We start from the raw sequence: 142,960 nt of genomic DNA on the forward strand, positions 1-142,960 counted from the left end.
AAAGGAAAAATGAACACATGGGACTACATCAAACTAAAAAGCTTCTCCACAGCAAAAGAAACACACATCAAAATGGAAAGGGAACCCACTGTATGGGAGAGCATAATCGCCAATGATACATCAGATAAGGGGTTAATTTCCAAAATATATAGAGTACTCATACAACTCAACAGAAGGAAGACAAATAATCTAATTAAAAAATGGATAGAGAACTTAAATGGACACATCTCCAAACAAGACATACAAATGGCCAAGAGACATATGAAAAATCAATGCAAATTAAAACAACTATGAGGTATCACCTCACACCTGCCAGAATGGCTGCCGTCAACAAATCATCAAACAATAAGTGCTGGCGAGGGTGTGGAGAAAAGGGGACTCTAGTACACTGCTGGTGGGAATGCAGACTGGTGCAGCCACTGTGAAAAACAAAATGGTGTTTCCTCAAAAAATTAAAAATTGAACTGCCATGTGACCCAGTGATCCCACTTCTAGGAATATACACTAAGAAGCCTGAAACACCAATCAGAAAGAATATTTGCACCCCTATGTTCATAGCAGCACTATTTACAATAGCTAAGATCTGGAAACAACCCAAGTGTCCATCAATAGATGAGTGGATAAAAAAGCTGCGGTACATATACACAATGGAATACTATGCAGCTATAAGAAAGAAGGATCTCTTATCCTTTAAGATGACACAGAGGGACCTGGAGAGTATTATTAAGTGAAATAAGCCAATCAAAGAAAGACAAATACCACATAATCTCACTTACGTATTTGTGGAATATAATGAACAAAATAAGCTGATGAACAAAATAGACCCAGAGATATAGAAGGAGGGTACCAACTGACAAACCTCAGAAGGAGGCAGGAGAGATAAACCAAAGAACTTATATCATGTATGCTAACTGATGGACATAGACAACAATCCTTGGTGGGGGGAGGGGGCAGGATTTGGAAGAGGGTGTCAATGGGGGGAAAAGGAGAAACATCTGTAACGACAACAACAATAATGTCAAAAGCAGGTCATGTTTGCAGTAAAAAGGCAAATGCTAAAAGCATATCAAATAAAACATAAAAGCCCTGTATGTATGAATACAATCATGTAGTAGTAGTATATTCAGAGTTGTGAAACCATTACCATAATCAGTATTAGAACATTTCCATCACCATAATCAGTATTAGAACATTTCCATCACCCCAACAAGAAACTCCATACCCATTAGCAGTCACTCCTGTTCACCCCCAGCCCCTCCAGTGCTAAGCAACCACTAGTCTACTACTTTCTGTCTCTATGTAGATTTTCTTATTTTGGACATTTCATATAACTGGAATCACACAATATGTGGTTCTTTGTGACTGCCTCCTTTCACTTAGGATGCTTTCGAGGTTCATCCATAGTGTATCATTTGTCAGTACTTCATTCCTTTTTATGGCTGAATAACAGTCTGCTGTATAGATAAACCATGGTTTTGTTTATCCACTCATCATTGACTTTGGTTTTTTTCTACCTGTTGGCAATTAAGAATAATGCTGCGTCCAGCCAGTGTGGCTCAGTGGTTGAGCATCAACCCATGCATCAAGAGGTTGCCTGTTCAATTCCCGGTCAGGACACATGCCCAGGTTGTGGGCCCAATCCCCAGTGAGGGGCATGCAGAAGGAGGCCAGCTATTGTTCTCTCTCATCGATGTTTCTCTCTCTCTCTCCTTTTCACTCCTCTCTCTGTAAAATCAATAAAGGAAAAAAAATTTTTTAAATAATGATGCTGCCATGAATATTTATTTACAATTGTTTGTGTGGACATACATTTTCATTTCTTTTGGATATATATCCTGTGAAAATACCCAAAATAGAATTGCTGGGTCATATGGCAACTCTACATTTACTATTTTGAGGAGTTACCAAACTTTTCCACCAGTAATATATGGATCCTTATGTTCTTTTTAATGGCTACTTAGTAGTCCATGGCATGAATGTTCCATAACCTATTTAACCAGCTCCATGTTGATTTTTCATTAGATTTTCCCCAACTTTTCATTATTTTAAATAGTGCCAAAATTAATGTCCTCGCTTCAATCTTTGTTTACTTGTCTAAGTCTAATTCTAGGGGAAATCTCCAGAATAATCAAATTAATGAAAACTGGTATCTTGTTCTATTTTTAATTTTTTTTAATTATTGAGAATGAATGCATGAAAGAATTCTATGGATCATTCATTCATTATTTTGCATTCCTTTAACCATTCATTTATTAAACTAATTCCAGAGGCTGCCAGACATGGGGCACTCACAGGAAGTGAGACAGTGCACAGTGAGCTGTGAAGGACGTGGCTGTAACCATTAACTTTCACTCTACACATGCTGTGTGTGCTGATACATGAGGCTCAGGCAGACTCCCAGCCCAGACTGGGAGCTTCAAGGAAGGCTTTCAAATCGATGTGACTCAGACTGAATTTTGAAAAACAAGAGTTAGCCAGCTAAAGAGGAGAGGACATTGTCACAGAAAGAGCAGCAAGCATGGGCAAGGAAAGTGTGGGGGTGTGAGAACTATTTGTGGTTCAGTGTGGCAGTCACAGTTGTGAATCGGGGAGCAGAAGGGGGCAGGACCAGGCCTGGGGAAGGCATAGGCTATGCCCAGGAGGATAGCTTTAGAGCTAAGGTTGCAGAGAACCCCTGCCCACCTCTCCCCTAAGAGCCCGAGACCTGTCAGCACATTCACTTCCCAAGGCCCAGTCAGGGCCTACCTTATTCTCCGCATGTTAGGACCTGCCCAGCCCCTGTCCGACCTCTTCACTACTCCCCACTCCCTCAGAAAGATATTTCTCTTTTCTGGCCTGTGGCCAAGAGAGCACTGAGGACAGGAACACAGAAAAATAAGTAGCTTGAGCAAGGTTGCTCAGTCAGGGACGACAAGATCAGGGACATTGGAGGGGCCTTGGTTAGTAAGGAAGAAAGGCCCCTTGGAGAGTGTGAAGGATGTTATGTCTCTGATTATCAGACACCGGGGCCTGCTGAGATTTTCCCACTGGCTACTCAGGCGTCAAGACCAGGACAAGAGCTGAGACTAACTCAATATTGAAGGATGGTCAGAATGGCCTTCTAGGTCCTCAGCAGATGCAGGAGCCTAATCATTGCCCATGGTGATGAGGTGATGGGAGTGGAGAGTCAGCATGGTCATGGAAATTTAGCTATAGGTCAGAAGAAAATATGATACAAGCTCTATTTTATTAGCTCCAGGTGGCATCTTCTGCATTCCTCCTTATCCCATGTAGTATTAAACCCAAAGTGGTGTAACATGACCCATTACCACTACCATCAATTTTATTACAATCTTTCTTACCCACCTCTGACTCTGTTACTCACCATTACAGCACCATCATCACTCAAATATCAGATACTCTTCTCCCAAATGAGGCTCCATCACCACCATCACTGCCACCAACCACCATCACCATCACCACCACCACCATCACCACCACCATCACCATCACCACCACCACCACCACCAACCACCATCACCACCACCACCACCACCACCACCACCATCATCACCACCACCACCTTCATGACTACAACCAACACCACCATCAGTGTCATCAATATAATCTTTGTCACCACCACTGCCCTCATAAACACATTTCTATTACCACTATCCTTAGCCCCATAGGCCTCAATCTTTACTTCAATCACCCCCATCACCACCATTTCTACCATCAGTATTCCCACCTCCATCACTACTACACCATGCCATCATCATACTTACCACTACAATAATTCTGTTATTACCACCATGACCGATGTAGGAAATGATTACATGGGTTATTACAATGGTCAATAGTGAAACACCAACTAAGATAGGGAGGTTAGCTGAGGTCACTCAATGCAGAGAGAGGTAAAAGAGTATGAAGTTTGCCCAGCCAGTGTGGCTCAGTGGATTGAGCATTGTCCCATGGACCAAGGGGTCCTGGTTTGATTCCCCATCAGGGCACTTGCCTGGGTTGCAGGCTTGATCCCCACTAGGGGTGTACAGGAGGCAGCTGATAGATGTTTCTCTCTCACATCGATATTTCTCTCTCCCTCTCTCTCCAAAAAGTCAATAAAAAATTTTTTTAAAAGAGTAAGAAATCCAAAACTGTAAGAAGTTCCTATTAAAGCAATTCCAAATAGAAAATTATTTATCTTAGGAACTTATTCTTCCCCAAATCCTCCAACATTTCTGGCAATATAATTTCAACTAAGGAGTTGCTGTTTTTTCAGCGCACAAGGCTTCTTCCCATTTAGTCTGGTATAAATGAAGGCCTCTCCCATCTTGGCCTCTGAGCTCAGGTTTGGATTTCCAGGTTGAAGGAGGATGAAGATAGTTGAAAATTTAATCAAAACCAGTTTTTACCTGGTGATTCAGATCTGCCTTCTGGTTAGACTCAAGGCATTTCATACCTTGCCTGTCCAGCTCCATCATCTGCCTTCACACATCATGGTCATTGTCACCACCATTCCTTGATGACATTAGAGGAGAGATGCCATATGGCTGAAGGCAGGGAATAAAATGAAGCCAGGAGTACAGTTAATGTCAAATTACTCTATAGATAGGGGGCTGCAGATTTAGATCTGGGTTTCCTAGGCACCAGTGCAAAGAGGGAGAGGTGACCACTATATGACTAGCAGATATTTTTCAGGTTAAGGCAGGAGAGAAATCCCCGTTGTGAAAACAAAGGCATTACAGCCAATGCCCAGGGTTGGTTGGCATCACTAGCTGTTGTCTCAGGCTGTGGAAAAACCACAGAGTATTCCCTTGTGGAACCACTAGATGAACCATGGAGATGAGATGGCTGTAAAACTTACCTCTCAGGAGCTGCAAAGTGTTATGGTGTTTTACATTTTTATATAAATAATATGATTATATAGTATTAAACAAGGGAAGAACCAACAAGTGGGGATAAAATGTAAGTGACAGCAAATGGGACAGGAATTGTCTCACCCTGGCACTGGTCTCCAGGGTGCCGTGGGCTTCCACCAGTTGGATAAGAGGGAGACCAGGACTGCTCAAGGGACTGCACTGAGGTGTGGGGTTCCAACAGGTTGGTGTGTTTGGGGAACTGGAGGGAAGGGGGTCTGGTTGGGAGGGGCCAGAGACAGGGTGGAGAGGAGCCAGTCTTGGGGGTCGTATGGGTCAAGCTAGGGAGTTGGACTTTCACCCTCCAGCAGTGAGAAGAGTTTTAAACCGAGACAGTCCCCTGTCACATTTGTTCTAAAATGTTCATTGTGGCAGGTGTGTGGAGAGTAGGTTGACAGGGGTGGGACTGGAGGCAGGAAGGTTTCTGTAATTGTTTTAACCCTCCTGCTAGACTGTATGCTCACTGAGGGCCAGGGTTGTATCTGAGGCATCTTTGCACCCCACAGAAAGTTTAGGTTGCACTAGAGACTCAACAAATATCTCTTACTGTTAGTTATCTCCCCGTCACCACCTCCAAATCACTGCCTTCACTCCCATGCCTATCAGCACTGCCAGGAATACACACCATGTCACTGATCAGCTCTTTTCCCAGAACTCTTTGAAGGCATCCAGCCTAGTGCAGACTGGAACATCTCCAGCTCAACCGCTGGGGTCAAAGGCCTGGGCCAGAGTCAGAGGTCCTGGTCCCCTCTGTGTGACCCCAGCAAGCCACACACCCCATTTCCTTATCTGTTCAAAGTGGGGGCTAGATTAAATTAGTAATTTCAAACTTTTTATTTTTTTTAATTTTAATTTTTTAATTTTTTTATCTTCACCCAAGGATATTTTTGCATTTATCTTCAGATAGAGCATGAGGGAGAGAGGGAGGGAGGGAAGGAGAGAGAGAGGAAGAGGGAGAGAGAGAGAGAGAGAGAGAGAGAGAGAGAAACATCAGTGTGAGAGAGACATATCTACTGGTTGCCACCCACACAACCCGAACTGAGGCCGGAGACAAACTGCAACTGAGGTACATGCCCTTAGCAGGAACCAAACCCAGGCCTCTCTGGTCTGCGGGCCGACGCTCTAACTGCTGAGCCAAACCGGCCAGGGCCATTTCAAATTTTTTAAAAAGCTTGGGCCCTTAGAAGCCTATTTGCTTAGAAATCTGGAGCCCTTGGAACACAATTTGACAACTTCTCAGCTCTGCCAACATGGCATTTGGAGAATCAGATCAGAAAAACTTGATATTGTTGGTTTCTGCTTTGCTTTTGTGGCAGGGGCTGGGAGAGAATTGAGCGGGGAAGACAGACACATCCTGTCTTAGGCGTTGCAGGTACCTATGGCAGGACCTTGGCAAACCCTTTCCTTCCCTACCCACCCCCTCAGACGTAATCTATGAAGCTCCTGAAAAGAGGGGTGGGGGCAGGCAGGAGCGACTGTGTGTATGGAAAGAGCTCCTGAGTGGAGAAGTGGGAGGGTGATGGGTCTGGATCCCCAGATTGGCCAGACTTCTCGGTGTGGTTCCAGGTGTGTCTCAGGCCAGGGCATAAGCTCCAGGTGGGGACATAAATCTGACAGGGTACAGAGAGCCCTCATGGCTCAGCATCACGAACCCTTCCCCTGGTTTTGAATCCTGGGCTGCCGGCCAAGCTGTGGTTTCAAATTGGCGAGGTTCCTAGGGTTCATAGGACAAAGGACATCCAAGGAGAACTAGCACCATGCCTGGGAGACTCCTCCTCTTAGGGAGGAGCTCTGCTGTTTCAAGGGGATATGGGTTCATTTCCTACACACCCAACTACTCATCATGGCAGCCTGATCACCATACCCCACCCATCATCATACCCAACTTGGTCCCTGATCACCACTATGTAAGTTTCAGAGCCATGGAATCAGTGACCTCTGAATGGATAGCAGCCCCTCCCTCACAGGCACTGGCTACACAGGCAGGGATCCCTGGAGACCTGGGTGGCCAGGGAAGGCCAGTCCTGAGCCAGCCCCTGAGGGCTGGATTGTGGCAGCAGACTCTCCGCCCATCAGTCTCTCTGCTCCTGCCTCCAGAGTCCAAGGGTCCATGTGGTGGGTGGACTGAGCTGTGCTGAGTAGGAGAGAGGGAGTCCACACTGGGGACAATTATTGACGGGTGGCATGGGATTCGAAGAGCTGCTAGATCAGGTGGGTGGCTTTGGGCCCTTCCAGCTGCGGAATGTGGCCCTGCTGGCCCTGCCCCGAATACTGCTGCCCATGAACTTCCTCCTGCCCATCTTCCTGACTGCTGTGCCTGCCCACCGCTGTGCCTTGCCTGGTATCCCTGCCAACTTCAGCCACCAGGACACATGGCTGGAGGCCTACCTTCCTCGGGAGCCCGATGGCATGCTCAGCTCCTGCCGCCGTTTCACCTACCCCCAGGCCCTCCCCAACACTACATTAGTTGGAGAAGGGCACAGTCCTGGGGAGCTGCAGGGTGAGCAATCCACAGAGCCCTGCCCTCAAGGCTGGGAGTACGACCACTCAGAGTTCTCCTCCACCACTGCAACTGAGGTACCTGAACCAGGAGGCTGGGGGACATGTGAGTGGGATGGGTCTGCTGTTGCCTTGAGTGATTACTCTGTGGGCATTAATTAGATGCATTACTTCTCAGAGTCTCAATTTACTCACGGCAGATAAGCTTGTAGTAAGGAGCCCATCCGTGGGAGCTGCTATTATTAATCGGGAGGTGATTGAGGCAGGGAAGGGCTCAGGTGGCTCCAGGGAGTTGGGGCTGAGTTGAGAAGGATGTTTCTGCAGTAAGAGGTGGAGAAACAATAGAGGCCTCCTTCTCTTTTTTCTTCATTTGGGCCCCAGGTCTGGGATTTACATAGTCCCTCTGGAGGTGAATGCAGGCGGGGGCAAAATCTCTCTTGGGAGGTACAGGGCTCCTGTTGTCATGGTCAAGTCCCACCCTGGGAAGAAGCTGAAGCTGCAGGACTGGGGAAGGACAGTCTCCCACCCCCAAGCTGAGGTGAATGGTTGGAGGTATATTATCTGACATGGAGGTACTAGGATGGCCCAGCTGACTTCAGAAGGCCCCAGGACAGGAGAGGAGGGATTGGTGCCAGTTGGAGAGGGGCCTGTGCCCATGGGAGGCCCTTCCTTGCCTGTTCCTGCAGTGGGACCTGGTGTGTGAGCAGAAAGGCCTGAACAAAGCCATTTCCACCTTCTTCTTCGTCGGTGTGCTGGTGGGGGCTGTGGCCTTCGGATACCTGTCTGACAGGTGGGGTAAGGTGGGGGTAATAAGGGAGTGGGGTGGGGGACCTTCTCCCACTAGCTGGGGTCTGGGCCTAGTCTACCTCTGTCTTGGGCCCTCCCCTCTACAAGGAGCCAACCCTGCATGACCCCTGTGCAGGTTTGGGCGGCGCCGTCTGCTGCTGGTGGCTTATGTCAGCGCCCTGGTGATGGGCTTAGCATCTGCAGCCTCAGTCAACTACATCATGTTTGTCATCACTCGCACCCTCACTGGTACAGCCCTGGCTGGCTTCACCATCATCGTGATGCCGCTGGGTAAGGCAGGCAAAGAATGGGCAGGGCCTAGAGGGCTGGAGGGAGGTAGTTGTTAAGGGTGAGACTGAGCTCACATGTCCCTTGCTAACTATCTTCCTGCCTCTGACTGTGGACCCAGAGTTGGAGTGGCTGGACGTGGGACACCGCACCGTGGCAGGTGTCCTGAGCAGCACCTTCTGGACAGGGGGCGTGATGCTGCTGGCGCTGGTCGGGTACCTGATACGGGACTGGCGATGGCTTCTGCTGGTTGTCACCCTGCCTTGTGTCCCAGGCATCCTCAGCCTCTGGTGAGGCCTGTGGGCGTCTGGGGAGTGAGAGGTACAAGAAGCCAAAGACAGAATTAATCAGACACCGAGATCGAGATTCCAACACAGAGACTGAGACAAAGAGAATGAGAAACAATCAGTGACCAAAAGAGAGACAGAGACCATACATGAGATGCAGAGAAACACAAAACAAAATAGAGATAGAGATGGAGGGACAGATAGAGACCAGTGAGAGATAGTGAGTGACAGAGACCAGGACTGACAGACAGGCTCAGAGGGACAGATGGAGATGGACACAAGAGAGACATGAGAGACAGAGCCAAGCACAAACCGAGGCTAGTGCCCTGGAGGGGTGGGGCTAAGAACAGGGACAGCACAGAGGTAGGAAGTCCAAGTAGGAGGGAAAGCCAGGCAGGGTGGGCACTTCATTGCCTCCCCCAAATGAATAAGCTTTGGATGACATCTCTGGGTTTGTCTGTATGTCTGTCTCTCCTTCATCCTATGCCCTCTTGTCACCTGTGGGAGACGTGGGTGGCTAGTCCTGGAGGCTGAGGTCTTGGGGGTGAGGCCAATTCAGCTGAGCAGAGAAGTAACTCCTGGGCTATGGAGAACCTAGGCCTGGGCAAAGAAGTGTGGGGAAAGCTGGCTTCTAAATTGGGCCTTAAAGAATGAATACAAGTTCATCAGGTGAGGAGGGTTGGGAAGATGTTCTAGGCTGAGGGTCTAGCCTAGGTGACAGCTTGTGGGGTGCTCAGGATGAAGACATGGCTTAGGGTGCTGACTGACTGAAGGGCCTCCTGCTGTCCCCCACAGGTGGGTGCCTGAGTCTGCACGCTGGCTTCTAACTCAGGGCCGTGTGGAGGAGGCCCACAGGTACCTGCTCTGCTGTGCCAGGCTCAATGGGCGGCCTGTGGGTGCGGATGGCCTGAGCCTGGAGGTGAGCGTGAATGTGTGTGAGTGCCTGCAAGTACATGTGTGTGCGCGGCCTGTGTCAAGTACTCCCTTCCTGGGGCCCACTGTGTGTAGGAAAAGCTCCTGGCTGGAATTGGTGGGCCACACCCTTGACTTCACTTACCCTACTCAGCTCCCATGTGTATCCCTCCCCTCTAGTGCAGAAGGGAGGAGGAGAGACTCAGAGAGAGCCATGTGCCTTGCTAAGGCCAAGGCCACACAGTCAACTCCAAGTCACAAACTCTCCTCCTCGACTAGGCCCTGAGCAAAGTGGCAGCTGCAGAGCAGGTGGTTCGGAGACCGTCCTACCTAGACCTGTTTCGAACACCGCGGCTCCGACACATCTCACTGTGCTGCATGGTGATGTGGTGAGGAGGGGGCTGGCCTAGTGGGGTGTGGGTGGGTGCAGAGGGAGGGGCCAACTCCAGAATGCTGCCAAGCATACAGGAAACTGGACAAGTAAATTGTAACTGTGGAGGGCTGGGTGGAGGTGGAGAGTGGGGGTGGAGGGTGGAGGGGTGGGGGATGGGGCTTGGGAAGGTCAGAAGATGGAGCAGGCATCAGAGCCACCTGGGCTTTTCCACTTCCTCACAGTGAGACCCTGGACAGGCGTTCCTTCTGTAAAATGGGATTCTGTTAGTTCCTACCTACCTCACAGGGTTGCTGTGAAGATTAGGCAAAGGTGCCTTGGGCACAAGCGGAGGTGGTCTCTCTAAAAGGCCAAGGCTTGTCCTCCCCGAGAAGACAGGTGGGTGGGAAGGAGGCCCCTGAGTAGTATTGTGACCCCTCTCAGGTTTGGAGTGAACTTCTCCTATTACGGCCTGAGCCTGGACGTGTCAGGACTGGGGCTGAACGTGTACCAGACGCAACTGCTGTTTGGGGCTGTGGAGATGCCCTCCAAGCTGCTGGTCTATCTGTCGGTGCGCCACGCTGGTCGCCGCCTCACACAGGCAGGAACGCTGCTGGGCAGTGGCCTCTGCTTCGGCCTCAGGCTGCTGGTGTCCACCGGTGAGCATTGCCCTGGGCCCCCCCGACTCCTGCCTCCTGGCCAAGACCCCTGCCCCCACACTGTCCTTTCCCCAGAAACCTCAACTCAAGGCCAATTAGGTCCCACCCTCTCTGGAGACCACTTCGTATCCTGGGAGCCTCAGGGCCGGAACCCCTTTTTCTCCAGAGATGGTGTCCTGGAGCACCGCCCTGGCAGTGATGGGGAAAGGTTTTTCTGAAGCTGCCTTCACCACTGCCTACCTGTTCACCTCGGAGTTGTACCCTACCGTGCTCAGGTGAGGGGAGCCTGAATCCCAGGCAACCCTGGGGATAGGGTCTGTTAGTCTCATCTCTTACCAACACCCACACATACACCCAACACACTGTAAGTCCCTCTCATCCATTCCTTGCACCACACTCGGAATACAGAGTTAATCAGAGTCTCCGTTGGCCTCAATCTGGCAGAAGGCCCGGCATTTTCTCTTCTTCACTAAGTGACCCTAAAGAGAAGTCAGACAACTTTTCTGGGCCTCCTTTAAAAGAAAATAGTGGCAAAAAGCACCGTCTGCCCATCCCGCCCATCTCCCCACAGCCCAGACAGCGCTGCCCTTGGGAATTGTCTGTGGACATAAGGCCTGAGGCCTTTTCAACTAGCTACTGACAGGTGAGGAGGACACCTGCAGGCATCTGAGTGTGATTAGAAAGCCTTGCACCTCTTCTAACAACATGACAAAGTCTGTATGAGCTGCTGACCCTCTTCCTTCCACACTACTCTTTCCTCATTCCCTTTCTGGTGACATTTCTTTTCCTTCAGTGACATCTGATTGGTACTCTGTCAGAACAGGGGCCCCATCCTCTGGTGGGTGTTGGCTTGGGGGATCCTGGCCAGGGGGTGGGAGGGAAGACCACTTGAAAGAAGCCTCAGCTTTCTTAGCTGTCTGAGGAAGAAAGGGGGTATTATGAGGCATGACCCCAAGTAGCTATGAGCACCAACCCCTTCCCCCATCCTTTCTCTGAACAGACAGACAGGGATGGGGCTGACTGCACTGGTGGGCCGGCTGGGCGGCTCTTTGGCCCCATTGGCAGCCTTGCTGGATGGAGTATGGTTGTCACTGCCCAAGCTCACTTATGGGGGGACTGCCCTACTGGCTGCCTGCACTGCTCTCCTGCTGCCAGAGACAAGGCGGGCACAACTGCCAGAGACCATCGAAGACGTGGAGAGGAAGAGGTGTGTGCACTTGTATGTGGGCATGGATGCTCAGGTACCTGACACCTTAGGTAGGATTCAGAGGAAGACATGTCTGTATCTGGTGCATATATGCAAGTATGCACAGGTGCTTGACCTGAAGTATGTAAACTGCATGTATAAAAGTGTACATGAGTGTATATTCACATGCGTGCGTGTACAAAAATACCCAAGATTGTCCAGGAAGAGGTGGATGTGTGCACACTCAGGCATGCCTGCACATCAGGGATGTGTACAAGTATGTGTGTAAGTCCCTTGTGGGAGTACATGTTTTATATGCCAGGAGTTGGGGAAGCCCTAGGCCAGCACTATTGGAGCAGACTGGGGTGGTAGGCTCGGGGGCTAAACCCCACCATTACTCATGACTCCTTCCCTCCTCAGTGCTCCATCCAGCCTTCAGGAGGAACGGATGCCCATGAAGCAGGTCCACGACTGAGTGGTTTCAAGAGCAGCCCTCCACAGATATTCTGCATCAAGGGCTGGGAGAGCAGAAAGGCAGGTCCTATGACCAGGGCTGGGGACACTGAGCCCCCAACTCCAGCCTGGATTTGCCACCAATGTCCCTCTCTGTGCTCATCCAACTTCTAGCAGCAGAGTAACTTCCCAGAATGCTGGAGAACTCAGGCACCTCTCTCTTGGCTGGGGGGATTCTGTAAATAAAGCTTCCCCTTAAATTGAGATGGAGATATGGGAAGAGCCCTGAATGGGAAGCCACTGAGTCTGGTGCTGGCTTCTAGTCTCAGCTTTGCCAATGATTTGCTATTTGACCTTGGGCACGTGGCTTTCCCTTTTTGAACCTCAGTCTGTTCATTTCTCAAATGGATCTATCCTCACCACAGGATCTATCTGTTGTCATGCTCAATGAGATGTTGAATAAGGTGCTTCTTCTAGAGATGGTGCTAAAGAAGGCACTGCCCTATGATGACTTCTGTGGGCATGCTGTTCACTGTGTGGTGCTGGGGCCTTCCCAATGCCAGGGCCAGGGGACCAGGAGAACAGAGGTCTTTGTTCCATGGCTGACTTTGCTACCTCCCTGGTACTTTGCTGGGTAATGCATCTCCCACCCCCATATTCCCCACCATCCACCCCATTGTATAGGTCTCATGCCCAAAGAAGAGTTGAAGGCATGGGAGCCAACATTTTATTGGAGAAGCCAGAATAAACACACCATTTTATGAGTACCTTTAAGTTACAGAATTTGCTGGGGAAAGGAACCAGGAAGGACAAGAGGCCACCATTCAAAATGGGGTGGACCAGTTCTCCTGGGCAGATAAGAATGCGAAAGGGAGAAGTTAGCAGAGAAAATCTAGAATTTCTGGTTTACTATGGAGCTGATGTCTAGGCTGCCAGAATCCCACCTTCCCCTACCTCGATGGGACTGAAAAATTCTATAGCTTCCATTGGACCATGGAGGGGATGATGAGAGGTCCAAGTTAGGATGATTTCTTCTGTAAGCATCTTATTTGGATTTTATCTCCACAGGGTCATAGATGTAGCAGCCCACATCACCAATATTCACACCTGAGGGAGAGAGCCCCATCATCCAGGGTCTTGGGGCTGGGGGGTATTGGGCCAAGGGCTGGAGGGAACTGGGAAGGACCTGGGATTTATCTGAGTAGAGGGAAGTTGTCCACACATCCCCACAGACCCACGTGCCATACTTTAGGCCCAGTGTCTAGGGTGGGGCTGCCCACCTTTGGGGCCAAACAGGTAGCCGTAGCAGGGGATGTGGCAGTAGGGGACGCCGTCATGCTGGGACACAGAGAGAAAGAGAGCACTCTCAGCTTGGCTTTTTACCTATCTCCAGCCTCTCTCCTCCCAGCATAACCATCCATCTCTTCCCTGCTCACCTCAGCATGACTCCCAGCAGTCAGGGTCTTCCGGCAGCGCTGGCACCTCAAACAGGGTCGGTGCCAATTTCTGCCCAAAGACATCACCTTCTCAGCTGGCGGTGGAGAGAGGTAGTAGCCCTAGGGGCAGGGCAGGGAGACCCACCTGCCTTGCACCACCTCCCTGCCCTTTGATGCCCACCTTGCACTCCCCTCCTGCGCTTTCCCTTGTCACTTACCAAAATAGACAGGTTCCTCACAGCCGGGGCACAGCGAGGTCTCCCCGGTGAACGTCTTCACATGGGAAGGGCCTTTAAGGGGAAGAGGCCCTGGCTAGGGCTGAGGTGGGGGCCAGGCCTAAGTAGGGCCCTCTAACACCAGCCTGCATTTGGTACTGTCCTCTTCCAAAAGTCATGCTTATCCCAGACTCCCACTCAGGTGGACATACATATGCCTTCCTCAGACAGAGCTGAGTCCCCTCTGACCCCACCTCCTGTCCCATCTCTATCTGCAGGAGGGACCACCTGCTTCCTTCTCGTCCTCCTAGGGGTTCAGGTGCCCATGCCCACCAGCCCAACCCTGTCAGCAACTCAATCCTCAGGAAACCTGAGCTGATATAGGAGCTGGCCAGGGCAGGGGTGTCAGGTGTTTGGGGAGCACAGTGTCATTGCCCACTGCAGGGGACAGGAGAACAAAACAGGGAGAGGAAAGAAGAGGAAGAATGTGAGGAGCTGGCCCCATCTCAATGACTACTCATTTCATAAGTCATTCCTTCTATGGCTTTGGCCTGGAAGAGGCCTGAGTTCCAGGCCAGCTTTGCCTCTGACTAGCTGTGACTTCACAAGGTCACTTGCCCTCTCTGACCTCAGTTTCCTGTAAAATGAGGGTGGTAATGCCATATGCCCACTTTACCTCTGAACTCAGCAGCTGACATGAGAGAACAAAAAAAGGGTCTCGGATAACAGAAGATTTTTGCCATGAACAAAGTTGTAGAAATGTAAGGCAGAGGACTCCGTGAGAGACTGCCACCTGGTCCCACCCCCTGTGCCAGCCTGGGAAGGGTCAGGAGGAGGGGTAGCTGGGGCTCAGCCTCACTTACTTTTCTTGCCTCGGGGGAGGCCAGTCCTGGGCCTTGGGGGGCTGAAGCTGCTGGGGTTGAGGGGAGTGGTGTTGGCAGGGGTAGGAATGGGAGAGTTGTAGAGGTAGGAGCCCACACCACCAATGTTCACCCCTGCAGAGAGAAGAGGGGAGGTCCGGCTTGAGTTTCCAGCTCCCTGCCACAGGGAGGGTTTTTGCTGCCTTCTCCCCTTCCAGGCTGTTACTTACCCCTGGGTCCGAAGAGAACCCCATAGCATGGCTTGTGGCAATATGGCCTCCCATTGTGCTAGGCACAAGCAGAAGAAAGGGGGTTGCTCAGGGATAAGGGGGCTTCTCCTGTGCCCCACAAGCCTTCCCCCCAAACAGGCTGTCAGGTGTGTCTGTCCACTGGCCTGGCCTGGTGGGGTTGGGAGGAGTCAGGGTGGGCTGGCATGCCAGAATTGCCACTGTGGTCAGGGAAAATGGGCAAGAGCAGGTCAGGAAGCAGTGCTGCTGCATTCTCCTCCCCCTCAAGTGTCACAGGGCTCACCAGCACAACTCAGGGTCCCCAAATCCTGGTTGGTGTGGGGCCCACCCTGTAAGTGGTCTTAGAAGTTGGCTACTAAGGTTGCCTTTGGTGAACCTCCAGGGTCGCAGTGGGGCTGGTACCTAGGGGACAGTGACAGACACTGGGCTGTGTGCCCTGGCCAGGTCTCACCTCTGCATGCCCTCCTGGGGACAGGACACTATTGCAGTGCTCACATTTCAGGCAGAAGCGGTGCCAGTTCTTGCCCAGGGAGCTCACCTTCTCTGCTGTAGGGAAGAAGGTGGGACCAGGCTGGCTTCTGGGCACCCCCCTTACCATCCTCAGGCCTGTCCTACTTCCCTCAGAGGGTGGGGTGTCTCCAGGAGGCCAGCTCCATCCCGCCAGAGTGCCAAGCCCCACAGGTAGAAGCGGGGGGGTCTAGGATTACACCCGCGCCAGCACTCGCCCAGTCTTCTCCCGCTTGTCAGCCCAGGCCTCACCGAAGAAAACGGGTTGCTGGCAACGTGGGCAGGTCCAACTCATGGCTCCGCTCAGGGCTCGAGGCAGCTGGTGCGGCACACAGTAGGCACCCCTGCAGGGACTATGTTCCTGCCTCAGGGACTCCGTTCCCGCCCCCTCTACTGGCTGACTCCACCCATGGCTCAGCTTTGAGCCTCATTGGGCTAAATCCACTATTCGAGGAAGCCCATTAGCTGCCAGAAATTTAGCACTACTCCACCTGGGGGACGCAGGCGACTTCGCAATTAGTTCCAAACACTAAAGCCTCTGACAGTCGCAGAGGTGAGAGGTCCTGAAGCCAGACTGGGAGGACGGGGAGCAATGAAGACACCCAGAAGGGTGGCCCTAGTTTCTGGTTTGGTACCGAGAGGGAAAATGCCTAGAGTGTAGACACCATGAAAGCACTATTATTTCAAACCCAAAGCAAGGGGTTAGGCAAGGAAATCTGGAGCCCATCTCTGTTACTACTCTTTGGCTTCAGGCAAATTACTTAAGCTTCCTCTGCCTCCATTCTATACAATGCTATAATGATAAGTCCCTACCTCATAGGAGACACGAGATGTGAGAATCAGATAAGTTAATACATGCAGAGTGGTCAAACAGCACCTGGCATATAAATGCTATAAAAGCAACAGATACCATAATGAACTCAAGACTCTTAGTTTGGAATCCTCAAAGCATAGTCTGCAAACAATGGTTTGTTTGTAAAATTATAATGCTTACTAAATTTAAACATATAATTCAGACACCAATTACATATTCCTAATTCAGTTTGTTTTAAAATTTATTAAAAGTAGCTCAGCAGTGCTTCAAAGGGCACTTCAAAAACTCAAACTCACAGAACGTGAGAAAAACATTTGCAAACATGTATTTGGTAAGGGTCTAGTAACCCGAATATATAAAGGACTGTTACAACTCAATAATAAAAAGACAACCCAATTAAAAGATGAGCAAATAATTTGAATAGACATTTTTCCTAAAGAATATATTCAAATGACCAACAAGCACATGACAAGATGCTCAACATCATTAGTCATTAGGGAAATAAAAATCAGAACCACAATGAGATACCATTTTATACCTATTAGAATGACTATAATAAAAAAAAAAGTGAGTAATAAATGTTAGTGAGGATGTGGAAAAACAGGATCCTTCATACATTGTTGTTGAGGGGAATGTAAAACAGTACAGCCCTTTGAAAAGTCTGGCAATTCCTCAAAGAGTTAAACATACAGTTACTATACGACCCATTAACTGCACTCCTAGGTATATACTCAAGAGAAATGACAGCATTTTCCCACATAAAAACTTGTACATGAATGTTCACAGTACTTCTATTCACAATAGCTAAAAGGTGGAAACAACCCAACTAATAAACAAAATGTGGTATAACCATAACAGATTATCAATCAGCCATAAAAAGGAATGAAGATGCACTGATGCATGCTAAAACATGAACCATACATTGTTAAGTCAAAGAATCCAGACACATACCAGCACATATTTTATGATTCCATTGATATGAAATGTCTAGAATAGGAAAATCCATAAAGACAGAGATTAGTGGTTGCTCATGGTTTGGGGGAGGGGCAATTGTGATTATCTGCTAATGAGTATGTCTTTTTTTTTTAATCCTCACCTGAGGACATTTTTCCATTTTTGCTCAGACAGAGTGGGAGGGAGAGAGAGGAAGAGGGAGAGAGAGAAACATTGACGTGAAAGGAACACATCGAGTGGCTGCCTCCTGCACAACCCCAACCAGGGCTGGGGACAAACTGCAATCGAGGTATGTGCCCTTAGCAGGAACCGAACCCGGGTCTCTGGACCACGGGCCGACACTCTAACCACTGAGCCAAACTGGCCAGGGCAGTATGAGGTCTCTTTACAGTGAGATGAAAATGATCTGGAATTAGTGGTGATGGTTGCACAAACTTGCGAACATACTAAAAAAAAATCAATAAATTGTACACCCCAAAGGGTGAATTTTATGGTATGTGAATGTCTCAGTATAATATAATGTCTCAATAATAATGATGATAACAAGAATAATGCCTGAAGTGAAAAACTTTTTATTTTTATTTATTTATTTTTGGTACATGCCCCTAGTGGGAACCAAACCCAGTACTCTGTGGTCCGCAGGTCGACATTCCAACCACTGAGCCAAACCGGCCAGGGATGAACTGCTTTTTTAAAAAATAGCCTAGCAAATGAGGGACAGGAGAGGGAGCTGATTACCTTGTGCCCCAGCAGAGCAGACAACCCCTTGATGAAATATCATGGTAAAATGAAGATTTTTCTGAAGTTTCTGTTTTATTTTTTATTATTATTTTTTATCCTCACCCAAGGACATTTTTCCATTTTTTCTTCAGATAGAGCGGGAGGGAAAGAGAGGAAGAGAGAGAGAGTGAAACATCGATGTGAAAGGGACACATCGAGTGGCTGCCACCCGCACGACCAACCAGGGCTGGGGACAGACTGCAACTGTGGTACGTGCCCTTAGCGGGAACCAAACCCGGGTCTCTCTGGACCGCAGGCCGACGTTCTAACTGCCGAGCCAAACCGGCCAGGGCTATTTTCTACTTTTTAAGATACGTTTTTATTGATTTTATAGGAAGAGTTGGAAACATTGATGTGAGACAGAAACATTGATCAACTTTCTCCTGCACACCCCTTACTGGGGAACGAGCCCAAAATCTAGGCATGTGCTCTGGGAATCGAACTGGGACCTCTCAGTCCATGGGATGACGCTCAGTCCTCTAAGCCACACCAGCTGGGAAGTTCCTCTGTTTTTTTTGTTGTTGTTGTTTTTTTTAAAAATGTGATTTTATTGATTTTAGAGGGAGAGAGAAATGGGGGGGGGGTGGAGAAAGAGGGAAATATCAATGTACCAGCTGCCTCCCATATGCACCCCAACCAGGGATCAAAACCACAACCTGGGTAATGTGTCCTGTCCAGGAATTGAACCAGAAACTCTTTGGTGTATAGGACAATGTTCAAACAACTGAATCATACCAGCTAGGGCTAAGTTCCTCTGTTTTGTGAAGTCAGTTCAGAAATGCTGAAGGGGTAGGGGGTGTGTGTGTGTGTGTGTGTGAGTACATGCACTAAACTCATCATTGGGCTACAGAGCTGTGCCCTGCTGGGTGACAGGAGTCCTATTTGTGTCTGGAATCCAACACCCTCTCTGAAATTCAGTCTCTTCAATTGGGCAATGGGGATAGGACTGGTGTCTATGAACTTCCACTTAACACTCCTGTCTCCCTCACTTGTCTTCATCAGTACTTTTTGCTCATAACAACACTTGTTTTATCCTCTGTTGATTTCTAAACATAGAAGGCTTACACACTGTTAAAGAAACTTGTCTACACATTCTCATTATTTGTTTCTTGTTTTGGGGACTATTTCAAGATCCTTAGATTTATAACTGTTCCTTGAAGAGCTTCTTCTTTAACAAACTTGAAAAATATTACAGTTTTAGTCTCCACTGATATTTTACTCTCATGTTTGTTTCTTCTTGAAGAAGGCCACTCGAGGTACATTGCCTTTGCTCTTTATGGAACTAATGGAGAAGGTCCCCCTTCAGGAGGTTGGGAGAACTTGTATTTATTCTTCGATATGCTGTCTCCTTTAGGAAGGGCTAGCTTCATCTGCCCAAGGATTCATTCTCAGCATTTCCAGGGCACATCAGATAATCCTTTTCTAAGACTCTCTAGCTCTTTCTGATTTGGATCACACTGTATGCATGCCTCAGCCTCCTAGACAGGTCATCTTTACCCTAGCATCCAGAACAGGGCCCCACTAGAAGAAACAGGTATCAAAGTTGAGTATCATGCTGCTTTTACACAACTTACAATTTTAGTGGGGCAAATTCTTTACTGCTCCCCATCTTCTGTGGCATTCCTGTATTGTATGTCATCACAAACATAGTATGCCTCGCCCTGGCTGGTCTGGCTCAGCAGGTAGAGCATCAGCCTGTGGACTAAAGAGTCCGGGGTTTGATTCCAGCCAAGGGCACGTACCTCAGTTGCAGTTCATCCCCGGCCAGGGTCACGCTGATGGCAACCAATCGATGTGTCTCTCTCACATTAATGTTTCTCTCTCTCTTTCTCTCTCTCTCCCTCCCACTCTGTCTGAAGATATATGTAAAAATATCCTCGGGTGAGGATTAAAAAAAACAAAACAAAACATAGTATGCCTCCTCTCTTCTATTTCACTGCTTAGGAAAGGGTAGTTGAGGCTCCCCCTTTCCAAATATTTGCCATCTATTTGTAGGTACAGCAAATCACAGTATTCCACTCTTCTTCCTTGTCTGGTTTCCATTATTCTGACTCTAAAAGAAGCTTTGTAAAGAATGCTTATATGGGCATTCTCCCTCTTGGTGCCCATGCCCTTCTTCCATCTCAGGCGTGCATCTCCTAAACTCTAAGGGTCCGCACAACTTGCAGTGGAGCAATGGGCAGCAGCAGCTCATCCTGGGATAACCTCCTGAACTTGTCCTCCAAGGCCCCTTTTCTCTGACTTTCCAGTGAGCCAAAGCAGCCCTGTTTAGGCTCTCTCCTGTTGCTTCTTCTATCCTAAGCCCTTCCTTGTTTCACTATCCCCAGCTTTAATAAACATACTTTAAAAAAAAAAAAAAAAGAATGCTAATAAGAAAAATTAACATTTCTTGTTGGAATGTATTTGCAGTTACTGGCAGTGGCTATTTTGAATATCTAAAATGATATTATAACAAAAACCACAAGTAGGTAAGTCCAGTTGAGTGTACGTACAGTAGTCCCCCTTATCCGCAGGGGATATGTTCCAAAACCCCCAGTGCATGCCTGAAACCATAGATAGTACTGAACCTTGTATATACTGTGTCTTTTCCTATACATAATTACCTATGATAAGGTTTAATTTATAAATTAGACACAGTAAGATACTAACAATAATTAATAGAACAATTATAACAATAGAAGCAAAATAAAGATTACTTGAACACATGCACTATGATACAACAGTTAATCTGATAACCAAGATAGTTACTAAGTGACTAATAGACAGGTAGCGTATACAGCATGGGTATGCTGGAGAAACGGATGGTTCATATCCTAGTGGGATGAAGTGGGACTACGTGAGATTTCACCGCTACTTAGAACAGTTCACAATTTAAAACTTAAGAATTGTTTATTTCTGGAATTTTCCATTTACTAGTTCAGACTGCCACAGTTGACTGCAGGTAACTGAAACCGCTGACTACTGTATTACCTGCTCAACTGTCAGGGTGCAGGTTATGTCATCCCCTATGAGGCAGGCCCCTCTTTCATAAATTTGAATTTTCCCTTGGTGTCCATCACTCTCTGCTCTTTCCTGCACAGAGCTGTCACAGCATCTGTAAATGTTATGTTACACTTATTTACTTCTCTTCCTTTAATTGCCAGGGCTGACAGACTAATCTGTGTATCTGTAGAACTAGTATAGTGTGGATACTCAGTAAATGATCATTGTTGTTATTCTTATTGAAATCTACCACTAACACTTTTTTTTTTTAATCCTCACCTGAGGACATTTTTCCATTTTTTGTTTAGACAGAGTGGGAGGGAGAGAGAGGAAGAGAGAGAGAGAGAGAAACATCGACATATCGAGTGGCTGCCACCCGCACAACCAACTAGGGCCAGGGACAAACTGCAACCAAGGTATGTGCCCTTAGGGGGAACCAAACCCGGGCCTCTCTAGACCGCAGGCCAACGCTCTAACAGCTGAGCCAAACTAGCCAGGGCCCACTAACACTTTTTACTTCATGTTTTTAAGCTCTATTATTAGGTAGATGTGTATTTTAAGGATTGTGTTTTCCTGAGGAGTCGATCCCTTGTTGTTGTTAGGCAAGAAAAAAGCTTTTCAACTCTAGGTGAGTGGTGGTGGGTATGAGTACTTCAAACACCTGGAGGGTTATCACATGCAAGAGGCATTAGGGGCACTACCAAAACCCCTAGCTAGAGGGGTCAGTAGAAAAATACAGAAGAGCAGATATGGATTCAGTAAAAAAAAAAAAAAAGGAACTTTTTGACTTCCAGTCAAGATGGCAGTGTAGGTAAATGCGGTATCGCCTCCTCCTACAACCAAAATTACAACTAAATTACAAATTTAGTTGTAATCAAAATTACAACTAAACTACAGAACAAACATCCTTCAGAATCACCTGAAATCAAGCTGAATGGAAGACCTACAACTATGAAATTAAGCAGCAGCCACATCGAGATTGGTAGAAGGGGCGAAGGTGCAGACAGGCTGGTCCCACACCCATGTGTGGTGGATAAAAATCTGGAGAGATAACTTGGCTGTGAAGATTCTTCCTGAGGAGTGAGGGGTCCCCGTCCCACACTAGGCTCCCATCTCAGTGTTCCAGTGCCAGGAAGAGAAGTCCCCATATCTGGCTGTAAAAACCAGCGCAAACTGAGGCTGAGGGAGGCTGCTGGAGCCCCAGGGAGCTCCTCTTAAAGGGTCCACACAAGGACTCACTTGGACTCACACCCTCCAGGCTCCAGCATGGGGGAGGCAGCTTGAAAGGCACCAGAGACATATGGGGAAGAATTGAGTTGTTTGGCATCTGGGCGAGGACTGGAGAGGCAGCTTTCTCCTGGACAGACATGCTGGTGGAGGCTGTTGTTCCTTTGGTGAGCCCTTCCCCTACAAGGCTGGCAGACCGCAGCCATATCTAGAACTCCAGCAACCTGGCTCATATTCTATGCCCCTCCCTAGTGACCTGTTGATTCCCTGAGGCCCTGCCCCACCTAACTTTCAGGCTGTTTCCAGTGGCTTTACCATAGGATTGGCCTGTTTGGGCTCCTGCTTCAGATTTTCCTAAATTCTCTCAAACAAGCAGCATCTGGCCACAGCGAGCCCCATACCTCTCGCTAAGAGGCCCCAGGCCTGGCACTAAAAGCAGCCAGCCTTGGTTCACAATTTGCCTTCGCCTGGGCACCTCCAAACCCAGCACAAGCAGCAGTTATCCACAGATCGCTTTGTAGCTTATGTCTGGTGGTCCCAGGTATAACACAGGCAGTGGCTGACCTTGTCCCAGAGCCACACACCCAGTGGACAGCTTCAGACCACGTTGAAGCACCACCACCAACCACCTCCACAAGTGACACACTCAAGGAGTGAACTCGGTGGGTACCAGAACACTGCTGAAGTAAGTCTTGCTCTGTGTGGTGGGCACCTGAACAGCTGATCATCCAAGGTAGTCAGAGGTCAGTGATTAGTAGGTATAGCCAGTCCTTGCAGCTAATCTGCCTGAGTAAATCCCTCCCATTGACGTGCCATCAGCAATCAAGACTCAATTATAGCAAAAGACTGTAAAGTCCACATGAGGGGTGCACCTTGAGGGCACAGCTGGGGTGATCAGGGAGGCTGTGCCACTGGACCCTACAAGACACCTACTACAACAGGCCACCCTAGGAAGCCTAGGAGACATAGAAACTCTACCTAATACATAGACACAAACACAAGGAGGCAGCCAAAATGAGAAGACAAAGAAACATGTCCCAAATGAAAGAACAGAACAAAACTCCAAGAAAAAAACTAAATGAAATGGAGATAAGCAATTTAACAGATGCAGAGTTCAAAACACTGGTTATAAGGATGCTCAAGGAACTTAGTGAGGACCTCAAGAGCATAATAAAGGACCAGTCAGAAATGAAGGATGCACTAACTGAAATAAAGAATAATTTACAGGGAATCAATAGTAGAGTAGGTAAAGCCAAGAAGCAAACCATCGATTTGGAATATACAGAAGCAAAAAATACCCAATCAGAACAGCAAAAAGAAAAAATAATCCAAAAAATGAGGATGGTATAAGGAGCCTGTGAGACAACTTCAAGCATACCAACATTTGCATCATGGGAGTGCCAGAAAGAGAAGAGAGAGGGCAAGAAATTGAAAACCTATTTGAAACAATAATGACAGAAAACTTCCCTAACTTGGTTAAGGAAATAGACATACAAATCCAGGAAGCACAGAGAGTCCCAAACAAGATGAACCTAAAGAGGTCCACACCAGGACACATCATCATCAAAATGCAAAAGGTTAAAGACAAAGAGAGAATCTTAAAAGCAGCAAGAGAAAAGCAGTTAGTTACCTACAGTGGAGCTCCCATAGGCTGAAAGCCGATTTCTCAAAAGAAACTTTGCAGGCCAGGAGGGAGTGGCAAGAAATATTTAAAGTGATGAAAAGCAGGGACCTACAACTCTATCCTGCAAAGCTATCATTTAGAATTGATGGCCATATAGAGTTTCCCAGACAAAAAAAGCTAAAGGAGTTCATCACCACCAAACCAGTATTATATAAAATGTTGATGGATCTTCTTGAAGAAGAAGATAAAAAAATATGAACAATAAAATGGCAATAAATACATATCTATCAACAATTGAGTCTACAAGCAAAATGAGCAAGCAGAAACAGAAACAGACTCATAGATACAGAGAACTTTTTGTTGGTTGTCAGATGGGAGGGGAGTTGAGTGAAAAAGATGAAAGGATTAGGAAGTACAGATTGGTTGTTAGACTGATGAACCTCAAAGGGAAGGGGGGATGTGGGGTGGAAAGAGAGAAACCAAAGAATTGATATGCACATATGCATAACCAATGGACACAGACAATAGTGTGGGGAAAGCAGGAGGGGGCTGAGATTGGGAAGGAGGGAGTCAAGGGTGTAAAAAGAGGGACATATGTAATACATTTAACAATAAAGATGTTAAAAAAAAAAAAAAAAAGGAACTTTTTAATAGAGCCCAAACATGGAGTGACTGCTTCAGACAGCAGTGAGCTTCCTGTCTCTGGATGTTATAAGTAACACTGGACAATAAACCAACTGATCATCAGTGTTGCAGAAGGGATGCAAGATAGACAGACCTTTAAGGTTTTGTCACAATTTGACAATATATAATTTTGTAATTCCATTCCCAAAGAGGAGTTTGAAATTTGTATTAGCAAGAAAGCATTGCTAAAACAGTGACAGCTACCATCTATGGAGTGCCAGTTATAGGCACTGTTCTTGTTATTTCTGACCCTGTAACAACCAGATGAGGGAGTTAAATGTTACATTACCAACTGTACAGTAAACAAAAGTAGCTTGGAAAAGTTTAAAAATTTGTTCAATATCATATAGACCCAAGCATTCTGATTCTAGAGCTCATACTCTTTCCACTCTATGCTCCTAAGCATGGTCTCTGCTATAACCTGCCCATGTGTTTCAGTCTGAAAGGATACTATACTGGTCTGCTCAGAGCAGCTATACCTGAAGAGGGATTATCCTGGTAAATAATATAATTAAAACTTTTCCATGGCTCCTTAGTGCCCTCAAGATAAAGTTTTTAACTTGGTTCCAGCGTTCTACACCTTTTCAGTCTTCTAGTCATTTCTCCTGGTGCATCAACCCCTCCAAGCAGACTAAATGAGCTGCTAAAGCTTTTCCTGCCTCAGGGCCTTTGTAAATGCTTCCCCAGTATCGTCACCTCACTAATTCTGCCTAACTTCAGCTCCTCCTCATCTACTCAGTAACAGGCTTTTGGCCCCAGGCACTCTTTCATTTAGCATCCTATGCTGGAGCATAGAGGGAGTACAACCTAGTGACAGTTGCGATTTCCCTGAGTGCTGAACCAAATGTGGAAAATAAAGCAAATGGAGACCCACGATAAAAGGCTAGGTTTGTAGCTTAATAGGAAAATAAAACAGGTCTGCCAACTTCCTGTCTGCCACCTCCCTCCATCCCCAGTCTAGGTTTTGTCTACTCCATTAATCTATGTGTTCCACGAGGGCAGGAACCAGGACAGCTTTGCCAACCACTGTGTATGCTTCCTATGCCTTGTTCAATCTCTGAAGCCCAGTGTTCAATAAATACTTGTTGGTGAATGAATGTTAAATGTTATACACAAGTTTCACTCAAGTGTGAGTAGATGAGGGCTAATGGGATAAATGTGGGATTAGGAGGGGATGAGTAGGGGTTGAGAGGTTTGTTATAACAAAAGCCCTGGAGTAAGAGAAACTCAGCTGCTTAGGAGTAAGGACACAAGAGTTTATTTCTTAATATACATAAGGATCTACAAGTATATTTTTTAAACTGATTCTGTTTATAAATATTAGGTAACTAATAAAGTATAAATAAACTGAAAATTTGCTTTGCCAGGAAACCAGCCCCATTAACTACAGTAACTAACAAGAACTTACTAATTAAGCTTAATTAGCAGGTAGAACAATCATGTCTATCACTAAAATACATAGCAAATGAGAATGTGGGGAAGTGTCATGTAAACTGTAAAGCACCTTACAAATATGGCTGCTAATTATGTCAGGTTAGCATTGCAGTGAGTTTTGATAACAACTATAAATTCTGCTAATTTTATATATATCTAGACTTGTTGAAGTACATGGCCATATGCTTGTGACTTGTAATAAATTATCAAAAACTTCGTTTCTCTTTATAGTGTCTCTTAACTTTTATTACCCATAACCCTTATACTCTCTCTCCATCTTCTGAATATACCAACTAGAAAGCTTTACTTTCTGTAGTTTATATTACTTTAAAAATAAAAATAAAAATAGCCCTGGCCGGTTTGGCTCAGTGGTTAGAGCGTCGGCCTGTGGTCCAGAGAGGCCCGGGTTCAGTTCCAGCTAAGGGCACGTACCTCGGTTGCAGTGTGTCCCCGGCCCTGGTTGGGTCATGTGGGTAGCAACCACTCGATATGTCCCTTTCACGTCGATGTTTCTCTCTCTCTCTCTTCCTCTCTCTCCCTCCCACTCTATCTAAACAAAAAATGGAAAAATGTCCTCGGGTGAGGATAAAAAAAAAAAAAAGAAAAATGTCCTTGGGTGAGGATAAAAATAAATAAAATAAAATAAAAATAAAAACAGAAACATACACACAAAATAAAAAGACTGAAATACTTTCTTAAAAGTACACTAATCCTTGCACCTGCAGAGAACTGCTGCTGTATAATCACATATTATTTATGGTTCTTGCAAGAGTCTGATTTTGTTTTCTTTTTTCCAGCATCAACTTGCCATCACATGAACCTGTTGAGAGTACTCTGTATATAGCTACTTGTGGTTAGCGGTTTGGAGCTATTGAGTGGGCTACATTTTATGATTCAGTGGCATCAGCTGGACTAATTCAGAATCAAGACTGCAAGAAAGGATCCCCTGATGCTTCAACATAGCTGCCCTCTACCTATGCTCATGAAGAAATAACAACTTTAAAATATTGTTTTCCATGCAAAGATGTTTTTGGTCTCTCAATTATCACTTGGAAATGCCTATTTCACCTGAAAGTATAAAAATAACTACCTCTAGCCCTGGCCGGTTTGGCTCAGCGGTTAGAGCGTCGGCCTGCGGTCCGGAGAGACCCGGGTTCGGTTCCCGCTAGGGGCACGTACCTCGGTTGCAGTTTGTCCCCGGCCCTGGTTGGTCGTGCGGGTGGCAGCCACTCGATGTGTCCCTTTCACATCGATGTTTCCCTCTCTCTCTCTCTTCCTCTCTCTCCCTCCCACTCTATCTGTACAAAAAATGGAAAAATGTCCTCGGGTGAGGATAAAAAAATAAAAAATAAAAAATAACTACCTCTAAATAATTTGCAGCATGAAAAATGTATCCATGTGCTGGAAAAAAAAAAAAGAGAAGTGAGATTTGGTGGTCAGCTTGCTTATAAATGTTGACAATGCTCCTTGGTGTAAACTACCAGCTATTTTCATATCTTCTAACTAAGGTCTCAAGGGTAATTTTTAAAAATATGTACAAGAATAGTCCTCACGCCCAGCCAGTGTGGCTCAGTAGATTAAGCGTCAGCCCATGCACCAAGAGGTCACTGATTTGATTCCTGGTCGTGGTACATGCCCAATTTGCAGTTGACCCCCTGTAGGGGAGGTGCAGGGGCAGCCAAACAATGTTTCTATCTCCCTCTCCCTCCTCTCTCTCTAAAATAAATAAAAACAAAAATAACAGTCCTTACCACCACCACCACTACCCTCCCCCCACCAAAATAGTCCTTCCAGGTCATAAAACTATGTTAATGGAACTAAAATAGTTTATCTGAAGAGTTAAGAAAAGTGCAAATGCTTACCTTTATAGAGAGTTTTTCAGTTTCTTCATTAAACTCAAGGTCACAGAATCAGGAGTCAATTTCCAGCCACTTGCCAACTAAAAAATGATTGGATTTTTTCTCTTCTGAGTTTTTGGAACAGGCAGAGCTATAAGATCTTTACTTCTAATATCTTACAGGCCCCTCACCGCAATCACCACCAAAAAAAAAAAAAAAAAAAGGATAGCAATTACCAGTATCTTAGTAGGGATACAAACTTGAGCACCATCTTTCTCTCTCTCTCTCTCTCTTTTTTTTTAAATCCTCACCCGAGGACATTTTTCCATTTTTTTGTTCAGATAGAGCGGGAGGGAGGGAGAGGAAGAGAGAGAGAGAGAAACATCGATGTGAAGGGACACATCGAGTGGCTGCCACCCGCACAACCAACCAGGGCCGGGGACAAACTGCAACCGAGGTACGTGCCCTTAGCGGGAACAGAACCCAGGTCTCTCTGTACCGCAGGCCGATGCGCCAACCGCTGAGCCAAACCGGCCAGGGCTCTCTCTTTTTTTTTTTAAATCCTCACCCAGAGATATTTTTTCCATTGATTTTTATTTACTTATTTTTAATTAATTAATTTATTTTTGTTACAGATGTTTCTCCTTTTTCCCCCACTGATTCCCCCCTCCCCCCTCCCCACCCTGTCCCCAGCTTGTTGTCCATATACATTGTTCATGCACATATGCATATAAGTTCTGTGTTTATCTCTCCCTTTTCAATTGATTTTTAGATAGAGTGGGAGAGAGAGAGAGAGAGAGAGAAACATCTATGTGAGAAAGAAACAACAATTGGTTGCCGCCCACATTGGGGGCCAGGGATTGAACCTGCAACCCAGGTACATGCCTCTGACTGGGCTCAAACCTGTGACCCATCGGTCCACAGGTCGACACTCTAACAGCTGAACCAAACTGGCCAGGTGAGCACCCATCTCTTAATAAGCAGCCACAAAGAGAATGGCAACAAAGAAGGCACTGAATTTTTGCAACTCTATAGAGACATTTTATTTTCTACTTAGAAGCATTTCCTTTGGAGAACCTCATCTCCCCCATTTTATATTAATTCAACTTAGTCTAGATTGTTCAGTAGGGTAGACTCTGCCTTCCTAAATTGAGCTTATGACCAGGGCCTGGTTTTAGTATTTCATCTACCTAGCCACAATAATTATTTAGGGATAGAAGTGTGGTCCAAGTCACACTAATCAATAAATATCCTCCCTGAGACTTTTTGGTGTTATAAGGAAAGATATACTCTCATTTTCTAGAGAGAAGCATGTAAGGACCATGGTAGTTTGAGACTTCAGGGCTATCTTGCCCCTGAGTGGAGAGAAAATGAGGCCAAGCACAGCTGACAGAATGAAGAAGAGAGAGTCCTGATGATATCTCTAACCTCCTGGATCTAATTCTACCTGTTTCACAGTTACCAAGGCATAAATTAGCCCCTATCCATTTTTTCTTAAACTTGTTTGAGTTAGATTTCTGTTATAACCAAAAGACTCTAATTAATACAACATGCACTTTTATACAGGTAGAAATGCTCCTTCTTGTATTTGAGAATTGCATTATGTTGTGTGAAGTTCTAACACTGTAGATAATGAGCACTAAGAAAGAGAAACTGAAAAAACAATCCCATTTACCACTACAAAAAAAAAAAAAAATTAAGATACCTAGGAATAAACTCAACCAAGGAGGTAAAAGACCTATTCTCAGAAAACTACAGGACATTGAAAAAAGAAATAGAGGAAGACATTAAAAAAGGAAGGATATACCATGTTCATGAATTGAAAGAATCAACATCATTAAAATGACCATACTACCTAAAGCAATATATAGATTTAGTGCAATCCCTATTAAAATACCGACAACATATTTTATGGAACTAGAACAAATACTCCAAAAGTTTATATGGAACCAAAAAAGACCCCAAATAGCCACAACAATCTTGAAAAATAACAAAGTTGGAGGAATCACAATACCAGATATCAAGTTACACTACAAAAACACTGTAATAAAAACAGCCTGGTAATGGCACAATAACAGGCATATAGATCAATGGAACAGAACAGAGAACCCAGAAATCAACCCAAGACAGTATGCTCAATTACTATTTGACAAAGGAGGCATGAGCATACAATGGAGTAAAGACAGTCTCTTCAATAAATGGTATTGGGAAAATTGAACAGGTACATGCAAAAAAATGAAACTAGACCACCCATTTAAACCATACATAAGAATAAACTAAAAATGGATAAAAGACTTAAATATAAATCGTGAAACCATAAAAATCCTAGAAGAAAATGTAGGCAGTAAAATCGCAGACATCACACAAAGCAGAATTTTCACCAATACATTGCCTAAGGCAAGAGAAACAAATGAAAAAATTAATAAATGCGATTACATCAAACTAAAAAGCACAGCAAAAGAAACCAGCATCAAAATGAAAAGGGAACCCAATGCATGGGAAAACATATTTGCCAATGATACATTGGATAAAGGGTTAATTTCCAAAAAATATAAAGTACTCATACAACTCAACAAAAGGAAGACAAACAACCCAATTTAAAAAGTGGGCAGAGGGCCCTGGCCAGTTTGGCTCAGCGGTAGAGCTTTAGCCCACAGACCAATGAGTCGCAGGTTCGATTCCGGCTAAGGGCATGCACCTCAATTGGATTTCATCGCTGGCTCTGGTCGGGGTCGTGCAGGAGGCAACTAGTCGATGTGTCCCTCTCATGCCGATGTTTCTCTCTCTCTCCTTTTCTCTCCCTCCTACTCTGTCTGAAGATAAACAGAAAAATGTCCTCAGGTGAGGATTAAAAAGAAAAATGGGCAGAGGACCTGAATAGACACTTCTCCAAGAAAACATACAAATGGCCAAGAGACATGAAAAAATGCTCAATGTCACTAATCATCAGAGAGATACAAATTAAAACAACTATGAGTTATCACCTCCCACCTTCAAGAACAGCTACTATCAACAAATCATCAAACGACAAGTGATGGCAAGAGTGTGGAGAAAAGGGTACTCTAGTAGAATGCAGACTGGTGCAGCCACTATGGAAAACAATATGGTGTTACCTCAAAAAATTAAATATGGAACTGCCATTTGACCCAGTGATCCCACTTCTAGGAATATATCCTAAGAAGTCTGAAACACCAATCAGAAAGAATTTATGCACCCCTCTGTTCATAGCAGCGCTACTTACAATAGCTAAGATCTGGAAACAGCCCAAGTGTCCATCAGTAGATGAATAGATAAAAAAGCTGTGATACATTTACACAATGGAATATTATGCAGCTATAAGAAAAAAAGATCTCTTACCCTTTGAAATGACATGGAAGGACCTGGAAAATAGTATGCTAAGTGAAATAAGCCAGTCAGAGGAAGATAAGTATCAAATAATCACACTTATTTGTGAATATAATGAGCAAAACAAACTGACGAACAAAATAGAGCCAGAGACATGGAAGTAGGAAACAGACTGACAAACCTCAGAGGGGAAGAAGCGGGGGGGGGGGGGGGGAGATAAACCAAAGAACTGATATGCATATATGCATAACCAATAGACATGGACAACAGCACTGTGAAGGTAGGGGGAGGGAGGTGGGGAAAAGGGTGTCAATAAGGGGAGAAAAGGAGGGACATCTGTAATATTTTCAATGATAAAGATACATTTAAAAAAAAAATAGTCCTGGGTGGTTTGGCTCAGGAGTTAGAGCGTCAGCCCGTGGACCAATGAGTCGTGGGTTCAATTCCGGTCAAGGGCATGTACCTTGGTTGCAGTTCATCCCCAGGCCTGGTTGAGGTCGTTCAGGAGGCAGCCAATGTGTCTCTCTCACATTGATGTTTCTCTCTCTTACCCTCTCTCCCTCTCTCTCCCTCCCTCCACTCTACCTGAAGATAAATAGAAAAGTATCCTTGGGTGAGGATTAAAAAAAAACTGTTTAGCGTTGTCTCTGGTGATTAACTTCTGTCTTTTGTGGTAGAGACAGGAGGGGGACGCCTTTAGAAAAAACAAAAGATAAAAGACTATAAAATAATATATAAGAAATGGATCTTAGACAGGTAATCCAATTAAACTGGGCAAAGGATTTGGATAGTTCTTCAAAGAAGATATACAAATGGCCAATAAGCACATGAAATGATGCTCAACATCATTAGTCAAAAGAAATGCAAATCAAAATCATAAGGAGATACTACTTCATACCCACTAGGATGGCTACAAGAAAAAAGAAAAACAAGTAGTGGAAAAGATGTGAAGAAAATGAAAATCACACATTTCCGGTAGGAATGTAAAGTGGTACAACTGCTGTGGAAAACAATTTGACAGTTCCTCAAAGAGTTAAACATAGTGTGATGTCACAGAAATGGCAGAGCAGAGAGCTCCAAGAATTAGTTCTTCCACTGAAGCTCTCATTAGGCTGGCAAAAACTGATAGAATCAACATTTTTAGAACTTTGAAATCTAATAAAAAAAACTTACGGTGGAGTCCAACCAGTGGTGTGCTTAATGAAAAAAGCAGCAGCTAAACTTCAGTAACAAAGCACTGTGACACTGGTGCTTAATTGTCTACCATCCCCTACCCCCCAAGCTTGGTGGCAGCCTTGGGGACAACAGCCACGTTTCTGGAGGCAATATGCACTTTGTTCTCAAAAGACTGTGATTGAGAATTTTGCCATCTGGTGGTCCCCTGAGGTACCTGATCTTTGTTTTACCCCCTCAGGCTGGAGCAACTTTCCAAGTAGCAACTGTTGAAAGCATTTAAAGACATATGCTATGTGGCTGCATAAAGCAAGGGAATGGGCGGGGGGGGGGGGGGGGGGGGGGGCAGGAGGAGAATGAGGAGGAAGACACATAAGGAAATAAGGACTTTGAAGGCTACCATGTGTATGGGGAAATCTGGCATGCAAAATGCATGCCCAAGGACCAATGCATGTTCAGAAGACTTGAGAGGACTCTAGGCTTATACCTTTGGCTGATGTTTAGGATCCATGCAACCAGGAGGTAAAGGCTAAGGCACCATTTTAGGCAAATTGGCTTAGCACTAAAGTAGTGCTCCAGCTCAGAATCAATCTGCAAAAACCAGGAGAGGTGTTTTTATTTGTTTGTTTGTTTTGTTTTTCACTCTGAACATTTAAGGAAATCTCTGTCAGGTCACTGACTGACTGCTTAGATAATGGAACAGAGACTTCAGTGACTACACGAAACCAGAAATACAGTCTTGGAAAAATTAGTTTGGAAAAGTCAATAAACAGATGAACAGTTATACCCTTCAATAATCGACAACAGCAACCCATGGGAAAGGGATCTGATTCCCAGATTGACATATTATAATATCCAAAAGGTTCAATTTTAAACAAAAAAAAATCACAAGTTATAAAAAGAATAAAGAAAATATGATTCATTCACAGGTATAAAAGAAGTTTATAGAAACCATCACCAAGGGAGCCCAAACACTGGATTCACCAGACAAATATTTTAAATCAAGTATCTTAAATATTCTCAGAGTAAGAAAAAAATTGACATAAAACTAAAGGGAACCAGGAGAATGAACAAATAAAGAACACCAATAAAGACATATAAATAGCCCTGTCCAGTTTGGCTCAGTGGTTAGAGCGTCAGCCCACGGACCAGAGAGTCCTGGGTTCGGTTCCCATTAAGGGCATGTACCTCGGTTGCAGTTTGTCCCCAGCCCCGGTTGGGGTCATGTGGGTGGTGGCCACTTGATGTGTCTCTCTCATGTAGATGTTTCCCTCTCTCTTTTCCTCCCTTTCTCCCTCCTGCTCTATCTCAAGATAAATGCAAAAATGTCCTCGAGTGAGGATAAAAAAAGAGAGAGAGAGATAAATAGTAAAAATAATCAAATAAAAATTCTAGAGCTAAAAGTATAGTAGATAAAAAAAAATCACCACAGAGGTTCAACAATAGATTCAAACTGGTAGAAAAAAAAATATGAGTGAACTTGAAGACATAACTATTGAAATTATTGTCTGACAAACAGAAAGAAAAACAAACAAAGAAAACTGAACAGAGCTAAAGGAACCATAGTACACCACCAAGAAGACCAAGATATGCATTATGGGAATCCCAGAAGGAGGACAGAAAGAGGCAGAAAGTATATTTCAAAACAATGGCAGAAAACGCCCCAAATTTAATGAAAGAGATGAATCTACACATTCAAGAAGTACAACAAACTCCAAGCAGGCCAAGTTCAAAGAAATATAATATTCAAGAAATATTATAATCAAACTGTCAAAAGATAAAGACAAAAAGGGAATCTTAAAAGCAGCACAAGAGGAGTGACTTATCACTAAAGGGAATTTCAATAAGATTAACAGCTGATTTCGTATCAGAAGCCATGGAGGCCAAAAGGCAGTCAGGTAGCACATTTAAAGTGTTAGAAGAAAAGAATTTTCAACCACAAATTCTATATTCAACAAAACTATCTTTCAAAACAAAGGAGAAATTAAACCTTCCCAGAGAAAGAAAAGCGGAGGGAGTTCACTGTTAATAAACCAGCCCTACAAAAAATGATAAAAGGAGCCCTTTAGGCTGAAACAAAAGGACACTAGACAATAACTCAAAGCCATACAAAGAAATTAAAAAATTTGGTAAAGGTAAACACATAGGTAAATTAAAAAGCCAGTATTATTATGTATTTGATTTGTAACTCTTTTTGTTTCCTATGATTTAAAAGATGAATGCTGAAAACAATAACTATAATTCTATGTTAACTGGCACGCAATGTATAAAGATGTAATCTGTAAGAAAACAACATAAGGAGGGAGATGGAGCTATATAGGAGCAGATTTTTTTGTACACTATCAAAGCAAAGTTGGTATCAATTCAAACTAGACTGTTATAAATTTAAGATGTTAATTGTAATCCCCATGGTAAACATTGAGGACTTCAAAAATATAAAAAAATATACCTGCTGGTGTGGCTCAGTGGATTGAGCATCGTCCCCTGGACTCCAGAGGTCTTGGTTTGATTCCTGGTCAGGGCACATGCCCGGGGTTGTGGGCTCAATCCCCAGTAGAGGGTGTGCAGGAGGCAGCCGATCGATGTTTCTCTCTCACATCAATGTTTCTATCTCTCTCCCTTCCTCTCTCTCTAAAAAAGCAATAGAAACATATTTTAAAATATATATAAAATATATATATATAAACTCCTTCAATATGATAAAGGACATTTATGAAAAACCTACAGCTAACATCATAAGGGTAAAGATAAAAGTTTTTCCCCAAAGATCACGAACAAGACCAAAGATGCCACTTTCACCACTACTTTTCAATATTGTACTGGATATTATAGAACAATTAGGTATCTAAAATTGGAAAAGAAGTAAAACTACCTATACCCAGATCCTATGAATATAAAAATTCCCAAAGAATTAAAACAACACTAGAACAAATGAACACTTTCAGCAAAGTTGTAGGGTTATAAGATCAACACTTAAAGGTCAGTTATATTTCTATATATCTGCAATGAATAATCTGACAAGAAATTAAGAAACAATTCCACTTATAATAGCATACAAAATTAAAAAATATATATGAATAAATTTAACCTAAAATACATAGGAATAAAAATAAACATACAGAAGAACTACAAAATACAGTTTATTTCATTTTTTAAAAAATCCATGTATAAGTGTACCAGTATAGTTCAAATCCACATTCAAAGGTCAACTATATTTTCAATCAGAGGTTAGAAATTTGCATATGAGGATGGCTGACTTAAGTTACATGCAGATTTTTTACTTCATGGGTGGTTGGCACCCCTAACTCCTGCACTGCTCAAAGGTCAACTGTGTTGCTGAATGATATTAAAGAAGACCTAAATAAATGGAAAGACATTCCATGTTCATGAACCAGAAGACTTAATGTTGTTAGAATGGCTCTACTATCCAAAGTGATCTACAGATTCAATGCAATCCCTATCCAAATTCCAATGGCCCTTTTTTGCAGAAATGGAAAAGCCAATCTCCAAATTCACATGAAATTTCACGGGAGTTCAACTAGCAAAGTAAACCTCAAAAAGAAGTCAATTTCAAACTTCTCCATTTCTAAACTTAGTACAAAGCTACAGTAATCAAAACAGAGTGGTACTAGCTCCATAAGGACAGATCTATAAACCAATGGAATAGAATTGAAAGTCCAGAAATAAACCCATACATCTATGACCAATTGATTCCAACAAGGCTGCCAAGTCCATTCAATGGGCAAAAACAGTCTCTTAAAAAAAAAAATGGTGCTAGAAAAAAAACAAAAAACAAAAGAAAAAAATAAAAAAAAAAAAGAAAAAAGAAAAAAAAAAATAAGAAAAAAAAAAAATGGTGCTGAAACAACTGGATATCCACATGCAAAAGAATACAGTTGGACCTCTACTTCATATTATATACAAATATAAACTAAAAATGATTCAACTAAATATTAACGCTAAAAGTATTAAATTCTTAGAAGAAAACAGAGGGGTAACTCTTCATGACCTTGGATTTGGTAATGAATTCTTAGATATTATACCAAAATCACAAATAATAAAAATAGATAAATTGGCCAGGCCAGTGTGGCTCAGTGGTTTGATTCCCGGTCAGGACACCTGCCCAGGTTGTGGGCCCAATACCCAGTAGGGGGCATGCAGGAGGTGGCCAATCAGTGTTCTCTTCCATCGATGTTTCTATCTCTCTCTCCCTCTCCCTTCCTCTCTCTCTCAAATCAATAAAGAAAAAAAAATTTTTTAAATAGATAAATTGAACTTCATCAAAATTTAGAAAATCTTTTGTGCATCAAAGGGCATTATCAAAAAAGTGAAGCCCTGGCTGGTGTGGCTCAATTGGTTGCAATGTCTTCCGGTACACCAAAGGGTGGTAGGTTCAATTTCTAGTCAGGGCACATACTCAGGTTGTGAGTTCGATCCCCAGTTGGAGCTCACATAGGAGGCAACCAATCAATGTCTGTCTGTCTGTCTCTCTCTCTCCCCCGCAACCCCTCTCTCCCTTCCTCTATCTAAAAACAATTTTTTTAAGTGAAAATGCAACCTATATTGGGAGAAAATATTTGCAGATCATATATTCGATAAAGGTGTAGTAGCCAGAATATATAAAGAATCCTTATAATTCTACAACAAAAAGACCAACAATCCAATTTTAAAATGGGCAAAGGACTTGACTAGACATTTCTCCAAAGAGATATACATAGCCACAAACATATAAAAAGATGCTCAATATCATTAGTTATCAGAGAAATGTAAAGCAAAACTACAATGAAATGCTACAGTATTATGGATATGGAAAAACGAACCATTGTACACTGCTGGGAGGGATATTAAATGATTTGGATGCTGTGGAAAATTTAGCAGTTCCTCAAAAGTTAAACATGGAGCCCTGACCAGTTTGGCTCAGCAGTTGGATCATCAGCCTGCGGTCCAGAGAGACCCAGGTTCGGTTCCCACTAAGGGCACACACCTCGATTGCAGTTTGTCCCCAGCCCTGGTTGGGTCATGTGGGAGGTGGCCACTCGATGTGCCCCTTTTGCATCGATGTTTCTCTCTCTCTCTCTCTTCCTCTCTTTCCCTCACACTCTATCTGAACAAAAAATAGAAAAATGTCCTTGGGTGAGGATAAAAAAAAAAATTAAACATGGAATAACCGTAATACATCAATTCCACTTCTAAGTATATATGAAAAAGAAATGAAAATAGGTACTCAAACAAATACACATAACCCAAAAGACCATCAATGTATGAATGGATAAACAAATTATGGTATACACATATAATGGAAAATTGTTCAGCCATAAAAAGTAAGAAATACTGATACATGCTACAACAAGGATGAGCCTCAAAAACATTATGCTAAGTAAAAGAAGCCAGATAGGGAAGGTCACACATTGTATGACTCCATTTATATAAAATATTCAGAATACATAAATCCATAAAAACAGAAAGCAGACAGGTGTGGGATGGCAGGAATGAGAACTAACTGTTTAACAGACACAGTTTTATTTTGGGGTGATGAAAACAGACCAAGGTGATGGTGGCACAACATTGTGAACATAATAAATGTCATTGGACTGTTAAATTTAAAGTAGTTAATGGACTTCCCATCAAGATGGTGGTGTAGGTAAATGCAGTTCTCTCCTCCTCCCACAATCACATCAAAATGACAACTAAGCTACAGAACCACCATCATTCAGAACCACCTGAATTCGAGCTGAATGGAAGTCCTACAAATACAAAATTAAAGAAGCCACACTGAGCCCTGGCCGGTTTGGCTCAGCGGTTAGAGCGTCAGCCTGCAGTCCAGAGAGACCCGGGTTCGGTTCCCGCTAAGGGCATGTACCTCGGTTGCCGTTTGGCCCTGGTTGGGTGTGCGGGTGGCAACCACTCGATGTGTCCCTTTCACGTCGATGTTTCTCTCTCTCTCTCTCCCTCCCACTCTATCTGAACGAAAAATGGAAAAATGTCCTCAGGTGAGGATTAAAAAAAAAAAAAAAATGAAGCCACACTGAGACTGGCGAGAGGGGCGGAGGCAAGCACAGGCTGGTCCAATACCCACATGTGGAGGATAAAAATTAGGAGAGATACCTCGGCTGGGAAAGTCCTCCCTGAGGAGTAAGGGGTCCCCATCCCACATCAGGCACCCCAGCTCAGGGTTCCAGTGCCAGGAAAAGAAGTCCCCATAACTTCTGGCTATAAAAACCAGTGGGAATTAAGGCTGAGGCTGCTGGAGTCCCAGGCAGTTCCTCTTAAAGGGCCCACACGTGGACTTACTCATGAATGGACTTGCACCCTCCAGGCTCCAGTGTGGAGGAGGCAGCTTGAAAGGCACCAGAGACATATGGAGAAGAACTGAGTTGTTTGGCATTGGAAGGAGAACTGGAGAGGCAGCTCTCTTCTGGAAAGATTTGCTGGTAGAAGCTGATGTTTCTTTGGTGAGCCCTTCCCCCACAGGGCAGACAGACAGCTGTGATATCTGGGACTCCAGCAACCAGGCTCACACTGTTTGCTCTGCCCTGGTGATACCCTAACACCCTGCCCCACCCAGCTTTCAAGGGCATGTATCCCAGTTGCGGTTCATCCCCGACCCTGGTCTGGGTCGTGCGGGAAGCAACCAGTCAATGTGTCCCTCTCACATCGATGTTTCTATCTCCCTGTCTCTCCCCCCTCCTTCCCCTTTATCTGAAGGTAAACAGAAAAATGTCCTCAGGTAAGAATTTAAAAAAAATTTTTTTTAAAAGGGCCAGCCAGAAATGAAGGATGCACTAACTGAAATAAAGATAATTTACAGGGAATCAATAGTAGAGAAGGTGAAGTTGAGAAACAAACCATCAATTTGGAATATAAGGAAGCAAAAAACACCCAATCAGAACAGCAAAAAGAAAAATGAATCCAAAAAAGTGAGGATAGTGTAAGGAGCCTCTGGGACAACTTCATGTGTACCAACATTCACATCATACGGTTGCCAGAAAGAGAGGAGAACAAAAAATTGAAAATGTATTTGAAAAAATAATGACAGAAAACTTCCCTAACTTGATGAAAGAAACAGACATACAGGTCCGGGAAGCACAGAGAGTACCAAACAAGAGGCCCACACCAACACATCATAATCAAAATGCAAAAAGTTAAAGACAGAGAGAGAATCTTAAGAGCAGTAAGAGAAAAGCAGTTCGTTACCTACAAGGGAGCTCCCATAAGACTGTTAGCTGATTTCTCAAAAGAAACTTTGCAGGCCAGAAGGGAGTGGCAAGAAATATTCAAAATGATGAGAAGCAAGGACCTACAACCAAGATTACTCTACCCTGAAGCTATCATTTAGAATCAATGCACATATAAAGATTTCCCAGACAAGAAAAAGCTAAAGGAGTTCATCACCACCAAACCAGTATTATATGAAATATTGAAGGGTCTTCTTGAAGAAAAAGAAGATAAAAATTACAAACAACAAAATGGCAATAAACACATATCTATCAATAATTAAATCTAAAAACAAAATGAACAAGCAGAACAGAAATAGACTCAGATACAGAGAACTTTTTGATGATTGCCAGGTGGTAGGGGCATTGTGGGGATGGGTGAAAAAGGTGAAGGGATTAAGAAGTACAAATTAGCCCAGCCAGTGTGGCTCAGTGGATTGAGCATTATCCCATGAACTGAGAGGTCCCAGTTTGATTCTGGTTAGGGCACATGCCCAGGTTGGAGGCTCAATCCCCGGTAAGGGAGCATCCAGGAGGCAACCAATCTATGTTTCTCTCTCACATTGATGTTTCTCTCTCTCTCTCCCTTCCACTCTCTCTCAAAACAACAACAAAAAATCATTAAAAACATATTAAAAAAAAAAAAAAGAAGTACAAATTGGTTCTAAGTCTGATGAGCCTTAAAGGGAAGGGGAGAGGATGGGCAGGAAGAGATAAACCGAATAACTTATCTGCATATATGCATAACCAACGGACACAGACAATAGTGTGGGGAAGGCAAGAAGGGGTGGATCGGTGAAGAGAGGATCAATAGGGGGAAAGGAGGGACATCTGTAATATATTCAACAATAAAGATAAGTTTTTTTTTTAAGTGGTTGATTTTATATCTCCATCAAAAGGCAGAACTGGATTTCCGGTCAAGATGGCGGCATAGGTAAACGTGGTATCGTGTCTTCCCACAACCACATCAAAGTTACAACTAAACTACAGAACAACCATCATTCAAAACAGCCTGAAATCAAGCTGAATGGAAGTCCTACAACTACGGAATTAAAGCAGCAGCCACATCGAGACTGGTAGGAGGGGTGGAGGCAGATGGGCTGGTCCCACACCCACGTGTGGCGGATAAAAATCAGGAGGATACCTCTGCTGGGAACGTCCTCCCTGAGGACTGAGGGGTCCCTGTTCCACACCAGACGCCCCGCTCAGGATTCCAGTGCCAGGAAGAGAAGTCCCCATAACTTCTGGCTGGAAAAAGCAGCGGGAACTGAGGCTCAGGGAAGCTGATGCGGCTGGAGCCCCAGGCAGCTCCTTAAAGGGCCCGTGCACGAACTTATCGGACTCACTCCCTCTAAGCTTGGAGGGGAGGCAGCTCGAGGGGCACCAGAGACATAGAGGGAAGAACTGAGCTGTTTGGCATTGGAGCGTGAGCTGGAGAGGGGGCTTTCTCCGGGACAAACGTGCTGTCAGAGGCCTTTGTTCCTTTGGTGAGCCCTTCCCTGGGGCGGCAGACAGTCCCCATATCTGGGCCTCCAGCAACCTGGCTCACACTGGTAGCCCCGCCCTAATGATTCCCTGAGGCCCCGCCCCACCCAACTTTCAGGCCCACCCAAGCTGTTGCCAGTTGCTTAACCATAGGATTGGCCTGTCTTGGATCCTGCTTCAGGTTTTTCTAAATTCTTTCAAACAAGCAGCATCTGGTCTCAGATAGCCCCATACCTTTCGTTAAGTAATACACAGAAACAAACACAGAGGCAGCCAAAATGAGGAGACAAAAAAACAGGTCCCAAATGAAAGAACAGAACAAAACCCCAAGAAAAGAACTAAGCAAAATGGAGATAAGCAACCTAACAGATGCTGAGTTCAAAATACTGCTTATAAGGATGCTCAATGAACTTAGTGAGGGCCTCAAGAGCATAAAAAAGACCAGTCAGAAATGATGGATGCACAGTCAGAAATGAAGGAGGTATTAACTGAAATAAAGAATAATTTACACAGCTTCAATAATAGAGTACATAAGCCCAAGAAGCAAACCATTGATTTGGAATATAAGGAAGCAAAAACCGCCCAATCAGAACAGCAAAAAGAAAAAAGAATCCAAAAAAATGAGGATAGTGTAAGGAGCCTCTGGGACAACTTTAAGCGTGCCAACATTCACATCTTGGGGGTGCCAGAAGGAGAAGAGAGAGAACAAGAAGTTGAAAACCTGTTTGAAATAATAATGGCAGAAAACTTTCCTAACTTGGTGAAGGAAACAGACATACAAGTCCAGGAAGCACAGAGAGTCCCAAACAAGATGAACCCCATGAGGCCCACACCAAGACACATTATCATCAAAATGCAAAAGGTTCAAGACAAAGAGAGAATCTTAAAAGCAGCAAGAGAAAAGCAGTTAGTTACCTACAAGGGAGTTCCCATAAGGCTGTCAGCTGATTTCTCAAAAGAAACTTTGCAGGCCAGAAGGGAGTGGCAAGAAATATTCAGAGTGATGAGAAGCAAGAACCTTCAACCAAGATTACTCTACTGCAAAGCTGTCATTTAGAATCGATGGCCATATAAAGACTTTCCCAGACAAGAAAAAGTTAAAGGAGCTCTGGCCGGTTTGGCTCAGCGGTTAGAGCGCCCGCCTGCGGTCCGGAGAGACCCGGGTTCGGTTCCCGCTAAGGGCATGTACGTTGGTTGCAGTTTGTCCCCGGCCCTGGTTGGTCGTGCGGGTGGCAGCCACTCGATGTGTCCCTTTCACATCGATGTTTCTCTGTCTCTCTCTTCCTCTCTCTCCCTCCCACTCTGTACAAAAAATGGAAAAATGTCCTCGGGTGAGGATAAAAAAAAACAACAACAACAAAAAAAAGAAAAAGTTAAAGGAGTTCATCACCACCAAACTGTTATTATATGAAATGATGAAGGGTCTTTTTGAAGAAAAAGATAAAATATATGAACAAACAAAATGGCAATGAATACATATCTATCGACAATGGAATCTACAAACAAAATGAACAGGCAGAACAGAAACATTCTCGTAGATACAGAGAACATTTTGTTGGTTGCCAGATGGGAGGGGGGTTGGGGGAATGGGTGAAAAAGGTGAAGGGATTAAGAAGTACAAATTCATTGCTAGACTGACAAACCTCAAAGGGAAAGGGGTTGGGGGTGTGGGAAGAAATAAACCAAAGAACTTATAGGCATAACCAATGGACACAGACAATAGTGTGGGAAAAGGCGGGAGGGGGGCCGGAGTAGGGAGGAGAGAGTCAATGGGGGAAAAATGAGGAACATCTGTAATACATTCAATAATAAAGATTAAAAAAAAAAAAAAAGTTAGAACTAACATTCGAGATAGCAGTTAGAACAGTAGTTACACTTTGGGAAAGTAGTGACTGGTAGAGGACTTGAGAGGGGCTTCAAGGGTGTATTTTTTGTATTTTGTATTTTTTGATTTGGGTGTTGGTTACCCAGATGTGTTTTCTTTGTAAACAATGTTGAGATAAAAACTTGTGATATGTGTGCTTTTTTTTTTTTTTTTTTTTAATATGCATCTTATACTTTGATAAAATTTTTTTTTTTAAGTTAAGTTAGCCCTGGCTGGTTTGGCTCAGCGGTTAGAATGTCAGCCTAAGGACCGAAGGGTTGCAGGCTCAATTCCCAGTCAAGGGCATGTACCTGGGTTGCAGCTTTGATCCCCAGTCCTGATTGGGGTTGTATGGGAGGCAACCAATTGATGTCTCTCTCTCATGTTGATGTTTCTCTCTTTCTCTCTCTCTCTGTCCCTGCCCCATCTTCCCTTCTACTCTATCTAAAAAATAAAAGTCAATAAAAAAATATCCTCAGGTGAGGATTAACAACAACAACAACAACAAAAAAAAAACAGTTAAGCTACTGTCCTGGCCTGTTTGCCTCGGAGATTAGAGCATTGGCCTGTGGACCAAAGGGCTGTGAATTCAATTCCTGGTCAAGGGTATGTACCTGGGTTGCAGGTTCGATTCCCTGGCCCCAGTCAGGGTCATGTTGGAGGCAACCAATTGATGTGTCTCTTTCACATGAATGTTTCTCTCTCTCTCCCTCTCTCACTTCTACTTTACCTAAAAATATCCTTGGGAGAGGATTAACAAACAAAAGTTACTATATACCCAGTATAAACCCAAATGAATTGAAAAACATGTTCCCACAAATATTTCTACACAAATGTTCATAACAGCATTACCAATAATCACCCAAAGGTGGAAATAATTTAAAAATCCATCAACTAGACTGTGTGGCTCAGTGGTTGAGCATCAACCCATGCACCAAGAAGTCGCTGGTTTGATTCCTGGTAAGGGCACATGCCCAGGTTGTGGGCCTTATCCCTAGTTGGGGGTATGCAGGAGGTAGCTAGTCAATGTTCTCTCTCATCAATGTTTTTCTATCTCTCTCTCCCACTCCCTTTCTCTCTCTCTAAAATCAATAAAGAAAAAAAAATCCATCAACTAATAAACAAAATTTAATATATCCATACAGTGGCATATTATTCAACTATAAAATACAATGAAGAACTGATACAAGGAATCACATGGATGAACCTTGAAAACATTACTGTAAGTGAAAGAAACCAGTCATAAAAGACCATATATTGTATGACTACATTTATATGAATTGCCCAGAATAGGTAAATCCATAGAGACAAAAATAAGACTGGTGATTGCCAGTGCCTTTAGGGTAGGGGATAATTGGGAATGTTTGTGTTTTTTTTGTTTAGGGTGGTGACGAAAATGTTCTGGAATTAGATAGTGGCAATGGTTGCACGATCTTAAAGATATTACAAATGAATGGACTGTACACTTTAGAACAGGGAATCTTATGTGAAATTTAAAGTTATATGAATTGTGCCCTGGCTGGTTTGGCTCAGCGGTTAGAGCGTCGGCCTATGGTCCAGAGAGACCCGGGTTTGGTTCCCGCTAAGGGCACGTACTTCGGTTGCAGTTTGTCCCCGGCCCTGGTTGGGTTGTGTGGGTGGCAGCCACTCGATGTGTTCCTTTCACATCGATGTTTCTCTCTCTCTGTTCCTCTCTTTCCCTTCCACTCTATCTGAACAAAAAAATGGAAAAATGTCCTCAGGTGAGGATTACCAAAAAAAAAATTTTAAAAAATAAATAAATAAATAAATAAATAAATAAATAAATAAATAAATAAAGTTATATGAATTGTATTTCAATGAAAAAGATAGTAAATATTTTATCATTCAAAATATATGTGAACTCTAGCATATCAAATAAAATCTCAAAGGGAAAAGCATTATTCTAACAAATGTTCCCTTTCTGCCTGCCTATCTCCAAGATCAGCACATCTTAGAAGTGAACTTTAGATACCACTGGAGAATGGAGGTCTAATCAGCAAACCAGGGACTGGTTAGTAGGTAAGTTACAATTAGGAATGAAAGCTGTGACCAATATTGATTGCCCCTGAGCAGAGGAATGTGGTAGCTGATGAAAAACAGATCTTAGGCTGGAGCAAGGGAGAGAAAGTGGTGGTGACAAAGTGTTGGCAGCCCTGGCACTGGGTTGCTTTCCATTGCTTCATCTAGGGTCATGCCTTAGGAATGAGTAGTCCTTAACTGATATAAGCTTAGCAGAAAAAGGCCCCGAGATACTTCTTACCCTTTACTTTTTTTTTTTTATCCTCACCCGAGGACATTTTTCCATTTTTTGTACAGATAGAGCGGGAGGGAGAGAGAGGAAGAGAGACAGAGAAACATCGATGTGAAGGGACACATTGAGTGGCTGCCACCCGCACAACCAACCAGGGCCGGGGACAAACTGCAACCGAGGTACGTGCCCTTAGCGGGAACCGAACCCGGGTGTCTCTGTACCGCAGGCCGACGCTCCAACCGCTAAACCAAACTGGCCAGGGCTTACCCTTTAGTTTTAATTCTATTGATGGCTTTGCTTGTACATTTTAAAATATTTATAGTGTTTTGAGTATTCCCCAAAGTTACCCAAATCATAGATTTATTTGGGAAGAAACCAGATTTCCAAGACATTGAAAGTGCCTGGATTTACATATCAGGAACAAAACTAGGCTAATATTTTTAAGGGTAAAAAGGGAGCAGGGGAAGCTCAGATTTAAATGAATTGAGAGTTTAAAGGACTTAAAGCTCAGCTAAATTTCATTTGGTTCTAGTTCTCATCCTCACTGTGTTCCTAAGCCTACAGTCCCAAAGTGCAAATGAAGCACCCACTGGCAACTTAGATGGACAGAGAGTAAGGTGTTTTCTTGGTATTTTGAAATGATGCTTGTCTGCCTCTGTGTACTAGACGTTTAAATATACGTAGGAGAGGTAGTAAGACTGAACGGAAACTGATTAACAGCTGTCCTGAAGTCTGAAATCCCAGGATTGTTCAAACACTCCCGTTGTGATTATCTCCCTTTCCTTGAGCCTCCTTTTGTCTACTCATACCCCCTCCTCTAAGGACATACCTATTTTTTACCTTGATTCTCGTATGGACCAGTAAGGAAGGCTGAAATCAAGATATGAGATGGTCTCCTTGCTGGGAACATTTGGAACCAGGATCCAGGAGGCATGGGAAGATCTAAACTCCATAGCTTTAACATAAGTATTATGGCACAAATGGGTGATGAAAGTTAGGAGATAATTTGAGATGAGGAGTGGCAAGTTTAAAAGATATCCATTCTATGTCCAACTTCATCTTGTTCCTCCTCTACTGGTACAAAGATACAAACATACATATTTGCTTAACCAACTCACCATTTACTGGCAGCTAAAGTGACAGGGCCTTCTCCACAACCATTCCTGCCCCAGCAACCATATCCACCTTCTGGAAGTCAGACCCTAGAGGTGACTGCCTACTGGCCCCAAGGGCACTCACCATTTCTCTGGTATCTGTGGCTTCTATGCCTGCCTTCTTGGGGCAGAGATGTTTTCCACAGTCCTTCCTTCTGGAAATCCAATTACTTCTGCAATTACTCCTGAAAAGAAAGGAGGATAGGATAGGTGAGAGTCAGTAAATGTCATCATGATTTATCCTTATGTAGGTAGGCTGTAGGGGAGCTGGATAGAACTTTAGTATGGGCAAAGTATCAGAGAGATTAAAGAAAAAGAATACCTTAGTATCGTTGATTTTATCTCTTTGCTATCTTTCTCCATATCTTCTACCATTACTTAACTCTGTCTCCATTTTTACCCTGCTCACTCACTTCCATTAAACATGTTCATTTCCCTTATTTTCTGCAAAACTCCTTTCTTGCCTGATCCTCAACAAGTAGAAGGAAAAGCCAGTAAAGCTTTCAATCAATACATCTAAATATATTATCTTGTTTTTTTGCATGCAACAAAGACTTTGTGATATATTTTGTGTACCTTCATTAAAGTAAGTTTTGTGAAGACAGGTATCTTAACTTGCATAATTTAATGTCCAAGTGCTTATAAAGCATGAAGGGAAATGCATAACCAGCTCAACAGAGGTAGAGGCAAGAGAAAGGGAACAGAATAGAGGAAGAAAAAAGAAATGGTTTTCTTTAAGAATGGAGACTCTTAAAGAATGTATTGTTCAGCCTTATGGGAGTAGAGGAATTTAGGGAGCCTTAAGGGAAAAGCAGCAAGACCTGTTTGTAATGATGGAAAACTGGAGAGAGACAACTTTTTTAAAAAAAACAACCACAATTTTTTAATACATAAAAGTATATAAAAGAAAAACATGGTCTATAATCCCACAGCACCAGATAACTCTTACTGACATAACTATTACATATTTTATGTGTGTGTATATATTTTGTGTATAAGATATTTGTATTTTATATAAAATGCATTTTCATGGTCAGAATGTTTGAAACAAAAGAGATACAAAATAAAAAGTGAAAAGGGAATTCCTCTTCCCTCTTCCAAAGCCAACCTTTTTTGGTTAGTGTTTTTGTTTCCTTCCAGAAATAAAATTGGCAGCTTGATATAGTTTTGATGAGGTGACAAGATGATGTTCGGCCATGAAGGGTTGAATTACTCCTGTAGCCAAATCAGAGGGATTTGAGGTTTGACCAATTGATTTCAATATGCCTATGAAATTTGGCTGGAAGGAGAAAACGAGCCACCTGAAAATCAGAATCTCCAAAGCCTATTATTACTAACTCTAAGGTCAGTTTACCACTTCACATCCTCAGTTTTTCTTCTAAGAGTTTCTGGGCCAGTGTGTCCTCCTTCTGGCCTGACACCACTATTCCAGAATGCTAGTCTAATGAAGGGGCCACTGGCAGCCTTGATATGCACTCACTGTAATAGGCAGTGCTTTGTATGCAAAATTCAGGACAGAAGCAAGAAGACAGTTGGCTTCTGGATGACTAAGCACCCAGCAAATAAAATCAGCAATTTACAACTTTTACCCACTTATAAATTACTAAATATTAACAATTAGTTAATAAAAAATAGTTACTATTACCACATTCTTTTTTTTTAAATCCTCACCTGATGCCCCCCCCCCCATTGATTCTAGAGAGAGGAAGGGAGAGAGAGAAAGAGAAACATAGATGTGGGAGAGAAACATCAATCTGCTGCCTCCTGTTATGTGCCCCAACCAGGGTTCAAACCCATGACCACTGAGCCACACCAGCCAGAGCCCCACATTGACTCTTTTTTTTTTTTTTGCATTTATCTTCAGGTAGAGTGGCAGGGAGAGAGGGAGGAAGAGAGAAAGAAACATTGATGTGAGAGACACACATTGAGTGGTTGTCACCCACACGACCCCAACTGGGGTCGGGGACAAACTGCAACTGAGGTACGTGCCCCTAGCAGGAACTGAGCCCTGGACTCTGGTTGGCGGGTGGATGCTCTAACCACTGAGAAAACCAGCCAGGGCCACATTGACTCTTAATGAATTTTTATTGAGCATTCTTTTTGTGCCAGGCAACCATGCACTGTAAACACAATGATGAAAAAAATAGTAAGCAATGACAGACTATCCTGCTTTGGAGAGTTTATAAACTAGCTGGGGGGAAGGGAGATATATATTAATCTAAGAAACACATAAAAGTAAAATTGCAACCACCTTAAGTGCTACAATGAAAACATACACGATCTTAGAAAATGTATAAGGGTTGAGAGCAAATCAAAATTGGTGATGATATTTTTAAAATTATTTTTTTATTTTAGAGAGAGGAAGTGGGAGAGAGAGAAAGAGAACCATCAGTTCCTTGCTCCACCTATCTATGCACCCATTGGTTGATTTTTCTTATGTGCCCTGACTGACATTGAATCTGCAACCTTGACTTATCCAGACAATGATCCAACTGAGCTACCTGCTCAGGGCAGTGGATTTTCTTTTAAGGGCAGAAGATTTTCTTTGTAAGTTCAACTGCTTGGCTTATCAATAACTCCTTATTTAAAATTACATAACCATTATTGCAAAATTAAACTCTAAATACAGAAGAAATGTGCTCACAACCTCAAATAATTTTCATTTGTCTATTTTCCTAAAATATTGTTAATAAGTGAAAATCTTGCTTATTACATTCTCATCCTGGGCTTGGTAGGTAAGCTTTATTGAGGTGAGAATCAAGGTTTAGGGATATATATTTTTAAAAACCCCACCCCACTTCCTTTATATGCCATCTCCTCTCTGAACTCATTTCTACCTTTTTATTAAAAAAAAACCAAAAAACAAAAAAACACTTAAAATCCCCACTGGATGCCTGTATCCTATATTCCAGCCCCATCCTCCACCCCCAAATACACACATACCTCTCCCCATTCTTCCTCAGTCCCTGAACCTGGCAGTCTGACAAATGGGCATATGTTCTGTCTTGCTTTGCTACCAAAACATTAGCTAACTTTTTTACTTTTTTAAGAGATGGAGTGGCATGGGGTAAAGTGGGAATACTTAACAGAAAGGTTATTAAGAGTCTTATGCATCCTGAAGCTAGCTGTGAACGGGAGAAAGACGGCTTATAAAGCAAGAGGTCTCCATTCACAAAATCAAGGGCAGTATTTAGGGCGTTATTTATACAACTTAGGTAAAATTAGGTGTTTGCTCACATTTAAACCTAACTTCTCGTCCATTATTCTCACAGTTGAGAGGATCCAATAAAAATTGCTTCTGATGTTTGCAAAAATGTAAAACAGTTATATACCATAAGCCACATGTAAAGATTGGGGCCCACTCCTTGCTTGTGACTTTGTCTCCTAAGGTAAAAATTTATTCAGTACCATGATAGTACTGAACATTTAGGAGTTGGCAACTGGGTTAGAGTTCTGCCCTTTCCTTCACATGGCTTCTTTGGATGGGCTCCAAAGCGAGATCCCACTGATTAGAGGAAGCCAGCATACTTCCTGCCCAGACCACAGAATCCTAAAAGCTCTCCCTCTGTTGGTTTCAAGGCAGATATGAACAAAGTTGCTTCAGCTGTTACAAGAAGCATTATTCTAGAAAACCCTTGAGAATGGCAGATGCCTTTGGTATAAAGCTTCAAGTTATCAAGAGAGTACAAGAGAAGTTGCTCAGAGTATCCCAGCCCCAGCTACTTGAATTAGTTCTGCCCTTCCTAAATTTCGCCTCTCTTCCTTTCCCTTCTCAAGTGGTTCCCTCCTAACCTGGAAAAAGATTCTGACTCCCTCTGAGATGAAGTGAGGTTAGGTGCATTATCTGAATAGGATTAAGAGTTTAAAATGCCTGAAAATCTGGCATGTTACCCTCTTTTCTCTGAATTCTCTAGAATGAGGAGTTTTCTGGATAAACAAATATATCTCCTGGGTTTACATTTTTCTAAAGGGCACCTTCTGAATCAGTCTGGTTTCCAGGCCAGAAAAGTGCATTGAATCTTAAAAAGCAGCCCTAAACAGCCCAGCCAGTGTGGCTCAGTGGTTGAGCGTCAACCCATGCACCAAGAGGTCGCCAGTTAGATTCTCAGTCAGGGCACATGCCCAGGTTGTGGGCCCAATCCCCAGTGGGGAGCATGCAGGAGGCAGCCAATCAATGTTCCTCTCTTTTAAAAAATCAATAAAGATAAAAAATGTAAAAATATCAATAAACACACACACACACACACACACACACACACATTTTTAGAGGTGGGGGTGGGGGAATTCCTGTGGCATTGTGAGGTGAAGTAACATGTCCCAAATCACAAGGCAAACGGCTGAGGAACATTCAAGGACCTAACTCTCCCAAATCTGTGCCCTTTCCACACATGATGAAGAGAAAACAGGATAACTTCTAAATAAACATTAGTCAAGGCTCTAGAAAAAGTAAATAGCTTGCCCTGGCCAGTTTGGTTCAGCAGTTAGAGCATAGGCACACGGACCAGAGTCCTGGGCTAAGGGCATGTACCTTGGTTGCAGTTCATCACTGGCCCCAAATAGGGTCGTGCGGGTGGCAACCAGTTGATGTCTCTCTCTCACATCAATGTTTCTCTTTCTCTTCCTCCTTCTCTTGTTCCATCTGAAGATAAATGCAAAAATGTTCTCGGGTGAGGATAAAAAAAAAAAGTAAATAGCTTCCCCCAAACTCAAAGTAGAGATTCTGCATCTCTGCACACAAGGAAACAGTGACAAAAAAAACCCCACAATTTTTAAAAAAGATTGGCAAGTTTGCATTATTTTTGAGCAGTTGGGGGAGGGGGTTGCGGGGGGAACAAGACTCTAAAGCCTCTGTTGAAAGAGTTTATAGATTGCTGACAATAGATGTCAAGAGGAAACTGGAACAGATGTTAGAACACCTCAAGACCAAGCTCCTTGACTGATTCCCAAGAACACTCTCAGCAAGAACCTCAGTGTTCTTAGGAAAGCTCAGTAAGGGTATATAAAAAGTTTCACGATAACAAGAAGCCAAAACTAGACCACTGTCCTCTACTTACTACCCATCTAGGTAGCACTGGGGCACAGGCTATAACCTAACAATCTGACATTTAAAAAGTAGCCCAAAAAACAATTGGAGGGAGTATAGACAATAGGGCACTGGGGGTTCATTGCTTTAGTTTTCCTGTGGAGGTCAAATGTGTGTGGTTTCAAAACAAAAATCCAGAAAGAAACATGAGATTAATGCATTTATTCCAAGTAATTAACACATTAAAAATAAAGTTAAACTTGTCCAAGCCAACTCATAAATTCTTTAATCTTTTGAACAAAATGTACAACCCAAAACATCACACTATGGTGGAAGTAATTTGGGAAAGGTAGAGGAAGGAATACATATGGGTTGTGGAACAGAGAATAAATCCAATCCCAGAACAAGTTTCAGATCATCTACCTCTTCAGAACAGAAATGGCTGCTAATGTAATTAACACAAAGTGTTACTGCATCACAATACAATGAACAAAGGCCATTTTGAAAATAAAAGTAACCTAAAAAGCATATCTGCTCCTGGCACTGAGCCATGAATAAGCCTTACCGATTTGTCGTCTTCCCAAAGTGAGACTGCTAGATTTTCTTCCATGTTTACTGAGGCCATTTCCAAACAGGTTTGTGGGTTAGCAGGACCATTTCAAGAAAACCAACAGAATGAGGGAAGTACGAGGGTTGACATGCCACAAGGAAGTAAACAGTAAACAAAAGAGCTACTCACGCTGCATTTCAAACAATCTTAAGGCAGGCCCATCCAAATGGAAGCCTAAGAGAGGAACAATCCTTCCTTCATCAGTTTTCCATTTCTGCAGGCTTTCTGGTGTTTCTCCCAGAGACCCATCAAGCTGCCCAGAAAATTGAGTGGGGATACAACACAGCAATTGGAGAAGTCAGCTCTCTGTCTTCCTCATCCCCCACATTCCAGAAATGGCAGAGTCAAAGGCAAAATACAATCAAAGCACACTATGTGGTGAGCCAGACAGACATTTGATTTTAATGACAAGTAGGAGAAAATAAATTGGCAAAAAAAAAAAAAAATTAACAGAAAGTACTTTTTACAGAGATGTATAGAAATTATGATTGATTTGTCTGATATCTTAAGGAGAAAGGAAAAAAGGAAAGGAGGTAACTTTTTTAGCTTCCATGAACATTTAAGATGCTGACTGCATCTCGGTGTAGGTTCCAGATGAGATAGCCAAATAGTCCTGGATCATCTGGGCACTGGATTTCTAGAAGCCAATTTGATTCATTCACAAGCAGCTCTGGGTATCACTCATGAACACTGGATTCTATGTGGTCCTGTATGGCATCAACTGAAGCTTCTTGTGCAAGTATTTCCTGAGGGACAATATTGCCTCCAACTACCTGCTCCCTTGTAGGGGACCCCGGAGCCAAAGATTTTACTAAATTCAAAGGGCTGTCATTGTCCTCATGTACTTGAGGAATTGCTACCTCTGTGATGGATGCACTCACAATTTCTAGCTGTAGTGGTCCCATCTCTAAGGAACTGCACTCTGGGGGGTCACCTGGCATAGAGAGATGAGAACATAACTTCTCTTTCTGAACTCCAGATGTCCGTGTGACAAAGTCAACAAGGTCTGGAAGGCAAGGAGATGGCCCAAGGCCTGCAGGGTTAATTGTTTCCGACTCCAAACAGAGTGAATCTTGTTTTTCTAATTGAGAATTTTCTTCTATTTCCTCAGGCATCATTCCTCCTGCTAACAGGTCAAGGGCCTGGTGTGTTCCCTCTATGTTCCCCAAGCTAAGGTCAACATTTTCTATAGGAAGTCCAGTTTTCAAAATGTTAGGAGTGATCCTCCCACTTCTGGAAATAGATGAGTTTTGTTCACCTTCTGCTCCAAAATTAAGCACCGGGGTTTTGGGAGAACCTAATGGAAACTCAGAAAAGGATGTGATTGGTTCAAAGTCTGTGAGAGTGGGGGGATTACATCCTATAGGTGACAAAGAATTTTCTTCACACATTTTCTGAGACAGGGCAGTTGGGGATCTGTGTGCTGGGTCTACTCGAGCATTGTAAAAATCAACACCCATATCCCGCAGGTTCCCCAGGGAAGCAATCTCTTCTACTTTAAAGTCTGTAACTTCAAAGTCTTCTAAGGCCTTGCTCTCTATTGTCACTGTTAATTCTGGACGGACGTCTTGTAGCTCCAGGGCTTCTGCTTCTTTCTCTGGGCTCTCCAAGGTATCTGGCTTCTTGTTCTCATCCCAAACAGCCAGGTCATAGATCAATTTACCCTGAAAGTCTTTCGATCTTTCTCTCTTGAGTTTGAGGCTTCTGTACCTTGAAGCTCTGGAAACTGATTCTGGAGCTGAATTTTCTAGGCACTCCTCACTACCAGTTGAAACTCCTTGCTCCTGTGCACTATCTGTTACACACAGATCTGCTCTGGCTGGGGACTGAAGCAGTAATTCTGCAGCAGAAATTTTCACAGCTGTGTCTTGTGGGTTCTGGAGTAAAGACCTAGTTTCTGGTGGAAATGAGTCTATTTTTGCCTTTGTGGAAGAGAGTGGCTGTGCACTCAATTCAATCATTACTTCACTTTGAGTTTCAGTTCCTGTCATCAATTTCTTAGACTGTTCAGTCTTTTTGTCAGTCATTTGCAACTTGTGCTGTTCTATTTTCCCCTCCCACATGTATCGGTTCCTATGGTTCAAATTAGAATCCTCTATGTTACTGGGCCCAACACTGATACCTGTTCCCTTTCCTATCATTCTCTCAGTGAACTTTACTCCCCTTTCTTTTAGTTCAGTGCTTGTCTCTACCTTACTTTCTCCACAATCCTTAGATTGGCAGAGCTCTTGTCTTTCCTCATCCTTGTTACCAGATTTCACAAGGTGGGTTTCTACCAACTTCTGAGATTCCATGGTATTACAGTGTTTATCTGACAGCTGAAGGGATGGCTCTACACCTGGTGGCCCTGGCTCTCCCAGGTCAAGCTCAGTATTTTCCTCCAGAGATAAATCCCTATTAGTGTCATACTCAGAGGAGCTAGCAGTCCACAAAGCCAAAGAGTTTGTCTTTGGGGTAATAGTTTCATAAGGCTTGCTTTGACACAACCTTGTCAGAGGCTGTAGGAAGCCATAGCTGCTGCCTCTGCTTTTTGAGTCTAAATGTTTTACAACTGACCATTTCCCTAGGGACACCAGAGTTTTTGCAATGGGTTTTTTAGGATTTCTGACTGAAGGGGCAGAAACCAAACTTCTATCTGGAGGCAACTCCTCTTGGGATGCACTACTGTTCAAAGTAGAAGTGGAAAAGGTGTCTGAACTTTCAGCTCTAGTAAAGTTGCTATTTTCCCCATTGGCCAATGGACCACCACTCAGCTTAGTCTCAGGGGCTCCCTTTCCACCACTACTATAGAATATATCATACAGATCCTTAGCATTGGCTGTGGCTAAGCATGAATTTCGCTTTTCCAATTTTTTGGCTTGTTCACTGAACACACTAGAGAGGGGAGGTGGTGGACGCACTAGTACAGAGAATAGGGTCTGGTCCCGGTCACTCTCACTCACCCCAGGAGCTGTCTCATCAGAAGAAATGGCAATTGGTTGTGCTGAGGCCATGATGGCTACTGGCAACACTGGATTCAAAATGTTAAGACCCAGGAAGCCAGGGCTAAGATTGTGAGATACAGTTGGGTTTGATTTTACTGGAGGCAAAATAGCCTTTACTTGAGCAGAAGGGGCCGCTGTAGCCGGATGAGGTATAACTGGGGGTGGCGGGGGTGGGGGTGGAGGAGGTGGTGGAGGAGGTGGAAGCATTTGTTCAGGTATATGGGATGGCTCATTCTTTTCAGCCAGCACCATTTTTTCCTCTGGAGACCCTTTTAGAATCACCTCTTCTCCTCCAAATGCTTTGGAGATGATGTCGGGAGGCAAGAGGAGATCAGATGAAGACTCTTTAACCACTGGCAGAGGCTTAGCAGTGGTTCCAGAAGACTTGATGGAGAGAAAGGTGTTAAGAGGAGCTGGCTTGCTGACTGTGGCTGACCCTGACTTGCGGAGCACCGTGGATGGGATAGGCAGATTGGGTCGAATCTTAGTCTGGGTTGAAGTTGTCACAACAGGCATCCAAGGGCTAGTATGTGCAACAACAGTTTTCCCAGACAGCTTAATTTTGATGGGCTTTGCCTTCCCAGCTTCAGCTTTGCCATCCTCTTTGTCCTTACTGCTTTCTACAATCTCTTCCTTAGACATACTCTGGGCCAGTGAACTTTTTTCCTCTTCTTTTTCTGGCTTCTTCCAGCTGAATTTCCCAAAAGAGGAAGATGCTGGTGATTCTTTCTTTACGTCTTCTTTTAATTGGAGTTTGATGCTGCCCTTCCTCTTGTTATCAGCCTTTTCAGGGGAGTTCCCACCCTCAGAGAGTTGGTCCTCTAATTCCTCAGAGACTTTGTCATCTTCCTTTACGTCTTTCATGATCTTTGCCTTTTTTTCTTTCTTCTCTTCCTTTGGTTTCTCAGTAAGTTTGCGCTTTAGCTCACTCTGACGTCGCCGTTCTGTCTCTAGGGCCACAGCCAAGCCAGCTTGGCGGTCCAGATTCCGCCGCTCCTCATACAATGGGTTTTCAACCACATATTTCTGAGAAGAGAAAAGATAAAGGCTCAACAACTGGTCAGAATACTGTGAGAGAGAAAATCTTGGCCCCACCAATCCCTAAAAGTCATCTTCCTCAAGGACACAGATGGTTCTATCAGGTCAGCATCTCTCACTAGGATTGAGAACTTCCTAGTGATCATATGGAATTTAAAGTGTTAATTACTTTTTCTGACTCTCAACTTGTTTGACAAAGTCAAAAGGATTACTACAGAAAGTAGAAAACTCCATAGGCTACTACAAAAACCAACCTTATATTTCTCATTGTGTTGGTGACCCTTCACATGTTGCTCTCCAGAAATTGGATCCCCCAAAAATTCCTCACAGAGCTGGCAATAATATCCAGTGACAGGAATCAGAAACTCAGAGCCTGGAAAAAATGGGAGAAAAGTGAAAAAAATAAAAAGGTCATTTCCACTCAGGATGACAGCAATCAAAGGAAATCCCATTTCCCCTCTATAGTAAAATGGTTAATGGTATAGAAGACCATACCCACTTTTGAGTCAGAAGTAGCATTTAGATGAATTTCAATGGCATAGTCTTCCCAACTTAAAGCTTGAACTCAGGATCTATGCCTTCTACCTCTTAGGAACACTAACTAGTATATTCAGGAGTTTCCTGTGCCAGACCATTTCTGTTGCCAGTTCTCCTCAAATTCCAATTAGCACTAAGTATTTTAGGAGACTTAAAAACTATATTCCCAAATAGTTAGCCCAGTACTATTTGTATGAGGATCTCTCACATTGGTATTAATTACTCAGAAATCATCTACTTTTAGATCTAAAGGATGTAGCAGCATTAACTACTTATGAAGGAAGAAATTGAGAAGTTTAAAGACAAAGAAACTTTCTACTTCTCAACTTACCCCCTTAATAACTATTCAAAAATATTTCTTAGTTGAAAAGATAAATTATTGCACCTCTTATTGTTCTTTTTAACTGGATTTCAAATAAATAAGACTTTAGTACATAAGCCAGTGACAAAAAAAATTACATTTTTAAGTGGTATACATGTTTAATATCTGTTAGAGTTTTTGGCGATTTGGTAGAGATCATTCTTATCCTATGTAGCTCTGTACTTCTTCAGGACCTAATATACTGTTTTGAAGGCATTCTTACAGCTCTGTCAAAAAGTATTCATGTCTCACCCTATGCTGCTTCCTAGCACCTTAGTTCAGGGATACCTCCTCCTTGGCTAAATACAAGGAAACCACAAAAATGGCAGGGAGGAAACATACCTTTTGCAGGAACAGTTATCTTGTCAGTGCGCTTTATAGCATCTTGCTTGGCCTTACTCTGGGTCTTTGAAGCCCAAGGTCTGTTGTAGGGATCCAGTGTCTATTTGCAAGAGGCAGAGGCGCTCACACAACAGCACTAAAAACTCAATGACCCAATTTTCTTTTTCCTTCTCCCCATACACCAGTGGGCAACCACAACCCCCAGCTACCCACCCCCACCCGCTCTGCCAACTGTTTAAACGGAAATCACCTGTGGAAAAGGTAAACACATGTTAGAGCAAATACCAGCAATTGATAAAATGAAACAAATAATCAGGTACTCAAGGAATCAAAAGAGGCCAAAGCCTCACTTACACTTGTCATGGTGTTTAGTTACAGGCAGGTCCCCTGGACTGAGCCCTGGGGATGGTGTCTCCTTTGCTGGTATCTCTTGGCTCTTCATATTGGGGCTCCTGCCCATATGAGAATGTTTCATTTGCCAGCTTTATAATTCAGATGGGGGTATAGAAATCTGAAGGGAAGGAGGGTGAGAGTAGAAATAACAGAGGGGAGGGTACCTACCTGTGTGTGCTTCTTATTGTGCATATGGGTGAAGAAGTCAAACATGGTTCCACAGATGGTGTTGCAGTCCTTGCACCAGTGATTGCCAGCATCATAATACTCATAAGCAGCAATGGGCTGATCAGATTGCTTAGCAGCTGGCTGGGGGCTCTCCATAGGCTTGGGGCTCTTAGTACGAGAATTCTCAATGTTTAGCTTTGATTCCTACAGAGGGAAAACCTGTACTTAGAAGTAATTCAAAGCAGTCTAGATCTGTCTTCTCTCAGAAAAAGCAACTAGCCTATCACAATTATAGAAACAGGCCTATATGATCATATTTCCAGTGCCTAAAGTTACATAAACTGGGGAAAACTCCACAAGAAATCTGTCTTTAAGGCTCAAACAGAACTAACTAGTCTCCATAGTGCTACCTCCTCATAGAGAATTAATCACAATGGCAATATATTTACTTATGTATCCTACAATATCTAGAAGAATACTCAAGATTACTGAAATGCTGGCTGCCTCTAGGGACGGGATGTAGAGAACAAGAATGAACAATAGTCTTTTTATTGTATACCCTTTGGTAGATGTTGAAAGTATTACCTATGCAATTAAATAGAACAGTTAAATTTAAAAGCCATATTGATAATTATGGAGGGAAGAAAACCAAATGGAAAAGGTACTTGACAAGTTATGCAAATGCAGAGAATAGATGACAGTGAACACACTTATCACTTATGCATACTGTATGGAACACTGGAGAATAGGGTTGATGTACACAAAGCAGACAGTAGTCTATGCAAGGTGACTTACCGAAATCTGGGTAAAATATTTCTAACTGCCCCAAATACCACCAATTTAACACCTCTGAGTTAACATGAATTCTCTTTTAAAACATATCGACTCCCAAACATTAAGTTATCAATAATAAATACTTGAATATGAATTCATTTGTCAGTAAGCTAAGAACAAGACACTTAGGAAATAAGAATTTTGGTTAACGTTGGAGAGTGAGGAACAGAAAAAAGCTAATTTGGGAACATAGAATGGGTAAGTATACATGAAGTTCTATATAGACAATATCAGGGAACAATATCTGGTGGGAAAAGAAAGACAAGCTAGAGAAAGGAAAACAATTAGCACTTCAAAGATAATCTTTTCCTAGTAGAGTCTTATTCAAGAGTCACTAGAGAGATCACGCCCAGCACGCAGGGATGGGCATATGCATACACTGCTGAGTATTAAATGGCACCATCTTTCTGGAAGACAATCTAGAAATAAATATTATATACCTCAATATTGCTTATACTCTTTGACCCAGCACTTTTACTCCTTGACATTTATCCTAAGGAAATTATTATGTTAAATAACAAGTGATTTGATTGGTTAAATAAATTTTGGTACCCATACAACAACAACAAAATAAAGTAATTAAAAATGTTATTAGAGCCCTGGCTGGTATTGCTCCATGGTTAGAGTGTTGGCCTGTGCACAGAAGGCTCACAGGTTCGATTCCCAGTCAAGGGCACATATATGGGTTGCAGGTTTGATCCCCAGCCCTGGTCAGGGTGTATGCAGGAAGCAACCAATCAATCTGTCTCTCTCACATCGATGTTTCTCTCTCTCGTCCTTGATTCCCTCCCTTCCCTCCACTCTCTCTGAAAATCAATGGAAAAAATATCCTCAGGTGAGAATTAACAAAAATATAAAAGTTATTAGAAAAATCTATTTGTTGACGTAGAAAGATGTTCATTATACACTGAGAAAAGTATGTAACAAAGTACATTTGAATAATCAATAAAGATATGTGAATAGGCATAGAATATCAAATGTTAACTTATACAAAAAACTTTCCCTAACTACTCTATACCCCTTATCCTGTTTTCCTTTTTTTAGGCACTTGTCATTACCTAATCTAAACTTGTTTATTTATTGTCAATCTTTTATTTCATGAGACTAAGGAACAAGAACCTTGTCTATACAGTTCCCTGCTATACTTCCCATATCTAGAATAGTGCCTGGCACTTTCTTAGAGATCAATAAATATTAATTTAATTAATTAATGAACAGAAGAAGAGTATTTGGAATAATATACACTAAATTATTAATAATAGTTGTCTCTAGGTAAATGAAATTATGGAAATGTGTGTTTATTTTTATGGAATGAATAGAAAACCAAAAACCCAATATGCATTTTAAAGAGAGACAAAGAAAGAAGAAATGCCAAAACCAGATAGAAAAGAGAGGTTATAGACACAACGTTCCTTACTGCTGAAACAAAAACCGAATTGCAACATATCCGTTAGCTTGAAGACTCACTCAAATAAAGATGAAAGATTATCATGGGGTTGGTGTATAAACAGAATCCCAAGCAATGTATAACTCAACTATAAAGAGCCAGACTTTCAAGCTCTTCTTCCATTAAAGGCCCTGAACTCAATGACCCTGGCAAAAAAGAGTATAGTCTTACCTGGTTGAAAAAGAGAACTCTCCTAGGAAGATACGAAATAATAAGAGTTTGGTTCATAGAGAATACAGAATATCCTCTTCTCTATCCCCCAAACATTAACTGAGCATCTACTATATACTAGACATACTGGATGTCATGGGAAACACAAAGATAAGTAAGTTATACTCTTTTATTCTCAGGAAGCTCTCAATTACTGGAAGAGACAGGCATTAGAACAGACATGCTGTAAATCATGCTTTAAATATGATGGAATGAACTACATCTCACGAAGAAACAAAGTAATATATCATGAGAGTGCTAAAGAAGGGCTTATTAGCCCTGGACAGTTTTTCTCAGTGGTTAGAGCACCGGCCCGCAGACTGGAGAGTCCTGGGTTCGGTTCCAGCTAAGGGCACATACCTTGGTTGCAGTTTGTCCCCGGCCCCAGTTGGGGTCATGTGGGTGGCAACCAGTCAATGTCTCTCTCACATTGATGTTTCTCTCTCTTCCTTCCTCTCTTCCTCCCACTCTATCTGAAGATACATGCAAAAATGTCCTCAGGTGAGGATAAAAAATATATAGCCCTGGTCGATCTGGCTCAGCCTGCGGTCCAGAGAGACCTGGGTTCGGTTCCCGCTAAGGGCACGTACCTCAGTTGCAGTGTGTCCCCAGCCCTGGTTGGTCGTGCGGGTGGCAGCCACTCAATGTGTCCTTTTCAGGTCAATGTTTCTCTCTCTCTCTTCCTCTCTCTCCCTCCCACTCTATCTGAACAAAAAATGGAAAAATGTCCTCGGATGAGGATAAAAAATATATATATACATATATATACATATACATATATACATATATATATATAAAAGAAGGGCTTATTAAATCTGGGTAGAACTCAGGAATTCTTCATGGAGAACGCAGTATTCAAGTTGGACCTTAGTAGATGAGTGGGGTTGGTAAAAAGATTACTCCAGACTAAGAGGATTATTAATGCAAATTTAGAGAGGCAAAATAGCATCATGCATATAAGCAAGCATTCTGAGGTGGTAGGAGTGTAAGATGTAGTGTAATATTTATTGAGCACTACTCATTTACTATATGCCAGGCACTGAGCTACATGTTGGGGACTATATTGAAGAATAAGACATATAGAGGCCCTGTCCCTTGAACCATAAAATCTAATTGGGGGAACATGTGCAATTATATAATTATAACTACCATAAATGCTAAGACAAAAAATTACAAGTATTGGAGTGCGTTTCAGGCAATTTTAACAGTCTCGGAAATCAAAGAAGGGAGTCATAAATCATTTAAACTGCAACCTGAAGAATGAATATGAGTTAGTCAGATGGTATAAGGAAAGAATGGGGCAGGGATTGCATGATAACCAGAGGGAAGAGAAGATGCAAAGACGTTAGAGGGAATAATACTTCTGCTAAATGAAAAGGCCAGTAATGAAATTATAGTGAGCCAGGGGGAAAAGATGCATGAAATGAGGCTGAAGAGGTAGGCAAGGGAGTATCATGATCACTGGCTGTGTGTGGAGAAAGAAATAAGAGTGTAGCAGTAGAAGCAAGGATTGAAGGTGACTTGAACTTGGATGGCAATGGAAATGGAGAGATGGATGAAACTGAGATTTACTTTGGAGGGAAAGCAAGTAGAATTTGGTATGGAGCAGTTAGGGAGAGGAAAGCACTAAGAATGCTTTTCAGCTATGGCTGGCATGATTCCATGGTTAGAGCATTGGCCCAAGCACTGGAGGGTCATGGGTTTGATTCCTGGTCAAGGGCACATACCTAGGTTGCAGGTTTGATCCCCAGAACCGGTCAGGGCACATGCAGGAGGCAACCAATCAATGTGTGTGTGTCTCTCTCTCACATCAATGTCTCCTTCTCTCTCTTTCTCTCTTCCCCTCCCCACTCACTCCCTTCCATTCTCTCCTAAAAAATAAAAAATAAAAAATCAATGGAAAAATTATCCTCCAGTGAGGATTAACAACAACAAAAAGAATGCTTTTCAGGTTGCTGTCATGAAAACTGTAGGACAGTAGTGCCATTCATTGAGATGGGTAACACCAGAGGAAGAAAAAGTTAGTGAGAAGGTTGAACACAATCATTAGTTTAGTATATGTTGATTTTGAGATATCTATGAGATATTGAAGTAGAAATGATGACTGGTATGTTGGAAATTTAGGTTTGGACCTCAAAAGAATCATTGTAAAACTGGAAGGTGTCAGCCTGGTATTTCAGCATAGAACTGGATAAAATGACCTAAGGAGAAAGAATTCTGGAGAACTCCGTTACGACTAAGCCCTAAAGAACTAAAATAGTTCAAGATCAGGTACAACAGAATAGGCAACAAAGGAGGACTAATCAGTAGCAGCCAGCATACTAGGATAGAAAGAAGTGTGACAGCAGCCAAGGGAAGAAAGCATTTTTAAGAGTCAGTGATTCCCTGTACCAAACACAGTACACCCTCCATTTTGTAGACCTGGATTTAATGGACTTCAGATTTAACAGACAAAATTTCTGATCTGTATATCATATGTGAAAATTAACACTCTCTGTTAATTTTAAAATGCTTTTAACCAAGATTTGCTTATAATTAAATTAACAAATTATTTAGTTTTGTTACTAAAATTCACTGTTATTTTTTTTAATTTTTTTTTTATCCTCACCCGAGGACATTTTTCCATTTTTTGTTCAGGTAGAGTGGGAGGAGACAGAGGAACAGAGAGAGAGAGAGAGAAACATCGATGTGAAAGGGACACATCGAGTGACTGCCACCCGCACAACCAACCAGGGCCGGGGACAAACTGCAACCGAGGTACGTGCCCTTAGCGGGAACCGAACCCGGGTCTCTCAGGACCGCAGGCCGACGCTCCAACCGCTGAGCCAAACCGGCCAGGGCAAATTCACTGTTATTTTTAACAAATTTTAGGAATACACCATGTTGGGTAAAACACTGTAGTAATTTTGCTACATAAATAAAAACTATGTATCCACAACTATAGTCTACATATTTAAATCCAAGAGTCACTGCTTGTAAACAATATTCAGGGAATGATTAGCATGTGATCACACCACCTCACACGAGGTCATTGGTTCTGTTGTCGAATGGCATGACTTCCTGCAGCAGTCTTAACCAATGCTGGCCATGTTCTGATGTGCGCTAAGCCATGCCACAGCCATGTGCATTTGTTTATTTGTGGTGACTGATGAATGAACACATTTACCAGACCTATTCAGCATAAATTTAAAGTTACAGTGATACATATAGAGCCCTGGCTGGTTTTGCTCAGAGGTTAGAGCATCAGCCCATGAACCGAAGAGTCTCAGGTTCGATTCTGGTCAAGGGCACGGACCTTGGTTATGTTTTGGTCCCCAGCCCTGGTCAAGGCTGTGCGGGAGGCAACCAAATGATGTGTCTCTCTCACATCAATGTTTCTCTATTTCTTTCTCTCTCTCTCTCCCTCTCACTTTATCTGAAGATAAATGGAAAAAATCCTCGGGTGCGAATTAAAAAAAAAAAAAAGAAAAGAAAACTTTTCTGTGAAATTAAACTTTTCATATGTACTTAAATTACACAAATGTGTCTTCATAAGTAAAAATGGGTAAACTAATTAATTTGTCAATTTTTTAACATATGCATTTGGAAAAATCTATTATGTAACAAACTTATTTGAGAATTGAAATGTACAACATGACCTTGTTGCTAAACATGACCCCACAAAATGGTATATATAAGTTATGATAAGATTAGAAGCCAAAACTGGAGTGGGTTAAGGAGTAAATGCTAGAGCAAGAACATGGAAGGTTTGGATTCTACTTTGTTGGCAATGGGGAACTGCTAAAATTCTGGAAAGTAGCCTGATCTGATCTATGCTCTACAAAACTCTAACAAGAGTAAGAACAGGTTGGAAAGGGAAGCTACGAAAATGGTTAGTTAGAAAGCTTCTTTAATAGTCCATGAAAATAGTAAATATAATAGAAATGGAAGGAAAAGTTGAGTTTTTACCTTGCTATTTGAAGAGGAGTTTGAGTATGAGGATACTTTTTCTGGGCTCTTAGATTTTTCTGCTTTCCCAGGCTTCTCTGTAGGCTCTTTACTGTCACCCAAAGACTTCTGGGATTTATCCAAAATGTTAATTCCCAAGATCTGAGCCACTTTGTCCAGTTCAGATTGCTTCTTTTCAGCCTCTTCTGCCTCTTGTCGAAGTTCTGCGATGTCCTTCATAATGTTATCCTGAAGCCGACTCACTTCCACTAGGAGTGGGTCTTTGTGACCATCCTTTTCCCTTCGTTTCTTGCGCAACATTTCCCCTGAGTAGTCAAATGTCAATAGAAATAAACATAAGGAAAGTAAGTTAAGACAAATTTTTCAGCCATAAGTAGTAATCTCTCAAGACTTCATAGTCATAAAATTTTCCCATAAAACTTTTAGAAAGCAAGTGAAACTCTCCTTCCACATGGGCTGGTTTAGGTGAAGCTTCTATACAGAAAAAGGAGGAGTGATTACATTATCTTTCATATATTAGCTAAGGATCTATAGACAGGCTTCGGGGGCTCCATGAATTCCCAAAATGGTATATACAAGTTTGTGTGCCTGTGTCCTCCAAAAAGGTTAATAAATGTAACTATGAATCCAGTGGCTGTCCTCTCCAGAGAAGCAAAGAATTATTAAATCAGCCACATATTTGACTTTGTCTGATTTAAGGACCCTTCACCAATGCCTACACTGAGTTTTAAGTTTTGCCTCAGGATCACTTAATGTAATCTCCTATCCAAATAGGTTCTCCTGAATTAATCCTCACAGGATTAATAACTAAGATTCTTATCCCTAAATAGTTCAAACCCAAACAGAAGAAATGCTATCTTCTCCCACTCCCTATTTTTCCATTCTATCACCAAGCTGCAGTATTTAGAAACCTTATTATATTCTTTCCTTGGGATGTATGTTACTTTTTAAAAGCCTAGATGAAGAGAAGGAATCAAAAGAGGTATCATGGAACATCTATTTGGGCCAAAAAGGAAGGAAGCACTCAAAAAATGATAGGGACATATCAAAAGAACACAGGAGTCAACCTAAAGAGGTCAAAATGGCCAATCTAGGGCAATTCGAGCATGAAAATAAATAATGATAGCATTTTATTGTAATATATTGAATGAAGAATCCATGAGTTCACATTGATATAAATGGATAAATAAGTGAAGGGCAAGGGGTGGGTGGGAAGCTCCTCCTTACAACAGAGAGTCAACTAATGAAGACAGAATGATGAAATTAGAAAATCATTATTTAACAACCATCATAATAACAAGTCATTCAGGCAAGAACATCAATGCTAAAACTAGTAAGCAGAAGTTTGAGGAACTGAATATTTAGAGTCTCAAAGAATCTCCCCTATAAGATACTTCCTAATTAAAAAGGGTAAAATAGTAACTTTACAGTGGAGAAACCTGGCAGATATCACCTTAATCAAATGATCAAAGTTGTTATCACCAGTAATGGGACAAATCAATACTTGAAATAAACTCAGCATCACTTTTGTGATGTTCCTGCCAAAAATTCATAACTTTACTTGAATAAGGAAACATCAGACAAACAAAAATTAAAGGATCTATAAAATATGTGACTTTACTTCTAAAATATCAATGCCATAAACTAAAAAGATTCAGAAATTGTTACAGATTAAAGGAGACTAAAAGAACATGACAACTAAATGCAATGCAAAAATCTTGCATTTTCTTTTGCTTTGGGACATTATTTGGACAACTAGTGAAATATGAATAATATCAGTAGGCTAGTATTATATTACCGTTAATTTCTGTAAATGTACTATGGTTATGCAAATCGATTCTTTGATGTTAGGAAATACATGCTGACGTAGGAAAAATTACACACACATATAGATTGAGAGGGAAAAAAGGATAGAGCAAATATAGTAAAATGCTAATAATCATGGGGAATACCTGAGAATTATTTACACTATGATTACAAATTTTCTGTAAGTCTAATGACCTCAAACAAACTTTTAAAGTGAGATTTCAGGTCAATGATTTGTCTGAGAGTCCCCAAAGCTCTTCATTTGGGTCTCCTACTTAAGTTACTACAAAAAGGCAGTCAAACAAAGGAGTGTCTAATACCTTGTTGTTTATGAAGTCGGTCTAGCTCAGTCCTGAGATAGTACATTTTCTTCTGGCGAGCTTCCCGGTCACTCTTTAGCTTTTCCCTCTCTTCAATAACCTGCAAAGTACAAAATGGTAAGAGTGCTTCAGCCTCCAACATCCTCCCTTTCCTACTGTATTCATCCATAGCCCTCATGCTAGGTAGTACCTGAATACAAGAATCTAGCCCTAGCCGGTTTGGCTCAGCTATTAGAGCGTCAGCCTGTGGACCAGAGTGTCTGGGGTTTGGTTCCCGCTAAGGGCACGGACCTCGGTTGAATTTGTCCCCGGCCCCAGCTGGGGTCATGTGGGTGGCAACCACTCGATGTGTCTCTCTCACATCAATGTTTCTCTCTCTCTCTTCCTCTCTCCCTCCCTCCTGCTCCGTCTGAAGATAAATGCAAAAATGTCCTCAGGTGAGAAAAAAAAAATCTAAATGCCTGTACACTGAAGCTCTGACTTTATGGTGAAGGTGATATTTCATTCTGATCCAAGTTCCAGAATTGAATTATCCTTTCCAGAGCTACAATACCCCAAAAGTATTATTTTTATGCAGGAAGCACTACACTATTAATTTTAACCTAACGCTACTGACAGCAACTGTTAGATAGTGGTTCTAAGCCCAAAGGGAACCATCAAGAAGAAAACTAATATGTGTTATGGGTGAGGCTCTGTGTTGGCTGCATTATATATATTCTTTTATTTAATCTTCATGACATTCTCTCTATTTTACAGTAAGAAAACAGAGGTTGTGAAAGATTAAGTAACATACCCAAGGTCATATAGTAAGAGGATTTAAAATCCAGGAATAAATGATCTAAAGCTCATGATCTTTCAACTATTACTACCACCTAATGGAAAAAAACACGTGTGGCTTGTCCATAATGGGCAAGTAAGAAAAACCTGTGTTATTAGCAACCCTGACTTAAGTGCTAGGTTCTTAAAGGGAAAGCACTCAGTCTCCAAACAGTGTCTCTTCAGTCTTAAGTTTTGTCTTTTTTGAACCTACCCTCCCTTCCCAAAAGACTTCAACAAAATGGAAGACTGAAGTTCAGGGTATCCAAATACAATGGAAAATAAAGACATATATATATTTTTGTCTTCTCAAGAGCTAGCTAAATTTCTTCTAAACTGGAAAAAATGAGATTGGCGCTTCAATTTTTCCTTTTCTTTTTTCTCCTTAGATATTATTTTGTGAACAAATCAAATTTATACATAATATTACATTTTTATGTTCCTAAACAAAGTGAGTTACTAGTTATTAAGGCCCTTTAAAATTAATAGTATGTATTAATTTTTCCATTCAGAATTCTTCTATTTAGTATCATGTCCCTACATAATTTTACCTACTGTTCTAAAACATCTAGAATTATTATATCTTTACCACAGCCATTGTTTTCTTCCTACAATCTGGGAACCCAATATACCTTGATAGTATAAAAACTACTTTGAAAAAAAAAAGTGTCGCCCTGGCCGGTTTGGCTCAGCGGTTAGAGCGTCGACCTGCGGTCTGGAGAGACCCGGGTTCGGTTCCCGCTAAGGACACGTACTTCGGTTGCAGTTTGTCCCCGGCCCTGGTTGGTCGTGCGGGTGGCAGCCACTCGATGTGTCCCTTCACGTCGATGTTTCTCTCTCTCTCTCCCTCCCACTCTATCTGTACAAAAAATGGAAAAATATCCTCGGGTGAAGATTAAAAAAAAAGAAAAAAAAAAGTGTCATAAAAATGTCATTCCTAGACTCTAAAATAAACCAGTACAAGCAAAGCTTATTTCTTGGTTTAATTGCCAAGCAACAACTAGTTATTAGATATTAACCCCCATAATCACTACAGGAAAAGGATACAAAACTTAATGGAATAAAACAGTTTTATTTTTTTAGAGTTTACTAGTGAAGCAGTGAGACAGAGTGGCTCCTCCACAGACTGAAAGCCAAAACATAGATTTACCGGTTCTCTTTCAGACGACCCAATTTTGGTTCCTCACTCCCTGATGAGGTCATATTTAAGACTTCAAGGTTCCCAGCTCCTACCCAGTGTTCTAAGGCAAATAATTTGAATAAAGAAATAAACAAAATAGAAAAAAGAAGTCTAGCAATTACAGTGGGACCTAGGGCTGAACTTTAGTTTAGTCTTAATGAGAAAATTTGAGAAAAGAGGTGGTATATACATTACTTAAGAGTGATGACAGCAGCCTCCAAAGAACTTAAAGTAAAAGAGCCTTAAAATTTTTCACCTCCCTCTAAAAGACAAATGAAAATTTATGTTAAAATAAAAGACTCACGCACAGGATCCCCAAAGCTAATATTCACCTTCTGCTTCTGGGAAGCACGATTCTTCTCATCAGAGATCTTTTCTGGATTATATCTTATGAGTGATGGGATGGACACCTGGACAGGCACTTGGGCAGTATGAATTGAGCCTAGCACTGACTCCTCCTGCTTAGGCTCAGCAGGAGTCACAGTGGGGATCACACGAAGATTGGGACGGCTGCGAGTAGCTTGTTTGGTAACTGGCATTACCCTGTGTGGTTCAGGTAGAGGGTGCTTTGATGGTTGAGAGGTGGGGTACATAGGCCACCTTGAGGCTGCATATGCCATGTAGTGCCTGTAGGCATCAAAGGAAGCAGGGGGAATGGCAGGTCCCTGATAGTTAGAAGGTATCCGAGCTGCAGCAAACTGAGAGGCCCTTGGCACATGAAACTGAGACAAAGAAGCAGAGTGTGGAAGTCTAATTGGGGCAGATGGGGCAGATGGAGCTGATGGCAACAGGCACCTAACTGCAACAGATGACTGAAACCCACTGCCAACCACCTCTGGTCCTACAACATGACCCATTGGATGGTCAGACTTTAGGAATGGGGGGCTGTTTTTTGTAAGCAGATAAGGATCCACAGGGGAGGCTGGATGCGGATGGGACACCTCTGGGGAGTGGGTATTGCTATGGTGTGCCTCCCTGCTCTCCAATTTGTGAGGATCTGAGGAACGCCGATCAGCTGAGAAATGGCGGTCAACTGAGGAACAGTGGTCTGCTGAAAAGTGTTGGTCGACTGAGGAACGGCGGTCGGTGGAGGAACGTGATGGCTTCTTGCCATGAAGTCGTTCCTGGGTGCGTGCAGCCAGTTTACTAATCTCTGTTACCCCGATATCCAAGCCTATCGTCTTGAGCAAGTCATGAATCTTGGCATATTCTGGATTGGTCTCTTCTATTGATTCTAGCTTTACAGCTGGAGCTGAAGAGGGCAGGGAGCTTGCCTTCTGTCTTAAAACTTCACTCTCAGAGCCCCCAAGGGGCTTTGGTGGAGATTCTGCCTTTAAATCCTCTTCTTCATCTCCATAGAGAAATTTCTCCTCATCCTCAATGTCAGGGAAGCTACGTCGCCTTTTTTCCTGTGTACTGGTAGAATCAGCCAACATGCTCAGAATGCGGGAAAAACCACTGCCATCCTGGCTAGCTCTCTCATGGGGCAGCAAGAAGTCTGTGTGTCGCTCAGGTCCCTCAGCCTTCATATCCAATTTCTCTTTGTGGCACAAAAAACTTCCAAACTTCTCTTTGCGAGGACTGTTGTCCTTGGGCATCCCGGGGAGGGGACCCCATTGGTAGAGGTTGCCCTGAGGTTCCTTCAGGGGAGTCTCTACCATAGTTGCCTTGTTGTTTTCCATCTCTGAAGCAAAAGCAGCAATAGCACCACTCAGTGGAACAGATGAGTGTCCAGAGTAGAGAGGATGATCCTGGCTGGAGCTGGTATTGCTGGAAAAATTCTCAAGCTGCAAAGACAAACAAAACTGATTTGGCCTTTATGTAGAAAATCAGAAAACTAGCAATTGAAAGAAATACTTAGATGCTTTGTTATTCTTGAATTAAAAGGGGAGAGATAAGTTGGGATGAAGGGAGGTAATAGTATCCTTAGCCAGGTTTAAGATTTGGGTCCCCATCTCTCCAGATGTTTCTGTTACGGCAAGGAGAAATAGGAAATAAGGCAGATTAGAATGAATCCTCACTTTTGCTCATTTATTGTAGTCCTTATCAAGAAATTTGAATTCAAAAGAACTTTAGAGCTATCCTGGCTTACGTGTTTTCTATGAATTCTGAAAGAAAAAAAAACATATAAAAGTAGAGCTGCTTTGGTTAAGTAGAGTTAGGAAACTCTGAAACACTAACTGATCACCCTCCTCTAGCTTTCCTAAGTGCCCTGGAGGCACCTCTTCAGAAATCTTAGTTGTTAACAGGGCACCTAAAATCTAGTGCTCATGCCTGACCATCTTTTTATAGGTGAGGAAAAAATATCAAGGCCCAGAATGATGAGGTGAACTTGTCTAAAAATCACATAGTATGTTGGTGACAAAGGTGGGTCTAGAATCAGAATCACCTGATTTCTGATCTAGTATCCTACCATTCATATATTTTGTCTTCTCACTCAAGACAGATGAGGAAAATTCAGATCAACTCCTCCCTTTGCCTCAAGCTTCATTTCCAAGAAACTCACAATCAAAGATTTTTCTACAGGGCTACCTAATTGAGAGAAATAGATACAATGGATAGTCTCCAAAATGTCTGTTTAGAAAGCCTAATATATGACAGTAGAAGCACTCTACTGATACATTATGAGGCATAATTTCCTTTGGAGAGTTCTGGAAGGTACACAACAATGTTGGTCCAGCACACATTATAAAGATAACATTAGGGACAGAGCCCCAGATAAGTAACCAGGTTTAAGATATTAAAGGGACTAGCAAGAGACCATAAAAGAAATGCAGCAGAGACCTGCATGGAAGGCTCCACGTCCACTTCAAGCCGCTTCTTCAGAATTGACTTCTTAGGCATCACAGATACTTCCTCAGACGGATGTAAAGAATATCCTGGCTCTGATGCTGTTAGGACACCTGACAATCCAGGGATGGGACAGCTTGTGCCACCACCATCAACTCCCACCAGCTCCTGACTCACGCTCCTACTTTGTTCCTCCTCTTGCTCTCGTTTTCGCCTGGCAAGGTCCAGCTCTCGAAACTCGGGGTCTAGAAACCTAGGGCTTGGGCTCTGTCTACGCTGTCGATAGTTGCGGGTCCCTGATGTAAAACTTGGGTGATCACTTCCCATGCTGTGCATCTTCTCTGTGTCATTATAACGGGGCCGTTTGGCCTCCCGGCTTCTTTCTTCGGGTCGTATCGAGTAGGAGCCTTTGAGTTTGTCTCTATTCCGTTCTGTTCCATGCAATATCTCATCATGACAACTGATATGGGGACTATAATCAGAACGATGCAGGAAAGTTTCTCTTGTTCGGTAGTCCTCATCAAGTTGTCCCATGAAGGGACTGAGAGGCCTCTCCTCCCGGGATATATATCGTTCAAGACCTCGAGTGCACTGGGAGCTTCGAGTGAAGACAGAATCATCAGTCAAGTCATCCCTGAGAAAAGAGACAAGACTTACTGAATACAACAGATTTGGAAAGAGCAAGACCAGACAAGGCTGAGACTGACATTTAACAAGTATGCTACAGAATGCTTAAGACAAAAAACAATAATCACGAAGTACAAGAACAAATCTACATATATACATGGACATTTCCCCTCCCTATCCCCAGGGGCAGACACAAGCAGCCGCAGCCTCTAACAAAGAGGAGAGATTACTAGTCAATACAGACAGAGTTCTTAGACTGATTTCCTTCACTAAACTTTGAGGGTATAGAGTTTCAGCTAGGGTTTGGGAGATGTGAAAACACCATTACCAGACTACAAAGAGCCCTGGATTACACAACACCACACTAGCAAATTCTAGCTCTTTGCCACTAAAAGTGTGGTCTGAATCAGCAGCATCAGTATTACCTGAGAACTTTTAAGAAATACAAATTCTCAGGCTCCCCTAAGGCTGACTAAATCAGAATGTGCATTTTAACAAGGTCTCCACGTGATTTGTATGCACCTTAAAATTTGAAAAACAATAGTTCAGATAACTGATTTTCTAGTTGTACTCCACAGATTCTGAACAGTGCTCAGAAGCTGCCAAAAAAAAAAGGACATACTAGGAAAACAGAATCTGCATGGCTCTGGGCCTTCCACCTCATTCATACTAGCCCTAACTCTATCTTATACAGTAAAGTTGTATATAATATTTCACTTGAAAAAGAATATCACTGTGAGGAAAAAAAAAAACAAAACATTTTTCACTACTGATCTAGCTAATTGGCATGATTTTCTTGTAAGTTTTACAAGGTTCTCCAATGCTTTGTTTTGCTGCCTCACAAATTAAAAACCATAAAACTCCCTTAAAGTCTGTATTGTTACTCTCCTTCCTACCTTGCCTGGATATCCACAAGCACTCTGCCAAGGGCCCAGGAAAGAGTTTGTGATGGTTTGGCTAACTATATATATTTTATTTCATAGGAAAAAAAGGTCATGGACCTTTGTGACATGAAGGTAAAAAATATAGGATGGAACATCTGTCCTTTCAGCTCAGAGCTCTATACATAATAGTCCTAACCTTTTTGGGCATTATGGTCACAGAGCTTCTATTGCCCAAAAAGAAAGTTTCTGATTAAAATCACAGATGGAGCCTGGCCGGTGAGGCTCAGTGGACTGAGTGTCATCCCATGGACTGAGAAGTCCCAGTTCGATTCCTGCTCAGAGCATATGCCTGGGGGTTTCGGGCTCAATCCCCAGTAGGGGGCGTGGAGGAGGCAGCCTAAATGTTTTTCTCTCACATAGATGTTTCTCTTTCTCCCTTCCTCCCTCTCCAAAAAATCAATAAAAATCTATTTTAAAAATAACAAAATAAAATAAAATCACAGGTAGAAATAAAGATCCTCTAGCACTTTAAGCATACAACTTTTAAGTAATCTGAATAAAAAATTTACATGTCACTCACATTCTAGAGTGAGTTACCATCCCAAGGATGGTAATTATTGGTGTCTTCTACAATTTCTGGTAACTACTTTTGTTTTTTGTGAGTTTCTAGAAGTAAGCTTTCTTTCTTTTTTTAATACTTGCTTTCCTGTCTCTGGGACTAAGTTAGCAGAATATCAAAGAGTTACCTTTTCTTATTCACCAGCTCAGCCTTTGTTCAAAGTTTTAGACCTGGTTAACAGCTATAGATAACTTTATGAAAGACTATCAAGGATAAACTTTATCACTTCCTCTAAAAGAATGCCACCTGTGGGAATCAGGTTCCTGTTACTCGCCTCCTCCCCAAGAATCTGAGGAATTTTAAGTTCTCAATATAGAATTAAATAGGAAAGAATGGGAATAAACCAAGGACAATCTCTAAAATCAAATGTAACTAGAATAAAATATTTTACTTTGTCAGCCATGAACACATCTATTTCCAGAGAGTAATGTCCATAGGGTGAGTCACTCCATTGCTAAAATGCCACCCATCATACAAAAAGTCTCTGATAATATTAGTGAAGGGTAAAAACAAAGGCTCCATGAGTAGTAACAAGGTCATCCATGTTCCCACATTCAGTTCCCTACTAGAACTATTACATGTCACCCCAAATGACATACTAATCGAAGATCTAATCCAGCACTAAATAGCAAGAAGCTAGAAATAATGAGATGACTCTCAGAAAGTCTCAGTCCAGACTTGCTATCTCCAGCAAAAGGAGGCAAAAAACAATGAAAGAAGGTATAGAAACAGTTAAAAGAATGAATTATCATGTAAATACAGGCAGAAATCAGGCTGCTCATTAGAAGTTTCTATCTTCTTTCCCTAGGTCTCCCAAAAGATAACTGAAAAAGCTGGCTGCAGTAGAAGTGAGTCCTAAAAAGGGCTACCTGATTCCCTATAGCTCAGAACAGGCCAGTGACAGACTCTCTAAAAGCTTTGGTTAAGGCCAACTCTTTCCTAAAATAAGGTCTATCTATTTAAAAAATTGATTGTTGGATGTGGGTGATAGATACATGGAGCTCACTGTACTATTCTCTCTACATTTTTTGCATTTACAAATTCCATTATGCAAATTAAAAATCATATAAAATAACATTATTTCCACAAATAAATCTGTACACCAATGTTCATAGCACTATTATTCATAATAGCCAAAAAGTAAAAACAACGCAAATGTTATCCATCTATTCATCACTAATGAATGGATAAATAAAATACCTACAATGAAATGTTATTGGCAATAAACAGGAATGAAGTAGTTATATGTTGCAACATGATTGAGTCTTGAAGAACTGTTATGCTGCCCTGGCCAGGTGGCTCAGTGGGTTGGAGCATCATCCCATGCACTAAAAGGTTGGGGGTTTAACCCAGTCAGAACAAATACCTAGGTTGCAGGTTCAATCCCCAGTCGGGGTATATGTGGCAGGCAACCAATCAATGTTTCTCTCTCTCCCTTCCTTTCTCTCTAAAAATCGATGAGGAGCCCTGGCCAATTTTGCTCAGTGGTCAGAGCATCAGCCTGCAGTCCAGAGAGACTCAGGTTCGGTTCCCGCTAAGGGCACGTACTTCGGTTGCAGTTTGTCCCCGGCCCTGGTTGGTCGTGCGGGTGGCAGCCACTCGATGTGTCCCTTCACATCGATGTTTCTCTCTCTCTCTCCCTTCCTCTCTCTCCCTCCCACGCTATCTGTACAAAAAATATCCTCGGGTGAGGATAAAAAAATAAAAAATAAAAAAATAAAAATCGATGAGGAGCCCTGGCCAATTTTGCTCAGTGGTCAGAGCATCAGCCTGCAGTCCAGAGAGACTCAGGTTCGGTTCCCACTAAGGGCACATACCTCAGTTGCAGTTTGTCCCCGGCCCTGGTTGGGTTGTGCGGGTGGCAGCCACTCGATGTGTCCCTTTCACATCGATGTTTCTCTCTCTCTCTCTCTTCCTCTCTCTCCCTCCCACTCTATCTAAACAAAAAATGGAAAAAAATGTCCTCGGGTAAGGAAAAAAAAAAAATCAATGAGGAAACACATTCTAAGGTGAAGATTAAAAATAATAATAATAATTAGAAAAACTGATATGCTAAGTGAAAAAAGCCAGTCACAAAGGACCATATGTTATATGATTCTATTTATATGAAATATCCAGAATGGGAAAATTCAAAAATAGAAAGTAGATCAGTGATAGTCTAGGGCAGAGGGTATAGAGGACTAATAGCTAAAGATTCAGGTAATAAAAATGTTCTAGCCCTGGCCGGTTTGGCTCAGCGGTTAGAGCATTGGCCTCCGGTCCAGAGAGACCCAGGTTTGGTTCCTGCTGAGGGCACGTACCTCAGTTGCAGTTTGTCCCCGGCCCTGGCTGGGTCATGTGGGTGGCAGCCACTCGATATGTACCTTTCACATCAATGTTTCTCTCTCTCTCTCTCTCTCTCCCTCCCTCTCTCTCTCTCCCTCCCTCCCGCTCTATCTGAACAAAAAATGAAAAAATGTCCTCGGGTGAGGATAAGAAAAATGTTCTAAAATTAATCGTTGAGGTGTGGATGCACAACTCTGTGAATATACTAAGTCACCGAGCTGGACACTTTAAATGGATGAACTATATGGTACATTATGGCTCAGTCAAGGTGTTTAAAAATAATAAGTCCTCCAGCCCCGGCCGGTTTGGCTCAGTGGTTAGAGCGTTGGCCCACAGACCAAAGAGCTGCAGGTTTGATTTCCAGTTAAGAGCATGGACTTCGGTTGAAGTTTGGTCCCCAGCCCCAGTTGGGATTGTGCAGGAGGCAACCAATCAATGTGTTTCTCTCATATTGATGGTTCTCTCTCTCCCTCCCTCCCAGTCTATCTGAAAATAGGAAAGTATCTTTAGGTGAGGATTTAAAAAAAAAAATTCCATAAAAGGAACTTATAATGTGTAGAGTACTTTGATAACCAGGAAATCAATCTCACATCTACAAGCCTTTAGAAACTAAGTGTTTTCACACAACTTGATCATGTTCCTTTTTCAGAATAAGTTACAGTCTTACATACAGAGCTGCCAAGGTGAGGAGACTGATAACCCTGACAATCTGGCTGTAATCCAAACCTGATATAAATTTTAACAGATTCAATAAGGGAAGAGAAAGAATTTGGGGACCTCAGGAAAAACATAAGCAGAAACCTACAACAAAGGATGGACTTGACCTGTTTCATTAGCCAAAAATTGGACTCACTTTCAGGAGACATACCTAGAATACTGACGGTTCTATGGCCTGGTTTTAGTGGACAGTAATTATCCACAATATTGAACAAGAATGCAGGGGGGGGAAACCGTCAAAAGAATGACCTCCTTTTAGAACCTTAATCTCACTTTCTCTAAAATAGACTTGTCTCTCTGAAATACATGATTCTGGAAAGATTACTGCCCCAAACTCCCCAAGAGAAAAATTTTAATTATTATTTAAAAACAGACAATTGTCTGTCTGAAGAACACATGCATAATGAAGCTCATGGAAAAGGGAGGTGACACACCAGTCCTAACAAGAGGAAATGCTAAAGTTACCTCAAAACCTCAGCAAGGAAGGAAGGCAGTCACATCATGCACCACCCACTCACAATGCCTACTCAATCATCTCCTAAAATAGCAGCAGCAGAGGGGCAAGGGCTGCTTCCTCAATCAAGTGACACAGTCACATACCCTGAAGCCCTATCTTCTGAAGCTTCAGTGTTATATGACACTGGACTAACTGCCTTGCTTCAATGCATCAAATAGCCACTGGAGCTTTGAAGTAAATATTACCAAAGGGCAGCACTGGTCCTCAGACTTTCTGCCAGCTGTCCCCCACCTGCCTGACTGTGCTCTGTGTATCACTGCTTGGAAGTCTTAGTTTGAAAGAACATCACATTGATTTATTGTTACTGTTAATCATTTGTGAAAACTCCCAATGTACTGGGCAGAGACCATCACAGACATGGTTCTCAGTTCTCAGAAACTGAGTGCTTTTCCTGCACTCCTGTCCTTATTCTTTTACTTTTGTAAGATGAAAAACACCTAAAATGATTATTTACTTCCCTTATATAGTTAAGTTCCTAGTACCTGAGATCTATGTTTAATACTCTGTGGAGTGTATTTGCCCATCCTCAGCACTTAATAGTTGTAAAATAATAACTTTTTAAAAGATCCTTAACTTTCTATTAATACTTACATATTTAATTTATTTATTATTTTTAATCCTTACCTGAGAACATTTTTTCCATTTTTTGTTCAGATAGAGTGGGAGGGAGAGAGAGGAAGAGAGAGAGAGAGAGAAACATTGACGTGAAAGGGACACATCGAGTGGCTGCCACCCACACAAGCCAACCAGGGCCAAGGACAAACTGCAACTGAGGTACGCACCCTTAGCGGGAACCGAACCCAGGTCTCTCCGGACTGCAGGCCAAAGCTCTAACCACTGAGCCAAACCAGCCAGGGCAATACTTACATATTTAATATAGATATATATATATATTACACATTAATTTATTTAAACGTGTTCTGAATCTATAGTTCAGCCTGAACATGCAGAAAAATAACACTATTAAAGATTTCCTTTTATGTCCAGAACTTTCCTACTGCAGAAAGGAGCCCTAGTACCAGTATTTTAGAATCCATATCATTTTAACTGTTTTTAATTTAGGAGACTCTGTTTATGTCCCTTCAGCCTTCCTCTTTCCAGCTGGACCAGGATGACCTTTAAAGTCTTTTCTATATAATTTTCAGCAACAGAGTCTACATCAATACACTCTCCCCACTCAAGTCTTTTCCAATGTTATACTTTGTACTGGACATCAGGCATAACTTCACTGTGGCATCACTCTTTCAAATATACCATTCAGAAAACATCAACATTTCTACCTTTAATCACTATTACAGCCTTGCCTCAGATGAAGCCCACCTGTCCACGTCCTCCAGATTATCCACTGGTGAACCCAGTCTATCACTAAGCCGCCGCCGTTCTGGTATGCCAACACAGAAGTGGTCATTGCCAACAGTGATCCTTAAACTCTGTTCCAAAGAGTCAGAACGTAGACCAGGAGAGCGTCTCTATAAAAGTAAAAGATAATACAACAGTTAATAGGTCAAGACACCCCTATACCCAAAAATGTTCTCCCTAGTCACAAAGCTGTGGTCCAACAAGGTGAGAAATGGCTATAGTAAGATACTACTCCAAAACTAAAGCACTTTTTAAAAAATTATCATTTTCTGCCTAGCTGGTATGGCTCAGTGGTTGAGCATCGACCTATGCACCAAGAGGTCACCACTTCGATTCCTGGTCAGGGCACATGCCCAGGTTGTGGGCCAGATCTCCAGTTAGGGGAATGTAAGAGGCGGCCAATCAATGTTCTCTCTCATCAATGTTTCTACCTCTCCCTCTCCTTTTCTCTCTCTGAAATCAATAAAGAAAAAAAAAATTTTAATAAAAAAATTATCGTTTTCTTAGATGAAAGCCCACACTTCCAACCCTCTCAATCAGTGACCTCTCATTCTTTCATTTACTGGTACTGGGCATGGAACTGAAAAAGTGAATTAAGTCTGCTCTCAGAACCTATACATTTCTAGTGAAGGAGGCAAAACAATTGAAAAGTATTTCTGATAGCCATAAGTGCCATAAAGTCATTAAGACATAACACAAAAAAGATTGAACTACTTCTGAGAGGATGGTTAGAGAAGGATTTTCTGAGGTGATACCATTTAACACGAGGCCTAAATGATGAGATATCAGTTTTGCAAAACAACAAGCTCTATAATGAGCTTACCATGTTTTGGGTAACATCAGAAAGGTAACCACTGTGATTGCATAAGAGTGATAGATGAGCCCTGGCCAGTTTGGCTTGGTGGTTAGAGCATCAGCAGACCAGAGAGACCCAGGTTTGGTCCCCCCCTAAGGGCACGTACCTCGATTGCAGTTTGTCCCCAGCTCTGCTTGGGGTTGTGTGGGTGGCAACCAGTTGATGTTTCTCTCTCTCTCTTGCCCCCTCTCTCCCTCTCGCTCTATCTGAAGATAAATGCAAAAAAATGTCCTTGGGTAAGGTTAAAAAAAAAAAAGAGTGATAGATGAACCTGGCCAGTTTACCTTAGCAATTAGAGCGTTGGCCTGAGGACCAGAGTTACGGGTTCGATTCCAGTCAAGGGCTCGTACCTCAGTCAGTTGTAGTTCGATCCCTGGCCCCAGTCAGGGTCGTGTGGGAGGCAACCAATCAGTGTCTCTCTCCCTCCCTCCCTCCCAATCTATCTGAAAATAAATGGGAAAATATCCTCAGGTGAGGATTTAAAAAAAAAGAGTGATAGAAGAGAAGATAAGTAAAAACCAGTTATGAAATTTGGATTTTATTCTTTTTTTTTTGGTTAATCCTCACCTAAGGATATTTTTTCCATTGATGTTGTTGTTGTTGTTGTTAGAGAGAAAGTGGAAGGGAGGATGTGTGAGGGGAGGGGAGGAGGAGAGAGAGAGAAGAAAAAAAACCATTAGTGAGAGAGACACATCAAGCCTGCAACCCAGGTACGTGCCCTTGACCAGGAATCAAACCCTGAAACCTTTCAGTGGGCAGGCCGATGCTCTAACCACTGAGTGACATTGGCCAGGGCTAGATTTTATTCTTTTTTATCTTCACTCAACAGTTTTCCAGTTTTTGTTCAGATAGAGTGGGAAGGAGAGAGAGGGAGAGAGCGAGAGAAACATCAACGTGACAAGAACACATCATGTGGCTGCCTCCCGCACGACCCAACCAGGGCTGGGGACAAACTGCAACCGAGGTACGTGCCCTTAGTGGGAACTGAACCCGGTCTCTCTGGACCGCAGGCCGACGCTCTAACCGCTGAGCCAAACTGGCCAGGGCTGGATTTTATTCTTAATAATAAAATAAGAAGCCACAGAAAAGTTTCAAGCAGGAAAGTGATATGATCTGACAACATTCTTCCTCCAGATGCTCATACTGCTCATACCCTCATCTCCTTCAGGTCTTGATTTAAAGTCACCTTCCCACAGGCCTTCCCTGGTTACCCTATCAAAAATTGTAACTCCTGCCCTGGCCGGTTTGGCTGAGCAGTTACAGTGGTGACCCGCAGACCAAAGGGTGTTGGGTTGGATTCTGGTCAAGAGCATGTACCTGGGTTGCAGGTTCAATTCCTGGCCCCAGTTGGGGTCATGCACGAGGCAACCAATTGATGTGTCTCTATCACATCGATGTTTTTCTCTCTCTCCCTCCCTTCCACTCAATCTAAAAATCAATGAAAAAATATCCTTGGGTGAGAATTAACAAACGAAAAAATTATAACTCACTTCTCTGTTTTTTTAGGCATTGAACATGCCAAACATTTTACTTCTTTATTTTATTTTATTATTATTTTTTTTCCTCACCCGAGGACACTTTACTTTTGGCATTTATCTTCAAATAGAGTGGAAGAGAGAGGAGGAGGAAGTGAGAGAGAGAAACAGCGATGTGAGGGAGACACATCGAGTGGTTGCCACCCATACAACCCCAACTGGGACCAGGGACAAACTGCAACCGAACTACGTACCCTTAGCGGAAACCGAACCTGGGACTCTCCGGTCCGCAGGCCAAAGCTCTAACTGCTGAGCATAATGGGCCAGGGCTACTTCTTTATATTATTTATCCAACTCTTTCTGCTAGAATATAAGCTCTATGATGGCAGAGTTTTTAACTGGTTTGTTCACTGTTATGCCCCTAGTACCCAGAACGGTACACAACACCTGGTAGATGTTCTCAAATGTATAAAGTTTTAAAAATCATGTTGATGGTTGGATGCAGAATGAACTGGAAGGTAACAAGAGTGGAGTGTAAAGGAGCCTAATGTAATAATCCAGGCAAGGCATAGTAGGGTTTAGATGAGAGTGTTGGCAGGAGGAGGACAGTTTGGGGGATGTATATTGGAGGTAGAGTTGACAGGTTAGACAGATGAAGTTAATCTGACAGTTTAGGCTTGGGAGCAGGGAAATGAATACTGTTTTGGGCTGAGCAATGGGTGATGTCACTTACTGAGACAGAAAAGACTGGAGCAAACAGGTTGTGCATTAGAGAAGAAAAGGGAGGTATGGAAACAAGTGTTCTGTTTTCCTTGCTTACTCTGTAGTAACTAACACTCAGACTACAGTTGCTCATCTGTGAAAATCTTAACTTAGTGACAAGTCAATTCACCTATGACCAGAATGCTCAGAGCATACTCTTTGTCATGGGTTTCAAAAAAGACTGGTGAACTGAAAATAAAATAAAAGTCCCAAACACCAGACCCTACCCAGAGGCTCTACTGGAGTGATGCTTATGGTGAGAGATAAATATTGTGTCTCCACTAAACTTTTTAACACCATGCTGTCCTTCTAGCAGGGAAACATCACGGCAAAAAGTCATGGGTGCCTGGAGCCAGGCAGACATGAACTGAATCACGGCACCACCACTTCTTAACTGTGTGACCTTGATTAAGTTACTTAAACCCCTCTGGTTTCCTCCGCTGTTCTTTAATAGGGAATAGTTTCAAATGCCTCGACCCCAAAAGGTTGTGAACGTTCTAGGAGAATGTGCCAAGTGAAGGGCTAAGCCTAATTCCGACCACACAAGTCAGTGAGCGGTGGCAGTTATCACGAGGACCGTGGGTATGCCCGCTTCACTTCGGAGAGGCAGCTCCGATTTGGACAGCCGGCCGTGTCACCCCAGGTGTCTGCCCCGGCGGTTTCAGCACCCTAACTCGCCACAAAGACCTTTCAGCATCCTTCCTGTGACCGGGGGGCAGCACAGGTCTAGGGGGGATACAAAACCACGGACCTAGGAGGAAGCATCAACTACTGCAAAGCGCCAGGCACACGGTTTGGAGAAATCCCCTCAAATCCCCTCGCCCTGGCAAACTTTTCCACGCCTCACCCTGAGTGCGACAGCCCGCCTAGTCCCGGGAAGTGGGGCGCTGCCTCCCGACCAGAAGCCCTAACGGGTCCCGCGTCCTTATTGTGCAAATGAAGCTCCCGGGGCTGACCGGGAACCTGCAGGTTCGGGTGTCGCCGAGGGGATGAAGCACTTCTGATTTGGGGACCCTGGCCTGGAGGCCTGGCGGCGCCGGGGCTGGGGGCGTTTCTGGAGGCGAGAACCCCGGGTGACGGGGCAGGGGTACTGAGAGTCCCGGTCAGGGGGTCGGATTACCCGGCTGCCGATGTCGCCTGGATGGTCCCCGCGGCCGTCTCGGGCGAAGTCGGAGCGGGACTCCCCCCGGCTGCTGCCTCGGAAACCGGCCGGGCCCGGCGGGAAGAGTCGTCGGCTCCGCGGCGGCGACGGGGAACCGCGACGGGCCCTCGGTGGGGAAGAGGAGACGCGACGACCCCGCGGCGGGGACGGCGAGGCCCGGCGGCCGCGGGGTGGGGACGGGGAGCCGCGGCGACCCCGGGGCGGGGAGGGCGAGGCCCGGCGGCCGCGGTGCCCTGCAGGCGAGCGGGGCCGGCGAGCCGGGGTGCGCGATGAAGAGGAGCCGGAGGGCGGCAGCGGCGAGATGCGGCGACCCGGGCCTGAGGAGGAGCCGGAGCTGCGGCCGACGCGCGGGCAGCCCCCGCCGCTATCTTTAGGCCGGTGTGAAGAGACGGAGGAGCGGGAGCCGCTGCGGTACATGGCTCCGGCAGCAGCGGCCGCGGCGGCAGGTCTGCCCCGCGGGCGCCCTGGACGCGCGGCCCCAGCGCAGCGCCGCAGCTGCAGCCTCGGCCGCCACGGCCGCCGCGCACCGCCCCCTCAGCCGGAGCAGCCCCCTCCTCCCGGCCTCGCGCCGTCCGGGGGGGCCGACCGAGCGCGCCCCCGCTGCCGCGCCTGGCGGTTGGAGGAGGCGAGCACACGCCGGACACACCCCCCGCCCTCTGGGGCTCCCCGCTTCTCCACTCAGGGAGCGGCCACAGGATCCAGAAGTGGGGAGGAGCGCGGAAGGCGGTGTGAGGAAGGGCGAGGGGAGGGGAAGTGAAGCGCGCGACCTGCACTCCGCAGGCTCCGCCTCCAAGCCCGCAAGATGGCGGCCGCTGAGCCGCCCCCCCTTCCCCGCCCCGGCGACCACGTGACCCGCGAGGGCCTCCGCCGGCGGTCGACAGAGAGAGAAAGGAGGGGCCAGAGCAGGGCTGCCCCTCCCGGGATGATCGGGCCCTCAGGGCACGGCGGGCTTTGGGGGAGCACTTTCGCTTATCTCCTGTCCCCTAACCCTGTTCATTTACGTGGGGACAGTAAATGGTTATAAGTGATGGGAATATAAAGAACTTCCCCAAGCATTAGGTGTGCCAAAAATGAGCACCCCCAGCAAGAAGCCCCCACAGAAGCCCAGAGACAACCATCAGTTTACTTTCCAGTTTGACTGATTTCTGGAGTATGAAATTGAGGATGGAAAAGTGCAGAATGGGGGCGAGAATGCACCCCAAAGCAGAGTTCAGAGTACATTTTCAGTCTCTCAAGCAGAACACCTATGGTTATGAGGAAGATCACTCACCACCGTGAATTTGAGGCAGGATGGGGAGCAGCTAGGAAAATTCTTTGGCAAGTGGAATGGGGAAACTGAGACAGATAGCTGAACTGGCTGAGCAATTTACAGCCAGATAATAAATGGAACGGTCTTATCTTACACGCTCTACACTGTGCTAGGGCAGATGTGCCTCAGTACTTGTCCCTCTTCAGTGACATTCTTTGAAGGTGAAATTGACCAGAGAATGACCTGTATAGGCTGTTTTTGATGCATGAGCATATTAAAGGACACCCCTGGAAAGCTGATGAATATTCTGTTGAGGTCCTCCCCTGAGACCACCCCTAAAATTCTCATCTTTGGAAAATAGATAAAAAACTCTTAAGAGCCCTGGCCAGGTTGGCTCAGCTGTTGGAACACTGGCCAGCGGACCAAAGAGTCACAGGTTTGATTCAGGTCAAGGGCACATACCTTGGTTTCTATTTGGATTTGGTCCCCAGCCCTGGCTGGGGTCTTGCGGGAGGCAACCCGTCAATGTGCAGGAGGCAGCTAATGAATGTGTCTCTCTCCTGTTGATGTCTCTCTCTCTTTCTCTCTCTCCCCCTCCCCCACTCTATCTGAAGAAAAATGAAAAAATATCCTCAGCTGAGGATTTAACAAACAAACAAACAAACCATTAAGACGAAGGACCCAGTGCCTGTTCTCCCTGAAGCACACCTGTGCCTTCCCGGCCCCATTTCTTTCCTCAGGTGCACATCTTTGCTTTCTTGCTCCTAAGCTCTAAAGTTTCCTAGGAGACTTGCAACCAGGGGAGCAGCAGGCAGTGGGAGCTCGTCCTGAACTAACCCCCTGAATCTGTCTCCAAGGGCCCTTCTTTTTGTGAGTCCAAGCAGCCCAGCTGGCTCACTTCGTCTGCCTCTGTGACTTTCTAAAAGGTCAAGACAGCTCTCGGAGCATCCCACTCAAATCTTCGCTTTGAGTATACTTTAATTTTGCATGCTAAATAAACTTCCTCCTGCAATAGAATTCTTGGCTCTGAATTTTTTCGTTGCTGAACTCAAGAACTTAGAGCCAACAACACCAGTAACAAGTCCACATCGTAACAGAAGGCCTGTGATTGGGGGATGTGAGCAATTCACACCCCCTAATCTATGACCATAATTTTCCTGGACACCTGGCTGTAGAAGTATCCCCAGTTGCAGGGCCCCACTTACTGAATACGAAAGTCAAGAAGAAGACAACACACACAAAAAGAAAAACAATGGTTAAAACGTGCCAAAAGGTTGACCCTAACCACTCAAACTGTTCAAAATAAAACAATTTAACAGTTTTCATCTATCAACTAGAAACACATACCTGAAATTGGTATGGAAATCAAGTTTCTGGTTCCAAAGCAAAGGTGGAACAAAGAAAAAATAATTATAAAAGATTTCCATTTTCGCCCTGGCCGGTTCGGCTCAGCGGTAGAGCATCGGCCTGTGGTCCGGAGAGACCCGGGTTCGGTTCCCGCTAAGGGCGCGTACCTCGGTTGCAGTTTTTCCCCGGCCCTGGTTGGTTGTGCGGGTGGCGACCACTCGATGTGTCCCTTTCACATTGATGTTCCTCTCTCTCTCTGTTCCTCTCTCTCCCTCCCACTCTACCTGAACAAAGAATGGAAAAATGTCCTCGGGTGAGGATGATAAAAAAAAAAAAAAGATTTCCATTTTCTAATTTACATGTTTATATATTGAATTTAAAATGTATCCAATTTCTGCCCTGGTCATTTGCTAAATGGTTAGAGCACTGGCCAGTGGACCAAAGGGTCTTGGGTTTGATTCCCAGTCAAGGGTACATACCTCAGTTGCAGTTTTGATTCCCGGCCCTGTTCAGGGTTGTACAGGAGGCAGCCAATGAATGTGTCTCTCTCACATCTCTCTCTCTCTCTCTCTCTTTCTCTCTCTCTCTCTCTCTGCCCCCCTCCCTTCTGCCTTTCTATTCTATCTAAAAAATCAATATAAAAAAATATTCTTGGATTAACAACAACAAAAAATGTGTCCAGTTTCATGTATTTGTATAATGGTAAAAGTTTACATCACAGCTCAGTACAAGTGAAGTCAAATTTTTACCAGTTGATTTTCTTACACTCTGCTTACTTCACTCCTTAACATTACCTGCCTGCTCCCCATGGGCATTCGAATTTCCAATTTCTGACTTTTGAGTTTTGTGGCTTAAAGAGACGATAATCATATGAAGGTTATTAATTTAGTCTGTTATATAAATTTTAATACTTTAATGATTTTTGTTTCCACATTTAGTTTACTGGGGCTCTTATGTATGAATCCTCACATAATTCGTTAAATTAAAATCTAAGATTATTTTTCACAGATGGATAGCCAATTTTGTTTGAAACACGAATTGAGATTCCCTGTGTACTGGAAAGCCCTAGTGAAGGAATGAGTTACTCAACTAATGAATGAACACTGCCAAATACTAATATTCTGCATCTTAATCCAATTTTGTTATTTTCTTTTGGTTGCATTATTTATGGTAAAGAGATATTTTTAATGTGATTTTTGTGTGTGTGTGAAAAAGAAAACACAAACACCAAAAAACTAAATACTAGGATTAATGATGGAAGTAAAAGAAAGTAAAGCAATCTGAGAAAGTGATGGCTCTTAACCAGAAAATATGAGTTATATGCAAGGTTTCTGAGTAGTCTAGAATATGTTTCATAATATGTCCTGTGAAACAAAGACCAGAACTCAGAGATTTGGATACGTGAGCTTCACAGCATGAAAGGCCTGTCAGAGAAGGGTGACAGTCTATGTAAGCGAAGCTGCTGTGCAAAATAGTCTAGAGAACTTGGTTTTAGCCATCTCTGGGTTGGTGTGATTAGGAGATCAAGGACATACTACCAAGGCTCCCTAATATCTTGTTCTCTTCTCATTCTGGGCAGAAAGAAGAAGATACTTCCTTTCCCCTTACAGAAAGGGGGCCATCTGACTACTTCCAGCCACTGTGGTATGTGAAAAGAATTACTTTGTATCACTTCCAGGCCCAATTAGGAAACAGTGGTTACAATAAACTTTCCATGCTTTCTTTTCCCTTGATGTGGTCAATTGAAGAAGCCATGCTGTTCTAGATGGTACAGCCTATCAGACTCCATGATTACCTGGAGCAGAACATCACCTCCACCCTGAGTTGACCATGTACTATGAGCATGAAATAAAACTTTGTTGTGTTAAGCACTGAGATTCGAGGGATTAATTTGCTACCACATATAACCTTGCCTCAGATGACTATTATAGCAGTGTTTGTTTGTTTTTTCCTCATCTGTATTTTCTGACTTTGGGGTTATTTATATAATTTATATAAAATTAAAAACCAACCCGGCCGGTGTGGCTCAGTGGTTGAGCGTCAACCCATGCACCTGGAGGTCGCCAGTTCGATTCCCAGTCAGAGCACATGCCCAGGTTGTGGGCCTGATCCCGGGGCGGGGCACATGCAGGAGGTAGCCAGTCGATGTTCTCTCTCATTGATGTTTCTATCTTTCTCTCTCTCCTTTCCTCTCTCTCTCTAAACTCAATAAAGAAAAAAAATTATTTAAAAAAATAATTAAATTAAATTAAAAACCCACCCTGGCCAGTTTAGCTCAGCAGTAGAACCTCAGGACCAATGAGTTGCGGGTTTGATTCCAATCAAGGGCACATACCTTGGTTGTGGTTCATCCCCAGCCCTTGTCAGGGTCGTGTGGGGTCAATGTGCCCCTCTCAAGTCGATGTTTTTCTTTCTCTCCCTTTCTCTCTTTATCTCCTTCCCACTCTATCTGCAGATAAATAGAAAAATATCCTTGGATGAGGATTAAAATAAATAATAAATAAATAAATAAAATAAAAACCCATAAATGTAATTTTAATGAAAAAAATAACTTGAAATATGCCAGAGGTGTGCTCTGTTTTTATTAGCCTATATCTGAATTTTGGTTGCCCATGGATTGGTGGGAATTAAGTAAATGTGAAGAAAGTGTGGATAGGTGTTTATAGACACATGGAATTAATACATTTTATTTTATTATTATTTTAATCCTCACCTGAGGATATGCTTATTGACTTTATTTATTCATTTGTTATTTAGTTTTTGTTGTTAATTCTCATCCGAGGATATTTTTCCATTGATTTTCAGAGAGTGGAAGGGAGAAAGGGAGAGAGAGAACCTTCGATGTGAAAGAGACACATCAATTGGTTGCCTCCTGCAAGACCTTGACCAGGGCTAGGGATAAAATCTGCACCCAGGTACGTGCCCTTGACCGGGAATCAAACCCACGACCTTTTGGTGCGAGGGTTAATACTCTAACCACTGAGCCACATTAGCCAGGACTGCTTATTGATTTTAGAGAGAGGGAAAGGGAGAGAGGGAGAGAAACATCAGTACGAGAGAGAGCATTGATTGGTTGCCTTCTGCATGCGTTTATAGAGAGGCTGGAACCCACAAACCTAGGTGTGTACCGTGAGTGGAAATTGAACTTGCAAACTTTTTTTTTTTTTTAATATGTTTTTTATTGATTTTTTAGAGAGAGAGAAAGGGAGAGAGAGATAGAAAAACATAGATTTAGAAAACATTGATCGGCTGCCTCCTGCACAACCCCTACTGAGAATCAAGCCCACAAGCCAGGCATGTGCCCTGATGGGAAATAGAACCAGGACCTCTCAGTCCCTGGGATGACCAATCCATTGAGCCACAATGGCTGGGCAAACCTGCAACCTTTTGGTGTAGGGGACAGCACTTCATCCAACTGAGCCACACGGGCCAAAACAGTTAATACATTTTAAATCAGGGTTAGTTATACTCTGTATCAACTTTTCTTCCTCAAGCCTTTTCTAATATTGAATAATTTTTTTCTTATCAAGGCAGCTGGTCCCGATGGTATATAACTGGAAAACTCTTCTGCTTCCCCTTCAACCTGCCCTTTGCATAATTCTTTTCATGTGCTACATGAAATCTCTTACAGATCTCTTCACTTTTCAAGTGTTCTTTAGTCACATGAGTAGTCTTATTGCAGTAGGGAAAATATCTTGTCCAGGGTAATAATTACAACCCTAAAAAGTTCTTTCAGGCTGAAAGTTCTCTCCTTCTCCAGCTCCTGCCTGCTTCAGACATGAAGTTTGCTGTGATGAAGGGAGGTGTGCCCAGCTTTTCCACATCCCTGCCTTTACTCCTCAGACTTTACCCCTTCTCTCTCCCTGGCTAGCTGCTATTTCTGACACCCCCACCCACGCTCCACACACACATCACGGGTTTGGTACAGAGAAGGGATTAGGGGGGAAAGAGCACAGTCTTTCCTGGGTATTGCAGGATGCTGTTATATTCTACAGTTTGTTCCCTATGGACATGGAAGACTCACAAATGGCTCTTTCTCTCTTATGTCACCATTGTGGGCTTTGTTATGACTCTGTTGCTGGGACTGAGGCAATGCTCTCCCTCTGGTTGACTGTCTGTGACTCCTCTCCCCCACCAGTCCTTGGCCTTTTAGAGGTTCATCCCATGTAAAGTTCAGTCTCCTGGGGCACTTTCCTCTCTGGTCACCCCTTGTGGGAAGGATTCTTTTTCAATTACTCCAGGTCAATTTCCTTCCAGGTATACTTGACTCACAAGACAATGCATCTTTGCCCTCCTGGCAAGGGCAGTGCAGCTCGTCTCATGCTACCCACCTTACCCGCCATCCTAGGACAGCTAGTTAGCCAGCATCGTGCTTTTGGTCTTCATCAGGTGGAAGTTAGGACATCAGTCCCTACAGACTTCCAAACCCCAGGATATATAAGCCAAACATTCTGAGAGGTGCTAGTGGAGGCCTCTATCTCATTGAGCTTTAGGCAGAGGGAATGGATCCTTCTTTCTCTGCAGCCTACAGATAACTCTCCAACCTCATTCTCTTACATAGACTCAGGGTGGATTATTAGTAATGCTGGCAGACTGATTCGTAATCTCTTCCCCATTCTCTTTGAGGTGAACGAGGGAAGGGGCTACCTGGTATACATTGTCTTGCTTTCTGCTTTTGAAGCCTTTGCTGAAACTCCAAAGACAACAAGGAGAATCTAATTACTATCCTGTCACAACTGTTGTCTGCCATTAGTTCCAGAAACTCTTACTAGACTTCTAATGAAAATGGGGAAAATGGGTTAAGGCTTTCCAACACACACGCGCGCGCACACACCCTGTAGCAGACATATAGCAATGACAGATAAAATCTGAAAAGAGAAAAGTAGAGTCCAACGCTTTAAAATAAGAAAAACACCCCTGTGAATACGCTGAAGCCACAGACATCCTGGGCTTGGAAATAAGTCTAGAGGCAAAGATAGCAGTCAGAGATTTGGCTCCTGTGGATGAAGATCTAAGTACCTTCCAGGGGGTGGAGGACCTGGGCCAGGTTTTCAGCTTGAAGCCAAGGACACCCCAGCCACAACGTGGAAGTTGAACAAAATTATTGCCAACCTTCTTCTTGGGACTATAGCTTTATGGGAAGTGGTGTGTCAAGTCGGTGGGATACAAAAATGTTGAGGGTCTTTAGATAAGAACTGAGCATAGGCACTTCCTGTTCAGCAGCTGGAATGGCAATTCCCTGATATCATCAATGTTCCTATACACCAGTAATGACCAATTAGAAAATATGATTTATGTTAAAGGTAGTAGAGTTAATCCATGCACTTATCACTATTAAGTCCCTAAACCCCATTAAAATGACAGTAAAGGGTTTTGTTGATTTTTTTTTTAAGGTATAAACTCATATGTGCAATCTGGAAGTGTGAGGGAGATAATGCCCTGTGGGGTAAAATTGTGATCAATGAAAGACAGAAGCCAATGGGGGAATAATTTCCCCCCATTTCTTCCCTTGTCTCACTTCTCCCAGGGTGGTCTTGAGATGAAGTTCGTTTGTTGCGGAGACAGTCCCCAGATCCAGCAATCAGTTTGATTTAGTGGCAGCCAGGATGATGAAACATCCTGTTGTTTCTCCTTTCTTTTCTGCTTCACTCTCCTTGTCATTCACACCTGCTCCGTGGACGCTCTAATAAAGAAATGAGACTCTTGTTTCTGGGAAACCAAGGCTGACACAACTAACAAAGCAAATTTGACTTCATAAAAATTAAGAACTTCTGTTTATCAAAAGACACCATTAAGAGAATGGTGTGGGAGCCCTGGCCAGGTGGCTCCATTCATTGGGTGTCATCTTGTACACCAAGAGGTTGCTGGTTCGACCCCTTGTAGGGGGTGCACAGGAGGCAACCGATCGATGTTTCTCTCTTACATCAATGTCTCTATATCTCTTTCCCTTTCTCTCTAAAAATACATTTTAAATATTTTTAAATAAGAAAATGACAGACACCCCAACTGAAACATGGACAAAATATTTGAATAAGTGCTCAAAAGAGGAAATCCAAACAACCAGTGAACTTTACTTATTGACCCACTTCCCAGTATGTTACTAGTCTGCCACTGCCGTCACCATCCCTTCCCCTGCACAGGTACTCTTCTCACTCCACTGACTCTGACACCCTGTGCCAGGCTGCTGCTGCCCCCACTCAGGAACACCCTCCTGAACCCACCCACTCTCCAACATCCCACAGCAGTCCCCCCCACCCCATGAAATAGAAGCCCTCCTTAACCCCATGGGCTTGACTCCTACTCCCACCTCCTTTGCCAGACAAGCTCCTCACCCTGCTACAGATGACAAGCCCAATGATTCTTTCTCTAAGTAAGTGTGGCAGATAATATTAGTCCCCATCTAATATCCATGCCACCTTTATGGGTTGAATTGTGTCCCTCAGAAAAACATACGTGAAAGTCTTAACTCCCAGTACCTCAGAATGTGACCTTACTTGGAGACAGGGATGCCCAGGATTGTCACTTCAAAATGTTGTTGTTGTTATGTGAATGGTACCTCAATTTAAGGAGGAAAAAAAAGACAATGGAATAAAAAAAGGCACAAAGAGCCCGGCCAGTGTGGCTCAGTGGATTGAGCATTGTCCTATGCACCAAGAGGTCCCTGGTTCAATTCCCAGTCAGGACACATACACAGGTTTCAGGCTTGATCCCCAATGGGGGCCATGCAGGAGGCAACCAACTGATGTTTCTCTCTCATCGATGTTTCTCTCTCTCTAAAAATCAATAAAACATATATATTTTAAAAGGCACAATACACAGGACAAAGGGAATGAAATAATTAATGAGAGCAAATAGGAGATGTTGACAAAATTAGGAATCCAGAAAGTGGGTAATGATGGGTAATTGACTTAGCAAAGCAGAAACTTAGGCATGCAGGGAGCTAGCCAAGAAGAAACCAGATGATTCATACTCAGAACTCTGACTTAGAGACCCCAGATACTGCTGAAGGTGGGATTGGGGGCAGTGCTGGAACAGTACAATTGGGTTGAAAGTTTGCATAGGAGCAGATGGATCTCTTGAGCTCTTCCTAGCCCATGTAGCCAGATGACTGCTCCTTCCTTCCTCTGGCAGAAGATAGGTTACTTCTGGAGCAGTCTCCATAGCAGAGCAGAATGATGAAAGACTATACTGACAAAAGGGTAAAAGCCTGGCAAAACCTTCCAATCCTTTCTTTACCTGCTTCCAGAATGCAAGTAAGCAGGTCCATATTTCTAGCCAGGAGACTGGAGGAATCTCCCTTGAAGAAACAGAATCATTGTAGAGAAAAGGTCTACAGATATCAACATTTGGGCTCTGCAATGAAGCCCACTTGTCCATAAGCCCACACCCTGCACCTAGAGCTGCTCAGCTTCTTAAATATAAGTGACAGTCAAGGATCACCAGCTGAGAACCACCTCTAACCTGAACATCAGAGATGAAAGAAGGATGGGAAGGGGAGGGGAGGGGAGGGAAGGGAAGGGAAGGGAAGGGAAGGGAAGGGAAGGGAAGGGAAGGGGAGGGGAGGGGAGGGGAGGGGAGGGAAGAAAGGAAAGACCAGAGGAAGAAAGAAAGAAAGAAAGGGGGACAAAAGAAAATTAACGCTAAAAATAATATCCTCACAAAGATATGAGATGGCATTGCAGTCATGAAATAAGGAAATGAAAATAGGCTACAAAAATAAAATGAGCCCTGGCTGGTTTGGCTCAGCAGTTAAAATGTCGGCCTGTAGAGGCTTGGGTTTGGTTCCCGCTAAGGCACGTACCTCGGTTGTGGTTCATTCCCAGCCCTAGTTGGGGTCGTGCAGGTGGCAACTAGTTAATGTGTCTCTCTCACATCTATGTTTCCCTCTTTCTTCCTCCCTCTCTTCCTCCTGCTCTATCTGAAGAGAAATGCAAAAAAAAAAAAAAAAAAAAAAAAAGTCCTCGGGTAAGGATAAAAAAAATAAAACGAGAAAGAGTGCTTGAAAATTAAAAGTCAAATGGGCAAAACAACAATTTAAATTGAAGAGTGGAATTTAAAGACAAGGACATCTTCTAGAAAGTGGAACAAATGTCAAAGAGATGGGCATAGAAACAAACAAGACTTTTTTAAAATTGAATTTATTGGGGTGACATTGGTTAATTAAATTGTATAGGTTTCAGGTATATAATTCTACAGTACATAGTCTGTATACTGTATTGTGTGTGAAACAAACAGGACTTTTAAAGATTAGATGATCAGCTCAGAAAATCTAACATCTGATTAACAGGAATTTTAGAGAGAGAGAGATAAAGGAGGGAAAGAAATTATCAAAGAAATAAAATATAAAAATTATATTTTATATAATATGTACTTTTATATACTTTTTTGAAAGGCCATTTGAGTTTCCAGTACAATAAATAGATAAATAAAGACCCCTCTAAAAGCCCAGCAGAAATTTCAGAACACTGAAGATAAAGAGAACATCCTAAAATCCTCCAGAGAGAGAAAAAAAAAAGTCCACATATAGAGAATCAGGCATCAGAGTGGTTCTGGACTTCTCAATAGATACAATGCAGCAAAACACTGAGTGAAAAATAATTTTCAATTTAGACCTGATACCCAGCCAAACCATCTGTGAAGCTCTTCAAAGATGGTCCCCAGTGAATTATATCTTTCAATAATTATACCTTTGGGTAGTCTCTTCCAACTCTGAATGTAGGCTGGTCTATGGTTCACATTAACCAATAGAATAGACAGAAATGATACTGTGTTTGTTCTAGCAGCTTCCATTTTCCCTTTTTTGGAAAGCTTTTAGGTCCCTAGCTTTTAGGTGTCTGGGGTGCTACATAAGAAGTGTGGCACTCTGCTGGACAACATAGTGAGAGAATGAGAGAGAGAGACAGAGCAAGACAGAGAGAGAGAAAGGAAGTGAAGGGGGGAGAGGGAGAAGGGGGGAGAGGGGAAAGAGAAGGTGGGAGAGGAGGGGAGAGTTAACATCTGGGAGTCAAGAGGGAATAATACAAGAGAATATGAAATCCTTTCATTGCACATGTTTATCAAACCTCTGCTGGCAGAACATTTGGTAAAGTCCCAGAGCAAGTCATGTGACCAAATCCAGAGTCCATGTGAAAGGGGACTACACAAAGGCATGTATACCTGAAGGTATGGTTCACTGGGGACCACTAACCTAACACAATGGTTCTGATATCAAAAGGGATTTCAAAGTTAAAAATGAAATCGAGGTATAGAAAATCGGAGGGTTTTATTTCTTACCCGCCTGAATTTGTGAATTAAAAATAACACCTGCTGCTTTCTTTTATATCTGGGTTCTCCTGGGAAACAATCAAAAGGGAAGAGAAAGATTGATTTTTTTTTTTAATCCTCACCTGAGGATATTTTTCCATGGCTTTCTAGATAGAGTGAAAAGGAGAGAGGGAGAGGAAAAAAACAACATCAATGTGAGCCCTGGCCGGTTTGGCTCAGCGGTTAGAGTGTCAGCCTGTGGTCCAGAGAGATCCAGGTTCGGTTCCCACTAAGGGCACGTACTTAGGTTGCAGTTTGTCCCCGGCCCTGGTTGGGTCATGCAGGTGCAGCCACTCGATGTGTCCCTTTCACGTCGATGTTTCTCTCTCTCTCTCTCTCTCTCTCTCTCTCTCTCCCTCCCACTCTATCTGAACAAGAAATGAAAAAATGTCCTCAGGTGAGGATTAAAAAAATAATAATAAAACAAAATTGCTACCAAAAAAAAAATCAATGTGATTGATTGGTTGCCTCCCACGTGACCCCCACGGGGCCAGGGATCAAACTTGCAACCCAGGTACTGCTCAGCCAAACCGACCAGGGCTGATTTTTTTTTTTTTTTTAAAGAAAACAGGTTTATTACGAACATACAAACAGTCTAAGTAAGAACTGTCTTGAATTTCCTACTAGGAATTCAGGAAAGAGATTTTTTAATATATGTAAGGAATTGGCATATACAATAAAGAATTGGCTTACACAATTATGGAGACAGAAAAGTCCCAAGGTCTGTAGTTGGCAAGCTGGTGACTCAAGATAGCCACTGGGGTAGTTCTAGTCCGAAAGTTGTCAGGCTGTGACCAAGAAAAGCCCATGTTTCAGTTTGAGCCCAAGGGCAGGAAAAACTGGTATCCCAGCTTTGCACTCAGGCTGGAGTAGTTCCCTCTTACTTGTAAGAGCATCAGTCATTTTGCTCTGTTCAGGCTTTCAACTGATTGGATGAGGTCCACTCACATTAGGGAAGGCAATCTGCTTTACACCATCTATCATTCGAATTTTAATCTCATCCAAATTCACTATCATAGACATACCCATAATAATATTTGACCAAATATCTGGACACCTCATCACCAGTCAAGTTGACACATAAAATTGACCATAACTGAGACTTTGTTATTAGTCCAAGTTTATTTTTCAGATTCTCTCTTCCCTTCGAATGAGTTATTTTTCAAGAATGGTCACTACACTAGTTTATCCGGCCCTCCCCATTGGTTCATCAGACCTGCTAAGGCAAGAATGAATCCCAGAGGCAGATATAGCTTGGATCTCCTTATTGATACCTGTCATATGAGCTAAGTTCTGAGAAATTAATAATTATACCTCAACCTTCTTGCCCTCAAAGTACTTATGGTCAAGTTGGGACCAAGAAATAGGACCATGAGAAGTTAAATTATATCGTCTTTGTTTGGTACACCATAATTTGTTGTGGTCTTCACAACAAATTCATCCTTCCCCGGGAGCTGCCTTCCCCAGAAGATATGTCACTTCCAACTAGGTTTGTGCGCTGTGACACCACTCCCTGGTTATAGTTGATCTAAGCATGGGTGGACATCTGACTCAAGCTGAGCCAATCATTTAGTTTCTCCTGGGAGTTTTGCATTGAGAGACACCAGTGCACACAACCATTACAGGCTGAGTGACATTATTGACAATGGTCTATGTAACTCCAGCTGCTTAGATTCCAGTGGTTAGCCTGGTTATTTTTGTTCTCAATATCTGATTATTAAAATTTTTCTTGAATTTTATGAGATAACTCTGGAAAGTTTTCCAATACCACCAAGCAATTCTTGAATTCTCCAGCCAATAGGATGTCCTACAAATTTAACTAAATTCTGACACTATCTCCCTGAAGATAGCATCAGATCCCATGGGTTAAGGGCTCAGTCCCACAAGACAGCCTCTATGTCAGACAACAATCTCAAGTCCAGATTGTCACCTGTACTTCTGACTGACTAGCTATAAATCGGAGGTTCTTATATGCCCCTCCTGGGTTTCATTCATTTACAGTGATACCTCGGTTCTCGAACGCCTCGGATTTCGACCAAATCGGTATTCGACCAGGAGATTCGAGAAACTTTTGTCTTGGAATCCGAACAAATATTTGGAACTCGAACTTCCGAGATGAGCCGAGTTGAGCCGAATGGCGTTCATTCGGCCCAGCGCGCCTTGCTTGCGCCATCAGTGTGAGTGCAGAGAGAGAGTCACGCTTTGTGGAGAGAGTCACGCTTTACACTGAATTTAACCCTTAGACATACTGTACACTTTTATTTCTTGTTGAGACTTATGTTTTTCTACATATTATATACAAATTAGGCCAGTAAATAGGCATTTTCTGGGGCTTGGAACGAATTAATCCAGTTTCCATTATTTCCTATTGGTTTCATTGCTTCGGTTCTCGAACAATTTGGTTCTCGACCGTCCTCCTGGAACGAATTATGTTCGAGAACCGAGGTATCACTGTATTAGAATGGTTCACAAAGCTCAGAGAAACATTTATGCAGGTTCACCAGTTTATTACAAAGGATACAGATGAACAGCCAGATGAAGAGGCACATTGAGTGAGGTCTGGAAGGGTCCTGAGCACAAGAGCCTCTGTCCTCATGGAACTGGGGTGGGCCATCCTCCCAGCATGTGGATATACTTACCAACCTGGAAGCTCATTGAATCTCAATGTTCAAGAGCTTACAGCTCCTGCAGCCCGTCTTCTACTTCTTCCCAGAGGTTGGTGGATGGAGCTGAAAATTCCAAACTTCCAATCACTTAATCTTTCTGGTGACTAGCCCCATCCTAAAGCTATCTAGGGACCCCACCCTCATTGTAATAAAGTTGGGTAGGCTCATAAGGGGCTCCTTATGAATAACCAAAGACACTTCTATCACTCAGGAAATTCCAAGGGTTTTAGGAGGTTTGTGCCAGGAACTGGGGACAAAGACCAAATATATTTCTTAATATACCATGATAACCTAATGCGTGTGTGTGTGTGTGTGTGTGTGTGTGTGTGTGGAGAGAGAGAGAGAGAGAGAGAGAGAGAGAGAGAGAGATTTATTATAAAAAATTTCTCATGCAATTGTGGCAGATTGGCAAGTCCAGAATCTCCAGGGTCGGCCAGCAGGCTATAGACCCAGGGAAGAGTTGCAGTTCAAGCCTGAAAGCTGTCTGCTGACAGAATCCCTTCTTGCTCAGGGGAGGTCTCTTTGCTCTATTAAGGCCTTCAACTGATTGGATGAGGTAACCTGCTTTACTGTAAGTCCACAGATTGAAATGTCAACCGCATCAAAAAACACCTGCACAAAGACACCCAGAATAATGTTTGACCAAAATCTGGGCACCATGGCCCAGCCAAGTTGACACATAAAATCAACCTTCAAACAGATTCTATTTTTAATTTAAGCTAGCTCAAATCAATACTGTTACTTGCAGAAAAAAAAAAAAAAAAATCCCTGAATTGTTTAAAACTCTAATAGCTGCAGGAACACTGTTAGATTCTGGTCTATAAAGATGAAGTACAGCCCTGGCCAGTTTGGCTCAGCGGTTAGAGCATCAGCCCATGGACCAGGGAGTCCTGGGTTTGGTTCCTGCTGAGGGCATGTACCTTGATTGTGGTTAGTCCCTGGCCCCAATTGGGGTTGTGCAGGTTGCAACCAGTCAATGTGTCTCTCTCACATCGATGTTTCTCTCTCTCTCTCTTCCTCCTCTCTCCCTCCTGCTCTATTGGAAGATAAAGGCAAAAATATCCTCAGGTGAGGATAAATAAATAAATAAATAAATAAATAAATAAAATAAAGGTGAACTAGATATGCTCCCTAGCTTTGAGAAGCTCACAGGTTTGTCTGTTTTTCTATAGCAGTTCAAGATATTAATAAAAAAAAAACAAAAATAACCCCTGCTGGTTTGGCTCCATGGTTAAAGCTTCGGCCTGAGGACTGAAGAATTGCAGGTTCAATTCCGGTCAAGGACAGGTACCTCGGTTGCCGTTGGGTCCCAGCCCTGGTTGGGGTCGTGCAGGAGGCAACCAATGGATGTGTCTATCTCGCATCAATGTTTCTGTCCCTCTGTCTTTATCTTTCTATCTTTCCTTCCCATTCTGTCTGAAAATAAATGGGAAAATGTCCTTGAGTGAGGATTTAAAACAAAACAAGAAAAACACACATCATGAGGTGGTGAATCATTAAGTCCAATTGTTATAGACAGGAGTTCTGCCTGTGGAGACCTCTTTGAGGACTGGGCTGGCCATGGAAGGCTGCACCCCTCTGTCCCGAGGAAAGGTTATACTGCAATGTTCTTGGTGATTCCCAAGGCAACCAGGACACAATTTAGCTTGACTTCTGCACTTTTAGAGGTCAGCAGGCAAAGACACATTTGGAAAGGCAGCTTGGCATCAGCCTGGTGGGAACCTTGGATTTCAGAATAAGGAGTTTAAAGTTTACCCTATAGTAGTGGGGGAGCCTTTGGAGGTTTCTGCATAGAATAACAACAACAAAAAAAGTAATCTACCCTTTCTGTGTTTTAGGGAAAAAAAATTGATTGGTGTGAAGAGAGAAAGGAAGGGGTAAGGCAGGCTAGGAGGCTGTCACTCAGGGTTTTCATTATAAGCAAGAAAAATCACCTCTGGCTAACTTAAAGAGAAAATAAAATGATTGAATGTAAATAGTGCACTTCACAGTATATATATATTTTTTTATTCTCACCCGAGGACATTTTTCCTTTTTTTTTTTTTTTTGTTATTGTTGTTGTTCAGATAAAGTGGGAGGGAGAGAGAGAAAGAGAAAGGGAGAGAGAGAGAGAGAGAGAAACATTGACGTGAAAGGGACACATTGAGTGGATGCCACCCTCACAACCCAACCAGGGCTGGGGACAACTGCAACATGCCCTTAGCGGGAACTGAACCCGGGTCTCTCTGGACCACAGGCCAATGCTCTAACCGCTGAGCCAAACCGGCCAGGGCTGCACTTCACAGTATTGATGGGACATCTATAGAGGCTCAGAAAATCCCTCCTGTGGCCCATTATCCACGTTCTTCTCCCCAACTTACTCTTCCAAAAAATAATTTTCCTTTCCAACACACTTTAAACATTCCTTATACAAATGAAAGTCACTCACTACTTCCTCCAAAAAAGGCAGTCTGAGATTTCCACAGCCCCTGTGTCTAGCTCCAAGTCCAGTGTCTCTGAAATGCCCCATTCCAGTTCTTCCCAGTCTCATCTTGATATTTCGGTAGACTAACTTGTCAAGTTATCAATCACCAACACACCATTTTTTAAGTGGGAAAGAGAGAGGAAAAAAGGGAAAGTAATCTAGATCTATGAATATATTTAGGGGAAAATAAAGGGAAATATGGGTAGAGAATAGAGTTCTCATTTTCACAGCTGATTATGAGGATGTGGGTTTATATGACTTCTGCCCTCTCTGCTAGTTCCACGTTCTCTTTGCCTTTAGATTGAAATTCAGCTGGCTAGCTTTCATCACCCAGCATGGTCCCAAATCTCATTTTTGAGGGATCCAAGCCCTTGGTTGTCCTGCATATTCAAGAGGTTGAAGGAGTCCAGTTGGTGTGGCTCAGTGGTTGAGCATCAACCCATGTACCAAGAGGTCGTGGGTTCGATTCCCAGTCAGGGTCCATGCCTGGGTTGCAGGCTCCAACCCCAGTAGGGGGCACACAGGAGGCAGCCAATCGACGTCTCTCTTTCTCCCTCTCCCTTCCTCTCTCTCTAAAAAAATCAATAAAACATTTTTTTTTTTTAAAGAGAAGTTTTTCATAATGTCAGTACTGGACATAACCATATGAGGATTTACTCCACGGGCCCTGGGTCCCATCCATATGCCTCCTGACCCCATTGTGTAGTGACAATCTTATTTCTGCTTGACAATTAGGATTAGTGACTCTTGTCAACACTGTAATTTCTATTTTTCTCTGTTGATTTGCTACAAAGAGGAGCCCCAAATGGCCACAGGGTAATATGACCCTTAACTGCTATGCATACTGGTAGAGTCTTTCCTACTAGCAGAGCTCAGAGTTGATAGATGATGTGGTAGGCAGAAAATTTAGGTCCCCTAAAACCTGTGAATATGTTAGGTTACGTGGGAAGAGGAAGTTGCAGAAGGCATTAAGGTAACCATCCGCTGACCCTGAGATGGGGAGAGTATCTTGTATTATCCAGGAAGGCCCACTGTGATCACAAGTGGTTACCCTATAAATGAAAGAGAGACATGGGAGAGTCCATGTCAGTGATGAAGCATGAGAAAGATTTGACAAGCCATTTCTGGCTTTGAAAATGGAAAGGGGCCAAGAGCCAAGGAATATGGACAGCCTCTAGGAGCTGGAAAAGCCATAAAAACAGATTAACCCCTGAGCCTCCAACAGTAACATGGCCATAGTGACATTTGTTTTCAGCCCAGTGAGAACCATTTTAAACTTCTGACCTCCAGAACTGTAAGGTAATATAAGGTGTTACTTTTGGCTACTAAGTTTGTGGTGATTTGTTACAGGTGAAAGTATAATGTTAAGAGGCACCATCTCAGTTATACCCTCATTCCCAGACCTGTGCATTCTGGGTGAGAGAAGTAGCTCCACTATAGTTGGCCACTGGTTCAGAGCACATGGCACGTTCTGTAGGTTAGCCCTCTGATGTTACAAGACCGTGGCTTCCAGTTAGCAAAATCACTAAATCTTCAATAGGTCTAGTCTATAAGGCCAACTGGAATACACAGTAGGACTAAGGAATCCCATGAGGGTTCAATTGTGTGTCTCAATGGCCTCACCTCTCTCACTATGAAATTTCTTAGTCAAAAGCAGTGTTGTGTGACATGTCTTAACATAGAAGGCATTCAGTAAGTTTCTGGATGGTGGTGCTGGCAAAAGTATTGTAGGCAGGGAAAATATAAAGAAATCCAAAATAAGTTTCTTCTGTAATGAGAATATATTGATACCCCCACTCCATGATGGAAGGGATCCAAGTTGGCAGCAGCCAGGTTAGTCTTAGTGAGAAAATCAATATTGTTGATCCCTTGCATAACCCCCACCAATGGCCCCAGGGCCACTTTGTTCATGAGTTCATAGAGTCTCTGGGGTAACTAGGGTAGAAGCCTGATACATTCAGAACAGGTCATGTTGTCCATCTGATTGTTGAGAGCCTTTTCTACTCCTGGGACACAAGTCCTCTGTCATGGATTGGTTTGCTCAGCATACATTCTAACCTCCTTCTGGTGTGCCTTCCTATACTCAGTCTAGAAAGCTACAAACTGTAAGTTTAAGATCCTGTTGCAGTTAGGGTTCCAGATATGATGGAGATTCTGCCAATCAGATGCATTTATATGGGACTTGAATTTAAAACTGAACTGAGTTAGCCCTGGCCGGTTTGGCTCAGCGGTTGGAGCATTGGCCTGCGGATCAGGGAGTCCCAGGTTCGGTTCACGCTAGGGGCACATACCAAAAACAAACAAACAAACAAACAAAAAAACTGAGAGTTAAGTCGGGTGGAGGCATAATGTGAAGTATTCACTTGGCTACTGTGGATTATGACAGAGGAATGTGCTTCTGTGGTTACCAGTCTGTTGATTTGATGGTTTCCTGTAGTGGCAGTCATAGCTTACCCAGTATAGGAGAATCAGTGAGATTCTGGGGCCAGGAAGTTGCTCCTGTAAAATCCAAATAAAACATATTCATCTAGCCCTTGCAAGTGTTGTATAAACTACCTAATCCTTGGTAATAAATCCTATTCCCCTGAAACTAGATAGAGTGGTATCTGTGGTCTGCAACTGAAACCTGACAGATATTCTCAGATATGGGGCCCATCCTGAGAGTTTCATCCATATTCTTCTTCTCCAAACTTCATTTTAGTATTATTCCTAATTCCCCATCTAGCTAACCCATTAAGAATCTGTTCAAGAACCAGATTCTTGCCCTGGCCGGTTTTGCTCAGCAGATAGAGCATCGGCCTGCAGTCCAGAGAGACCCAGGTTCGGTTCCCGCTAAGGGCATGTACCTGGGTTGCAGTTTGTCCCCAGCCCTGGTTGAGTGGTGCAGGAGGCAGCCACTTGATGTGTTCCTTTCATGTTGATTTCTCTCTCTCTCTCTCTCTCTCTCTCTCTCTCTCTCTCTCTCTCTCTCTCCCTCCTACTCTATCTGAACAAAAAATGAAAAAATGCCCTCGGGAGAGGATAAAAAATAAAAATAAATAAAAAAAGAACCAGATTCTTACTTCAGGCCTTCTCACCTGGGAAAACTAGACAGATAGATTTATTTCTTGAAGTCCTGCCTATTCAATGTCCTTCAGGGTGGCCCTTGATTGGGAGCCATAATTTTGCAGTAGTCCATTTCTTTCCAATGCCAGCATATCAGGTAAAGATAGCTATAAACTAATCTTGACTTTTCTCCACCAAAGACAGTTGGTGACAGGGCACATCTCATCAGGTCATGGTGGTAGAAGAAGCAGTAATACAGCAGAAGAAGGAGTATAGGTGCTGGGAGCCACCTGTGTTTTCAGAATCTGCTTAAGCCTCATCTTTTTTATCCTCACCTAAGGACATTTTTGCATTTATCTTCAGATAGAGCTGGAGGGAGATAAGGAGGAAGAAAGAGAGAGAAACATCCATGTGAGAGAAAGACATCAACTGGCTGCCACCCACACGACCCCAACCGGGGCCAGGGACAAACTGCAACCGATGTACTGCCCTTAGCAGGAACCGAACCCGGGTCTCTCTGGTTCGTGGGCCGACACTCTAACTGTTGAGCCAAACCAGCCAGGGCAAGCCTCATCTTGTATATCATTTCCACTTGATGATGGACCCATACCCAGTTTCATACCTAAGAGAATCATACCAGCTGGAGTTCCATCATCATTCTGTGTCTGAGGCCCAGAAGCAAGCTGAGAGCTAATTCTCAAAGGGAGAATATTTATTTGCCAGAGGTCATGGTCAAAGGGCCTCTGCTGAGATTCTTCTGTTCGAATATGTCATAGGCTCCATGCAGTAACTCAGTCTGCAACAAACACTTGTAAACATCAAAAGGATAATAAGGGCCAAGTTGCATGGCAGACTGGACCAGTTGGAGAACCTTCTCTTCCTCTGAATCTCACTCAAATGTGGCTTCATTTCAGGTGACCACATAAGGAGGTAAGAGCAGTACGCCCAGATATGGTAAATATTGTCTCTAAACTCACCTGAGTGTTGTCCCTTCGCTATTTCATCTAGCTTAGGTAGCACACATAAAGGAACTTGTCCTTCATTTTGGAGGGGACACTTGCATGCAAATCCACAAAACACCAAGAAACTCCAATGAAGCAAAAGGCCTTTGTATACTGTGGTCTCCCTGCCCTCTGGTGTACATGTGTTTCCTAAAGCATATAACTTGCCTGCTTTTTTAAAAAATTCTCACCCAAGGGCATGTTTTTATTGATTTTTTTTTTTAAGAGAGAGAGACATTGATGTGAGAGAGAAACACATCAGTCGGTTGCCTCCCATATGCACCCTGACCGGGAATCGAACCTACAATATTTTGGTGTACGGGATGATGCTCCAACCATCTGAGCCACCGAGCCTGGGCAAGGTACCTGCTGTTTTATACTCTACAAGTCCTGTCAGCCAGATGTCATCAATTCAGTGGACCAGTTCTGTTTGATTTGGCTACAAATCAGGGGTTCCCACAACCCTCTTCTGGGGTTTGATAGTTTGCTATAACAGCTCACAGAACCCAGGGAAACACTTTACTTACTATTATTGGTTTATTATAAAGAATACAAATGAACAGCCAGATGATGAGACATGTAGGGTGAAGTCTAGAAGAGTCCTGAGCACTGTGTACCACCCTGGTGCACATGGATGTGTTCATCAACCCAGGACCTCTCTAAATCTTGGAGTTCAGGAATTTTTACGGAGGCTTCATTACATAAGCTTCACTGATTATAAACTCAAGTCTCAGCCCCTCTCCCTTCTGCAGAGCATGGCAGTGGGTCTGAAAGTTCCAAGCTTTTAATCATGGCTCGGTCTTTCAGGTGACAGCCCCCATTCTGAAACTATCCAGGATCCTACCAAGGAGTGTCTCATTAGAACAAGAGACACTCCAGTCATCCAGGAAATCTCAAGGGAATTAAGACCTCTGTGGAAGATGCTCCTATTGTTCCCAGCCCCCAGGAATTACAAGGGTATTAGGAGCTCTGTGTCAGGAATGGGGAGCAGAGACCAAATATATATTTCTTATTATGTCACAACCAGCAAGATGGGTAAGATGGTCAAGATTGCCCTGGCCAGTTTTGCTCAGTGGTTAGAGCATTGGCCTGCAGTCCAGAGAGACCCAGGTTCAGTTCCCGCTAAGGGCACGTACCTCGGTTGCAGTTTGTCCCTGGCCCTGGTTGGGTCGTACAGGAGGCAGCCACTCGACGTGTCCCTTTCACGTCGATGTTTCCCTCTGTCTCTCTCCCTCCCACTCTATCTGAACAAAAATTGGAAAAATGTCCTCGAATGAGTATAAAAAACCCAAAATGGTTGAGATCCCTATGTAAAACTGTGTCAAAGCCAGAGGACTCACATAACCATGAAACAATATGTAAATATATGTTGCTGTGCATTCTGTCTGTTGTTTTCTGCTAATTATGCCAAAGAAAGAGACTTCACTAGCTCAATATCTTCTTTGTGCCCTTCCTTTTTAGTAACACTCCCCGCCAAGAAGATTAGACCACTATTCTGACTTCCATAATATCCTTGATTCATTTTTCCTATTCTTGAACTTCATGCATCAGCAGTGTATGAGCATTAGAGTTGTTCCACATCGTTGCTAAATTTTGGTATTGTTGGTTTTTTTTTTGTTTTAAATTCTAGCCTTTCTAGTCCAGCCGGTGTGGCTCAGTGGATTGAGCATCATCTCATGGACTGAGAGGTCCCAGTTTGATTCCCGGTCAGGGTTGTGGGGCATGCAGGAGGCAGCCAATCGATGTTTCTCTCTCACATCGATGTTTCTATCTCTCTCTCTCTCTCTAAAAAAAATAAATAAATAAAAATATATTTAAAATTTAGCCTTTTAGAGGTAGTGATATTCTGGCTGTGATTTCTTAGATTCTGTATTCATCTATTTGGCATCCATTAATCACAGAGCCAATCTAACAGCCTAAGTTGTTTACATCTTCCCTGCAATCCAGCTTTTGTGAGCATGCATATTACATATTCTCCAGCCAATCCCAAGTCCATATCCCAATCTTACTTTTATCTCACTCTCACACACCAAGCCAACATTTCCCTGCCCTAAATCCTCCAGAGCTAGGTACCAGACAGCTACAGCCTAGTCTTAGAGCCCAGAGCCTGCTGACATTATTCAAACCAGCCAGTTCTAATCTGTTTACCTTGCCCAGCCTTGCTTTCTTGCAAAAACCTCAATAAAGGCTGTGGCCTGTACTTTCTCCTCACTCCTGCTTCTGCTTCCTGATCGAAACTGGTGCTTCCTCATGTGGTTCTGCATAGTGTGTATGCCCCCTTCTTCTGGAAAATCTAAGTAATAAAAAAAAACTTCTTTTAATGGTATTAGCCTCTCCATGTTCTCACTCAGTCACCTCTGTGAATCTTGTAGACACAACTGATTCGAGTACTGTATCATTGTTGTTTTCATTTCCATGTCCCTCATGGCAAGTGAGATTGAGCATCTTTTCATATTGATTTATTGATCATTCAAATATCCTCTTGTGTATTACTTGTTTGATTCTCCTGCCTATATTTCTGTTGGATTGTCTATCTTTTTCTCATTGATTTTTTTTTTCTTTTTATCCTCACCCAAGGACATTTTTCCATTTTTTTGTTCAGACAGAGAGGGAGGGGGGGAGAGAGAGAGAGAGAGAGAGAGAGAGAGAGAGAGAGAGAGAGAGAGAGACATTGATGTGAAAGGGACACATCGAGTGGATGCCGCCCTCACAACCAACCAGGGCTGGGGACAACTGCAACCGAGGTACGCGCCCTTAGCGGAAACCTAACCCGGGTCTCTCCGGACCGCAGGCCAACGCTCCAACCGCTGAGCCAAACTGGCCAGGGCTTCTTATTGATTTTTAAGAGTTCTTTATATATTTTGCTATGAGTCTTTGTTAGTTATATGCATTGCAAGTGTTTTGTTCCATATAGTGGCTTGCTTTTTTTTACTTTCTTAATGGTATTTTTTGATGTCTTATCAACTCCTTTATTTTATTTTTATTTTGTTAATCCTCGCCCGAGGATATTTTTCAATTGATTTTTAGATAGAGTGGATAGAGTGGAAGGGAGGGATGGGGAGAGAGAGAGAGAGAGAGAGAGAGAGAGAGAGAGAGAGAGACATTGATATGAGAGAGCCACATGGATTGGTTGCCTCCTACATGACCCCAACAGAGGCCGAGAATCAAACCTGCGACCCAAGTATGTCCTCTTCCTTGACTGGGAATCGAACCTGCATGCCTCCAGTCCTCAGGCCAGCACTCTAACCTCTGAATCAAACCAGCCAGGGTTCAACTCCTTCATTTTAAAATTGCTATTTTAAACTCACGCAGATAAAATAGTTTGAGAGAAATCGTTTCAGTGTAAAAACCCAGGAGCCTTGCACCTCAGTTCCTCTTCCTCCCTGGCCATGCAAGAAATGTAGACATGGTATGTGCCATTAGCAGGCAAAGAGGGCACAAGACAGCCTCCTAAATTTCCTGAGACCCCACTGTGTTTCAGGGGAAGACCTGTAACTCATGCAAGACATGGATGAGACTCAGGGAGATCCTCAGAGCCAGCAACAGCCAGGTCAAGACCCAAAATGAGACTGAGTTATCAGTGGAGGCACTGCTGAGTCTTGTTTGAACCAAGAAATTAGACCAACACTTCATTGCATGCAGACCTCAAGGGCAGTTGCCAACAAGGTTTCTAGTAATCAAAAAGATGGAAAACTGTTTCAGAAACCAAAGGTGCCAGAGACCCTATGAGAGCAGATTTAAGATTCTCCCTTCCCTATGTGACCAGGAGGCACATAGCCCTTTCACACTCCCGGAAGACATATTAGAAAGGAACAAAAGGCCCGGCCAGTGTGGCTCAGTGGTTGAGCGTCGACCTATGCACCAAGAGGTCGCTGGTTCAATTCCTGCTCAGGGCACATGCCCAGGTTGTGGGCCACATCTCCTGTGGGGGGGCATATAGGAGGCAGCCAATTGATGTTCTCTCTCATTGGTGTTTCTATCTCTCTCTAAAATCAATAAAGAAAAAAAATTTTTAAAAGAAAGAAAGAAAGAAGAGGAGCACTGGCCAATTAGCTCAGTGGTTAGAGCATCAGCCCACGGACCAAACAGTTGCAGGTTCGATTCTGGTCAAAGGCACGTACCTCAGTCAGTTGTGGTTCGGTCCCTGGCCCTGGTCGGGGTCCTGCAGGAGACAGCCAGTCGATGTGTCTCTCTCACAGCGATGTTTCTCTCTCTCTCCCCCTCCCACTCTATCTGAAGATAAATGAAAAAGTATCCTTGAGTGAGGATTAAAAAGAAAGAAAGAAACAAGAGGAAGAGGGGGAGACTGTATAAAGGCCTGAGACTTTACTCAAAAGAGTTGTTTTGCCAAGAAGAGTCTGTTTAAACTGAAAGAGATGGAGATTCTATTAGTTGGCAAGTTTAACTTACCAACCAATTAGTGGTACTAGGGTTGTGGAGACTCGCTCAGTTATAGAAAGTGAACTGTATTTCTTGGCACACGTGATGTGATTTTGTAGCCACACTACTACTATAAGTGTAAATGATTCTTATGCTTTCCCGCCTCTGGAGGGAGCTTCTTTCACAATCATTCCCATTTGTTGTATTAATTTAAATGAGGCCAGGCTCAATGTCTGTGAGTTAGGGGTTTTTATGTTTTACATTATGCTGATCCTCTTCTGATTTGAGGAGATGATATTTATACTTAACAGGATTCGTACTGTATAGGAACATAAAAATATCAATTAGCACAATAGTATTAGGGCAATAAGTCAAATACAAGATGAAGTTTTCTCACTTGATAAGAAAAAAGAGAACACTAACAAGAGCTATAGGTTTATTTTGAAAGTCATTTTCCCAGGAAAAAGTCTTACATGACTCCTTTATTCAAGTTATACTATCAAGGACATATTTATATTAAGAGAGAATAGAGCAAGTTGGTAATAGTTATAAATAGACACCAAGTCTCCATTTGCACAAATGGAATAAAAAACAAGATTGATATTTTTGTAAAGTTTCTCATTCGAACACCTTATTAAATCATATTCCTTGAACTAGTTTTATAATGTAGACTGATATTTCTTCCTCTGCTGCTACAAGAAAGAGAAGACATCTGCATTTTTCTCGTAGACGTCTTTTTGTTGATTTTTGAGTCTTGCTTTTAAAGGCCAGGCTCTGGAGTTTCATTAGTTTGCATCAAAAGCTAAATTCAGGCCTTTATTTTTTATTTTTATTTTTATTTTTTATCCTCACCCGAGGACATTTTTTCTATTTTTTGTTCAGATAGAGTGGGAGGGAGAGAGAGAGAGAGAGAAACATCGACATGAAAGGGACACGCCGAGTGGTTGCCACCCACACGACCCAACCAGGGCCAGGGACAAACTGCAACCTAAGTACGTGCCCTTAGTGGGAACCGAACCTGGGTCTCTCAGGACCTCAGGCCAACGCTCTAACTGCTGAGCCAAACCGGCCAGGGCAATTCAGGCCTTTAAATCATGATTTAACTTGTTGAATAAAGAGATGGAAGGATTTTATTTAATAATGAACATACAGCAGGAATCTCTCATTAATAACACGCCTCTTGCCCTGGCCGGTTTGGCTCAGCGGTTAGAGCATCCGCCTGCGGTCCGGAGAGACCCGGGTTCGGTTCCCACTAAGGGCGCGTACCTCGGTTGCAGTTTGTCCCTGGCCCTGGTTGGTCGTGCGGGTGGCGGACACTCGATGTGTCCCTTTCATGTCGATGTTTCCCTCTCTCTCTCTTCCTCTCTCTCTCCCTCCCACTCTGTCTGTACAAAAAAAATAAATAAATAACACACCTCTTCCCCTGTTTATTGATTCCCTTTTCTCTGCCCTGAAATATGCATAAATTATCTCAAAAATTACCTGAATATAATATATTTATACAATGGGTTATTACTCAGCAACGAAAAGGAATGAGTCAGGAATACATGCAACAATATAGATGAATCTCCAAAACTATGCTGAATGGAGGATATCAGGCCCAAGAGAGCCATACCATATGAGTTCATCTATATGAAGTCCCAGAAAAGTCAGAAGTCATATATAGTGATAGCAGGTTAACAGTTGCCTGAAACTGGGGGTAGAGTGAGGAATCGACTACAAAGGGGCTTGAGGAAACTTTCTGGGGGTGATGAAAATATTCTATATGTTTTTAAAATTCTATCTTTATTGTTGAAAGTATTACAGATATCCCTCCTTTTTTCTGCCATTAACACCCTCCTCCTGGCTCCGGTCCACCCTCTGCCTTCACCATACTGTTGTGTGTGTCCATTGGTTGTGCATATATGCATATAAGTTGTTTGGTTTATCTCATCCCACTTCCCCACCCCTCCTCCCTCTGAGGTTTGTCAGTCTGTTCCCTACTTCCATGTCTCTGGATCTATTTTGTTCAGCAGTTTCTTTTGTTCATTAAATTCCACAAATTGCCCGGCTGGATTGGCTCAGCGGTTAAAGCATCAGCCTGCGGACCAGAGAGTCTGGGTTTGGTTCCCGCTAAGGGCACATACCGCTGTTGCAGTTTGCCCCTGGCCCTGGTTGGGGTCGTGTGGGTGGCAACCACTTGATGTGTCTCTCTCACATCGATGTTTCTCTCTCTCTCTTCTTTCCTCTCTCCCTCCTGCTCTACCTCAGGATAGATGCAAAAATGTCCTCGGGTGAGGATAAAAATAAAAATAAAAAATAAAGTCTACAAATCAGTGAGATCATGTGGTACTTGTCTTTCTCTGACTGGCTTATTTCGCTTAGCATAATACTCTCCAGGTCCCTCTGTGTTGTCTCAAAGGGTAAGAGATCTTCCTTTCTTACAGCTGCATAGTATTCCTTTGCATAAATGTACCACAGCTTTTTTATCCACTCGTCTACTTATGGACACTTGGGCTGCTACCAATGTTATATATTTTTTATTGTGGTGGTAGTTACATGAGGATATACATTTGTCAAAACTCATTGAATTAAACATTTAATTGGTGAAATTTTACATGTAAGTTATATCTCAATAAATTTAATTATTAAAAAACTAAAGAGAAATAAAAAAGATTAAAAGAATTAAAAGAAGCCTTGGCTGGTTTGCCTCAGCAGTTGGAGCATTGGCCTGCGGACCAGCGAGTCCTGGCTTTGGTTCCCGCTAAGAGCATGTACCTCGGTTGCAGTTTGTCCCTGGCCCTGGTTGGGGTTGTATGGGTGGCAACCACTCAATGTGTCTCTCAAGTCGATGTTTCTCTCTCTCTCTCTTCCTCCTCTCTCCCTCCTGCTCTATCTGAGGATAAATGCAAAAAGGTCCTCAGGTGAGGATAAAAAAATAAAGTAAATCTGTCTACCTTGCAGGGGATTATAAGGGAAATTGCCTGTCTTGATTCTTACTGCTGAGCAGGAGGAGAAAGTTCCTTTCCTGAGAGTTCATACCCTCAATACAGCCCTCATAGAGGTTTGCAGCCCAAATTCATACTGTTAAGTTGCCTGAAAAACCGCAAGTCAATTATTTTAAGTGATCCCAGATTGGGAGAGCCTCAAGTATTTGAAAGAAGCAAATGTAAACCTTTTCTAAAGACAGTCCATTTTAAACTCATATCTCAAAAATTTTTAATAGATAAGATGAAGTGGGCATTACTTAGTAAAAACATACAAGGAAAAAAGCACCATGAATGAAATCAAGCAAAAAGTAACAGGTAGGAGAATAAGATTTTTGAAAACTTCAGAGTTTGAAATTATCAGACCCAAAATATAAAATAAATATGTTTAACATGTAAAAATAAAGTAAAATAGAAGTTCTCAAACAAGAGTAACTAACAGTGGAGATCCTACTCAGTGCCATAAGATTTTTAAAAATAAAATATTTGGAAAAGAGGAGATAAAACTTATTCAAACATATCATGAACATGTACATAGAAAACACAAAAGAATTTATATGTAAACTATTAGAAATTTGAAGTATTAAAGTCACTGATTATAAGATCAATATAGAAAAATTAATTGCATTTCTAAATATAGCAATAAGCAATTAGAAGATGAAACTGAAAACTACAAGACATTGCTGAAAGAAAATTTAAAAGACCTAAATAAAGCTTAAGATTTGGAAGACTTAATATTATAAAGATGTTAATTCTTCCCAAATTGATCTATAAATTCAATGCAATTCCAATCACCATTTCTGTAAATTTATTTTGTGGACATTGTCAAGCTGATTCTAAGATTTATATGGAAATTCAAAGACCCAAGTATATCTTAGATAATCTAGATAAATAATGAAACTGGGGGTAGAGTGAAGTGGAAAACCTATATTTTCAGATTTAAGAGAAAGCTAGAATACTGCCCTGGCCGGTATGGCTCAGTGGTAAGAGCGTCAACCGCAGATCAGAGTCCCAGGTTCGATTCCGGCCCAGGGCAGTACCTCGGTTGCGGTTGTCCCCAATCCTGGTTAGGGTTGTGTGGGTGGCAACCAATCTGTCTCTCTTGCATCGATGTTTCTTTCTCTCTCTCTCTTCCTCCTTCTCTCCCTCCAGTTCTATCTGAGGATTAATGTAAAAATATCCTCAAGAGAGGATTTAAAAGAAAAAGTTAGAGTACTTAAAAAGCAGAATGGTAAAGTATGAAGATAGACAGATAGGCCAATGGAACAGAACAGAGAATAATATACATATGATCACCTAAGTTACACAAAAAAACTGCCACTGCAATATAACAGGATGGACAACAGGATGGTGTATAGACTTAAGTGTGAAAGGTAAAACAATAAAGCTACTAGAAGACAAAGAATTATCTTCATGATCTTAAAATATCTAGGAAGAATATATACATTATGGGTTGAATTGTGTCCCTGCCCCCCAGTTTTATCCCTCAAGTTCATATTGAGACAGGATAGTAAGAAGCCAGTGGAATGGGGATACTAAGGCAGATAACTGGTTCAAAATGGCTTCATTCAGCACCCTGTCATCTGGACCAGATGCAATGACCAATGGCCCCCTAACCTAGCGCTGACCAAACAATAGAGACCACTAGGCTGACTCTATATGCTCATTTTGATACATCAGCATATTAAAGGACACACCTGGAAAGCTAATAGTCAGTTAATATCCTTCCCTAAGACCTTTCCTAAAATTCCTGCCTTTAAAAAACAGATAAAAGCCTTAAGCCAAAGGACCCAGTACATGCTCTTTATGGAGCACACCTGCATTTTCCTTGCCCCTCCTTTCCTCAGGCACATATCTTTGCTTTCTTCCTCCTAAACTGAAGGTTCCCAGGAGACTTGCAACTAGGAGAGCAGCAGGCAATGGCAGCACCTCTCAGATTAACCCCAAACCTATCTCCAAGGGCCCTTCTTTTGCCTCTGTAACTTGTTTCTTGAGTTCAAGCCATCCAACTGGTTCACTTCTGCCTCTGTGACTTTCTCTCTAAAAGGCCAAGGCAGCTCTTTGAGCAGCTCACTCAAACCTTCTCTTCCACTGTACTTTCATTTTGCATGCTAAATATAATTCCTCCTGTGCAAGAGTTCTTGGCTCTGAATTCTTTCTTTGCTGAACTCAAGAACCGAGAGCCCACATCACTGCTAACAATATGTTGAAGCCTTAAACTCCAGTACCTTATAATATGACTGTATTTGAAGATAGACTGTATTTGCCCTCCTCCTTAATTAGTAATGAAGTTAAAATGGTGTGGTTAGGGGGGCCCTAATCCAATATGACTCGTGTTCTTATAAGAAGAGGAGATTAAGACACAAAACATTAAAAGGTTATTATCTTTTAAAATGTTTTTATTGAGCCCTAGACAATTTGTCTCAGTGGTTACAGCATCGGCCAACAGATCAAAGAGTCAAGGGTCTGATTCCGGTCAAGGGCACGTACCTCGGTTGTGGTTCAGTCCCTGTCCTGGTCAGGGTTGTACGGGAGGCAACCAATTGATGTGTCTCTCTCACATCGATGTTTCTCTTCCTCTCTCTCTCCCTCCTTCCTTCCCACTCTATCTAAAGATAAATGGAAAAATATCCCCAGGTGAGGATAAAAAAAAACTATTGACTGATTTTGATAGAGAGAGAAACATCCATTTGTTGTTCCACTTATTCATGCATTCATTAGTTGATTCTTTTTTTTAAATTATTTTTATTAATTTGTTTTTGTTACAGATGTTTCTCCTTTTCCCCCCATTGACACCCTCCTTCCCATCCCTCTCTTCCTTTCCCCAGCTTTGTTGTCTATGTCCATTGGTTATGCATGCATACATATGAATTCTGTGGTTTATCTCCCCCCCCCCAACATCCCCTCTTCTGGGATTGGGGTTGGTCAGTCTGTACCCTACCTCTATATCTCTGGGTCAATTTTGTTTATCAGTTTGTTTAGTTCATTATATTCCACAAATAAGTGAGATCATGTGATATTTGTCTTTCTCTGCTTGGCTTGTTTTGCTTAGCATAATACTCTCCAGGTCCCTCCATGTCATCTCAAATGATAAAAGATCTTTCTTTCTTACAGCTGCATAGTATTCTATTGTGTACATGTACCACAGCTTTTTTTATCCACTCATCTACTGATGGAGACTTGGGTTGTTTCCAGATCTTAGCTATTGTAAATAGTGCTGCTATGAATATAGGGGTACATATATTCTTTCTGATTGGTGTTTCAGGCTTCTTAGGGTATATTCCTAGAAGTGGGATCACTGGGTCAAATGGAAGTTCAATTTTTAATTTTTTGAGGTAACACCATATTGTTTTCCATAGTGGCTGCACCAGTCTGCATTTCCACCAGCAGTGTACTAGAGTCCCCTTTTCTCCACACCCTCACCAACACTTGTTGTTTGATGATTTGTTGATGGCGCAATTCTGACAGGTGTGAAGTGATACCTCATAGTCGTTTTAATTTGCATCTCTCTGATGATTAGTGACATTGAGCATTTTTTCATATGTCTCTTGGCCATATGTATGTCCTATTTGGAGAGGTGTCTATTTAGGTCCACTGCCCATTTTTTAATTGGGTTCTTTGTCTTCTTTTTGTTGAGTTGCATGAGTACTCTATATATTTTGGAAATTAATTCCTTATCTGATGTATTATTGGCAATTATGGTCTCCCATGTGGTGGGTTCCATTTCCATTTTGATGATTTTTTTTTTTTTTCTGTGCAGAAGCTTTTTTAATTTGATGTAGTCCCATGTGTTCCTTTTTTCATTTGTTTCTCTTGCCTTAGGTATGGTATCAGTGAAAATTCTGCTGCTTATGATGTCTGAAATTTTGTTGCCTACATTTTCTTCTAGAATTTATATGGATTCATGAGTTACATTTAAGTCTTTTATCCATTTTGAGTTTATTCTTGTGTATGGTGTAAATTGGTGGTCTAGCTTCATTTTTTGCAAGTAGCTGTCCAATTTCCCCAACACCATTTTTGAAGAGACTGTCTTGACTCCACTGTATGCTCTTGCCACCTTTGTCAAATATTAATTGAGCGTATTGTCTTGGGTCAATTCCTGGATTCTCTGTTCTGTTCCATTGATCTGTCTGTTCTTGTGCCAGTACCAGGCTGTTTTAATTACAGTGGCTTTGTAGTATAACCTGAAATCTGGTAATGTGATCCCTTCTACTTTGTTCTTCTTTTTCAAGATTGCTGTGGCTATTTGGGGTCTTTTTTGGTTCCGTATGAATTTTTGAAGTATTTGTTCTACTTCTGTGAAATATGTCATTGGTACTCATTGGTTGATTCTTGTATGTGCCCTGAGGGTGGGTGAATCCCACAACCCTGGTATATTGAGATAATACTTTAACCACATATTACCTGGACAGCTACCTGTCCAGGGCTATCATCTTCATTAGTAATCAAAACACATCAGATTTTGTTGTTGTGATGATTAACAAAGGCAAACATTTTCAATATTCTCAATACTAGATTCCTCCCTGTCTTTTTTAAAAATATGTTTTTATTGATTTTTAGAGAGAGGAGAAGGGAGAAAGAGATAGAAACATCAATGTAAGAGAGAAACATCGTTTGGCCACCTCCTAAATGTCCCCTATTGGATTGAGCCCGTAACCTAAGCATGTGCCCTGACTGGGAATCAAACCGGGACCTCTCAGTTCATGGGGCGATGCTCAATCCACTGAGCCACACCGGCTGGGCTCCTCCCTGTCTTTATACTCATTTTCTCCATAATTCCCTATAATTGACTTCTACCTCCACACTTGACTGAAATTGCCCTTGGTGAGGTCACAGGACACCCCTCTCTATTCAAATATGAAGACCAGTCTTACTCTTTCTAGAACATTCTAAGGCATTTGACCCCTAACCTTTCCTTCTTTGAATGCTCCTCTCAGACTTCTTTGAAGGCTCATTGCCACTGCTCTGGACCACTTCTTGATCTCTTGACTAACCATTCTCCTTTCTTTTCCTGTCCTCTAGCAGCTTTGGCCAACTGTAGATAGACATTTCTCTTTTTGTGCGTATTGGGGAATGGGGGTGGAGGCCGCTCAATATCTGAGAATTTCCCACCTTATGAATCTTATATGAAGCAGACAGAAAGGGTTAGTCTGCTTTTCTAAAGGGTAAAAAAAAAAGCTTGCAAAAGGCGGAAACTGTAAAAAATGCATTGCTTGCATGACCTTTGCTCAGCCTTCTGTTGAGTATGGATTATCTGGATTATCCACAAGACAGTGAATCACCCAGCAGATGCAGGATGAGATACCAGACCAGTCCAACTGCAAAGTGGACAATGGACCATGCAGAGTACGTCAACAGGAACTGCAGGAAGCTAGAAGCAGAGTATATAACCTACACCCCAACTGTTATTCAGGGCTGACTCCCTTTGGGGAGGGGGCTCAGCCTGTCTGCACCCAGGCGCATGCAATAAAGCTGTTTTGCTCTACATTGACCTTGCGTTGTGGATGTGATCTCCCGACGGCTCAGACCTCTTACAGACCTCACTATAGAAGCTGAAAATACCAGATACTTCTTTCCTGGCCCCCTTTTGCACCTGGGTGCTGACACTGACCTAGGCTGGGCCAATCAGATGCAGCTATCTTAGGCTTTTCCTCTGGAGTTATTGGTGACAAGAAACAGGCAATAGAAGAGTGTTTCTGGCTGCTGCAACTTCCTGTTTCCATGGCAGCTGTGGCAGCTGTGCAGAGCTCAGGGCCCTGATCTGATGGTGTCAGTGGTGTGAGGCCTGCCATCTAGTGGACAGCAGTGTTCTCACCAGACACTGTTTATGGAGTCATTTTGGCTGGGGTTATAGCTATTTAGGCTCTGAGCCTAGTTCTCCAGCTTTCCCAGAGATTTTGTGAGCTATTTATAGCTTAACTTAAAATCAGAATCTATTTCCATTGCTTGCAACTGAAAATTCTGTCAAATAAGGCATTTCAGAAAGTTGTCCTCTGTTCTTTCTTCTCTATGCCCCCTAAAATCACATTTATCTCTATATTTTCTTTAAATTTTTTTCTTTATTGATTTTAGAGAGAGAGAGGATGAGAGAGGACATTAACTGGCTGCCTCCTGCATGCCCCTCACTGGGGATTTGGCCCACGATCTGGGCATGTGCCCTGACCAGGAATCGAACCAGTGACCTCTTGGTTCATGGGTTGATGCTCAACCACTGAGCCACACTGGCCGGGCTATCTCTATATTTTCTAAATTTCTATTGCTTTATTAAAGAATCCATGCAGATTAGCACATTATCATTTGTTACTTTACACTTTAATTTTTCATTTTCATATATTTAATTACAGGCTCTGTTGTGCCTGTAAATTATGTCTCTCCAACAATACCATGAACCATGAAAACAATTAAAAGTGGAAATACTGCCTGGCTGGTGTGGCTCAGTAAGTAGATTGAGCATCCTCCCATGGACTAAGAGGTATTGGTTCAATTCTTGGTTAGGGCACATGCCCGGGTTGAAGGCTCGATCCCCAGTATGGGGCACGCAGGAGGTGGCCAATCGATGTTTCTCTCTCATATCGATGTTTCTATCTCTCTCTCCCTTCCTCTCTCTCTAAAAAATCAATAAAAACATATACATATATTTTAAAAGTGGAAATACCATAGCATTATATACTTGATGGAAATGATGGAAATAAAAGAAACTGAAGATAGCTCTGGCCGGTTTGGCTCAGTGGTTAGAGCGTCGGCCTGCGGTCCAGAGATACCCAGGTTTGGTTCCTGCTAAGGGCATGTACCTCGGTTGCTGTTTGTCCCCAGCCCTGGTTGGGTCATGCGGGTGGCAGCCACTCGATGTGTCCCTTTCACATCGATGCTTCTCTCTCTCTCTCTTCCTCGCTCTCCCTCCCACTCTATCTGAACAAAACACCGAAAAACAAAATGTGATGTATTCATACAAATGGAATACTTTTCAAGAATAAACAAAAAAGAACTGGAATGCAAGGTGATTCAATGTCTGAAAATCAATTAATGTAATACATTCTATCAATAAAGTAAAAAACAAAAATTACATGATTTTCTCAATATAAAAAGAAGAAATATTTGACAAAACTCAGTATCTTTTCCTGATAAAAACACTCAATAAGCCCTGGCTGGTTTGCTCAGCGGTTAGAGCGTCAGCCCGCGGACCAGAGAGTCCCAGGTTTGGTTCCCGCTAAGGGCATGTACCTGGGTTGCAGTTTGTCCCTGGCCCCGGCTGGGGTAGTGTGGGTGGCAGCCACTCGATGTGTCTCTCTCACATTGATGTTTCTTTCTCTCTCTTCCTCCCTCTCTCCCTCCCGCTCTATAAAAACAAAAACAAAAAAACACTCAACAAATTAGAAACAGAAGGAAAATTCCTCAACCTGATAAAGGTCATTTATGAAAAACACACACAGCTAACATCATACTTAATGGTGAAAGACTGAATGATTTCCCTCTAAAATCAGGTAGAAGACAAGATGTATACTCTCACTACTTCTATTTAACATTGTACCAGAGGTTCTAGCTGGGCAATTAGGCAAGAAAAAGAAATAAAAGGCATCCAAATTGGAAAATAAGAAATAAAACTCTCTCTACAGATAACATGATCTTGTATATAAGAAATCCAAGCCCTGGCCAGTTTGGCTTAGCGGTTAGAGCGTCGGCCTGCGGTCTGGAGAGACCCGGGTTCGGTTCCCGCTAAGGGCGCATACTTCGGTTGCAAGTTTGTCCCCGGCCCTGGTTGGTCGTGCGGGTGGCAGCCACTCGATGTGTCTCTTCACGTCGATGTTTCTCTCTCTCTCTCCCTTTCTCTCTCTCCCTCCCACTCTATCTGTACAAAAAATGGAAAAATATCCTCGGATGAGGATTAAAAAAAAAAAAGAAATCCACCAGAAATGATTACAACTAATAAACAATTTCAGCAAGATTGAAGGATACAAAATCAATACTTTAAAATCTGTTGTATTATATATATATATACTGGCAGCAAACCATCCAGAAATGAAAGTTAAAAAAACATCATGGTCCTGGCCGGTTTGGCTCAGCGGTTAGAGCGTCGGCCTGCGGTCCTGAGAGACCCAGGTTCGGTTCCCTCTAAGGGCGCATACCTCGGTTGTAGTTTGTCCCCGGCCCTGGTCGGTAGTGCGGGTGGCAGCCACTCGATGTGTTCCTTTCACATCGATGTTTCTCTCTCTCTCTGTTCCTCTCTCCCCCTCCCACACTATCTGAACAAAAAATGGAAAAATGTTCTCGGGTGAGGATAAAAAAAAACAAAAAACATCATGTTGGCCCAGCCAGTGTGGCTCAGTGGGTTGAGCATCATTCCGTGGACTGAGAGGTCCTGGTTTGATTCCTGGTCAGGGCACGTGCCCAGATTTCAGGCTCAGTCCCCAGTTGGGGACATGCAGGAGGTGGCCGATTGGTGTTTCTCTCATGTCGATGTTTCTCTTGCATCAATGTTTCTATCTCTCTCTCCTTTCCTCTCTTTCCAAAAAAATCAATAGAAACATATTTAGAAACAAACAAAAAAAATCATGTTGAATGAAATAGCCAGTTACAAAAAGACAAATATTGTATGGTTCAGCTTATATGATGTACTTAGACTAGTCAAAATCACAGAGACAGAAAGCAGAATGGTGGATGCCATGGCTAGAGAGGGAAAATAAAGAGTTAATGAAGAGTTAGTATTTAAAGGGTACCAAGTTTCAGTTTGGGAAATGGAAAAAGTATAGTAGCTGGATAGTGGTGATGGTTGGACAATAATGTGAATGTATTTAATACCAATGAACTGTGTGTTTAAAAATTTTTTTAATCCTCACCCGAGGACATAATTAGAGAGAAGGAGAGAGAAAAAGAGGCAGATTGATGTGAGAGAGAAACATGGATCAGTTGTGTTCTGAAGGTGCCCTGGCTGGGGATCAAATCCGCAGCCCAGGTATGTGCCCTGATGGGGAATTGAACAGGCAACCTTTCGGTACACAGGACAACACTCAACTAACTGAACCGCTCCAACCAGGCTTAAATTTTTTTAAATGGTAGATTTTATTTATGTATATTTTACCACAATAGGAGAAGAAAAGAGCCCTGGCCTGGTAGCTCAGTTGGTTAGAGCATGGTCCTGATATATCAAGGTTGTGGGTTCAATCCTTGGTCAGGGTACATACAAGAATCAACCAATGACTACATAAATAAGTGGAACAACAAATCAATATTTCTCTCTCCCTCTCTCACTCTCCATTCCCCCTCTCTAAAAATAAATAAGTAAAAATTAAAAACAAAAGAAGGAATGAAGTACATAGGCTGTAACTTGGATGAACCTTGAAAACATTATGCTAAGCTAAAGAAGTCAGTCACAGGACTTCCGGTCAAGATGGCAGCGTAGGAAAACGCGGTATCGCATCCTCCCACAACCACATCAAAGTTACAACTAAGCTACAGAACAACCATCATTCAAAACAGCCTGAAATCAAGCTGAATGAAAGTCCTACAACTACGGAATTAAAGCAGCAGCCACATCCAGACTTGTAAAAAGGGCAGAGGGACAGAGGCGCGAGGGCTGGTGGCGAGACGGGCTGGTCCCACACCCATGTGTGGCGGATAAAAATCAGGAGGATACCTCGGCTGGGAAGGTCCTTCCTGAGGACTGAGGGGTCCCCGTCCCACACCAGACGCCCAGCTCAGGGTTCCAGTGCCAGGAAAAGAAGTCCCCATAACTTCTGGCTGGAAAAACCAGTGGGAACTGAGGCTCAGGGAAGCTGAGGCAGCTGGCCCCCCAGGCAGCTCCTTAAAGGGCCAGTGCATGGACTTACTCAGACTCTCTCCCTCTAAGCTTGGAGGGGAGGCAGCTCGAGAGGCATCAGAGACATACAAGGAAGAACTGAGCTGTTTGGCACTGGAGTGAGGGCTGGAGATGGGGCTTTCTCCGGGACAAACGTGCTGTCAGAGGCCTTTGTTCCTTTGGTGAGCCCTTCCCTGGGGCGGCAGACAGAAGCCATATCTGGGACTCCAGCAACCTGGCTCACACTGGTAGCCCTGCCCTGGTGACTCCCTGCAGCCCCGCCCCACCCCGCCCCGCCCCACCCAACTTTCAGGCCTACCCAAGCTGTTGCCAGTTGCTTAACCATAGGATTGGCCTGTCTTGGATCCTGCTTCAGGTTTTTCCTAAATTCTTTCAAATGAGCAGCATCTGGTCTCAGCTAGCCCCATACCTTTCATTAAGTAATACACAGAAACAAACACAGGGAGGCAGCCAAAATGAGGAAACAAAGAAACAGGTCCCAAATGAAAGAACAGAACAAAACCCCAAGAAAAGAACTAAGCAAAATGGAGATAAGCAACCTCACAGATGCTGAGTTCAAAATACTGCTTATACGGATACTCAATGAACTCAGTGAGAACCTCAGTGAACTTAGTGAGGGCCTCAAGAGCATGAAAAAGGACCAGTCAGAAATGATGGATGCATAGTCAGAACTGAAGGAGGCATTAACTGAAATAAAGAATAATTTACACAGATTCAATAGTAGAGTACATAAATCCAAGAAGCAAACCATCGATTTGGAAAATAAGGAAGCAAAAAACACCCAATCAGAACAGCAAAAAGAAAAAAGAATCCAAAAAAATGAGGATAGTGTAAGGAGCCTCTGGGACAACTTCAAGCGTGCCAACATTCGCATCTTGGGGGTACCAGAAGGAGAAGAGAGAGAACAAGAAGTTGAAAACCTGTTTGAAACAATAATGGCAGAAAACTTTCCTAACTTGGTGAAGGAAACAGACATACAAGTCCAGGAAGCACAGAGAGTCCCAAACAAGATGAACCCCAAGAGGCCCACCCCAAGACACATCATCATCAGAATGCAAAAGGGTCAAGACAAAGAGAGAATCTTAAAAGCAGCAAGAGAAAGACAGCTAGTTACCTACAAGAGAGTTCCCATAAGGCTGTCAGCTGATTTCTCAAAAGAAACTTTGCAGGCCAGAAGGGAGTGGCAAGAAATATTCAGAGTGATGAGAAGCAAGAACCTACAACTAAGATTACTCTATCCTGCGAAGCTGTCATTTAGAATCGATGGCCATATAAAGAGTTTCCCAGACAAGAAAAAGTTAAAGGAGTTCATCACCACCAAACCGTTATTATATGAAATGATGAAGGGTCTTTTTGAAGAAAAAGATAAAATATATGAACAAACAAAATGGCAATAAATACATATCTATCGACAATGGAATCTACAAACAAAATGAACAGGCAGAACAGAAACATTCTCGTAGATACAGAGAACATTTTGTTGGTTGCCAGATGGGAGGGGGGTTGGGGGAATGGGTGAAAAAGGTGAAGGGATTAAGAAGAACAAATTGGTTGCTAGAATGATAAACCTCAAAGAGAAGGGGGTTGGGGGGTGGGAAGAAATAAACCAAAGAACTTATATGCATAACCAATGGACACAGACAATAGTGTGGGAAAAGGCAGGAGGGGGGCGGGAGTGGGGAGGAGGGAGTCAATGGGGGAAAAATGAGGAACATCTGTAATACATTCTACATTCAACAATAAAGATTAAAAAAAAAAAAGTCAGTCACAAAAGTCCACATATTATATGATTCCATTCACATGAAAATCTAAAATAGGGAGATCTATATTGACGGATAGTAGATTAGGGCTGGGGTGGGGGTGACTGGAAATAAAAGCCTGATAGCTAAGGGGTACAGGATTTCTTTTTGAGGTGATGAAAGTGTTACAAAGTTGACTGTGGTGATAATTAAACATATCTGTGCATATACTAAAAAACACTGCATTGTACACTTTAAATGATTGAGTTTGTTCATGTGAATTTTCTCTCAGTAAAACTTTTTCATTTTTCTTTATTTCTTTAGTAAAGCTGTTTTTCTTTTCTTTTTTTTTTTTTAAGAGGAATGAACTACTGACACATGCTACAACATTGATGAACCTCAAAAACATTATGCTAAATGAAAGAAGGCAGACACAAAAGGCCACATAGTGTATGATTCCATTTATATGAAAGGTCATCTTTGGGAAAAAGCAGATGACCGGTGGTCTGAGCAGACCTAGTTCCTATACCCTTCCCAGCCTTAAGATTCGTTCCACTCCAAGAGACCTCTCAAATGACAACCTAGCAGGGAGATGGTGTGAGCTAAATGAACATGTGGATGTGGCAGGGGCCTTGCCCAGATTCAGTCCTAGCCACATTTGCCCCTTGGCCTCCAGCAAATCACCTAGTTGATAACTGGGCAAAGAGTAGGGAGAAGGGAGAAAGTCAGCCAAGAGGAGACCTGAGAGACAGAACCTATTGCCTTGGAAAGTCACCATCTGAGAGCACTCCCCCTCCCAGGGAGCATGCCCAGGCCTTCCCTTTCCCCCACAGGCATGTATCTTCTGTTAGCTCTAACTTCCATATTACAAGCCTCTTTCATATTGATGCCCCAAGCCTCTTATCTTTTAACCTTGCCCTAAGCCTCTCATTCCAGGAAACCAAAACCCATCACTCCAATTAGGAGGAACGGAATAATGGAACTACCCTAACCCACCCCAAACTGCAGTCACTCGACAAGAAAAACAAGTTTCTGGGGACCCCAGCCCCGACCAATCAAGGATGACCACGACTCCTCCCACCCCAGTCCTAAATTTAAAAATCTTTAGTCTGGGTGAGCTGGTTGCTATTTTCTCTTTAGAGGTAGCCCGGCAGGTCTTTCCTTCAATAAACCTGCAGTCTTCTGGTTACTCAGCACCGCCTCGTTCTTACATCTTCTAAGCTCCAAGGGACCCAGGAGACTTGCAACCAGGGGAGCAATGGGCAGCAGCATCTCGTCCCAGGCTAACCCCCTAAGCCTGTCCCCAAGGCCCCCTTTTCTCTGACTCTCCAGTGAGCTGACAGCAGCCCTGCCTTGGCTCACTTCTTTCCCACAGTTTCTAGAGACCAAAGCAGCCCAGCCTAGTCTCTTTCCTGTTGCTTCTTCTATCCTAAGCCATTCTTTGTTTCACTGCCCCCAGCTAAATCAAAAAAGAAAGAAAGTCACCATCAGAGAGCTATTCTTCATTCCTAAGAGGTACCCTACTGTTCTCCCTTCCTTCCCACCCCCTCCAATGCTCAGCTGAATCTATCCACCCTCACTCCCACCATCTCTGGGAGAGCCTGATCATCCAAGGTCAGTTCACATCAGATCTGATTGTGATGAATGTGAAGTCAGTTTTCAAAGTGGTAGAATTTTCATTTGGCCATCCAAGTTTTGGAGAATTTGGCCAGCCTTCCACTCTAGATTGTGAATTATCTAGTGACCAATAATTTCCTCTTCTTCCCACCTAGCTGTTATTCCACTCACCAATAATTCCCCAAAGTGGAAGGAAGGAGACAAACTAGTATCTTTGGCCTCGTTTTTTAGAAACCATGTGTAAAATTTCTCTGGGCAACTAGGTAAAACTAGGGCCAAATGATATTGAACAAGATAATTATTTGTTTTAAATGGTCTTTCCTCTTCTGTGTTCTGAGATAATGCAGACTAGTTTGTTATGGGAATAAAAAGAGGCCACATGCTAACTTGACAAGCTCAGGGGAGGCCTGCGTGGTGGCCTTACAAACTCAAAGGCTTAAAATAACCACAAAGGATGGTCTAAATTAAAACTTTAAATAAAAGTAGTTTATGGCTGATAATCATGTCCTAAGCTAGGCTCTTCCCTGACAAAAGTCATTCTTTTTTTTTTTTTTTTTTTTAATCCTCACCCGAGGACATTTTTCCATTTTTTGCACAGATAGAGTAGGAGGGAGAGAGAGGAAGAGAGAGAGAGAGGGAAACATCGATGTGAAAGGGACACATCGAGTGGCTGCCACCCGCACGACCAACCAGGGCCGGGGACAAACTGCAACCGAGGTACATGCCCTTAGCGGGAACTGAACCCGGGTCTCTCTGGACTGCAGGCGGATGCTCTAACCGCTGAGCCAAACCGGCCAGGGCAAAAGTCATTCTTTTCCTTAACTAAGCCTGTCTATTGTCTTTTGCATCTAGGAGAACATTCCTTTGGAATGTCAGGGTAACTCCCTTTTTTCCAGAACCCCTCAGGGCACAACCAATGCACCATGGTGGAGACCAGAAATACTCTCATTGTTATTGTTCTCCTGTTAATTGTTGACTATTAACTAGCCTGTACCCACCTATGTAAAAGATATATATGTCTATCATTTTACTTTCCATCCAATCCCAGAGGTTTCCTTTACCTGCTTTGCTTTCTCCTACCTCCCTAATCTATCACCAGTAGACTTCATGTAACCCACTTGTCTTCTTTTTTTATTGTAATGTATAAAATAAGGTGCAAAACTGCCATTCTCTGGAGCATTATCTCAGTCCGTTGAGATTCTGCTTCCTGGCAATTGTCGACAGTTTGGATCAACACTCACAAAAATTCTCTATAGATTTGAATATTTCTTATGTTGATAATTATTTTTAACAGTCAGAAAGGCTCCTATTGGTGGTGTGTGACTCCTTTGCCAAACTTCTTACAGAAAATTAGGGCACTCAAGTGTTATGAAAGTGAGGGGGCCATATCTTGCACCACCTTCTTCAAATGGTGTTCTAGACCAACGAGACAGACCAGACTCAGACTCTGAACTGGCTTCAAATTAAGAGAGCTTTATTAGCCGCGTGGTGACTGTCCCATCCTACTCAGAGGAGAGAGCAGCCCAGAGCTCAGGGGGAGGGTTGCTTATATAGTTGTCTTAGCCCCTGTTAAGGAATTTGGGCTAAGGGTTTGCAAGCAAGCAAGCACTTACAGAAGCAGATATTTGCAGTTAACCTTTATGCCTGAGGGAGCAAGCAGTTTCGGTGTACACAAAGCAATGGTTATCTATTAACTCTAGCAGCTAGTTCTTGCCATTCTCTTAAAATCCAGGGGGTAAGGTCTGCCTAATGGAAACTTTTTCTGTACATTCACATAGCATGTGTTTGTTCTTTACAATGGTCAGTGGGAAAGTTACAGACACAAGGTTTATATGCCTTTTGCTTCCAAAGAGAGGCCAGTATTTACTTCATCAGAATTTAGAGTAAGGAAAGGTTTATGGATCGAGAAAGCACCAAGGATTGAGAAGATGAGAGAACTAGTCCTCAGAGCCATCTTAAGGGAACTCAAAACTCAGGAGTCTTACAGGTCAAGAGAAGGAAGATGGGTGAGGCAAGAAGTGGGTGGGGAAAAGGGATCCAAGGTAAAGCTCAAATTTTCTAAATTCCTTTGTTCTTGGTCAGTTTATTGACACTGGCTGATCTGAGTCAGGTTCTGGAGACTCATAGATCTTTGATAAACAGTCAGTATGTTGTGCATAGTTCCCACCTCCGGAAAAAGCACCCTCTAGCAAGGGGCTGCTCAGCAAAAATTTAAGCCTCAATCAGAATTCCTCTAATTAATTAGCATATTGTATAGCAGGAGCTGTTAGCCTGAAGGCCTTCAGAGAGGATGCATCTTACTCTGTTACACCACTGCTTCCTTCAAAGATTTATTGTGGAATTAGTCTAAGCAAAGCGCTTGCTCTAAGCCCTTTAACTATTGAACTTTCTAACCGGTACTGCCTGCAGTATGGGAAAGCAGTGGGTCATTCTCTAAAATCTGCTCTGCCACCCCGGTTAGAGCGTTGGCCTGCGGTCTGGAGAGACCCGGGTTCGGTTCCCGCTAAAGGCACGTACCTCGGTTGCAGTTTGTCCCCGGCCCTGGTTGGGTCGTGTGGGTAGCAGCCACTCGATGTGTCCCTTTCACGTGGATGTTTCTCTCTCTCTCTCTGTTCCTCTCTCTCCCTCCCACTCCATCTGAACAAAATATCAAAAAGTGTCCTCGGGGAGGACTAATAAATAAATAAATAAATAAATAAATAAAATCTGCTCTGCCAACCCTCACTTGCCAGCTGCTTTTGGGCAGTTAGGCAAAAAGGAAAAAGAAAAAAAAAAAGGATAAAATGGTTACAGGCAAGGGGGAGGACTGTGGGCTGGGGGCTGCAGGGGCTGGTCGCCAATGAGTCACAGTCATGGGCCCAGTGTTCCAATAATCTTTCCATGATGTCAGGTAGTCCCCCTTGTCCTCAGATTAGGAGAATGGACAGCATTTTTGAGGTCAGCTCCAGAGGTGCACACCTCCCAGGGATGTCTGAGTGGCCTTTTCTTTCATCAGAACAAAGCAAGTGGACTGTTCTTTAGTCAGAACAAAGCAACCCCAATTAACTTTGCAAAGGATAATTAACATTTCTTATAACTATGGCTAGTACCCCATTATAATTAGTTCTCTATTCTATTATTCTCTCCCGCCCCTTTCATTACCTCCTTTGTACAAATAAAATGACTGAGGTTCAAAAAGTTTAGATAACTTCCCCGAGGCCATGCAGCCTTGGAGTAGGGAAGGACATGATTAAGTGTCCCTAAATAGCATTTTTCGTCCATGTAGCACACGTTTGGCTTCCCAGCTCTGTAAACTTTCAATGCAATGCATGTAGCTGCTAGTAAACAGTGGACAGATGGGAGAGAGTACTCTACGTGAGAGTGGATGAATGACGTTGCACTATAGCTGAGATCGATCTACATGCAAGTGAGGCAGCATAAGCTGGTGGCTACCCAGGGGCGCCAGGCCGCGGCGCCTGGGTAGAGGCCATCCGGAGAGAGCGCCGAGCACCGGCATAAAGCTCTATGAGAAGCCATCCTGAGAAGTCATCCCGCCTGTAGGGGGTGCCAAGCGAGCGTGGCCAGACCCCGACCCGGCCGCACGCTTTTGCCTGCACTCGCGCTCGGGATCTCCGGATCCGGCGAGAAGCAGTTCTTCAGGTCACAGTTCCGGAGCTCAGAGGACGCGGAAGTCACCAGCCCGGAGGTCGGCCTGCGCTGGGGAACCCAGCAGACAGCCACACCGCCTCCCTTTATACCCCTGAGGTAACGCGAGAGTGGACGGGGTCGGGCTTCAGGGAGGAAGCAACGGGAGGAAGCAAGGGGAGGACCAGGTTCGGGGGCGGGGTTGGAGGTCGGAAGACCGCTGGGACACGCTGTCAGGGTCCGCTGACATCACCCACGCTGCCTGGTCAGCGCCCCAGCTCCCCCAGTTCCCGGGCGCCCTGCCTGGCCCTCGCCCTTGGGGACACGGATTGCCCCCTCCCCGGGAGAAGACCCCTCTCTCCACCCTTGGCTTTCTCCGCAGGTGAAGCCTCCATGGAGCGGCTCCTGGCTCAGCTGTGTGGCACCAGCGCGCTGCAGCCGCTTCCGGTGTGGGAGGGGGACACCACGGGCCACTGCTTCACCCAGCTGGTACTCAGCGCCCTGCCCCACGCGCTCCTCGCCGTGCTCAGTGCCTGCTACTGGGGGACTCCTCGGTGGGTAGGGACGCGGTGCACATACATCTGTCCGCGCGTCCTGCTGACCTCCGAAAACCCACATTTGCGTGGCCGTGTAACCAGAGTAGTGAAGTCTCTGGAGTAGGACAAAAGTAGAATAAAATTTGGGTAATACCTCTTTGCAGCAGTGTGGTAGTTTTGGAGCAAGTTATTTATCTTCGCTGAGCCTCACAGCACTGTTGGGAGGTTTAAATCAGATACTGCGTTTAAGCATATAGCGCTTTTTGTTCAGATAGAGTGAGAGGGAGAGAGAGAAACATTGACGTGGAAGGGACACATCGAGTGGCTGCCACTCGCAGGACCCAACCAGGGCCGGGGACAAGCTGCAACCAAGGTACATGCCCTTAAGCGGGAACCGAATTCCAGTCTCTGACTGCAGGCCAACGCTCTAACCGAGAACCAAAACGGCCAGGGCAGTCCTCTTTTTTTTTTTTTTTTTTAAATCCTCACCAGAGGATGTTTTTTCATTGAATTTTAGAGAGAAAGAGAGAGAAACATCGATCAGCTGCCTCCCATGTGTGCCCTGACCGGGAATCAACCCTGCTGCCTTTTGGTGCACCAGATGATGTTCCAACCAACTGAACCACCCAGCAGGGGTGGGGTTTTTTTTTTGTTTTGTTTTTTAATCCTCACCTGAGGAGATTTTTCTATTTATCATCAGATAGAGTGGGAAGGAGGGAGGGAGGGAGAGAGACAGAAACATCGATGTGAGAGAGACATATCGACTGGTCGCCTCCCGCATTACCCGGCCAGGTATGTGCCCTTGACTGGAATCAAACCCATGACTCACTGGTCCAGGGGCCGACGCTCTAACCATTGAGCAACCAGCCAGTTCTCAGTCCTCTTTTTATATGAACTTTTCAGACATTCTAACATTCACTGGTGCAGGTGTATTTTCCTGTACTTGATTTTTAATACAGACAGATCACCCTTTTGTTTATTAAAAAACATGTTTTGTATGCCTAGAAGATACAGACAAAACTGGAAAGCCCCCCCCACCCCCACCCCCAAGCTAAAAGAGTCATAGGATTGATCCATTCCACTTTCTACAACTGTTGAAAAGATAGAGTAGAACCCGGCCAGTGTAGCTCAGTGGTTGAGCATCAACCCATGCACCAAGAAGTCCCCGGTTCAATTCCCAGTCAGGACACATGCCCAGGTTGTGGGCCCGAACCCCAGTGGGGGGCATGCAGGAGGTGGTCAGTCGATGTTCTCTCTCATCAATGTTTCTCTCTCCCTCTCCTTTCCTCTCTAAAATCAATAAAGACAAAACAAATTAAAGATAGAGTAGAATATTCTGAGGCTTCATAAAAGTTAGGCTGTAAGAGTATAAAAGGTGTACATCAGTTAATTTTTATTCATCCAATAGTGCTTCAGGTAAATTTAAGGGTTATTTTAGGTAGATGTTTCTGTGAAAATGAATACTCACCCTGTAGTGATCAGTATGAAACTGTAGGATTTTTTTCTAATTAGAGTCTTCATATTTGGTACAACCTTAACTCAAAACTGTTGATTTCTATGGTGAAAGAATGATCAGAAATGTAGATTAGAAAGTGGATTAGGTTAATCCAGGAAGACTTCCTGGGAGAAAAGGCCCTAGGTTCCAGGGTAAATAAAGTGTAATAGGAATAAGGTGTACAGGGCAGGAAAGGGACTTGATTCCCTCCAGGGAAGTGAGTTATTGGAGGTATGTCTGGGTCCTGAGTCAGTCAACCATGATATGCCCCCTTTTCTGTTTTCTCCCTTGTCCCCAGGAGTCCAGATTACAACCTACCCTGCAGTCCCGGCTGGCGCCTCCGACTCACAGCTTCCTTCCTGCTCTCCATTGTTCCACTGTTAGACTTCCTTCCAGTCGCTTTGCCACCAGGGGCAGGCCCAGGGCCCATAGGGCTAGAGGTGCTGGCAGGGGGCGTGGCAGCTGTGGCCTGGATCAGCCACAGCCTGGCTTTGTGGGTGTTGGCTCATTCCCCTCATAGCCACTCCCAGGGACCCTTGGCCTTGGCTCTGGCTGCCTTCCTGCCAGCCCCAGCCTTAGTGCTGACCCTGCTATGGCACTGCCAGCGAGGCACACTTCTGCCCCCACTTCTCCCAGGGCCTCTGTCCCGTCTATGCCTTCTCATCCTGCAGCTGGCTGCACTCTTGGCCTACGGACTAGGCTGGGCAGTCCCTGGGGGGCGACGGGAACCCTGGGCCCAGGAGCCCCTCCTGCCTGAAGGACAGGAACCTGAGATAGCTGAAGATGGGGAGAGTTGGCTGTCACGTTTTTCTTATGCCTGGCTGACACCCTTGCTGGCCCGTGGGTCCCGTGGAGACCTCCGGCAGCCCCAGGACATTTGCCGCCTTCCCTATAAGCTGCACCCAACCTACCTGGCTCGTGTCTTCCATGCACACTGGCAGGAGGGGGCCCAGCTCTGGAGGGCCTTGTATGGGGCCTTTGGGCGATGCTACTTGGCACTTGGACTGTTGAAGCTGGTGGGGACCATGTTGGGATTCTCAGGGCCCCTGCTGCTGTCCCTACTGGTGGGCTTCCTGGAGGAGGGGCAGGAGCCACTAAGCAATGGCCTGCTCTATGCCTTGGGGCTAGCTGGGGGTGCTGTGCTGGGTGCTGTGTTGCAGAACCAGTATGGGTATGAGTTACGGAAGGTGACACTTCAGGCACGGGGGGCCGTGCTGAACATCCTATACTGGAAGGCTTCACAGCTGGGTCCCAGACGCCCTCCTGCTGGGGAGGCCCTGAACCTACTAGGCACTGACTCTGAACGGTTGCTTAACTTTGCTGGGAGCTTCCATGAAGCCTGGGGCCTGCCCCTGCAGCTGGCCATCACCCTTTACTTGCTGCATCACCAGGTGGGTGTGGCTTTCGTGGGTGGTCTGATCCTGGCACTGCTGCTGGTACCTGTCAACAAAGTGATTGCCACTCGCATCATGGCCAGCAACCAGGAGATGCTACAGCACAAGGACACTCGGGTTAAGGTGAGGGGCTGTTTGAGGTTACAAAGAAAACCAAGGTTAGGCAGTACGGAGTATCGGGGCTCAGAGTACTCAGCATCTGCTAGCAGGAGTCTGGGGAAGACTAGGCAGAGAAGACACATGAGCAGTGTCTCCACTTCACACTGCTTTCTTGTCCCCATCCTTAGCTCATGACAGAGCTGCTGAGTGGCATTCGGGTCATCAAGTTCTTCGGGTGGGAGCAGGTGCTGGGGGCCCGAGTAGAGGCCTGCCGGGCTCAAGAGCTGGGGCGACTCCGGGTCATCAAATACCTGGACGCGGCCTGTGTATACCTCTGGGCTGCCTTGCCAGTTGTCATCTCCATCGTCATCTTCATCACCTATGTCCTCATGGGGCACCAGCTCACTGCCACCAAGGTAAGGACTAGAGCGGGGCAGGGAGGATGGCTATTGGGAAGTGTGGGAGGGGGGCAGCTGCAGGAAGACTGCGGTGGAGTTGGGAGGTGGACTCGGGTGCTGGCTAGGGAGGAGGGTTCCAACCAAGGGGAAATTCTCTGACGGGACCTTTTTCTGTGGCTTCAGATATGTGACCCTTTCCCCTGTGAAGAAATTCCTTTTTTCCTCTCTTCCTTTCTTTTCAACTTCTGGGTAGGCCCAACCTCTGTGTTTGGTCCCCTCATTCTCATTCTGATAGCCTTAGAAAAAAAGTCCATGATCCACTGCTGCTTCTGCCCAAGGGCAGAGGATTACTACTTAGAAATTCTGAGGTCTGAGAATGAGCTAGGCCTGTGTGCTCATGGTACAACCTGGATTCCTGGAGGAACATCTGGAATTTCTAGGACTCTTGGAATGGCCACCTTTGCCAACTCTGATCCAAGGATTGTCCAGCCAAACCCTCAGTTCTGCTGCTGCTCTGTTCTTCCCCCCACAGACCTGTCCACAGCGCCACCCATACAGTAGTCTTTCCCCCCAACCTTAGGTATTCACGGCCCTGGCACTGGTACGCATGCTCATTCTTCCTCTCAACAACTTCCCTTGGGTGATCAATGGCCTACTGGAGGCCAAAGTGTCCTTGGACCGGATCCAGCGTTTCCTCGACCTTCCCAACCACAACCCCAAGGCCTACTATAGCCAAGGTAATAGAAAGCGAGGGTTTAGAACCCAGCGCAAGGTGAGGAGGGAACTGCAGCCCCCTGGGCACTGTGCAGAGATGCTACCAGGAGAACCCAGAGGCAACAGAATCCAGGGAAAGCAGGTGGCCATTTCTCGGGGGAGAATCCTCAGACTAAGACTGAGGCTGAATTAACCCTGGGCAGGTAGATATGGGACAGGCAAGCTAATGAATGCCCCTGGTTTATCCTCCCCAAGTTGGTAGGTGGTGGATTAGATGGCCAAGTTGAGTGGCTTCTTTCCTGTTCAGATCCCCCCACAGAGCCATCTACAGCATTGGAGCTACATGAAGCCCTGTTCTCTTGGGATCCAGTTGGAACCGGCCAGGAGACCTTCATCAGTCACCTTGAAGTGAAGAAGGTTTGTTGGTCAGACAACCTAAGCGAGTCCCCAGACTAATAAGGAAGATGGGGACTCTGACAGATAAACAAGGATGGAGCCAATTACAGCTAGATGGCCCTGTAGCTCTAATTACCGAGGGAAGGACTGGGGAGGTTTTGGTGAGCAGGCTCTAATCTAGGAAGAGATGCCACCTCATCTCTGAATCTCATTCCTCTATACACAGCTTTTGCAGAGGAGTCTCATCTCCCTGTGGTCTCCAGACAGCTCACACCCACCCAGTCCAGACCAGCAAGTGCGTCTCCTGGATCCTCCATCTCCCCTAAAGACTATTCAGTTCAGAACAGACCCAGAGCTTATCCAGCATCCCCTCTCTTCCCCCAGGCTGAGGACCAGGAAGAGGCCCAGTAGCCCCTTCTGAAAAGGATTTTGCAAATGGGACAGATAATCTCTTTAGCCTGATGAAAGAAATCACACCCTGTGATTCACACCACAGCATACATTCTCAAAGAAGCACTTGAAAGAACACTCACCCCAGTCCTGAATTTTCACTCTCCCCTGACCCCCATCCAACCCTTTGCCCCACATCTCAACCCAGCATTCTCAGCGTTGCCCGAACTGTCTCCAGCACATTTGGCTCACATTTCTGGCTTGGGCTGTATGTTTGTTTTTCCTCTTAGTTCAGGCAAGATAAGGCTGGAATTTTTCAAAGGAATTTTATTAATGTGTCAGTTGGGGCTTTTTTTGGATATAAGTCATAGAAACCCACTGGAGCTAGCTTAAGCAAACAAGAATGTATAATAAGGATATAGAGATGAATTGCAGAATCCAAAAGCAAGCATGCAGCCCAATCTCGGTAGCAGCCCAGAACCAGGCCTCAACTTGCAGACAGCTCTTTCCTTCTGTCTGGTTCTCTGTCTATGTTTGCCTCGTTTCTCTCCGTGGATCCACTCTGCACTGAGCAGACATGACTGCCGAGAGCCCTCTTACAGAAGAACGGAGCCTTCCCAGGGAAGGGTCTCAGATTGGTCTGGTGCCCACCCGTAGACGGGTCAGCCCTGGCTGGCTGGGTGGGGGCATCACAGACAGAGCTTCTGGGAGCTTTGCCCATTTCTAGAGAAGGCTTTCTTTTTCTTTCTGTGCAGGGATTTATCTCTGTGAATATATGTTATAACTAAGAAATGAAGGGAACACAAAAAATTGTAAACTGCAAATGACAGAAGTGGACACTGAAAACACTGCTGTTTGCTCTGAGATATCAGAAGTGTAGCCACAGGCAGACCTAGCCAGCCCAGCGGCCAGGCCCCACAGCCTGGAGTCCTTCCACCCTGCTCCGTTCTGGGATGCCTGCCTCAGAGCTTTCCTCGGAAGTTCTTGGGCAGTTTTCCTCCTGGTGAATTGTAACCGGGGCTAGAGAGAAGCCTCCCTGGGATGATCGACAGCCCAGGGCCTCAGGAGGGAGACCTGACACTTACTTGTGTGGATTTTTTGCAGGGTGTCCTGGTGGGCATCGTGGGCAAGGTGGGCTGCGGGAAAAGCTCGCTGCTGGCAGCTATCGCTGGGGAGCTTCACAGGTAAGCCACCTCGAGCATCCCTGTCCTCCGCTCTGCTCTTCAGCAGACACTTACCTAGCTCCTGCTATGTGGTGGACACCTTTTCTAGGGGCCAGAGATGCCAAGATGAAGAAGACATGATCCCTTCTTGGGAAGGTTTTCAATCTGGAAAGGGGGAAACAGTCAAGAAAGTGAGTTACCATAATTATCACACCAGAGTGTTACAAGTGCTATCATAGTGAGTGAAGAAATAAATGGAGACACCCAGCATCAGCTACTCTTTGAGAAAATGTGGTTGAGCAGGGAAGGGATCCAGAGAGGAGCTGAGACATGAAGAAGGGCCTTCTTTTGTGGTGAGAATGCATAAGTCCAGGGGAGTGGACACACTCCTGCGCTTCTGAGCACACCTAGATATGACAGCTGCTTGACTTCCCTCAAAGAGCAATGTCTTCTCTTCCCTGTCCAGAATGAGCCTACAGCCTCATTTAGGACCTCTCTCCATCTCTGTGGCTGCCAATCCAGAGAGCCATGTGACATGAAGGGGGACCCTGTGTAGAAGAACAGCAGTCTGGAAAGGCTTCTTGGAGGCAGGGGTTGGGCATGGAGAGACTCAGTCTGGAGCTAGCACCCATGCTGCTGGCCTGGCTCTCTGCAGGCTGCGTGGACGGGTGGCGGTGTGGGGGCTGTCCAAAGGCTTTGGCCTGGCCACTCAGGAACCATGGATCCAGTTTGCCACCATCCGAGACAACATTCTCTTTGGGAAGACATTTGATGCCCAGCTGTACAAGGAAGTGCTAGAGGCCTGCGCCCTCAACGATGACCTCAGTGTGAGTGCCTGGCCCTGAAACCTCTTGGCCACCTGCTTCCTTGTGTCCCTGACACCTCAAGTCAGAGACCTGCTACTCTGGGAAGGGGTTGCTTTCACTCAGACATCACTTACCTAGGACTGGCCGTCAGGCTTTGCTCCTCCCAGAGTACTCAGCTGCTCATTTCCCTGCTCTGCATAGGACCTGGGGTGGGGGGGGGGCGACGGTGTTCCACATAGAGCTGGGGGATCCCTGAGTCTTCTAGGGCTAGGGAGGGGCTCCCTATGAGGCTTAGCTCTACATAGGTCTGGCTAGTGGTTTCTATTCAAGAGGCCCTCCTTTACCTCCCAGTGGGAAGACTTGGGAGAGTCAAGGTTACTCTAGGGCAGCCTGGAGAACCCTTTAGATCCCCCATACCCAGAGTACTACATTCAGGGGGATGAGATTCCACATTTCTCCCATGACTTCCCCACCCAACCCCCATATCCCTGCAACTGTCACCACTACCCTGTCCAGGTAACTGTGACACTTTGCTGGAAAGGAGGACCTTTGACTTTGACCATGGGGCATCCTATGTCCATTTATCTTTTGCTTCTCTACCAAGCATCTCCCAAATGTCTACCGGGAACTGTTCTAGGCACTAAGAAAAGATGAATAGCAAAGATTTTCATTCATACTCACCATCTGGTGGACCACAGTGCTTCCTCTGCTATAAGGACCCCTTAGCTAAGGAGGTCACTCCTGAGGCCACAGAAGGCTCGAGGTACACTCCTTGAAAACCTATGAAAGCTTTCACATCGAATTTGCCCATCCTCATCCTCGCCTGCAGTGTCGTTCGATGGAGTGATTAAGAATCTGTGTCTTGCCCCTTACTAGTTGTGGAACAACCTTGGGCAAGGTAGTGACTCTGTCTGAGCTTTGGTCTCATCTGTGAAAAGGAAATGACACCATCTTCATAGAGTTGTCATGGGATTGGATGAGTTGATGCCTATAAAGTGCTAAGCACATAGTAAATGTTTAGTAAATGCCAGTTGTTATTAGAATTGTGGCTCATCTACTCTGGCTTGCTGCCCCAGATTCAAGACCAGTCTTTTCAAGCTCCCTGACTCACTTCTGTGCAAAGGGATAGGAAATGGGGTAGGGAATTGGGGAGCTCACTGACCAACATTGAGGGGCCTGTCCCATCAGATCCTTCCTGCTGGAGACCAGACAGAGGTGGGTGAGAAGGGTGTAGCCCTCAGCGGGGGACAGCGGGCCCGGATTGCCCTTGCTCGTGCTGTCTACCAGGTAAGTTAAGAGGGAGGGGGGCATCCAGAGCCTTGGGAGCTTAGCTGGAAGGTGTGGAATATTGTCATTTGCATCTGGTTTTTCCCCTCTCTCCATGTTCCTGAGTTGTTGGTCCCTTGGTCATCCCATTCCCCTTTTGCAAATTTAAGGCAGAATTAAAGATCCTTTAAAAACTATTATGTGCCCAAGCTGTTATGGCTCAATTGGTTGAGAGTTGTCCAATGCACCAAAGGGTCACCTTGTTTGATTGCCAGTCAGGGCACATGCCCAGGTTGCAGGCTCAATCTCTAGTCAGGGTGTGTGGGGGAGGCAGCTGATTGATGTTTGTCTCTCTCATCGATGTTTCTCTCTCTCCTTTCCTCTCTCTAAAAAAAAATCAGTAAAAACATATTTTAAGAAAAACAAAACTGTTGTGTGGCTTGAGGCACTGGGTCCCAGCAAAGCTGAGCACTGGCCCTGGGACACTGGCCTTATTTGGCCGGAGGGAAGTCCACCTCAGATCTCACCTCCTTCTCTACTGCTGTAGGGGTAGCACCCAGAGTTCCTCTGAACTGTCATCTTTGACTCCCTCAAGATCACGTCCTAGGAGAAGTCTGGGTTCTGACCACAGGGCCTGGGCCTTAGTGTCCATGGTACCCCCACCACTCTCTAGGAAAAGGAGCTCTATCTCCTTGATGACCCTCTGGCTGCTGTGGATGCAGACGTGGCCAACCACCTGCTGCATAGGTGCATCCTGGGAGTGCTGAGCCACACCACGCGGCTGCTCTGCACCCACCGCACCGAGTACCTGGAGAAGGCTGATCTGGTGCTGCTGTTGGAGGCCGGGCGCCTGGTCCAGGCTGGTAATGTGTGCTGCCAGTGAGGGAGCCATCTACCTGGGTGTAACTGGGGAAGAGGGACAGATGAATCGTCATGTGCAGACTCTGCCACCCCTCTGTGTGTGGCCTGGGCCCAGTCATCCTGTCTGATGGGAGCCCCTGTCTTGCCGTCACAGAACCAATGTGGGTAAATGGAGAGCAGGAGGGAAAGGATTTGGGACTTGGGCTTGGTGACTGGGTACGTTGGGAATTTAGTCCCTGGATCTCTGAGAATAGTCTGATGTCCTTGGAGAAGAGAAAGCAGTTTTAGAACAGTCTTTTTATTTTTTAAAAAAATCCTGAAGGATTATTATCCAAAGGGACATGACCATCACAAGGTCACTGGGAGAGAAACAGGAGGAAATGAGGCTCCACCAGTGTTAGGAGTTTTGTGAGGCATGAGGAAGAAGCTTGCCAGGACTGAGAGGTGATGGTGGACACAGTGCTCATGGGTGCTGTGACTCTCCTAGGGGCAAGGCACACTGTGCTGTCTGTGCTGCCTGGACTCCAGACACAGAGGGATGGACTTGATGGTCCTGCCCGGAGTCTGGGGGTCCAGGACAGAGCCCTGTTAGGATGCAGATGTGGCCAACCACCTGCTGCGTAGGTGCATCCTGGGGGCGCCTATGCAGAGAAGGGTGGGGAGGGTGGATTGGCACACATATTTAGGAAAACCTAGTATATTCCTGGAACAGTCCCCTTCTAATCTCCCCTGCTACTTTCCAGGGCCTCCCTCTGAGATCCTGCCATTGGTACAAGCCGTCCCCAAAGTCTGGGATGAGGATGGACGAGAGTCTGACTCAGGTATGGCCCAGCGGTGAGAGGAAGTGGCTTGCTCCTCACCACTGCACTGTAGAGATAGGATTTCTATAAGGCTTGCCTGCCTCTCGGAAACACTGAGGTTTTCAACTGTCATCCTGCAAGCTAATCCCCCTGACCTCCTTGATCCTCCCAGCCACAGCCCAATCAGTATGGAACCCAGAGAAAACAAAGGAGGGGCTGGAGGTGGAGGAGAGCACGTCTGGCTGCCTGCTGCAGGAAGAGAGCAAGAAGGAGGGCGCTGTGGCCTTCCATGTGTACCGAGCATACTGGAGGGCCATCGGCCTGGGCCTGGCCCTGGCCATCCTTTTCTCTCTGCTCCTCATGCAAGGTAGGAGTAAATATCAGAGCCCCTTATCCTGCCCACAGTCCTGTCTTCTAGGTCCCTATCACATCCTTCACCTGGTTCTCATCCTTACAAAGCCCAGAGACTCCCCAGGCATGGACGGCAGCTGGAACAATAGGCCTGCCCCCAATTTTGAGAGTCCCAGAGGCTGGACAGATGTACTCAATAGCCACCTTCTGATCTGCCCCATTCTGCAAATTTGAGATCAAGGTCTCCCCGGACCTGTGGGGTGATAGACCCAGGAAAGAAGCGCACACCAGGGAGGAAATAGAATAGTGGCAGGGTGGGGTGGGCCAGCAGGGTGAAGAGGGACAGAAACTGGAGCCAAGGGCAGAGGATCAGAATAAAGAAGGTGAGTCTCTCTCAGCTCTCTCTCCCATCCCCACAGCCACAAGGAATGCTGCTGACTGGTGGCTCTCCCACTGGATCTCTCAGCTGAAGGCAGCCAAGAATAGCTCCGAGGAGGTGCCAGCCCCCAACACCCCAGGCGCCGCAGGGCTCCTCTCTGCCCAGCTGCTCCTCTTCTCCCCCAGAAGCTTCTAGTGAGTGGCTGGGGCTGGGAGCAGGCCTGGCGCTCTCAGAGAGGTTGCCAGGCAGGGAGTGAGAGTTGCAGGGGTGGGGGTGGGGGGCTGGTGTTACAGGGGCTGTGTCTCTGGAGAGTGGGGAGAAGTAGTATGGGGGAAGGGAGGGGACCCGAGTGGCTCTACTTTTGGTGACCCACAGCCTGCCTCCTCCTCAACACCCAGCACCTCAGCGTTCCTACTGCCCAAAGCCGCCCCCAATGGCTCCTCAGACATCCGTTTCTACCTCACCGTGTATGCGACCATTGCTGGTGTCAACTCCCTGTGTACCCTTCTCCGCGCAGTGCTCTTTGCGGCGGGTACCCTCCGAGCTGCTGCCATCCTTCATCGCCGCCTGCTGTGTCGAGTCCTTATGGTGAGGGGATGAGCAGGTGGGGGTGTCAGGGAGAGCCCGCCTATACTTAGGCTTCATTGGGGGCCCTATGATGGTCCTGTGGAGAATATGGCCCCTCACAGATAAGTGCAGCACTTGCCAACTTGCTACCTGGAAAGGCCGAGAGCAGAGAGGCTGCCTGGGTTCAAACCCAGTTACTTAACCCTATGGCTTTCTCCTCTGTCATGCGGGAGAGGAGAATTGTCCTCCGAGTCACGTCCATTTTGGACTTCAAGTGCAGAGGGCTGAGCTAACCACCCCTTCCTTTATACAAGTCCCTTTTGTGTTTTGCTTATTTATCCATCCCTTTTTTTTGCATACCCTCGCTCCATTTCCCCTCCTTTCCTTGAAAAGCAACTATTCTATGTGTTTACTATGTGTCTTTCTGTCTTTTTATGAAATGCTTATATTTTGTGTTTATGTATTTTTATAAATGAAATTTTTTTTCTTACAATTTTTATTGAGGGCTCTTTCTAAGATCCATCCTGGTTGCTATGTATATATCTATTCTAGTCTGTTGCTTACCCATAGACAGAGTATGAGGATTAAATTAATTAGTTTATGGAAAGTGCTTAGGATAGTGCTTGGCACACACTACGTGCTCAATTGACAATCATTATTATGTTGTTACTGTTACAAAACCTTTTCTTGTCCATTGTCTTATTTGTGCCTCATGATAACCCTGTGAGGTAGGTGTTGTTATCCCCATTTTACAGATGGGGAAACTGAGGCTCTGAGAGTGCAGAGCCTGTGGGTCTGTCCATTGCCTGTGAAGGAGCAGCTGCCCACCATTCTGCCTCCTCCAGGAGGCAAGGAGGAACATCTTCAAGTGGTGAAGGAATTCATTTCTTTTTTTATCCCCACCCAAGGACCTTTTTTTTTTTTGCACTTATCTTCAGATAAGGAGGGAGAGAGGGAGGAAGAGAGAGAGAGAAATATTGATGTGAGAGAGACACATCGACTGGCTACCACCCACACGACCCCAAACAGGGCCGGGGACAAACTGCAACTGAGGTACGTGCCCTTAGAGGAAACCGAACCCAGGACTCTCTGGTCCATGGGCCGATGCTCCAACCACTGAGCCAAACCAGCCAGGGCAGGAATTCATTTCTTATAAACTGCCTTTAGGAGATGTTTCAGAAAGTCCTTGACTTAGTCACTTGCCTTAAGATGGGATTGTCGCCCAAGTAAAGGCAGAGAGTTGGGAGACAGGGAAGGTGAGGAAAGGGAAAGGGGGCCATCTTTGAGACTGTACCTCCCAATCGTAGTCCGGATATCTGGTGGTCACTGAGCACTTACCCCATGCCAGGCAGACTGTGCTAAGCACCTGACTGCTGTAAATATGGCCTTTACTCCTACTAATAGATAGCCCTGTAAGGTGCGGTTCCATTATTATCCCCGTTTTATTATTGTTGTTGATTTATTTAGAGAGAGAAAAACATCAATTTGTTGTTCCACTTATTTATGCATTCATTGGTTGATTTGTGTATGTGCCCTGACCGGGAATTGAACCTGCAACCTTGGTGTATTGAGATGACACACTAACCAACTGAGCAACTTGGCCAGGGCTGTTATCGCTGTTTCTGAAATGAGGAACGGGGCCTTAAAGAGATTGAGCCTCTTACCTGGGCTTTCACATCTACTAAGTGGCAGACTGGAATCCCAGTAGCAGTCTGACTGCAGAGCCTGAGCACTTCACCCTGACAACACTGACTTGGACCCCTGCCCTCACCACTCTGTTCAGCCCTGGGCAGTCAGGATGTTCCTCCTGACCCCTAACTGAATCTCACTCACTGGCCTGAAATCCCCATATTCTGGAGAGGGCCGTAGGCATGCCTCGCACAGAGACAGAAGAATGATCAGCATGGCCTCTCAGGGTCACCACTAGCCAGAGGGACGGTCTCTATCTTTTCTATCCAGGGATATTCTTTCGACCCACCCGTTCCTCTTCTCTGCTTTCAAACTCCGGAGACACTTGACTCCCATCCTATTTTCTACCTTGGGTCTTCCTCCACACTCCATCTCCCCCAGGGTGGCCCCCAGCCCCTTTCCTGCCAGACCTTGCCCTTACCCAATCACACCCCTTCTCCCAGGCACCAGTGACTTTCTTCGACTCCACGCCTATGGGCCGGGTCCTAAACCGCTTCTCCTCTGATGTGGCCTGTGTGGATGACAGCCTGCCCTTCATCCTCAACATCCTCCTGGCCAACACAGCAGGCCTGCTGGGCCTCCTGGCTGTGCTGGGCGCTGGCCTGCCCTGGCTGCTGCTGCTGCTGCCGCCTTTGAGCATTATCTACTACCGTGTGCAGCGCCGTTACAGGGCCTCCTCGCGGGAGCTGCGGCGCCTCGGCAGCCTCACCCTGTCTCCACTCTACACCCACCTGGCCGATACCTTGGCCGGCCTCCCTGTGCTCCGGGCCACTGGCGCCACTGTCAGGTGTGTGGAGTCTGCCTCTCCCGACCAGAGCAAGGGGGATGAAGTGCTGTGGGGAGCAGGGCAGAGGGTCCCTTAAGAAGAAAGGCACGTGGGGGAGGGGGACTTCATTTCTCCTGAGAAGGGAAGGCTGGATGAAGATGCTAAGGGAAAGAAGAAAGAAACAAAAAAGGGATAGTGAGGCAGAGCAGATCCCCTATGAAAAAGCACAATGACCTCCATACCCTCAGATAAGGCCTGTGGGTATGTAGATCAGCTCCAAGAAGGAGGCATTCTGTGGGGGCATCTGGGGGAGTCATTGCAAGAGTGGAGTGGCCTGGCTTCCCCCAGGTTTGAGGAGGAGAACCAGAGACTCCTGGAGCTCAACCAGAGGTGCCAGTTTGCTTCCAGTGCCACAATGCAGTGGCTGGACATTCGGCTGCAGCTCATGGGGGCCGCAGTGGTCAGTGCCATTGCAGGCATTGCCCTGGTGCAGCACCAGCAGGGCCTTGCTGACCCAGGTACCACCCCGAGAACCTTCACTCTCCCCTCAGAAGCATGTGATTCCCATCCCCTGCCCCAGACCTCTCCCTGCACCATCCCCCAGCATTTTCCCCTGCTACCCAGGGTTCCCTGTGAGTATGCGTCATAATTCTCCTGCCACTATTTTAGAGTTGAGGAAACTGGGTCTCAAGAAGTAGCTTCCCCAGGTGATAGTGGATCTGGTACTAGAACCAGTCTTCTGATTTCTGCCCCTGCCCTGCTCCATGCACTCCCATCCCCAGCACTCTGCCAGGCCCACCTGTCTTCCACCTGTCATCCCTCACAGCCTCTCCAGACCCTCTCCACTGCCTTGCCTCTAGCCTTCTGTGGCCCTGGTCTGGTGCTGGCGTCTTTCTGCTTCTCTGCTGGCCTCCTTTAAATGCCTGCAGGCCACAGCTTGAGATTCTCCCGTTGTGCCTCAGTCCTCACCCCAAACCTCCCCTTGTGGCTGGTGTTCCTCTCCCGCCAGGACTGGTGGGCCTGTCACTGTCTTATGCCCTGTCCCTGACGGGCCTGCTCTCGGGCCTGGTGAGCAGCTTCACGCAAACAGAAGCCATGCTGGTGAGCGTTGAGCGGCTGG

General features: G+C 44.1%; 4 protein-coding genes and 1 long non-coding RNA gene across 7 annotated transcripts in view; 2 read left to right on the forward strand and 3 right to left on the reverse strand.

Annotated features, from left to right (window-relative positions):
• The first annotated feature begins 6,979 nt into the window (after positions 1 to 6,979).
• SLC22A7 (solute carrier family 22 member 7) lies at positions 6,980 to 12,357 on the forward strand. 3 transcript variants are annotated; one of them, XM_036248979.1, is made up of 10 exons: positions 6,980 to 7,472; positions 8,081 to 8,184; positions 8,317 to 8,471; positions 8,590 to 8,758; positions 9,551 to 9,674; positions 9,947 to 10,056; positions 10,482 to 10,696; positions 10,863 to 10,971; positions 11,697 to 11,903; positions 12,303 to 12,357. In XM_036248979.1, the coding sequence occupies exons 1-10, from the start codon at positions 7,080 to 7,082 to the stop codon at positions 12,355 to 12,357; spliced, it is 1,641 nt and encodes a 546-aa protein (XP_036104872.1). In that variant the 5' UTR covers positions 6,980 to 7,079. The 3 variants fall into 3 exon arrangements, with proteins under 3 accessions (XP_036104872.1, XP_036104873.1, XP_036104871.1); XM_036248978.1 differs by having other exon boundaries at positions 7,080 to 7,472; positions 8,057 to 8,184; XM_036248980.1 differs by lacking the exons at positions 11,697 to 11,903; positions 12,303 to 12,357 and having other exon boundaries at positions 7,074 to 7,472; positions 8,317 to 8,480; positions 10,863 to 11,053.
• A 991-nt stretch (positions 12,358 to 13,348) lies between these two features.
• On the reverse strand, positions 13,349 to 15,931 carry CRIP3 (cysteine rich protein 3). Its single transcript, XM_036248760.1, has 8 exons — positions 15,854 to 15,931; positions 15,546 to 15,640; positions 15,077 to 15,134; positions 14,850 to 14,981; positions 13,990 to 14,061; positions 13,772 to 13,866; positions 13,616 to 13,673; positions 13,349 to 13,442 (listed from the first exon to the last, which is right to left on the reverse strand). The coding sequence occupies exons 1-8, from the start codon at positions 15,894 to 15,896 to the stop codon at positions 13,381 to 13,383; spliced, it is 615 nt and encodes a 204-aa protein (XP_036104653.1). The 5' UTR covers positions 15,897 to 15,931; the 3' UTR covers positions 13,349 to 13,380.
• Positions 15,932 to 19,773: 3,842 nt separating this feature from the next.
• LOC118621461 lies at positions 19,774 to 47,823 on the reverse strand. The gene is made up of 4 exons (XR_004957698.1): positions 47,554 to 47,823; positions 46,531 to 46,630; positions 27,963 to 28,039; positions 19,774 to 19,851 (listed from the first exon to the last, which is right to left on the reverse strand). It is a non-coding gene; the product is annotated as an uncharacterized LOC118621461 (long non-coding RNA).
• Positions 47,824 to 51,803: 3,980 nt separating this feature from the next.
• ZNF318 (zinc finger protein 318) lies at positions 51,804 to 82,972 on the reverse strand. Its single transcript, XM_036248855.1, has 10 exons — positions 82,514 to 82,972; positions 78,262 to 78,410; positions 71,247 to 71,886; positions 68,795 to 70,249; positions 66,467 to 66,566; positions 64,341 to 64,645; positions 57,902 to 58,105; positions 57,341 to 57,440; positions 56,355 to 56,473; positions 51,804 to 56,088 (listed from the first exon to the last, which is right to left on the reverse strand). The coding sequence occupies exons 1-10, from the start codon at positions 82,970 to 82,972 to the stop codon at positions 52,756 to 52,758; spliced, it is 6,864 nt and encodes a 2,287-aa protein (XP_036104748.1). The 3' UTR covers positions 51,804 to 52,755.
• Positions 82,973 to 127,799: 44,827 nt separating this feature from the next.
• ABCC10 (ATP binding cassette subfamily C member 10) overlaps positions 127,800 to 142,960 on the forward strand; it is an 18,040-nt gene continuing 2,879 nt past the window's right edge. Inside the window, exons 1-17 of the mRNA XM_036248868.1 lie at positions 127,800 to 127,890; positions 128,153 to 128,324; positions 130,100 to 131,318; positions 131,483 to 131,710; positions 132,273 to 132,429; positions 132,714 to 132,823; positions 134,297 to 134,376; positions 135,011 to 135,182; positions 136,350 to 136,448; positions 137,101 to 137,290; positions 138,032 to 138,109; positions 138,261 to 138,455; positions 138,859 to 139,012; positions 139,217 to 139,406; positions 141,518 to 141,861; positions 142,189 to 142,358; positions 142,850 to 142,960. The exon at positions 142,850 to 142,960 is cut by the window's right edge and continues 50 nt beyond it. Of these exons, the coding sequence (XP_036104761.1) occupies positions 128,164 to 128,324; positions 130,100 to 131,318; positions 131,483 to 131,710; positions 132,273 to 132,429; positions 132,714 to 132,823; positions 134,297 to 134,376; positions 135,011 to 135,182; positions 136,350 to 136,448; positions 137,101 to 137,290; positions 138,032 to 138,109; positions 138,261 to 138,455; positions 138,859 to 139,012; positions 139,217 to 139,406; positions 141,518 to 141,861; positions 142,189 to 142,358; positions 142,850 to 142,960 (3,658 nt within the window). The 5' untranslated portion in view covers positions 127,800 to 127,890; positions 128,153 to 128,163. The remainder of the gene's footprint in view (positions 127,891 to 128,152; positions 128,325 to 130,099; positions 131,319 to 131,482; positions 131,711 to 132,272; positions 132,430 to 132,713; positions 132,824 to 134,296; positions 134,377 to 135,010; positions 135,183 to 136,349; positions 136,449 to 137,100; positions 137,291 to 138,031; positions 138,110 to 138,260; positions 138,456 to 138,858; positions 139,013 to 139,216; positions 139,407 to 141,517; positions 141,862 to 142,188; positions 142,359 to 142,849) is intronic.

Source organism: Molossus molossus, unplaced genomic scaffold (genome assembly GCF_014108415.1).
Source record: "Molossus molossus isolate mMolMol1 unplaced genomic scaffold, mMolMol1.p scaffold_m16_p_8, whole genome shotgun sequence".
Taxonomy (NCBI): domain Eukaryota; kingdom Metazoa; phylum Chordata; class Mammalia; order Chiroptera; family Molossidae; genus Molossus; species Molossus molossus.

Bases quoted from the DNA above. Each gene is read 5' to 3' on its own strand.
- SLC22A7 (XM_036248978.1), top strand. From the start codon at position 7,080: ATGGGATTCGAAGAGCTGCTAGATCAGGTGGGTGGCTTTGGGCCCTTC. The intron at 8,472-8,589 runs GTAAGGCAGGCA...CTGTGGACCCAG, and splicing joins CATCATCGTGATGCCGCTGG to AGTTGGAGTGGCTGGACGTG. The intron at 8,759-9,550 runs GTGAGGCCTGTG...TGTCCCCCACAG, and splicing joins CCAGGCATCCTCAGCCTCTG to GTGGGTGCCTGAGTCTGCAC.
- CRIP3 (XM_036248760.1), bottom strand. From the start codon at position 15,896: ATGAGTTGGACCTGCCCACGTTGCCAGCAACCCGTTTTCTTCG. The intron at 15,641-15,853 runs GTGAGGCCTGGG...TCTTCCCTACAG, and splicing joins CCAGCAACCCGTTTTCTTCG to CAGAGAAGGTGAGCTCCCTG. The intron at 14,982-15,076 runs GTAAGTAACAGC...TTCTCTCTGCAG, and splicing joins GGTTCTCTTCGGACCCAGGG to GGGTGAACATTGGTGGTGTG.
- ZNF318 (XM_036248855.1), bottom strand. From the start codon at position 82,972: ATGTACCGCAGCGGCTCCCGCTCCTCCGTCTCTTCACACCGGCCTAAA. The intron at 70,250-71,246 runs GTCTCTGCTGCA...TTGTCTTTGCAG, and splicing joins ACGTGGAGCCTTCCATGCAG to CTTGAGAATTTTTCCAGCAA. The intron at 56,089-56,354 runs GTTGGTTTTTGT...TTCTCTTCTCAG, and splicing joins AACACAATGAGAAATATAAG to AAATATGTGGTTGAAAACCC.